Source organism: Choloepus didactylus, chromosome 7 (genome assembly GCF_015220235.1).
Source record: "Choloepus didactylus isolate mChoDid1 chromosome 7, mChoDid1.pri, whole genome shotgun sequence".
Classification (NCBI taxonomy): Eukaryota; Metazoa; Chordata; class Mammalia; order Pilosa; family Megalonychidae; genus Choloepus; species Choloepus didactylus.
Genome location: NC_051313.1, coordinates 118,243,260 through 118,384,952, shown reverse-complemented (window position 1 = coordinate 118,384,952; position 141,693 = coordinate 118,243,260). Strand labels below are relative to the sequence as shown.

Genomic DNA, 141,693 nt, shown 5'->3' with positions numbered 1-141,693 from the left:
TTATAATAATTTTTATGCCACACTGTTGGGGATTGAATCATGCCCCCACAAAAGACATAGTCAAGGCTTGATCTGCATTCCTGTGGATGTGAGCCCATTTGTAAATAAGACCTTTGAAGATATTATTACTAGTTAATGTGTGGACATATTTGTGACTAGGATCTTTTGACGATCTTATTTAGATGAGGCCAAATTGAGTCAAGGTGTGCCTTAATCCAATGGCTGGAGTCTTGATAAGGCAGAGGGAATTTCAATACAGTCATTTGGTAGAAGCCAGAAGTCAATAAAAGCAGGAAGTCAGGAGAAGCCAGAGAAAGAGGCCAATCATCATGAGACAGGAGACAGAGATGCAAGCCAAGGGACACCAAGGTTGCAGCCAACCAGCACCAGATCACTACAAACTGGGAGAAAGTATGCCCTGTCAAGTCCTTGATTTTGGACTTCTAGCTTCCAAAACCACGAGGCAATAAATTCCTGTTGTTTAAGCCACCCATAGCATGCTATTGGTCATAGAGGCCTTGCAAACTAAAACACACACCTGTTACTGTGGTCTTCCAAAATTGTTATTTTTAATGGCTGCATTATATTCCACATGTTCTCAAACACCTTTCATTGAACCCGTCTCAGTTTACAATTGTACACTGAATGGTGTGACTGTGTATTTAATGTCTGTCTGTCTCCCCATTTGACTGTAAGTTCCCTGAGGGCAGAGCCACTTCAGTTTTTGCTCATGATTTAATCACCACCAGCAGTATACATAATAGATGCCCTGCCTCTAATAAATAAATATATTTATGTATATGTATGGCATTATTCTATGTATAAATGAAATTTGAATCTTAGTGTGATATGATTTTTTTCCCATTTCTTTAATTGAGATTGTTCACATACCATACAATTATCCAAAGATCCAAAGTGTACAATCACTTGCCCATGGTACCATCATACAGCTATGATCCATCATGACAGTTAATTTTTTTTCAATTTTTAGAACATTTTCATTACTCCAGAAAAGAAATAAAGATGAAAAAAGGAAACCCAAATCCTCCCATATCCCTAACCATCCCCATTATTGATTCAAAAATTGGTATAGTACATTTGTTACTGTTGATGAAAGAATGTTAAAATACTACTAACTGTAGTGTATAGTTTGCAATAGGTATATATTTTTCCCTATATGCCCGTGTATTATTAATTTCTAGTTATAATGTCATCCATTTGTTCTAGTTTATGAGAGAGATTTCTAATATTTGTACAGTTAATCACAGAGATTGTGCACCACAAGATTCACTGTTTTATACAGTCCCATCTTTTAACCTCCAACTTTTCTTCTGGTGACATACATGACTTTGAGCTTCCCCTTTCCACCACCTTCAAACACCATTCAGCACTGTCAGTTATTCTCACGATGTGCTACCATCACCTCTGTCCATTTCCAAACCTTTAAGTTCACCCTAGTTGAACATTCTGCTCATAATAAGCAACTGCTCCCCATTCTTTAGCCTTGTTCTATATCCTGATAACTTACATTTCATGTCTCTGAGTTTACATATTATAATTAGTTCATATCAGTTAGACCCTGCAATATTTGTCCTTATGTGTCTGTCTTATTTCACTCACTATAGTGCCCTCAAGTTTTCTTCATCGGCCTTTTTTTCTAAGACGGTTTTGTTCACACACCATACATTCCATCTTAAGTAAACAATTGATGGTTCCCTGTATAGTCATGTATTTATGTATCACCGCCATTGCCACTATCTGTATAAGACATCTCCATTTCTCCCAAAAAGGAGGAGGAAGAGTCAGAGAAGGTAGAGAGACAGGAGAAAAAGAAAAACAGAAAGAGGAAAAAAAGAAAAACAAAACAAAACAAAACATGACAGCTAGGAAGCAACAAAAGGAAAGATAGCATTAAACTAAAGTAGAATAAAGAGTCAGACATCACCAATGCCAAGAGTCACATACCCTTCCCTAATGTCCCCCCACCATATGCATTTAGCTTTGGTATATTGTCTATGTTATATTAAAGGAAGCATAATACAATGTTTTTGTTAACTGTAGTCTCTAGTTTGCATTGATTGTATTTTCACCCAATCCCAACCCATTTTTAACACCTTGCAGGGTTGACATTCATTTGTTCTACCTCCTGTAAAAACGTTATTTGTACCTTTTATCACTATCGTTGAGCACCCTAGGTTTCACTGAGTTATACAGTCCCAGTCTTTATCTTTCCTCTTTCCTTCTGGTATCCCACATGCTCCTAACCTTCCTCTTTCAACCATACTCACAGTCATCTTTGTTAGGTGTACTTACATTGCTGTGCTACTATCTCCCAAAATTGTTTTCCAAACCTCTTACTCCTGTCTTTTCCTTTCTGTCTGTAGTGCTCCCTTTAGTGTTTCCTGTAGAGTAGGTATCTTGTTCACAAACTCTGTCATTGTCTGTTTGTCAGAGAATATTTTAAGCTCTCCCTCATATTTGAAGGACAGTTTTGCCAGATATAGGATTCTTGGTTTGTGGTTTTTCTCTTTCAGTATCTTAAATATATCACCCCACTTCCTTCTTGCCTCCCTGGTTTCTGTTGAGAAATCTGCATATAGTCTTATCAAGCTTCCTTTGTTTGTGATGGATCACTTTTCTCTTGATGCTTTCAGGATTCTCTTTTTATCTTTGATGCTTGATAATCTGATTATTAAGTGTCTTGGTGTAGATCTATTCAGATCTATTCTGTTTGGGGTACACTGCACTTCTTGGATCCGTAATTTTATGTCTTTCATATGAAATGGGAAATTTTCATTGATTATTTCCTCTATTATTTTTTTTAATTCATTTTTATTGAGATATATTCACATACCATGCAGTCATACAAAGCATACATTCAGTTGTTCACAGTACCATTATATAGTTGTGTGTTCATCACCAAAATTAATTTTTGAACATTTTCATTACCACACACACAAAAATAATAAGAATAAAAATTAAAGTGAAAAAGAACAATTAAAGTAAAAAAGAACACTGGGTGCCTTTTTTTTTCTTTTCTTCTCTTGTTTTTTTTTTGCCCCCATTTTTCTACTCATCCATCCATATACTGGACAAAGGGGAGTGTGGTCCATATGACTTTCCCTATTACACTGTCACCCTCATAAGCTACATTTTTATACAATCGTCTTGAAGATTCATGGGTTCTGGGTTGTAGTTTGATAGTTTCAGGTATTTACTACTAGCTATTCCAATTCATTAGAACCTAAAAAGGGTTGTCTATATTGTGCGTAAGTGTGCCCACCAGAGTGAACTTTCAGCTCCTTTTTTTCCTCCATTATTGCTTCTGACCGTTTTCCCTTCTCTTTTCCTTCTGGGACACCAATGACACATACACTCCTGCACTTCATTTTGTCCTTAAGTTCCTGGAGATGTTGCTCATATTTTTCCATTCTTTTCTCTATCTGTACTTTTGTGTGTAGGCTTTCAGGTGCCTTGTTCTCCAGTTCATGAGTGTTTTCCTCTGCCTTTTGAGATCTGCTGTTGTATGTCTCCATTGTGTCCTTCATCTCGTGTGTTGTGCCTTTCATTTCCATAAATTGTCAGTTGTTTTTCGAACTTTCGATTTTTACCTTATGTATGCCCAGTGTTTTCATTATATGCTTCCTCTCTTTTGCCATATCTTCCCTAAACTTTCTGAATTGATCTAGCACTAGTTGTTCAAATTCTTGTATCTCAGCTGAAGTGTAAGTTTGTTCCTTTGACTGGGCTGTAACTTCACCTCTCCTAGTATAGGTTGTAGTTTTCTGTTGTCTAGGCATCTGGCCTCCTTGGTTATCCCAATCAGGTTTTCCTAGACCAGAACAGGTTCAGATCTTGGAAGGAGGCAAGTTTAAGGTCTCCCTGAGAGTGTCTTAGAAGATTGATGTACCCTGTGAGGCCTCGAGTCACTGTGCTTTTCTGCCCAGCAGGTGGCACCTGTCAGCCTGTAGCTCCAGACTGGTATAAGGTGTGGCACATGGCTGTTTCCCCCAGGGTCTGGGGTCTGGTTTGGAATGGAAGATGGATAGTAGAGCTTGGCACCACCTCTTTCCGCTTAGGGAAGATATACCCCCTGGAGAAAGGTCATTTGCATTTGAATTGTCTCTGACTATGCTATCTCCACCCTTGTCTGGGTCTGAGCACTGGGAATTGAAAATGGCTGAGGCTTTCTCCACTGAGCTGAAAAAGGGACAGAAAGGCCCCCTTCAGGGTCAGTCTGTGGCCCCCCTCAGTTTCATACATCAGCCAGAGACAGCACCCAGTCCTCTGGGCTCCCCCTCCCTCCCAGAGAGGTCCTCCAGCTCTCCAAAGTTCAGTCATCACCAAAAACCTTTTTCTGCTCGTTGGGGATTTGTAGCTTGAATTGAGCTGACCACGTGTGCTAATTAAAACCCCAGTTGGAGCCTAGCTGAGCTATATTCACTTGCTTGGAGAGTGCTGCTCTCTAGCACAGCAAGGCTTTGCAGTTTAGGAGAGTGCTGCTCTCGAGCACCACAAGGCTTTGCAGCTCGGGCCATGGGGTGAAGGGGCTCCTGGTTTGGGTCTGTGGTTTTTACTTACAGATTTTATGCTGCGATCTCGGGCATTCCTCCCAATTCAGGTTGGTGTATGATGAGTGGATGGTCATGTTTGTCCCCCTGCAGTTATTCCAGATTATTTTCTAGTTGTTCCTGGCTGTTTATTAGTTTTTCCAGGGGGACTAACTAACTTCTACTCCTCTCTACGCCACCGTCTTCTTTCCATCAGTGTGATATAGTTTTATGTTCTATTTAACAATCATTCATTGATGGACATTTTTATTGTTTCCAATACTTTACTTATATAAAATTTTATGCACATTTTTGATTATTTCCTTAAATTCTTTAAGTCAGAATGCTACATCAAGAAGTAGAAGGAGAAAACTATTTCATCCTTCTTATTTTATTTTATTGTATAATATATTCCTATGATTCAAAAAGTAAGTCTCTTCTCCACCCAACCCCCAGCACATCTTGACCTGCCTGGTCATCATGACATCTTGTTCTTGGCTTCCTACTCAGCCTAGAGGATACGGAGGCTCTTTCTCCATGCTCCTTTCCTTGGCAGATAAGAGGCTGATGTTACACTTCAGGCCTAATGGTCACTGGTTTTTCCTCTACTATGGGTATTCAAGTCTTGGTGGAAGGGGAGATCCCCATTATGGTCACTTGAGGATTTAGGACAAGTAGCTTCAAATAGGGCTCCTCCTGTGCTCATGGTGTTTGCAGAAGGTGAGTGTGTGGGAGCCCCTGGAGAGCTCCTCGGCACCCCTTTCCCTAACGTGGTAAACAAGTACCATCTGGGAAGAGCCTGAGGACTTCCTCTTCAGAATACATCACAAGACTCACTCCCCCAGAGACCTGGCTGTGAAGTGAATGGCTCTCCTTGCTCACAGCACTGGCAGCCATGCCTTGGTTGTATCATCAAGTGGAACTCTGGAAAGGGGAGAGCAACTGGGAGAGACATTAGCCACCTGTGGGCGGAGCTCCACTCAGACCCACAGACCTGGACCCTTCCTTTGGGGAGCTCAGCTCCTGGTCTGCACCCACATGTCTCCACTCCTGTCAAGACAGCAGTGGCTTTTTCTCTTCACTTTTACTTATCTTGCTGTTCACCGCTGAGAACAGAACTTCCTCTGGAAATCCATCTTTACCTCCCTACTTCCGAGAAAGGTATTCTGAGCACCTGTCCTTGTATCGTACGTTAATATTTTGTCTGTCTCCCACACTTCCAAACTGGAAGCTCTGGGAGGAAAGGGTTTATTTTTGTCTGCTTCATCAGTGTAGCCCCAAAGCCTGGCACAGTGCATGGCAGGGTAAGCACTTAAGAAATGCTGAATGAATTGCATTTGAAAATTGAATGACCTATTAGTGTTTTTCTTTATAACAGTTTTATTGATATAAAATTCACCCCTTTGAAATATACAATTCTGTGGTATTAATTACATTCACAATGTTGGAAACAATTACCACTATCGAATTTTAGAATATTTCATCCCCCAGAAAGAAACCCAAACCCGTAATTCCCATTCCCCTATTTCCCTAGTCCCTGGTAACCACTAATCTACTTCCTGTTTCTACAGATTTGCCGTTTCTGGATATCTTGTATAACTAGAGTCATACAATATGTGACCTCTTGCATCTGGCTTATTTCATTTAGCATAATGTTTTCATGGTTCATCCATGTTGGAGCATGTATCAGAACTTCATTCCTTTTTAATCCTGAATGATATTCCATTGTATGTATATACTACATTTTGTTTACCTAAAGTGTTTTTCATATCTCTGTGTGTAATATATATTTATATTTTTTTGTTTTGTTTTTGTTTTAGGTATTTCAACTATGAAACATATGCATAGAAAAAAGCCTGGAAAGCAATACACCAAAATATCCAAAATTTTAACTGTGGTTACCTGTGGGTAACAGAATGATGGATTCTTTTCCCCATGTTTTCTACAGCAAAAAAACCACAACTTTAGAAAAGGAAAAAAAAGATGAATATTATTTTTAAAACCCTACAAGTGTTGGGATAACCAGACATGTACCTCCTGAGGAGATACAATTGGAATTCCGGGGGAGAATGACAGCACAAAGTTACAATAAATCCAATCTAAAACGTGATATATTTATTCCACAAATAAAGGTCTTTTTTTAAGCCTGTCTGTGGTGGGGGTTGAGGCTAACATAGAGCAATGAAGAGAAAAACCACCAAATGTGATTTGTGGATCTTGTGCATATCCAGATTGTACAACCAATTGCAAAAAGACTAGCTTGGGAAGCATTAGGGGAAATTGAACCCAGACTGGTTATTAGGTGATATTCAGGAATTACTGTTTATTTGTCTAGATACAATAATGGCATTGTGGTTATGTTTAATATAATGTATACAAATGTGTGCATGTATACATAAATAAACATATCTACTGAAGTATTTTTCAGGGAAATTACATGATCTCTGGGATTTGCTCTAAAACACAATTTTATAAAAAGTCCTACAAGCTAGAAAGGTTTAAATGTGCGAATGTTTGTTTTTGTGAATTTCAAAAGGGGGCCATGGACAGGACTCAGGAGGAGGGCACTATGGCTCCTCAAGGGTGAGTGAGACAGGATGGAGCTGCAAGGTGCAAGCCCCAGAGAATCCTGTGTCCCAACCTGGGGAAAGGAGAACCAAATCAATAGGGTTTCCCTACTCTGAAGACTGAGAGGCCTGGGGGTCAAGGCAGTGATGATCCACGTTCTGGGAGGAGGTAGCTGAGGCAAAAGAGTATCTGCAAGGGCCGGGGCCTAAGGGACACACCTTCTGGGAGGGCAGGCACAAGAAGTGTCTGGGGTGGAGGAGGGGGTGGAGGGTTGATGTCTTTCAGATCCAATCAAGGTAACATCACTGTGCATCATGGGCACCCTGAGAGCTCCCTGCACCCCTGCCATCTGTGAAGAGCCATGCAGAGTTTCAGGCAGCAGAAAGCGAATCTGCCAGAAAAGCCAGGAAGAAAAGCAGGGGAGAAAAGGGGACTCAGGCTCCAGGAATATGATTTCCAATGTGAGAAATCCTCCCCAGCTTGCGGGAGGTTATCTCTAGGGAGTGGGGGAGAGACCCACCACGGGCTGTCCCACTCAGCCAACTCCTGGGTTGGGCAGATACTCTCACAGGACCAGGCATCAGAAATTCTGATTACTTCCCCCATGGGCTGAGGCCAGTTGACATCTTCACAATATCAAGCCTCCTCTCTAAGAACATGGAAAATCTTCCCATTTATTTAGATCCTCTTTAATATCCTCCAATAAAGCTTCATCATTTTCTCCACAAAAGGCCTGCACATCTATTGTTCAATTTATTCTTACATACTTTATATTTTTGTTGGTATTGCAAATGGTATATTTTTATTAAAAAATTTATTGGGGTATATATAAAGTGCACAAATCAAGTGTACATCTGGATGATTTTTTACCTATGTATACACCCATCCACCAAATGGTATATTTTTTAGTTATATTTTCTAACTGATGGTTGCTGGTGATAGAAATGTAATTGATTTTGTATATTGATTTTTTCCATATTGATTTTGTACCCAACAACCTTACTAAACTCACTAATTAATTCTATCTGAATTTTCTTTGGGGATTGCTACACATGCAATAATTTCTTCTGTAAATATTGACATTCTTGTCTCTTTCCAATACTTATATATTTGTTGTTGTTTATGGGACTGGCTAAGACTTCCTTCATTGTATTGACTAGGATAGTTGAGAGAAGGCATCCTTGCCTGTTCCTTGTCTTAAGAGGAATGCTTTTAACATTTTCACCATTTTTGCAATGTTTGCTGTAGGATTTTTGTAGATGTCCTTCATCAGGTTATGAGGGTTTTTTCCCTTAATACCAATGGATCTTAAATATTTTGAATGGTTTTTCTGCATCAATTGAGAATAATACACTTTTTCCCCCTGCAATCTGTTCATGGGTCCATATTTCTCCTAGTCTGACATTTGTTTTTTAACTTTGAAAGTGATGTCTTTTGCTCTGTATTTTTTTTAATCATTTTATTGAGATATATTCACATACCACGCAGTCATACAAAACAAATCGTACTTTCGATTGTTTACAGTACCATTACATAGTTGTACATTCATCACCTAAATCAATCCCTGACACCTTCATTAGCACACACACAAAAATAACAAGAATAATAATTAGAGTGAAAAAGAGCAATTGAAGTAAAAAAGAACACTGGGTACCTTTGTCTGTTTGTTTCCTTCCCCTATTTTTCTACTCATCCATCCATAAACTAGACAAAATGGAGTGTGGTCCTTATGGCTTTCCCAATCCCATTGTCACCCCTCATAAGCTACATTTTTATACATCTGTCTTCGAGATTCATGGGTTCTGGGTTGTAGTTTGATAGTTTCAGGTATCCACCACCAGCTACCCCAATTCTTTAGAACCTAAAAAGGGTTGTCTAAAGTGTGCGTAAGAGTGCCCACCAGAGTGACCTCTCGGCTCTTTTGGAATCTCTCTGCCACTGAAGCTTATTTCATTTCCTTTCACATCCCCCTTTTGGTCAAGAAGATGTTCTCCGTCCCACGATGCCGGGTCTACATTCCTCCCCGGGAGTCATATTCCACGTTGCCAGGGAGATTCACTCCCCTGGGTGTCTGATCCCACGTAGGGGGGAGGGCAGTGATTTCACCTTTCAAGTTGGCTTAGCCAGTTGCTCTGCATTTTGTACCAGATTTCCCTTCTCAGTTTTCCCTCTTTTACCCACTATCTTGTTTCCTCCTTGACTCCTCATCTACTCTCTTTATCTTCAGGATACACGTTTTTGTAGGTTTCCCACCATATCATAGGTTGGGGGACAACAACAGGGTTTTCAGACAGGGTAACTGTCTTCCCATAGTCTGCTTTCCCTCCAACAAGCAGGTTTGAATGCAGTTAAGGAGGGCTTGGGTTCTAGTCCAGTCAGTCTCCAACTGTGCACTAAGACCCTGAGCAGATCCCTTAGTTCTCCCGCCTTTCAGTCTCATAAATAGAACCCCTCTCCTGCTTACCAGGAGGACTGGTTGGAAGCTCAGGTGAATAAAGATCACTTTGCAAAGCAGCACATTATTTACAAGAGGTCGTTGTTTTGGTTACCAAGATTGTTAGAAGCAGTGTGGGATATAGCTTGGATGTGGAAGCTAATGGAATAGCAGTGTGACCTAGTGCTTGTCACATAACCTTTCCAAATCTGGCTTCTTCATCCATCAAACAGTTAAGAAATACAAAGCACTTAGCACCCAGTACGAGCTCAGTAAATTTTAGCGATTATTAAACGGAACGATGCACGTGTGGATAGTCTGAAAAACATAAAAATACTCCAAGAATGGAAGCATTGAACCTTCCCTGGGTTCGAGGCTACAAAGGCTTTAAGCCAGTTCCCCAGCACCAGGAACAGCGCCCTGGCACGCGAGAGGCGGGATGAGGAGGGGCTCCCGGAGAAAAAATCATTTTCCCCGAGTCTTTGCCTCGCATCCTCACCGCTGGGCTTCCATGGAGTACCAGGTCGTGCCCAGGGTTCCTAAATTTGGGGAGAAATGCCAGAATGGCCGGGAAATGGGCAGACCTGCGCACTCACGTTCTGGTACCTGCTCCGGGCTCTACTTCCGGGACCAGTTCAGCCCCACCCGGAGAGACCCAATCACCTGGATCCAGACCAGGTTGACGAGGCAGCGTCCTACTGCAATCGCTAGGGGGCGCTCGCCGCGCACGGGTCCTCGTTTGCGCGCGCACGATTTCTTTCCTCCAGTCTCCACGCCCTTCCCTTTTCCGCCCCCACACTCCGGCCAGTTACGTTGGAGCGGCGTCTTCCCAGCGTTTTCTGACGTAGCCAGCGATATCCTGGAGCGGAGCGGAAGTCTAGCGCAATTAGAGCTGGCGGGGGACTGTGGTTAGAGAAGTGGATCCGGAAGTGGATTGATATGCCTACCTCCCGGTGCTGGAGAAACAGGAAGGAGAAGGCTGTGACCTCGGCAGGCGGAGCGCGCTGCGATTGGCCCTCGGCTGTGGCGACGGCGACGATTGGTCCCTGCGTGCGGAGCGAAGTAAGAATGGGTGGTGGCCGTTTGAATTCAAAAGTGGCGGGTGTGGCGCGGGACTGATAGCAGTCAGAGCCCGTAGCGTGCGTGGTCTGCGTCTCGAGAGAACGAGGGAACCTGGGTTCTGGGAACCCCAGAGCCCAGTCCTCTTCAACTGCGCTCCCGTGGCGTTTGTGGGACGGAGCTGGACATGGAGCAGCAGGTGAGTAGGGGCCACCACGGGTCTTCAGACCCGGGGCCAGGATCGCGCGCGACCGCCCACCGGCGAGGATGACTGAGGGGCGTCCCCGATGTCCAGGCTCCCGGCCAACCTCGCTTGTGCCTGTCTGGAGGGCAAAGGTCTGTGCGCCCTCGCGGCAGTGAAGGGGGCGGGGACGAGGCGTGGAGATGACAGGGAGTAGCCCCTGGAGGTCCGAGGGGACGTCTGTCTGTCCTCCCCCAGCCTCAGGTCTCGGGAGTCTCCATGCCCTTCCTCGCTTTCTTGTTTCCAGGATTTCCCATTTCGAATTTTCGGGCTTGGCTGAATGTTACCGCCTCTCCATTCCTTCCCACAATTGCATTGATTGACATTGAGAAGAGCATTCTGAAATGGCCTACCTCCGGGGAAATGATATCTGACGCCAAATCCTTGCTTACCTCCCTTTGTGCTCTCTTCAGGGAGGAAGAAGAGAGGATGGGGGGTGGTAATCTGGGCTGAAGGACTCCTCATGCTCCCTCTTTTCCCAAGTTTTAAGGATTCCTGTCCAAAAGGATTGACTGACTTAGTTCTCTCTTTTACTGGTACCCGGCTGCCACTTTACAATCATCTGCAGCCTCCCCTCTCCAGCAGTCAGAAAGGTGCGCAAGCCTGAATCCTCTATTCACTAGTATTTCACATTCAGATTTACCCAAAATGAAGTTTCAATCTAAAGAGATATTCTTTGTTCTCTGGCATAATATGGGCAATGGGCTATGATGTGAAAAATGGTAATAGCCTTCTCAGATTTATTTGTCAAATACTTATGTAGCACCTACTATGGGCCAGACACAGTTCTAGATACTAGGGATGCAGCAGTGAACAAGTCAGACAGAAATCCCTGCCATCATGGAGCTGACATTCTATAGAGAGACAGACAATAAACCCAGTAACTAAATTTTTTAACTCTGTTAGAAGGTGATATGGAGAAAAGGAAAAAATTTGATCAGAGTAAAGGAGGAGAGAAGGCCAACTGACAAGAATGGAGAATTAAATAGGCTGGTCTTAGTAAGCCCCACTGAGAAGGTGAGAGTTGGGTAAAGACTTAAGGAGGTGAGGGAACTGAGCAAGGGGATATTGAGGGAAAAGCTTTCCAGGCGGAGGGAATGTACTAGAGTAAAGGCTGTAAAGTGTTGCATACCGAGTAGGCCAGTGTGACTGGAATGGAATGAGCAAAGGGGAAACTTGTAGGAAAGGAAGTCAGATAATGGGAGTGGAGTTGTTGATCACATTACTGCTTTTTTTTTTTTAATGCAATTTTATTGAGATATAATCGCATAGCATACAATCATTCAAAGTGTACAATTAGTTGTTCATAGTATCGTCATAAGCAGTGCTTTCATCTCCATGATCTAACTTTGAATATTTTCATTACTCCAGAAAATAAAATGAAAATTAAAATTAAAGAGAATATTCAGAACATCCTATTCCCCTCCTTCTCCATTGTTCATTTACTTTTTTAATAGTTTGAGATATTTTCACACCCCCTCCAGTCTTCCACAGTGTACAATCAATTACTCACAGCACCATCATACAGTTGTGCGTTTATCACCAGAATCAATTTTTTAAACTTTTCCTTACTCCAAAATAAAAATAAAAGCAAAAAAGAACACCTAAATCTTTCCATCCCCTCCATCCCACCTTATTCTTCATCTAATTTTTGTCCCCATTTTTCTACTCGTCTGCCCATATACTGGATAAAGGGAGTGCGAGCCACAAGGTTTTCACAGTCACACAGTTACACTATGCAATCTACATAGTTATACAACTGTCTTCAGAAATCAGGGTCACTGGGTTGCAGTTTGACAGCTTCAGGTATTTCCCTCTAGCCATTCCAACACACTAAAGACTAAAAGGTGATATCTATATAGTGTGTGGGAATACCCTCCAGGGTGACCTCTTGACTCCATTTGTAATCTCTCAGCCACTGGAACCCTACTTTGCTTCATCTCTCTTCCCCCTTTTGGTCAAGAAGATCCTCTCAATCCCACAGTGCTAGGTCCATGCTCATCTCCAGGAGCCATATCCTGCATTGCCAGGGGGATTCACACCCCTGGGAGTCACGTAGTGGGGAGGGTAGTGAGTTCACCTGCCGAGTGACCTTGGGTGGGGGGGGCACATCTGAGCAGTAAAGAGATTCTTTGGTGGGGACTCCTAGGCACAATTATAAGTGGGCTTAGCCTCTCCCTTGGAGCAACTAGCCTCACAGGGGAAGGCCCCCAGATTGAGGGCTCGGCCCACTAAATTGGCAGTCCTCAGATCACATTGCTTCTTGTAGGCCCATTGTAAGGACTTTGACTCTTAATGAGAAGGGGAGTTCGTCGGATAGTTTTAAGCAAGCAAGTAGAGACATAATCTGTTTTTCATTTAAGGCAAGGATAGAAACGAGGAGAACCGTTAGGAGTGCAGTAGGGTTTCTCAACCTTGGTGCTACTGACATTTTGTTGTGGGGAGCAGTGTTGTCCATTGAAGGATATTTAGCAGCACCCTTAGCCTCTACTCACGAATGCCAGTAGCACTCTCTCTCTCTCTGTCCAGTCATGATATTCAAAAATGTCTCCACACATTGTCAGATGTCCTCTGAGGAGTGGGAGAGAGGGGGGCAGACAAACTGCCCCCTGTTCAGAATCACTGAAGTCCAGTAACCTCAGTGAGAGATGATGGTGACTTGGATCAGGGTGGCAGCAGTGGAAGTGGTAAGAAATAGTCAAATTCTTGAAATGTTTTGAAGGTCATGCTTTGATGACCAATTAGATATGTGTAAGAGAAAGAGAGGACTCTGGGTTTTTTGGCTTGTGCAAATGAAAGATGGAGTTACAATCCACTGAGATGGAGAAGGCTCTACTTCCAAGTAGAGATGTTGAGGAAGCAGTCCGATATAAGTTCAGGAGTGAGGTGTGAGTTATAGATACACGTTTGGGAATTGTCAGCTTATCAGTGGTATGTGAAGTCATGAGTGTGGATGATGAGTGTAAAGTAGGCCGCTGTTAAAATCTGGGGAGATGAGGAAGACCTACCACTGAGGTAGGAAAACCAAGAGAGGATGTAATGCCCGAAGCTAAATGAAGAAAGTGTATTGAGGAGGAGGGAGGGGTCAGTTGTATCAAATGCTGTTGATGGGTCAAGAAACATAAAGATGACTTAGCAGCATCTGGCACTGGTGACATTGAGGAGAGCAGTTGTGGTAGAAAGGTGGAGGTGAAAAGCCTGGTTGGAATAGGTTTAGGAGAGAAACTGGAGACAGTGAATACCATAGAGAAAGCACTTTTGGGGAGTTTTTGCTGCAAAGGGCAGCAAAGAAATAGGTAGTAGTTAGCAGGAAAAGAACAGTTGAGAGTTTTTAAGGTTGGAAGAAATGGTAGCAGGTACTGTATATTATAGAAATAATCCAGTAGAGAGTGAAAAGCTGATGGTGGAGAGGAGGGAAAGGAAGCTTGCCAGAGCAGTGTTCCTAAGTGAGTGAGGGGGATGGGATCTGATGTACAAGTGGACATGGGAGGGGTTGGATTAGTATCTGTTTTTATAGGGGGTTAGGTGCTTATGTTTCTCATTGTGGAGAAGTGGGGGCCATCATGTCTAGATTTATAGAGGGGAGAAAAGAAATGTACTCTTTAGAGTTGTCCTGGATAAACACGACTCTGAGCACATCTTCTGGACCCACATAAATTCAGAGGACGTAGATCTTTAGTAGATCCAGTAAAGATCTACTTCATTACTAAGGTAATAAAGAAAGGAGGAAGGACACAGGTTATAAAAAATTTTTAGTGTTTGACCTTGGAATACTGAAAGAAAAATTTGTTTTTCATACTACATTTGATTCAACTAAATTAAAAGAAGCTTTCTTAGTGCACATTTCTACGGGTGACAGAAAAAAATGCTACCTCCTTTTTCCCCCCTTTTTATTTGTATAGAAGCCAGTGGTTTGGACGCATCACAATTTATTTACATAGACCCCCACTAAGGGACATTTAATTTCATTCCTTCAAAACCCTGTATTGAGTCCTACTATGCAGCAGACATTATACTACGCCCTCTGGTTATGTAGTTGTGAAAAAAACAGATATATTTGTATGGCCTTCCCAAATGGAATGACAGTAAACAAATAGCAAACTTTTTAAAAACGAGGTGCTAAGCAAAAACCCCCACTAGAGAACCAGGTGGGCCTAAATGAGGTGGGGCACTGGGGATGAGGGGGAGGGGATGAGTTTCATAAAACCAAGAATTGACTTAATTGGGAGCTGGCTTGGGCAGAGGCAGGTGGGAGAGTCCAGACTGAATCCAAGGGGATTAGTAGAGAGTATCAGGTTGTTTCAAAGTTTTCTCTGTAATAATGCTCTGTAAACAATCTTGAATATATCTCATTGTATCACCAGTAGCTCACTTATCTTTCCAAAACTGAACTTCGCGTCTCTTAAAAACAGGCCCTTCAGGTACATAGTATCTCTCCAAATTATTTCTTACAACTGCATTGAATCTATGTTGATCTTAAAATAAAAAGTTTAATGAAGTCAAAACCCAGCCCTTCCTCTTATGTTCTCGCTTAGTGGACCCCTGGCAGTCCCCTTGGATTCAGCCTGGACTCTCCCACCTGCCTCTGTCCAAGCCAGCTCCCAGTTAAGTCAATTCTTATTTTTATGAAACTCATCCCCTCCCCCTCATCCCCAGTGCCCCACCTCATTTAGGCCCATCTGGTTCTCTCAGAGGGATTTCTGCTTAGTCCCAAGCTTCTAGAACTGCCCCCTTTCAACTGCGTTCCAAGAGAATGAAGCTCTAATGCCCTAAGAGAACCTTTTCTTTCTAATAAATTATGTCCCTAGAAAGGTAGGAGCTGTGTACATCCTTGGGAGAATTGAGAAAATAGATAATTTTTTGTAGGGTTTAATTCTCTTGCAGTACCCCAGTTGGGAAAGGCCACCCTAGAAAGTAAGCTCTGGAAAGACAGGAAAGTTATGTTCCTTACTCTGTACCCATTGCCTAGAGCAGTGTCTGGCACAGAGCCAAGCATTCAGTAAGTCTCTGTCGAAAGAACAAATGATGCAGTATCTGTCTGTGGCACCCCTCCGCTTCTATTTCCATTCATTCTTCACATTGTTCACAGTTTACTTTTTAAATACCTATCTAATGTCAGTCTCCTGATTAAAAATCAAAGTCCCTTCTGTCTTCAGTAAACCCCAAACTCCTTATCGTGGCATACTGATCACCACAATCTCCTCCCTTCTGCCTGTGTTCTCATCTCTCCACTCTCTATGTACATCCCCTGTGTTCAGTTGAATAGAACAATTTGTTTTTCCTTGTGTGCCCTCCTCCCTGCTTTCTGCCCAGGTTGCTCCTCCTTGGCCCCAAACCCATCAAGCCAACTCTTTCTCATCCTCAAGAATCAGCCTAAGAATTGTGCCTAAGAGTCTCCCCCTGAGTGTCTCTTTGTTGCTCAGATGTGGCCCTCTCTCTCTCTCTAACTGAGCCACCTCAGCAGGTGGTCTCACTGCCCTCCCCACTACGTGGGACCTGACTCCCAGGGGTGTAAATCTCTGTGGCAACGCAGGATAAGACTCCCGGGAATGAATCTGGACCCAGCATCATGGGATCAAGAATATCTTCTTGACCAAAAGGGGGATGCAAAATCAAACAAAAAAAAGCTTCAGTGGCTGAGAGATGTCAGACGGAGTCAAGAAGTCACTCTGGTGGACATTCTTATGCACTATATAGATAATACCTCTTAGGTTTTAATGTATTGGAATAGCTAGAAGTAAATACCTGAAACTATCAAACTCCAGCCCAATAGTCTGGACTCCTGAAGACGATGGTATAACAACGTAGATTACAAGGGGTGACAGTGTGATTGTGAAAACCTTGTGGATCGCACTCCCTTTATCTAGTGTATGGATGGATGAGTAGAAAAATGGAGACAAAAACTAAATGAAAAATAGGGTGGGATGGAGGGGATGATTTGGATGTTCTTTTTTTACTTTTTTTATTCTTATTCTGATTCTTTCTGATGTAAGGAAAATGTTCAAAAATAGATTGGGGTGATGAATGCATATCTCTATGATGGTACTGTGAATAGTTGATTGTACACCATGGATGATTATATGGTATGTGAATATATTTCAATAAAACTGAATTTGATTAAAAAAAAAAAGGATCAGCCTAAGAATACTTCTCCAACACGGTCCCTGTCTGAACTGGATGCCTACCCCCTCCTCTGAACTCCTTTTTTGATAGCACTTGGTGAAGTTTGGTCATTGCTTTAAATGCTTCTCTTCCCCACTATGAGCATCCTGAGGGCAGGTATCATGTCTTTCCTCAGTGTTACTCCAGAACCCAGATCATTTCCTTGCAATAATAGGCACTCAGTAAATACTGAGTGAATGAAGTAAGCTTAAGGGCAGGGAGAGACTGGCCTCTGAATTATGTATAGTAACTATCTATAGCGAAAATCTGAAGTCTGTCTATACATGCTGCTCTCCTGCTGAGGGGATAGGAGTAGGGTGACCCATTCCCTGGGGATGTCCTGGTTTTAGTACTGAAAATCCAATGTCCTGAGAAACCCCTCAGCACTGGGAAAACCAGGGTGGTTGGTCACCCTAGATAGGAGTAACCATGGGGTAGACATAATCCCCAATCTCTGAATTGAGCTACTTAAAGGAGAGGATCTGTCTCTTTCTTTACCTGCTGCCCCCACTTCATCCCTATACTTGAGTGGTGTTCAGCCTTGTCATGCTACTTGCAGCCCTCCCTGTGCAAGTCATTCTGCTTACAACTGAATATTGTTTTTTATAATAGACTCTTGTATATTTCTCACATACCTTGTCAGAAACTTTAGCTGGCTCTCCCCAGCATGCACGGAGAAAGCCCAAACTCCTCCTTAGCCTGGCTCAAAGCCCTGCAAGGCAAAGTGGTCTAGTAATTAAAAACATGGCATCTGGAACAGAACTGTCTAGATTCAACTCTGCTCTGTCTTTTACTAGCTGAAGACTTTAGTAGACAAGTCATTTTACCTTTCCATGCCTTCATATTCTCATCTGTAAATTGGGACTGATAATAGCACTTCCTTTGTGGGCTGCTGTGCAGGTAAAGAATTTTGATAAAAGTAAAGAAAGCATTTAAAACAGTGCTCAATAAATGCTGGCTGCTTCTCCCAACCAGTATTCAGCTCTGTCTTCCACTGTCTCCCTTATTTATGACTCCCAGCTCTAGCTAAATGGGTCTGTTTATTCCCAGTTGTACCATGTGCATGTTCTGAGTTTTTGCCTTCTAAAAGGAGTGCCCGTTCCTCTCTGCTTAAGTATTACCCTTAAGGTTAGCTGAAGTCTAAGTTCATTCAGTGTTCCCTTAGAGATTGTTCCCACTTTTACCCAGTGTCTCACTTCTTTCCATGCTTTCTGACTGGCCCATAATCTGTGAGTCCTAACTAACGGCGCAAGAGGTGCTTGGTAAATGCTTGGTGGTGGGCATGTTAGAATTGAGGCTGGGGAGCCAAGAAGTGGAATTCTTGGGACATTTAGGCTCCAGTTGTCTTATGGCTCTCCCTTTTCCCATCAGAGGTCTCCACTGTTGGAAGTGAAAGGGAACATAGAGTTGACAATACCTTTAGTCAAGGCCCCTTCTCGGCTGCCTCTCCCAGGAAGCAGGCTCAAGAGGGGGCCTGACCAGATGGAGGATGCCTTGGAGCCTGAGAAGGTGAGCTGGGTTTGGAGGGCCATGCATATGTATATGAGCAAGGGGTGTGTGTGTGTGTGTGTGTACGTATAAACCAATCAGAGAGGATAACTATGTTACCCTATCCTTGTCTTTCCCCCAGAAACGGACACGAGGCCTGGGCACAACAACCAAAATTACCACGTCCCGCCCCAGAGCACCACCCCTCACCACAGTACCACAGGCACAAGGCCAGGCCGCAGGTGGGCTCTAGGGGCAGACAGGGCCAAGGGCACAGAAGTCTAATGCTCTCCAATTTATTTATTTCTCTTCTTTCAATTTTAGTTTATTTTGAATAGATAATGTATTTCACCTGGTTCAAAATTCAGAAGACACAAAGATTGTTATCCAGTGAAAAGTCTCCTTCTTTCCCCTGTCCCCAACACTCTGTTCTTCTCCCCAGAGGCAACTATGTCCATCCAAGGATATTCTATGGGTACTCCAGCAATTGTGGACATATTCTCCCACATTTTTATTTTACACAAACGGCAGCATACTCTACACACAGTTCTTCCCCCTGTGTTTTTTTTTTTGTTTTTTTTTTTTTTTTTGCTTATCGTGGTCCAACTTGTTTCTTGGCATGTTGACTAATTTCTGGTCCTAGGTCCCAAGGATATCATTATAAGCTGCCCAGACTTAGGGGAAGAGGGAAGTTATCTTATTTCTGATCCTTAGGAAAAGCAGCACCCCTGCCACCAGCCTGCCCAGTGTTCATGCCTTCTTGAATAATCATACTACTCTTTCCTTTTCTCTTATCTCCTGACAGCCCAGAAAGTTCCCAAGAAAACAGGACCCCGGTATTCCACAGCTATTGCTGCAGGTAATAGGGCTTACAGGCTGGGGCTGAGAAGGGATTTGGGTTATGTGTGAGGGGAGAATCATGAAAGTGGAAGGGCACTGGTTTTCCATGTCAATTCTCCAATTCTCCAGTGTCGAAGAACCAGAAGCCAGTCCCTGCTGTTCCTGTCCAGAAGCCTAGCAGTAGGTGACAAAAAAAAACCATTGGGTGAGAGGCTGGGCCACTGGGATAGGGAAGAGGAGGTGGTGAGTACCCAGAAAAATCCATTTGGTCTCTTTCCCATCTGGAGTGGAAAGAGAGAGATGTAGCATCAGGTGTGGAAGCACTAGAGGGATAGAAGAGAGGAAGGACAGAGCTGAGACCTCACTGACCTTTGCCTTTTCATCTTAGCATCAGCTGCTCTTCCCACGGTGGGGGGGAAGAAACCCGGCAAACGTCCAGCCTGGGACCTAAAGGGTCAGTTATGTGACCTAAATGCTGAGCTGAAACGCTACCGTGAGAAGACTCAAACATTGGACCAGGAGAACCAACAGCTACAGGACCAGCTCAGAGAGGCCCAGCAACAGGCCAAGGCTCTGGGGGCAGAGCGTAGGGTACTGGAAGGGGAGTTGGTCACAGTGCGGGCCCAAGCTGAGCAGGGACAACAGGAGCTAGGGAACCTGAGTACCCGTGTCCGGGAGTTGGAAGAGCGGCTGGGCACACAGGAGGGCTTAATGCAAGAGCTCCAGAAAGAACAGTTGGAATTGCAGGAGGAGCGGAGGGGATTGACTGCCCAGCTGGAAGAGCAGGAGGTAAGGGCTGGGTTCTTACCAAATGCCAACCCTCCTTTCCTGGCAGAGGTTCTGCCCCAGCCCCTTCCAGGCTCCCCTGAAGTCTCCTTGGGCTCCAACTCCCTGGCCACCTATATCCAGCGGTACACCTCTGTCCTCCACCCATCTCCTCTCCTGCTCACTCCTGTCTCTCCCTTGCTTTCTACTCCACTGCTCCCTATCTTGACTCAGTTTTCATAACTCCCACCCAGATCTGTGTCTCCCCCAGTCCTCCATCTCCAATTTCTTCCTTTAACTCCCTATCCTGATCAGAAATCCCCATGACACTCTCTCCCTTTGCAGCATGCCCATTTGTCCCCTTCTTGGTGAGCACCAACTAAATTGAATTGCTTGCTGTCCCTCAAATGACTAAACTCTCATTTCTGGCATTTTGCATGTTCCCTCTTTCTGGAATATTCTTTTTCTCCTACTCCATCCTTCCCTTTGTTCACTCCTATACTTTTGGGTCTCAAGTTAGAAATTGACTTCCTTGTGCCCTTCCTGGGTATCCCCTTAGCACTGTATCCTAGTATCATGATTCCCTGTTTTCTTGTCTCTCTTCCTCATCAGACTGGGAGCTCCTTGGAGGCAGGGACCCCACTTCTTCCCTCTACCCTCCACACTGTCTTAGTCCCATGACTTGTTTTTATTCTTGGTTGCATCTCACCCTTTCCATCTGTTCTGTTCTGGGCAGGGGAGGCTGCAGGCATCAGAAACGGCCCTGTCAGGCAGCCGAGCAGAGGTGGCATCTCTGCGCCGGGAGGCTGCAGCTCAGGCAGTCTTACTGGCTGAGCAAGGAGAACGTCTTCATGGGCTGGAGATGGAGCGCCGGCGACTACATAACCAGCTGCAGGAACTCAAGGGCAACATCCGTGTATTCTGCCGGGTCCGCCCTGTCCTTCCAGGGGAGCCCACCCCACCCCCTGGCCTCCTCCTGTTTCCCTCTGGTCCTAATGGACCTTCTGATCCTCCAACTCGCCTCAGCCTCTTCCGGTCTGATGAGCGGCGTGGTACCCTGAGTGGGGCACCAGCCCCCACCACTCGTCATGACTTCTCCTTTGACCGGGTATTCCCACCGGGGAGTGGCCAGGATGAGGTGTTTGAGGAGATCGCCATGCTTGTCCAGTCAGCCCTGGATGGCTATCCAGTATGCATCTTTGCCTATGGCCAGACAGGCAGTGGCAAGACCTTCACAATGGAGGGTGGGCCTCACGGAGACCCCCAGGTGGAGGGTCTGATCCCCCGGGCCATGCGGCACCTCTTCTCTGTGGCCCAGGAGCTAAGAGGCCAAGGCTGGACCTACAGCTTTGTGGCAAGCTATGTAGAGATCTACAATGAGACTGTCCGAGACCTGCTGGCTACTGGGGCCCGGAAGGGCCAGGTAGGCGAGTGTGAGATTCGCCGGGCAGGGCCAGGGAGTGAGGAGCTTACTGTCACCAATGCCCGATATGTCCCTGTCTCCTGTGAGAAAGAGGTAAGGATCCGCTGGCACTGGGACTGGGAAATGGGGAGGAGTGGGCAGAGTGACACAGGTGGCGGTGGGTGGAGAAGGGAGCAGGAGAAATTTGAAGGATGAATGGCGAGCTGGTGAGGACAATTTGCCATGTTCATTGTTGGGTGGTGGGCTGTAAGGTGGATCCACCTTAACAGAACCAGGGAGCAGAGAGAGTGATGCCTCTGCTGAAATTGGGGAGAGCATGGATGCACTGGCCCCTGCCTGTTGCATCTCAGGTCCATTTCTTACTATTTCCCTTACTCAGTCCACTCTAGCCATGCTGTCCTCCTGGCTGTTCCTCAGCTGCTAGTCACACTGCCTTCTCAGGACCTTGCATTGTCTCCTTTGCCTGGTTGCTTCTCTCCTAGAATGGCTCACTCGCTCACTGCTTTAAGATCTTATAAGACAGTGTTCTAGTTTGCTAATGCTGCCAGAATGCAAAACAACAGAAACGGATTGGCTTTTATAAAAGGGGGTTTATTTGGTTACACAGTTACAGTCTTAAGGCCATAATGTGTCCAAGGTAAACACATCAGCAATCGGGTACCTTCACTGGAGCATGGCCAATGGTGTCCAAAAAACCTCTGTTAGCTGGGAAGGCATGTGGCTGGCGTCTGCTCCAAAGTCCTGGTTTCAAAATGGCTTTCTCCCAGGACGTTCCTCTCTAGGCTGCAGATACTCAGAAACGTCACTCTTAGTTGCACTTGGGATATTTGTTCTCTCTCAGCTTCTCCAGAGCAAGAGTCTGCTTTCAATGGCCATCTTCAAACTGTCTCTCATCTGCAGCTCCTGTGCTTTCTTTAAAGTATCCCTCTTGGCTGTAGCTCCTCTTCAAAATGTCTCTTCTTTTCCAATTTGGATGCCTTTTATTTCTTTGTCTTGCCGGATTGCCCTGGCTAGCACTTCCAGCACAATGTTGAATAACAGTGGTGACAGCGGGCATCCTTGTCTTGTTCCTGATCTTAGAGGGAAGGCTTTCAGTCTCTCACCATTGAGTACTATGCTGGCTGTGGAACTCACAGCTGCACTGAGTTCCTTCTGTTATGTCAGCTCATTTATATGGCTCCACTGATCAACTTAGACCCGCCCCAAACAGGCGGAGCAACACCTCCATGGAAATTATCCAGTCAGAGTCATCACCCACAGCTGGGTGGGGCGCATTCCAAAGAAACACTCAAAGAATTACAATCTAATCAACACTGATAACATCTGCCCACACAAGATTAATCAAAGATAATGGCATTTGGGGGACACAATATATTCAAACTGGCACAGACAGCAAGGCTGTCCCTGGTCTTTTTAAAATTGCAACTCTGCCCCATCCTCACACTCCAAGCTCTGTTTTATTTTACTCCTTAGCACTCAGACATACTCTGCCTTTTAATTATTTTGTCTCTTCACCCACTAGAAAGCAAACTTCCGGAGGGCAGGGGCTGAGCCTCATTCACTGCCATACCTGACATCGCATTTTCTCCTTGCTGCTGCCCTCCCTAGGTAGAGGCCCTGCTCCACCTGGCTCACCAGAACCGGGCTGTGGCCCGCACAGCTCAGAACGAGCGATCATCCCGCAGCCACAGTGTGTTCCAGCTGCAGATCTCTGGGGAGCACACTAGCCGGGGCCTGCAGTGTGGGGCCCCCCTCAGCCTGGTGGATCTGGCTGGGAGCGAGCGGCTAGACGCTGGCTTAGCCCTTGGCCCAGGGGAACGGGAACGACTTCGGGAAACACAGGCCATTAACAGCAGCCTGTCCACGCTGGGGCTGGTCATCATGGCCCTGAGCAACAAGGTGGGAGTGACAGGCCTGGGGGACTAGGGCAAGGGGAGGTGGGACCTAGAGCAAGGTTGGGCCTTGCCATGCTGAACCCTTCCCTATCCTAACCACCTGTCCCCACTCAATCATCTAGGAGCCCCATGTGCCCTACCGAAACAGCAAGCTCACCTACCTGCTGCAGAACTCTCTGGGTGGCAGCGCTAAGATGTGAGTGAAAGGGACAAATGGAAGGGGTGGGATAGGAACTGGGATACATTGGGGTCAGCAGTGGGAAAGGGGAAACAGTGGGGACCTGGTCCAGGCTCCACCCAGCCACTGATGCTGAAGTTTGGCTCCCTCTGCTCTTTCCACAGGCTCATGTTTGTGAACATTTCTCCCCTAGAAGAGAACATCTCCGAGACCCTCAACTCCCTGCGGTTTGCATCCAAGGTGCGATTACTACCAAGCCCGGGTGCTGTCAGGACCCCTGGATAATTGTAGGCTTCTCCATCCCCATCCCCTTCTGTCCACTGGGGCCAGGGAGCACATTCATCCAGAAAAGCTTTACATTTGCTTCTTTCAGGCATCTGGGGTACTACCCAACTGGATCTATTTTTAACTATTGGTTTTGGGCCTTTTTATTAGGTTTTTTTTCTTTTTTTTCAAAACAGGTGCTTGAAAGGTTAAAACTATATAGAAAGCTATACACAGCATAATAAGTCTTGGTACCACTCCTATCCATCCCATCTTCCCACTTGTCCTGTGTAGGTAATCGTTTTTATCATTTGTCATTTTCTTATTTATCCTTCCAACATTTCTTTTTGCAAATACAAGGTATGTTCCTTGTCTCCCTCCTTATACAAAATCTCTCATCTCTCTCTATATATATGGCTCTGCACCTTGCTTTGCTTAATAATGTAACCCCAAGATTACTCTCCAACAGCACAGAGAGATCATCCCCTTGTTCTGTTCTTTTCAAGGCTGCCTAGCACCCCACTGTGTGGATGCACCAAAGTTTATCCACCAGTTCCCTCTGCTGGGCACTTGGATTGTATCCAGTCTTTTTAAATTACAAACAAGGCAACATTTACTAACCATGTACATATGTCATTTTGTAGTTTAGTTTAGTTACATCTATGGGGTAGATTCCTGGAAATGGGACTGCTAGATCAAAGGAGACTTAGGAGGTTTCCAGACCATTCCAACTAGTGTGAATTCAGGCTTCAAAACCCATGAGGATCAGCCATTGGCTGTGAATTCTCAAGGAGACTTGTGCACCCTTCACCTGAGTTAAGCCAAGTCAGAAAGTTTTACTGTCTGCCTCTGGGGAGTGATTTTTTTCTCTGGCTTACCCTCTTCTTGAGGGGACAGCCCTGTGATGGATTCCGGCTTAATGTGAGGTCTCTGAAAAGGCCTGCCCTTCTGCTGTACTTGGGCTTGCCCAGTGCTGCCACCGGGGGTGGGTTACTGCTGTGGAGCAGCCAGTGGCCCCAGCACCTGCCCTGGTCTTTCAGATTATGTACCTTAACAAGTTAATTGAAAAGTTCTTGTTTTGAACTTTTTATTAAAGTTATATTTATTAACACCCAACAACATGAACTCTTTAATGTCCTCTAATACCCAGTTCATGTTAAATTTTACCCAGAAATGCATTTTATACATTAGGTTTATCCACATCAGGATCCAAGCAAGGGCCACCCGTTTTATTTGGCTGAAATGTTTCTTAAGTTTTTTTCAAGGTATAACACCCTTCCCCCCTCTTATGCCATTTCTTTGTTGAAGAAATAGGGTCATTTGTTCTATGGAATGTACCATATTCTGGATTTTGACTGATTGCTTCCTCTATCCCCCATATGTTTATCTGGTAGCTTGATTAGATTTTAATCAGATTCAAATTTTTTGGTAAGGAAACTTAATAGATGGTACAATACAGTTATTGCATTGTATCAGGATGCAATCTGGTTGACCCACTTTTAATGATAAAAAATTTGATCATTGGATTTGGATGTTGATAGCCTGATCCATCCAATTTCATAACTCCCCATAGACTTTTCACTTAATAATTTTATCAGTGAGGATCATGCCTAGATCCATTATTGCATTAGGGGGTTTTAAAATAGAGGTTTTTTTCTAATTTTATCAGTCATTCTGCATTCACTAGTCATGATTCTCCTAAATATTTTCCCTCATTTGGTTACTCTAAGATTCAGTCCATATAGGAAAGGTAGGGTAGATAATAGATCCTTTATCAATTCTCAGTATAATGAACTGATATCCTAGCAATTTCGAGGTGACTAGTAAGTTCTTATCTGGGGTATCATTTTACAGATATTTATATATTTGATGTATGTTAATCCTTTGCATTCTTTATTTTTTCTGATGCTCATATTTGCCACATCTTTGGCCAGTTGGAGCCCCTTCAAATTGGCTCCTATGGCCTTTAGACAGGATTCCAATAATCTTTGTTCCAGGTCTTGTACATTTCCTGCCCCAGATTTGAAATCATCCCTTTTCCAAGGAATCCTGGTTCCTAATGGGTTAATATTTTATCTAGCTTATTAGGAATTCTATGGGGCTTAGGGTTTTTAAACCCTGACATGGTTGGAAATGGAAGCTCCTCCTCCCTCTGCTCCTGTATCTACGTGTGGGGATTCCATCCCTTCTCCTGCCATTTCACCTTCTCCAGAGCTAGTGTACCTAGTGGACATAGGAGAACTAACCATAACTGGGGCCAGCATGAGCCTGTCTTCAGAGTCCCTTTTTCACTATTCCCCAAGGACAACCCTGGCATTGGGGATGGGGGAGATCTCGGGAAAACTATTCTTTTGGTTACTTTGCAAACTTTTTTATCCTGCCTCTCTACCCCCTGCCCTCAGGTGAACCAGTGTGTTATAGGTACTGCCCAGGCCAACAGGAAATGAAGATGGATCCAGATCCTGTGTGTGTGTGTTTGGGGGAGGGAGTTGCTGAGGGGGGATGGGGGATGGGGGTGGGGAGGCTGTGTATCTAGGCCTATCAAATAAAGAACAGTTTTTTTAAAAAAAATATAATAAAATCTTATTAGCAGTTGCTCAAGTAGGGAGCTATTTTTCGTATCTTTAAGATGGGAGCTGTGGATCTGTATGCTCTGCTAAACCTGTATTTTTCAGCGTGAAGACGGCTGTTTATCTCCTTCATAGGCCTTCCGGTTCTGGACTCGGGTTTACACCATCTCCCCCTCACCTTCCCCACTCCATCCCCTGGTCATTCTCATAAAGGAGATGTGCCCGCTAAGCTATCGACAGTCTCTTCACAGTCACTAGTTATGTTTCGCTTTACACCCCTCCCCCTCTGGTTGGAATGTTCCTTTGGTGGATGTGGAATGACGGGGACCCGAGCCCAGAAAAGGGGAAGCGCGCACTTCCACAAACCGCTGGCTCATTCCTCCCGCCTTTCCCTGCCTTCGCGTTCGAATCGCGAGAGTTCTACCCTCCCCGCCGCCTATTGGCTGGCTCTCGGTGATGTCACTGCGCTGGGTTCTATCCCGCCTAGTCCTTGCACCCAAGCGCAGACTGGATGTACATGGGAAGCGGGAGCGCGCCGAATCCCTTGCGCCAACCACCAACGGCCGCCGCCCGGTCGAGGAGGGGCTGACTTAGTCCTCCCAGGTGCCGCGCGCGGGAGGGGCCACGCATGCGCAAAAGTGCGGTGGGGGGGTGGGGGGAGGAAATAACTTGCCACGGAGAGGGCGGGGCTGGGGGCAACGGCGAGAGGAGGGCGTGGCGAGGGCAACAGGAAGGGTGAATGGAGGGCGGAGCGGTGAACTGGGGCCCGGGGGCGGAACTTGGAGTGACCATTGGGGGTGCAGTTAACAGATGTGGCATGGAGTGGGGGCCCAGTCCCGAGGCGGCCCGCCGGGAGGGGGATTCCCTCCTGCCCCGAGGGCGGGTCTCCCGTCTGAGGAAGGGGCTGTGGGGATTCCCTCTCTCTCCGAGTAGCACTGTGCACCCGCCCCAACCGCCGAGAGAGCGCCGCGCGCTTGGCGCCTCCAGGCCTGTCGGAGGTGAGGGAGGTGGGGTGAGGTGGTGCCCGCCCCCCCGGCTCCTCCTCCCCCCCAGTCCTCCCCTCCTACCACCCTCCCCCCCAGTCGGTCCGTCCCTCCCCTCCCTCCCCCCGCCGCCTCCTCCTGCCGCTGCCGCTGCTTTGGCTGCTGCGTCATACGCCCCAGAGCCGCCGGGACGGAGGGGCTGGGCCTGGGGACCCCCTGGCCTCTGCCTGCACGCCCCTCGACGCCCGGACGTGCCCTCCCCGCGCCGGGGCTCGCCTTGGTCTCCCACGGCTGCCCCTGCCTGGCTCCCGGCGGCTCCAGCTGTCACCGGTAGGGAGGCGGTGGGATACGCCGGTGGTGGTGGGGGGCGGGGAGCCGGGGGTCGGCGCTCAGGGCGGGCTGGAGAGCCCTCGCTGCCTGGGCATCGGGTCTGGTGTGGCCGGCTCAAGTCGCCTCACGCCCGGACTCGCCTGTCGTGGGGAGTAAAGACTGGGACTGGGACACGCCCCCCTCCCAGGGCACTCAGGGAAGTTATTTAACCCGGGGGTGGGGTGGGGGGTGGGCAGGGATCCCCAGATTTGAGGGTGACCTGATATAACCCGGCACCAGAATGATTGTTATGAATGAGACACGCGGGTCTGGGGAAGCAGCCGTTTCTGAGACTCTGGAAAACATCCCCAGAAAAGCTCCCAAACATATCTTTGGGCAACAGAGCACCCCACTTATGATAACCTTTACATAGCAGGGCAATGTGACAGTAGAAGCTGAGTGGTAACCTTTGCTTCTGCAACCATCGTTTCTCCTAAAATTTCAAGGCCAGGGTATGATATCCCAGAGGAGCTCAGGAAGCTGGGAAACTAGAGAATTAGAGGGTGGGGGTGGGGTGTTATGGAGAGGAGAGTCAGGCACCAGAGTTGGGAGAACTGGAGTCAAGAAGCTAGTGCAAGGTGCTGAGTGGTTTCATATCTAGGTGTCACAGGTATTTGGACTCTGGGAGTGTAGCTGCTGAGTATGTCTCAGCTTTCATAACCTTCTCCTCCCCATCCCATTTCTGGCTAGGCCCCCCAGGATGCAATGGCGCAGCCCCCCCGGCTGAGCCGCTCTGGTCCCCAACTTTGGGACCCAGCTTCCCCTGCTCCCACCTCAGGCCCCAGGCCCCGACTTTGGGAAGGTCAAGATGTGTTGGCCAGATGGACTGATGGGCTGCTTTACTTGGGGACCATCAAGAAGGTAAGACCTTTGGCCTCCATCCAACCTGTCACCTTCTACCCCTTCATCTCATTCTGGCTCCCATTTCATCCTCTGTGCTCACCCATTTCAGGTGGACAGTGCTCGGGAGGTGTGTCTGGTCCAGTTTGAGGATGATTCCCAGTTTCTGGTTTTATGGAAAGATATTAGCCCTGGTAAGACCCTAGAGGCCCGAGAGTGTGTATCCTACTGAAAACAGAAATTTGGTTTGGGGGGCGGGCAAAAGGGGGCTTATGGGCAGACTCCCTGATACAATATTCCCTCACAGCTGCCCTCCCTGGGGAGGAACTCCTCTGCTGTGTCTGTCGCTCTGAGACTGTGGTCCCTGGGAACCGACTGGTCAGCTGTGAGAAGTGTCGCCATGGTGAGAGGCAAGGGCCTTCCAGGCTGCCTCTGGACTTTCCCTCATCCATCCTCAGGCCACCTGGCCTGGATCCCCAGGCCATCAGTCTGACCAGTCTCCTCAACCCCATAACCTTGTCCTCTTCCAACCCAGGGAAAGGGAGCCATGGAAAGGGGGGTAGGGGGTAGGAGAGGGTGAGTTGGCAGGCAGAGTGTGATTCAGATACACCCTCTTCTAGCCATATGACCTTGGTCAAGTCCCTTCTTAACCTCTAGGGACTTCAGCAGCTCACCTGCAAAATAAGCATAATACATCCCATCCCAGCAGGACCATGGTAAAGGATTAAATGAGATGGATAAGACTATTCATACCCCAGTGCCTAGCACACACATGTATGCAATACAATAAGTGGTCTACTCTCAACATTATCATTATTCAGCTTATCACCAGGACTGCCATGTTCCAAGGGCCCCAGCCCCAGGAGAGGGAGAGGGCACATCTCCCTGGGTCTGCCGCCAGTGCGTCTTCGCCATCGCCACCAAGGTAAAGGCACCTCCCCTTTACCCCTACTGAATTGGCCTTCCAGTGGGAGCCCTCCTACCCCAGCCTCTCCTCTCACTACCCTTCTTAGGCCACCTGCCTGTTCTCTATCTGCAGAGGGGGGGTGCCCTGAAGAAGGGCCCTTATGCCCGGGCCATGTTGGGCATGAAGCTCTGTCTGCCATATGGACTTAAGGGGCTGGACTGGGACGCTGGACATCTGAGCAACCGGCAGCAGAGTTACTGTTACTGTGGCGGCCCTGGAGAGTGAGTAAGGGATGGGGGCTAAGGAATGAGCCATATGGGGTTGGGGTGGGGGTGCTGAGTGCAGAAGATGAAAAAGAAAGAATGGGTTGCAAGGAGCACCAAGTGTGGGTGGGGATGTGTGATGAGCAGGGTATGGGACAGTTATGGGGGAGATATGCAGAGGCCAGTGTCCCACATTCTCCCTCAGGTGGAACCTGAAAATGCTGCAGTGCCGGAGCTGCCTGCAGTGGTTCCATGAGGCCTGTACCCAGTGTCTGAGCAAGCCCCTTCTCTACGGGGACAGGTGAGACCAGGACAGACCCTCCAGGAGCCCTGATAGCTTGCCTTGCTCCCTGCTCTACCCTCTCAGCTACCCCATGTCCTCCTCCCCTCCCATCCCTTCCCAGCCACTGCACTGTCTCCTCACCTGTTGGTCCCATCTTTGCTGGTGAATTCTCTGTACATGATGGTATCATTTTCCAGCATAAAGTGTGTTCTCTCTTTTGTCCACCTTCAGGTTCTATGAGTTTGAATGTTGTGTATGTCGGGGAGGCCCTGAGAAGGTCAGGAGGCTACAACTTCGCTGGTGAGCTGGATTGGGCATGATCTCAACATAACCTCTCTCAACACCTGGAGTCTTTTAACCCTACATGCCCCCACCTGCCATCCCAGCATTCTCTGGCTTTTGTGATGTTTCTGTGACTTCAACAACCCCATGTTTCTCCAGGGTGGATGTGGCCCATCTTGTCCTTTATCACCTCAGTGTGTGCTGTAAGAAGAAATACTTTGATTTCGATCGTGAGATCCTCCCCTTCACCTCTGAGAATTGGGACAGTTTGCTCCTGGGGGAGGTAAGGGGCAGTGAAGCTTTGGCTCTTGGAGTGGGACAGGGAGATGTGGAGGAATGGAAGGGAAGATTCTCTGCTCCACTGATCCCATTTTCCTTCCCCTCCCCCAGCTCTCAGACACCCCCAAGGGAGAACGTTCTTCCAAGCTCCTTTCTGCTCTCAACAGCCACAAGGACCGGTGAGTTAGAGGGAGGGAGAGGCAAAAGGGAAGCTCAAAAAGAAATGGATATGGGAGGAGAGGGGCTGCAACCCACCTGGAGAATCATCTTTGAAAAGGATTTTGAGTTATCAGCATAAGAGCGGCCTTTTCCTGTGGCACTGATCCTATATCATTTCTCTCCTCATCCAGTTTCATTTCAGGGAGGGAGATTAAGAAGAGGAAATGCTTGTTTGGTCTCCATGCTCGGACCCCTCCCCCTGTGGAGCCCCCTATTGGAGATGGAGCCCCCACCAGGTCACTGGTCCAGGGGGGATGGGGGAAGTTCTCAGGGAATTAGTCTGGGAGTATGTGTACACAGAGGAACGGGGAGGTCTTTGGGGTGTCCAGGAGGGGGCTGGGGGGATAAGGAGGCCTCTTACAGCTTCCCTTCAGGGCAGGGCCCTGGGGGAGGGGTCACACGTCCCCTGGGGAAGCGCCGGCGGCCAGAGCCAGAGTCCCTCAGGAGGCAGAAGGGGAAGGTGGAAGAGCTGGAGCCACCCTCGGCAGTGCGCAGCCAGCCCGAGCCCCAGGAGCAGAGGCAGCGGGCCCGACTGCAGAGGGCGCTGCAGGTACTGAGGAAGGGGGCACCCTAAGGGGTGAATGTTGGGGTGTAAGAGGGAATCAAGTACTATCTCCCAGTCCTTGCCTTTTCTTCTAGGCCTCAGTGTCTCCACCACCCCCCAGTCCTAACCAGAGTTACCAGGGCAGCAGCGGCTACAACTTCCGGCCCACAGATGCCCGCTGCCTGCCCAGGTGAGTGCTCATCTACCCAGATATGCTCCTTTGTAACCTCTCCTCCGATTGTTGACATTGTTTGGATTTTCTCATCCGTGCTGTATTCTCTGGAATGCTTTTCCCTCATTCTTGGCAACCCACATCTTGTCCTAGAGAGATTTCCAGAACCAGTGTCTGAATCCAGTACCTTGGGGATGGGGTCCCCTGGGGGTAGTGTTGGAGCTCTACCTTTCCCAGGGGGAGAGGGTCTTCTTCCCTTGCTTCAGGTCCTAACATTCCCCCTCCCCAACCCCAGCAGCCCCATCCGGATGTTTGCTTCCTTCCACCCCTCTGCCAGCACCGCAGGGACCTCTGGGGACCGAGAACCCCCCAGACAGGTGAGATGCTACATCCCTTTACCTGTGATGCCCCCTCTTCCTCTATACGCTCAAGTTTCTCGGTCTCTAACCATTTCTTCATCCCTCTGATCAACATTTGGTCTCCATTTCTGGTCAGTCCTTCTCTGAATCTGTCTGGGCTCACAACTGGCTTCTTTCCTCAGGTCACCCCTGGAACTTCACATTGGTTTCCCCAAAGACACCCCTAAGAGTGCCCCCAACTCGATGACTGCCTCATCCTCCTCAGTCCCAGCTCCCTCCCCAAGTGTTCCTAGACGCTCAGCACCCCCTTCTCCTTTGTGCCGTAGTTTGTCTCCTGGGACTGGGGGAGGAGCCCGAGGTGGGGCTGGCTACCTGTCCCGAGGGGATCCAGTCCGGGTACTTGCTCGGAGAGTACGGCCTGACGGTTCTGTGCAGTACTTGGTTGAATGGGGAGGAGGGGGCATCTTCTGAACAACCTGCCGATTCCCACCTCCCCATTCACACACACCGGCACTTTCATACCCTGACCTCTGACCTCACCTACAGCTGGGATGTACCTGGGGAGGTAGGGAGGGGGGCAGTTCTCCCTACTGCCCAGGCTGGAATCTGGGTGGGGGGTGGGGAAGAGGCTCGCTCTTCTCTACCCCTTTCATGATTCCTGACCCCCAACCCCATCCTTCCCATTTCCTTTGATGTTATTTTGTTACAGCTTTTTAAATATTTTTAAAAATTATTTAACCCCTGGGGATGGAGACTGAGGAGGGGGGATGATAAGGGATCCCGGACTCTGTATGACTGAAATAAAGAGAAATAAATAAGTCTTGCTGCCCTGAATCATTCTGAAAGTGGGAGAGAACAGAGGGACTAGAAGCATATCCAGTGTTCCCCAACCAAATTCACCTATGTAACAAGAAAAAAGACAAAATCAGAGAGAACCAAAGTTAGGATTTATTGGAGGCCCAGCCATCACCTGGTAGTCAGAGGGCACTGAAGTATTGAGGAGAGCATGTCAGGGCCAGGACTTGTCATGGTAGGACTGTGCTAGAGTCAGAAACTGATTCTGTGACCTGGTGCACCCAATGCAGGTATGGGGAGTTCCCCTGCTCCACAGGCAATGCAATCACTTCCGCCACTTCGTAAGGGTGCACAGAACTGCGAAAAAGATGGGGGTGGTGGTGGTGGTTTCACTTAAAGGCTTACTTACCCAAAGGTCCACATCCCCTCAGACACTAGCTCTTGACTACCCAGCAGGTCTAATCTTTCCCCATGATACAGGCCCTCACCCTTACCCATCTCAAAGTTCTCACCGAACAAAATCTGTCAAAGCTGGAACCAAGGAACTTCGGGTTTTAATCATCTAAGGGGCAAAAACAAACATGGTTGAGTCAAGTAGTGGGGTTGACTTCAGGATCTCAGGATGAGGGATAGGGGTCAGAAGGATGTAGAGGAATTGGAGACGATTGGGGGGGGGGTTCTCACCATCAGCACCTCACTGTCCTCCTCAATCTTTCCTTTCCACTCATAGCTGAAAAAGTCGGAAAGGGAGTGGTGTGGGGACCAAAGATTTCCCCCCAGAAAAATGCTCCCAGACAGCCCCCAGAGTTAGCTTTACCCTTTCAACTCATAGCTATGACTCACATGGATGTAATCTGAGGGATGAGGTTGACGCAGGCTGCTAGGCGCTTCTCCACCACAGCCCTGAAGGTGAAGAGACAGCCCCATTCAGAGCGCCCTTCACCCGGAATTTTGCACCAGCAGCCCAAACACAGATACCAAAGCTGTAGAGGGCAGGAAGCAACAAGAGGGCAGGCTTCTCCCCTCTCCCCCAACTCGCCCTCCACGATCATCCTTCCCTGCTCCCCACCGAGGTCCTCCACCTGGCGATATCCTTGGCGACCTTCTCGTTGGGGCAGGTGACAAAGGCTGCAGAGACCGAGCCGGGGACGTAGGCGGAGCCCGAGGCCGGCGGGCACTGGGACGGGGAGCTTCCTGAGGCCATGGTCAGCAGGGCTCGGGATAGCAACAGAAGACGGGAGGCCACAGGCAACAGCGCCGGCATCCAAAGAAGCGACAGGAGCAGAGTGGCCTGAGGGCAGGGGGAAAATTCGGTCTCTCCCTTTTTCTCCCCAGCAAATGCCCCAGGAACCTGCACTGGGATCCCTTCTCCTGTAGAGACGCTCAGGCTCTGCCCTCCCTCTTCTGCACCCCGAAAGAAAACGTCCCTAAGGCCGAGAGGGAAACTTGGAAAATTAAAGCAAAGACTCATCTTCCACTCCCTCCTCACCCGCCAATCTCTGGGATTTGGGGTGAGGGTAGTGGCAGGGTCTTTGAGGACCGGAAGGGCCGGGGCCGGTCACTCACCCCTCCGCCGAGCAGGATCGCTGAAGCCCGCCCCCACCTCATGCAGCCTCTGCTGGTAGAGTAGGATTTAATATCAAAAGCCCCACGTTATACGGAAAAAGGACCCCAAACCCAGGAAGAGAGGAATCTTACCTGGGCAGCAGCCAAGTGATAAGAAAGTAGTGTACACCACGTGACAGTACAAGCTTGACCACTCAAACCTCCAGCGCCAGCCAATCCTGGACGTTACCTGGCCCAGTTTGCCCCGCCTCCTGATGAGGGAGGAGCACAGGTGAATTTGACCAATCGGCAGCCGGATCTGCAGGCGTGCATGGAAATAACACGCCCGTTTCCGCTTAAACCGGAAACGGCCAATCACTGGCGGAGGAGAGCCTCTGCGGCGTTCCACTGTCACGTGAGGGGGCGGGTCCTCCAGCAGGCTGTACTAAAGTGAGTGAAGCGAAGAGGCCAATCGCCACCTAAGTCCCGCAGGCCACGTGACGAGAGAGCTGGCGCTAGGATGAAGGGTTGAGACCCCGCAGTCCCGAGGCGTCAGGTTGTGGAGTGGCGAATCATCCTTACACCCCAGATGTGCCTAGTAACAATCCCTACGGTGTTCCTGAAACTTTTAAAGAGTGGAAGGGATCTGAAAAGACAGGACCTCAGGGGGATAATGAGAGCTCCCTCTGCCCTTATAGTTGTGACTGAGATGTGCCTGGGCTTGGAAGTAAACAAAGATGAAATAAGAAGAGGCCTGTTGGCCCAGGGGGAGGGGGATGATTAGGCAATCCCCAGGCAATGACAAGACAACGGGTAGCTGAGGAAAGATGCATTTTTAAAGGTCAGAGTGCGACCGTGTAAATGGGACGGAGGATGATGAAATGGGGCTGAGGCGCCCTCAGCCCTCCTAACTGAAACCCCAAAGCGAGACAGACCATTGATGGCAGGAAAAGAAAGAACAGGGCTTTGCAGCTTGGGGGTACGGAGAGGGCAACAGGAAGTAGTGATGGTCCTTTTATCCCGTCTCCTGCCTTTTCCATTCTCCAGGTTAGGTCCATCTCTCAGCCTTGGGTCTCCTTCCCTTAACCCATCCACCCCCAGGAGCCAGGACCTGCCCTACATTCCCTCCCCGGGGCCCAAGCACATCCTGTGACCCAAAATTGGGGAGAGGGGTCAATGAGAGATGAGAATGGGGGGAGAAGGCAGCAGAAAAAGGCTTTTGCTACTACCCTACTCAGTATTCCCCCTTCTCCCATGGTCGGGGGTCACTGGTTGGTGTGTGGGTATGACTGGGAGTTTCCCGGGCCCAAGTCAGAATTGTCTCATACCTGGTTCTCTGGGGTTGGGGTCCTTGAGATCTTTGTCTTTGGATTTAGAGTTTTGTCTCTGAATGGATCTCTGTAGTATCTTTCAGTACTTGAGTTGGGGTCTTTCTCATGACTAAGTTTCCTTTTTGCTTTTTTGTTTGGGGGTTTCTGTTTCTGGGTCTGTGGTCTCTCTCTCCCAGGCTCTCAAACTCTTCTTTCTGAGTTTGGGGTCCTTGAGGTTTCCGTCCTGGGCTAACTGAATCTCCCTCTCTCCCTTCCTCCCTCCCTCCCTGAGTCGGGAGTTTGTCTCTGAGTTATCAGTCTCTGACCCTGCAGTTTCTTGTCTCAGAGATCTAAGTCTGGGGGTCTCTGAAATCTCTCTGTGGGTATGAACTCTCTAAGACCGAATTCTTTCTGAATCTGGGGTCTCAGATCTCTCTCTTTGAGTCTGCATCTCAAGTCTTGGGCCTTGAAATCACCATCTCAGGGTCTGGAGTCTTAAGATTTCTGTGGCTATGGAAACCTTTTTGAGACTGGACTCTCGGATTTTGACATGTTTTTTTGTCTGTGGGGGGTCGGAGGTCTTTTTCTGAGATCAGGGTCTCTTTTCCTCTAAATTTTGGGGCCGTGCCTCAGATTAGCCGGAGGTGGGGAACAGGGGGGCGTTAAGGTCTTAGATCCCGCCCCTCTCAATGTGAAATATCTTTCTCTGGGGGTCTGGGGTCTCTCGGTCTCAGGGTCTGGGGTGTGCATTGTTAGGACTGCTCTTCCTCTCTGGCATGTTTTCCAGTCAGGGGTCTCTCTCTCCGGGTCTCCCCGAGTAGAGGTGGGGGTTACAGACTCTCTTCCTCCTCCTCCTCCAGCTCTTTCCTCTCTCGCTCGCTCCCCCGCCCCCCTCTCTCTCGGCTGCCGCTGCTACCGTTGGCTCCTATTCTCCTCCTCCTCCTCCTCTCTCCTCCTCTCTGCTCCTCTCCGCTCCTCTCTCCTCCTCTCTCCTCCTCCTCCTCCTCCACCTCCTCCGCCTCCTTCTCCCCCTCTCTCTCCCCCTCTTTCTCTCTTCTTCTTCTCCCCCGTCCCCCCACCCCTCCCCCCGGCCTGATGAGCAGGTCTCGCGCCTCCATCCATCGGGGGAGCATCCCCGCGATGTCCTATGCCCCCTTCAGAGGTACGGTGGTGAGGGGCGGGGGGAGGGCCAGGTGGGGGGCAAGAGGGGGAGGGGCAGGGGCGGGTGGGGGGTGGAGAGCCGGGGCCAGGGAGGGGAGCGGCTGAAATGGAGGGAGAGGGGAGGTCCGGGAAGGCAGGGGTGAGAGCTATGGGGAAGGAGGGATTGGAGGCCAGAGGGATAGGGGTAGATAGGGGACGGAGAGGCCAGGAAACAGGCCTTAAAGAAGGACTGAGGGAAAAAATGATGAGGGGGGACAGAGGAGGAACCAGAGAGGAGTCAGTCGGATGTAGAAGGATAGTGTTGGAGGAAGAGCTGCAGAAATAATTTGGGGGTAGGAGCTTAGAGAAGAGGAAAATATCAAAAAAATAGAGGGACAGAGTCTTAGATGAGGGGCTAGAGGGGGAAATGAAAACATAGGGGTGAAAAGAGAGGCCAAAAAATGGGTGTATGACAGGGGCTCAGAGAATGGTAGGGGGTAGGAAAAGAGGAGGATGGAGGGAGAGAAGAAGGAGCCAGATGGAGAGAGACGGAGGCAGGAGGGGGAGTCGGAGGGTCCAGATGGAGGAAAGAGAGGAGAGGGAATGAGTTGGGGGAGGGGAGAACAGGGCAGGGGAAGGGCCAAATTATGTGTGTATTTGTTGTATGTATTTATGTCGGGGGTGGATGGGGGATGGATTCAAGTAAAATTAAGTGATGGGATTAGGGGGCAGGTTAGAAACCTGCCCCAGACTCTGAATGTCATTAAGACCCTTGACCAATGAAATGTATAAGCTCTGGGGTCTTATCTGGCCCCTTCTCTTTACCACTTTTATCCCCTCCCCCACTCCCAATCCTTATTTCCATTCCCCCTCCCTCTGGTGTCCATCACATATATCTTTCCCCCCATATGGTGTCCGTTCCTTATATGAGTCCCCCTTCTGTCCTTCCCCTATACCAGACCCCTCTCTGGTGTCATTTTCTCTCTCTCCCTCTCTTTAATCTCTTCCGTCTCTAGTTTAAGCTCCCTTGTATCCAGACCACTGCTCCACCCCCTCCTCCTTGACCCCCTTGCCCTAGCCGCCTCTTAGGTCCACCTGGTTTCCTCTACCCATGTCCAGTTGGGCCCTTCTGGTGTATTCCCTTGTGCCTGGGGATTTCTCATCAACCCTGCCTCCTTTTCTCTCAGTTCCATCCTGTTATTTGTCCCCCAGACCATCCTCTATTGCCTGCCCCATTCCCTCCCTTGTCACCACAGGTCTGTGCCTACTCACTCCCCCTCACACCCCAGCTCTTATCTCATCTCCCATTTCTCTTTTCTAGTCTCCTCTCTTCTCTAGGGTGTTGAAGATTTGAGGTGCAAAGACACTAAAGTTTGGGTACTTGGGACAGGGGCTACAAGAGATTCCCATTTGAGCCTTGTGGGATTTCTTATCCTAATAAATCTTTCCCCTTTCTCCGCCATGTTCTTCTGTCTCTTGCCTCTGCCTCCCCAAATCTTCCTTCCGTAAATTCAGGCAATCTGCGTGTGTGGTTTTCCAGTTGCTCCTAAGCTAAATCTGTCCTTCCCTGCTTTCAGAAGAAAGGTGCACCTTGAAGTCTAACCTGCCTCTCTTTGGCTGCAGCCTGAACCAGCCCCTCCCATTATGTCTATCAACAACTTGCTCCTCTGGGTGTACAGTGTCTGAGGGCGGTGGGCATGTTGCTGCAGTGTCTGCAGTCTCAGGGCCTAAGTATTGGTGAGCTCTACATTGAGAGATTACTGGTTAGAGTCTCTGAAGTGGCATTGAGATAGTTTCAGACTGTTGGGGTTTCCAGGTTCATTTCTGACTCTAATCTACAGGTAGGGTAAATTTGAGGGATATGTTTATAGACAGAAAGGGGCCATATTTTTCAAAACTCTACCACTCAGGGGTATTCAGTTGGAATGAATCTCAGAACACCAATTATTTTCCCGCAGTACCTCTATGGTTAATTTTTTCGTGAAAGGTGAGAGGAATTTGAATTTTTCTTTCTCTAACCCTCTCTCACTCTGATACTTTAATTCTGACTTCTGTCACTCTCTCCTGTAGCCTAATTTCTATCCAATTGATGTAACCAATCTGATTTCTCTTACTTCCGTAGGGGCTGTCCCTTGTGTCCCTGTGATGATTGTGGCTTTGGGGTTTAAAGGAGAGGGGGTTATGCAGAAAGAAGGGTATGGCAAGAAGAACAGCAAAGCCGGGGAAGTTGGGAACCTGGGGGCATCTCTGCGCATGGGTGACTCTTGGTCTACTGTTCTTCTGTTCTAGAAACTTTGTCCCTATCCCCAGCCCTTGTCTCTGGAGACCCCCTCTGTGTTGCCAGGCCTGGATCTTCCATTCTTTCCTCCTCTCTTTCTTCCTCCAGCTTCTCACTGTGGAGTTGGCTACTGTCCTAATCCATGGAGACTGGGTAGGGAGGTGAGAGGAGAAGCAGTATTAATATCTTTGATCTCTGGGCACAGAGGTAGGGAGGAAGGGATGGGGAAGAGATCAGTTAGTCTCTATTTTCCAAACAAGGGTATATTTCCCACCTCCTCCCTCCCTGCTCCTCCACAGCTAGATATTGACAGGGAGTCATCCTTTCCCTACCGCCTGGGGAACCAGAACTTTTCCGAGGGATAAGCAGGGTTGGGCGGAGGGGAGGAGAGAGGGAAGTTCCTCTCACTATATCTGACTTTGTGAATGGGTAAGCGCTCTCACCTCCTCTCTTTTCCAGATGTTCAGCTCTCAAAATCTCATGAATCAAATGTTCCCAGCCCCCCACAGCTTTCTTTGCCACAACTGTGTAGTTTTCCTCTTACTCTCTTGCACATGGGTGGTGCCATCTTCTAAGTCCTTGTCTTCTCCAGTTATTTGGATGCCTCCCTCTTCCCAGACCACCTGCCCCCAACCTCTTTGTGTGTTTTTCTTCTGCCAATTTTGCTGCACCTCCAACTTCTTATATTCCTCAAACACATGGAGAGCTCCTTTACCTTCTCCCTGCCCCCAAGTGTGTACTCTCTCTGCCATGATGTAATTCCATCCTCTTCCCCCAAGTCCTACAGTGTTCCCTCTGATGTGCTTCCCTCCCCTCTTTTTACCCCAGATGTATAGGCTTATCTTCACTTCCTTTAAAGTTGCCAGGTGGTGTCGCAGTCCCATATGGATCTCCTCAAGGCAGGTGGGTGTCTCCTCCCACGTTATGGACCTTCTCTTGCCATTTTAGACCTCTGTCTCCCAAATATGTAGCACCTCACTTACCATTTTTTTGTATCTTTGTCCCCCAGATGTACGGGGACCCCCTATGCACCGAACGCAATATGGTTTCATTCCCCATATGATCGTCCTGGTTGGAACCCTCGGTTTCTGCATCATCTCGGGGAACCAGCTGCTCATGCTGGATGAGGATGAGGTGAGCAGGGTGAGGAGGCTGGGAAAAGACCTCTGGGTAGGAGGGGATAATGAAGGGAGAAAGATGGGGAGAATCCTCATTGGGGAATGGGAGAGTCACAGAAAAAGCAAAGAATGGGAAATGGGAGGGTAACCATTGAGATTGGACTGGGATTGATAAAAGGAACAATCAGCAATTCATTCTCTCAACCTCGGGCAGGGGGTCTTTGAGGGCCATGTTCATTGTTGGTGAGGAAACGTGTTTTCTGAAGATTTGGGGGTACCTCCTGTTTTCAACCCTGCCCATGTTGTGGGATAGATTAGAATGAGGAAGGGAACTGAAGGACTTGGAAAAAGAGTGAGGAAATGGGAGAGCCTCTCCTCCACAGAGACGTTCAGGAACCTCTCCCCTTTCCCCACTGAGCAAGACCCATCACTCACCACTTCCTTTCCTTTCCCAGCACAGGGGAAGGGGGAAGGGGGAATTGAGGGACCCAGAGAAAAGGTAGGGGAAGTGGGGGTCTTTGTGTAACTGGGAGGGAGCTGGAGGGTACTGGGAGAGAAGATGGAGGTCGGCAGATCTTGGCATGGATGGGGGGTTGAAGGCACACACTGGGAGAGTGCCTGAGATCAGAAGTTCGAGAGAGACCTGAGAGGGCTTCCAATCCAGGGACTGGTTGGGCATCAGGAGAGAAAAGGAGGTGGTCCCTGGGGATGAGGGGATCTGGGAATGTGGGGGAGTTGTCTAAAGGAGTAAGAAGTGGGGTAGGGGGCATAGACTAGCCAGAATGAAGGAAATGAAATAAACAGAGGGTCCCTGTGGGAGGTGGTAGCTATCCAGGGTGATTTGAGAGACAAAGGAGTAGGGTTCTGATTTGAGAGGTTAGGTCGCAGTGGAGGGTCCACCTGAGGAAACAGGAGATGCAAATGTGAAAGGTGGCTTTCCCCAGGTGTGGTTCAGAGTGTGGGGGTGTGATTTGGAGACCAACAGAATATGTTATCATGGCCTGGGAGGCCAGAAAGGGTGGTAAGAGATGTACCCTGGAAACTATTGGGCAGAGTGTGGTGAAGCAGGGCTAGAGTTGGAGTTTAGGGTTAACAGGCTGTTGAGGGACCTGGGGGAGAGTGGTGGGGAAGGTGAGAGTGTGGAGAGACAGCTGGATAGAGAGTTCCATGGCCGACAGAGTAGAGGTGTCTAGGGGAGGATGTGGTGACTTTTGAGGGAGATGGTGGTTTAGGGGAAGTCTAAGTTTGTGGCTTTGGAGAGTCAGTTGAATGATCATCCAGGGCTTGGGGTTCTGTAGGAGGAACTGGGGAAACTGGAACCAATAGGAGTAGTCACTGTTGGACATGAGGTAGGGAGGACCAAGGTTTGGGTACTGAAGGAATAACAGAGATGGGGACAGGTCAAGAGGGACCAGTAAGATGGGTGCACTGGGGTCAGCAAGCTGAGTCGTATGAAGAGAGGTAGGTGGAGGAAATGGGGTGGATTTGGGGAAATTGAGCCACATAGAGTTGGAATTGGATGGGTTGTGGATGGGGGCTGGGAGGTTGGGGGTTGAGGTGGGGTGGGATGGTGCCTGTGGCTCCCTGGTAGGAGTGGGGGAAGTTGTCAGGTATGGAGAAGAGGTGTACAGGTTTGGAAGGAAGTGGTGAGGGGGTTGTTTGGGGGTAGGATAAGGAAAGGTAATGGGTAAAGAGAAAGAAGGGAAGTGAGAGAGGCTGGGTGGAGGGGGATGAAAAGGAGATGATGTGGGGGGGAGGGGACCAGGCCTTCAGGGGGATGGGGACGTTGGGTCCCAGTCCTGGCCGAACGCCGGGGCTGTGGAGGAAGACAAGCTGTGGATCTGATTATAAATGCAGCTTCTTGCTACCACCCCCGTGACAGGCCATGGAGGGGGAGAAAAGGGAATTGGAGGGAGGTGGGAGGGTAGGGAGGAAAGCAGAGAGAATAGATGGGGACTGAAGGTCATAGGGAAGCGGATAACAGGACGTAGCAAACTCATCCGGGGGTTGTGGGAAAGACCCCCTAGGATTTGGGGAGAATTCCCTGGAGGGTGTTTCAAGAGAAATGGAGGAAGAAAAGAGGAGGGTGGGATGAGAGAGAGTGAGGGAGCTAGACTGGAAGAGAGAAGGGAAAGAGAAATCCACTCAGGGGAGACACATTTAAATAGTGTGTAGGGGGGGTGAGCACAAGGTGGGCAGGTCCGGTTAAAAGGGATGCCCATTCTTCTTGCGGGGCGGTAAATGGGGAGAGGAGGGAAGGCGTGGGCCTGTAAGGGTCCTGACAACCCCACCCCTCCCCAGATACACCCCCTTTCTGATCCGGACCGGAGGGAGCGAGTCCAGTCGCAACAAACTGCTGAGACGCACAGTCTCCGTGCCGGTGGAGGGGCGGCCGCACGGCGAGCATGGTACGGCGGCCGAGCAGGTTCTCGTGCCCCGGACGGTGCGGGAGAGAGGCTGAAAGTGGACCGGGCGGGCAGGGAGGTGGGAGTCGGAGAACTGAGGAAGCTGTCAGGGCGGGAGGAGGCAGCGACAGTCTTGCATCCTGAGAGTGGGAGCCTGGACAGAGAAGGCGCCTGCCTCTGGGATCTGGAGCAGGGCAGGGGCTGTGGGTGAGGCCCCAGTGGGTCTCTGCCCTGCCTCGCTCCCTTTTTCCACTCCAGCAGCGAAGTTTGACTGTTTTCCTGGTGCTTGTAAAAATAGTCTCCTTAGATCTTTAGCTTCCTTTCGGAGTGAGTCTGCCTCTCCCCCTCCCAGCCCTGGTCTGGATCCTGGAGAGACTGACCCAGTTCCTGCCCTCACCCCACCCCCACCCTGACCTCTGCCCCTTCCCTATGCACCTGATTCTTCTTCCAGACCTTCAGCCCTCTGGTCCCCCCACCCTCTTCTTTTGCCTCCTTTTTCTCTTCTCATCCTTGCTCCTTTGATTTTTCGCAATTCTATCACCCCCTTTCCTCTTGGCTTACCAATTTCTCTTTTTTCCCCTATCCCTCTTGATTCCCCCAATCTCTCTCCTCTGCTCCGGGTGGAATTCCATCAGACCCCAGTCTCGTCTCTTTTCTGTTTGCAGAGCTATCTTCTCAGTCTGTCTCTCCAACTCTCTCCCTCTCTCCATCTGTCTCTTCCCTTCCCTCCCTCTTTCTGCCCCCCCCTCCACCCCCCTCTTTAGTCATTTAAAAAAAGATTTTTGTCTTCCTGAGAAGTTCGCTTAAAGGTTTCCATGGGAACGGTGGGGGGAGATGAAGGCAGAGAACAGAGATCTGCAGCCAAGGTGCACAGAGACGCCCTCAGCCCCCCGGAAACCCCCTCATTGCTGCCCCCTTCCACTGCATTTCCCCTTCCACAACTTGGGATCCAAGCCCCCGCATGCCCCCAACCTCTGGGTGGTCCATTTCTCCCATCAGCTCCCCCACCCCTGAGGATCCAAGCTTGCAGTTCCTCTCCTTAGAGAAAGCCAGTGGTCTCTCCCCATCCTTTGGCTCCCTCCACCCGTTTTCTGATAGTCTCAGGCCTCACTGCCTTGGGGGAGATCTGGGATCTTGGGTGGATGGGTGGGTGGCCAGGATGTGTGTCATTGTCGTGGAAACCTCTGACCATTGGGGTGTGTGGGTAGCACATCTCTGTGAGGCAAAGCCAGGTGGTAGTGGTGGTGGAGGGGTGTGTACAGAGCATGTGTGTGATGTCTCTCACATCTGTGTGGTGTATGTGTGCGATGTCCATGTCTGGGAAAGGTGTTTGTGTGCATGCATGCATACCTGTGTACCCAGTGGCCAGGCCAAGATGGTCACATGCTCATGGAGCATGTTTATCATGTGTCCCTGTGATTGGCACCTCTGCCCAAATATTCCCCATCTTTTTCCTTATCCTCAGGGTATGGAGTCTCTGGCTTGGGTCTCCTGTGGGTTTTGTGTGGAGGCACCACAGTGTATTTGGAGTTGGGGGTGATGTGTGGAGGTTGTGTAGTTGGGTACAGTGGAGACTGGGAGGTGGTCCACGGGTGTTTCTATTTTGAGGGAGGTTTAGTGAAAGAGTTCTTAGCTGGCAAATGTTTGGGATCTTCGAGGGATAGAAGGGCATAGGGAGATCTTCAGGGGACATCGGAATCCTCTGGGGGCTTTCTGGATGGGTGGGTGGGAATGCGCAGGTGTGTGCTGAGGCAGTGGAAGCTCCAGTCCTAGAGAGGTCGCCGGACCTTTGAGGGGCATTGGAATGCGGGGCCCCTCCTCTGTTGGGTGGAGTCGCGGCCCCTTGTTCCCTGCGCGGTTTTTTGCTTTTTTTTAATGGGGGTGGGGGTCGGCTTGCCCCAGAGGGATGTCGGGAGGCCTGGTTGGTTTTGGGGGGTCCCCTCGCCCCCCTCCCCCGTTCTCTTGCGCTGTCTCCGGGCGACGGGGCTCGTGAACAGAGGCGGCCACGGCAGCAGCGGTCGCCTAGCAACGGCGGCGGGGGCCCGGGCAACGGCGGCAGCGGCGGGAGCGGCGGCGGAGGGAGCCGTTCCCGCGGCCCTCACCGCGCGGCCGTCCGGGCCGTCCCGGGCCCCGCCGCTGCCCGCACCGCGCCGGGCGGCGCGAGCCGGGCCGCACCGCCCCTGTCCCTCCGCACCCCGCCCCACCCCGCGCGCAGGGGCGGGGCCCCTCCCCCACTGGGGACAACCCCCGCCCCCCAGAACCCCCCCGAGGGGCGGTGCGAGGTAAGGGCGGGGCTGGGCGACGGGGAGCGCGCGTGGTGGGGTGCCGCGCGCGGGGGGCGGGGGGCGCGCGTGTGCGTGGGCGAGGGGAGGGGGGTGGGGGAGGCCGCGGCGGCGGCTGCGGCGGCGGCAGCAGCTGCTCCCTCCGCATGTTCTCGCTGCATCTTCCGAGTGGGGGGAGTTATGGTAACCGGAGGGGGTGCTGCGGAGGTCGGGGGGGTCGGGGACCGGCCTCGTGAGGCCAAGGTCGCGAGCGCGCGGAGGGGCGGCCGGTGGTGCGGGGTCTTGGAGTCCCTCGGTGGAGGGGACACCCCGTGTTTCCGTGTGTGTGTGTCGTGTCCATGCTCATGTCCTCTGCGTGTTGGTGCCATGTGCACACGGGAGCCTCTGTTCCTCGTGCACACATGTGCAGCCAGTAGTGTGCAGGTGTGTCCTGTCTTGTCCTGCCTGTGCCCTGTTCCTGCCTGGGCGTTGCTGGGCAGGCCACTGGCTTTTGGGGCAGTCCATGGCCATGGTGGTCCATGTCACCTCTGACCCTGAGCATGCATGTCCTGAGCTGGGGCTCACCTCCCATCAGCCTCCTGTGTATGGGGTTGTGTGGCTGCATGAGCAGGATTTTCTGTGTCCCTGGTGGCAGGTGTGTGTCTTTGCATGTGTGTTCCAGCATCGGCCTGGATATGTGTGTCAATCCCAGCATGGGTGTCCAGGGTGTGTCTGGATGTGGGTGGTATGTGAGTGGGTGTGGGGGGGAAGGGGAGTAAGTGTGTGTGTGTTCCTTGGAATCCGACTGTGTGTGAAACACCTTTGGGTGAGCCTCTCCTAGGTCAGGGAGTGATGAAAGAAAAGCTGAAAAGGGCAGGAGTGGGATAAAAGAGGAAGTGTGGGGAGAAGGGCAGAGAAGAGGAAGGAGAGGAGCTTAGAGAGAAGAGAAGAGAGAGCCAGGGAGAAAGAATAGCAGGAGAAGGAGAATGTGGGGGGAAAGCCTGAGCCAGATTTAGAAGACAGAGGAGAATATAAGAGATCCTAAGGTGGGGAACTGGATGGAGATGGGGGGAGAAGAAGGGACCTGGGAGCTGGAGACTGCAGGGGGAGGGAGGAGAGACAGGCCTTTTAGTAAAGTAATCTCTGAAAGAAGAAACAGGGTGTGTAGGGGTGGTGATTGAAGAGGGGACTGGATTCATATAGGTTCCATGGATCAGACTTGGTTGGATCAGGGAAGGCTACCCAGGCATAGCACGTGGCTCACAGTGGGGCCTGTTAAGGCAGCGACTTCATTTAGAGGTTTTATCCCCAGCACAGAGCCTTGTCCCCCACATCCCTGCTGTCTGTCCAACCCTGTTCCTCATCCTTCTCTGGCAACCTCCCTCCTCTGGCTCCCCTTGAAGAGCTGCCAGCTGGGTGTAGAGAGGAAGAAAGGCCAGAGAGAAGGTTAGGAACTTCAGGGGTTGGGGGGCAGGGGGAGAGTCTGTGGGTGATGACAAGATTAGAGAGGTTGGAGAGGCAGGAGTCCAAGCTCTTGCTGTGTGTGTGTGAGTGAGTGCAATTGTGTGTACACAGGGTGTGTACATGTGTGGGTGTGTGCACAATGCCTGTGTACGGGTCTGTGTAGGTGGCTATGTGTGTGCATGCATGTATACATCGTGCAGGGCTGGGATATGGAGACCCAGGATTGCAGTATATGCTTATCAGGTTTGCTTCATGTGTGTATACTGGTATGTGCTGTGTTCCCTCTGCATGTCACTGCATGCAGCACTAATAACAGGATGTCCTGTGTTTTTGTCACTTGGCCCCCTTTTCCTCTGTGTTTCTGCAATTCTTTTCCTTGCAGCAGTGAGAGTCTTTGTGAGCATATGTGTGTGTGGCCTCCGTGTGCCTGTGACTTATGTGTGAGTTCATGGATCTTAAGTTTCTGGTAATGTGTGTAAGGTTATATTACCTCCAAGAACAAAGTGAACCAATAAGCAAATTTGTCCTCCTTCTGTTAATTCCTTAGTTTCAAAGCATAATTATAGTGAATTTAAGTTCGACTCTTTGCCTTCATTAGAGGAGCTTGCCTGTGAAAATAATGGCTGCGCTAGGTTCCCTGGAATGAGACTGAGACAGCTATACCTGAGAAAGGCAGAGAAATGTGACTAGGAAAGAGATATCCCGAACCCTTGGATACATTGTTTAACGTATAACAGAACTCATTTTTGCTCCTTATTCTTTTTATCACTCTGTTAGCAATAACGGATGCCTGCGTTGGAGTCAGAGTGGGGGGAAAAGGGGTTGTCCTGAGACAGAGTAGATGCGGTTTTACATTCATGTGAATGGAGGATGTTTGTGCTTTGGGGATATGGGGATACCTTGATATGTTGGGATCACGATGTACTTAAGCATATACCTCAGGGGTTAAAGCATCCCCCTGGCATGGGGGCCGTGTTGTCTCGGGACTAAATGTCCATTCCTGTAGTTGCTGCCAGAGGGACTTGGGCCACATGTCCACACCAGTGGTTTCTCATGTGAGTGTCTGGGTCCAAGTTTGTACTCTCCTGTTGCAGTGCTCACATATGTCTAAGCATGTATCCCGTGGGGTTTGTGGGCCTCCTGATCTCAGAATGTGGATCAGCAAACCTGTGCTCACAATTGTCTGTATGTCTCATAAGCACATAAACCCCTATTTATTTTTTGTATGTGGTTCTCATATACACGTTCCCCACAGCTCAGTGTATGTTTCTGTGCTTTACACATGTGTTCCTGAGGGACTGATGAAGGTTCCTGTGTCACGGGAATCACATTTTTGTGTGCGAACCTTCTAACACCTGGGTTTTAGAGTTAAAGGGAAGCTGGGGACTGATTCTAGGGCAGTTTTGCAATTCCAAAGGCAGGCAGTGAAGATGTAGCTGTGGCCCTCCCTTGTTCTGGAACCTAGAGGGTTAATAGCAGCTCTTCCGGTCCCCCCCTCCAGGCTGTAGCTTCTTGTTGCCGTGGAGATGGTGGCCCCGCCCCTGATGCAGCACCTGCCCCCCCATTGGCTGCAGTGGTGACTGTGGGGCTGAGGGGGGAGCCCAGGCCTGGGCAGCCATTCTGGAGCTGGAGCCGGAGCTTGGCATCCCCCCACATTCATTCTCCTCGAGCCCCTTGGCCCCTCTGAATCCCCTTAAAGCAGAGCCTTAGCTTCTCTCCTCTGAGCCGCCACCCCTCCAGACTCTTGGCTATTGGAGCCTTAGCCGCATTCACCTCTCTTCCTCCTCTTCTCCCTACCCTCACTTGGGAGTCCTCAGAGCCCCCACTACCTGGCCTCTCCATTCCTCTGCATTCTTTTCACCCCTTCCCCCTTCCCTTCAGAGTCCTTGCCACTGCAGTGCACGTGGAACCAGCCCCTTCTTCCTATCCCCCCTTCCCTGGATTTTCTGTCCCTGCGCTTCCTCCCCTGCTACCCCTCACAGGTCCCTTCCAAGACCTCCCCCTCCAGTCCAGGGAGGGGGTCATGGGAGGCAACCCTGGCACTCTGGACAGACAGGAGTTCCAGGAAGGGGGGCAAGTTGAAGACGACTGGGGAGTGGGGGGAGGAAGAGGAAAGTCTATCTATAGGCAATGACCTTTGACCCATCTTTATCCCCAGCTAGCCCCTTCTGGGGGTGGGTGGGCACCAGGGACTTAGCCTCCTTGGATCTTCGGTGTCCATCATTACTGGGATTTTACTGACCCTCTCAGCCATGCCCCCTTGCTGACTGCCAGCCCCAGCCATGGGCCTAAGGCCTCCCACCCCATCCCCCTCAGGGGGCTCCAGCTCGGGTTCCTTGCCCCCTCCTTCCCGCTGCCAGCCACTCCGCCGCCGATGCTCTTCCTGCTGCTTTCCGGGGGGTAGGTGAGGCTGGAGCTGAGGGGCAGAGGGAGGTGGGAGGACACACTGGGGCCAGGGGTGGAAACGTGGGGTAACAGCTTCCCCCTGACCCTCTCCCCAACTTCCTCTCCCCAACTTCCCCTCTGGTCCTTTCCTCCCCTCCAGAATACCACTTGGGTCGCTCAAGGAGGAAGAGCGTCCCAGGGGGGGAAGCAGTACAGCATGGAGGCCGCCCCTGCTGCACCCTTCCGGCCCTCGGTAAGTGAATGAAGGGATCTGCCAGATGTGGCTCAGCTGGGGCCCCTCCCCTCCAGTCCAGTTGGAGCCCCAAGATTCTGAGAAAGGGGGCAGGAGAGAGGGAGTGTGTGTGTGTGTGCGCGCGTGCACGTCTCCCCACCTCTCCAGTTTCCCCATTCTTGGCTCTGCCCCCCTACCTCTCGGACCATCCCTCCCACCTTCTCCTAGCTGATGTGTGTGTGTTTGTGTGTGCACTCGCACCCATGGGAGCAGAGGAAGACAAACTGGTAGCAGAGCTCCTACCCCCCCTTTCCTCACCCCTAGAGGCTTCCCCTTTTCCCTCATCCCGCCTTCATCTAGGGATTCTCTACCAGCTAAGGGGTGACAGGTAAAACTGACCCTGCCTCAACCCTCCCCTATCCCCATCTCCCCCTACCCACCCCCCACCCCCAGCAAGGCTTCCTGAGCCGGCGGCTAAAAAGCTCCATCAAACGCACGAAGTCACAGCCCAAACTTGATCGGACCAGCAGCTTTCGCCAGATCCTGCCTCGCTTCCGAAGTGCTGACCATGACCGGTACAGGGGCGGGAGCATGTGGGATGAGATGGATGTGTAGTATAGGTCTCTAAAGGGAGATGAGGAGGGATGAAGGTTATCTGTGCACGATGGTTAGAGGACTCCCATTAGGTGAGGGCCATTATGGGACAAAGGACAGATCAGTGTGGAAGAAGAGCTGCGATAGGGATCAGGAAGTAGCAAGGGAGGGCTGGGGCACAGGGAGAGGATGAAGGTGAAGCCAAGGAGGGACTCTTCAGGCCAACAGGATGGGCTCTAGCCCAGGGTTAAAGGAGACGTACAGGACAGAGAAGTGATGAGCTGGTGTGTGTGTGTGTGTCATTTAAGGAATCCAGGAAGGGGGTGGTGGGTTATTGGGGGAGGGAGCAATATGATCTAGGTGAAGGCTATCAGGGAAGGGCAAGAAATATAGGGGGCAGCAGATTGGGGTGGAGTTGAGGGTGGTGAATGAGGGCTAGGGAAGGGGATTATAGACTGTGGCAGAGGAAGGGAAAGCTGGGACAGGTATACAGGTTGACAGAATGGGGAGGGGAGGCTGCCGGATTAATCCTTGGACTGAGTGAGGCCTGAGGAAAAACCCTGAGGGAAATTCAGAGGGCACTGTCTCTGAAGCCCGGGCTGAAGGAGATCAGATGTTTGCCTTTGTTGTCTGCTTCTCTGGGTCCCCCTCTGGGTTTACCCCTCACCCAATCACTCCCTAGGGAGAACCCGGTCCTCCCTTTCCCCCATGTCTGGCCGCCCCCGGGATTGGGCAGGTAGGGAGATTGGGATAAGGTGAGTCAGCCACCTTCCCCTGCTCACTTCCCGTGTCGCCAGAGCTGGATTTGGGGTCGCCGGGAGGGGGGTTGGTGGTGGTGAGGGCATGGTATTCCTGGCCGCGGGGGTGGGGGGCCGGGGGAGCGTGGCGCTGACGGCAGCCAGAGCCCGCGATGACGGGGCTGCTATAAATAGCTCCATGGAGGCTCCCACACCCGAGCTCCCCCACCCGCTTTCCTACTGCTTTCTACTCTTCACCCCCTCTCCATCTCCTACTGCTCACTCTCTCTCCTTACTCTGTGCCCCCATCCCCATTCCCCTCAGCCCCCTTTATCTTCTGCTCTCCCCCAGTGATTTTCAATATTTCATCCTCTCTTATCCCACTATTTCTTTTCCTGTGTCCATCTCTCCAGTTGCCCCTCCTTAGCTTTCTGCACACATCTGTCTCCTTTTCTTCTTCTTGCTCTTCCTCCTGTTCTTCCCCAGTCCCCATCTTCAGACTCTTACCTTCATTCACTTTCTTTTCTGCCCACAGCTTTCTCCTATTTCTCATAATTTCCCCCTACTCTGCTTAAACTTGTCCTCCCCTCCCTCCCTTCTTTTCTATCATTAAATGTTTATTAGGCCCTAGCTGTGTGCCTAGACCAAACAAACACCTAATTATCTCCTCTACTTCCGGTTCTTTATTTCCATTTTCATCCTTATATTGAGACTCTGGTTTCTGGGGTCTCCCAGGCCCACCTTGTTCTCTTCTTTTTCTGCCATGCTGTTTCTGGATTGAGATATTTCTAGGCACCCCCAGGCCCCACAACCCCTATGTTGAACTGGGGAGAGTTCTTAAAGGGTTCCGGGTGCTCACACAGTCATCATATCCTTCCCAGGTGCACGCTGGATTTCTTTCTCTGGGTTTCTTTCTGTCTGTGTTGGAGTGGGAAGGCATGTCCTGAGGCCTTCTCCCCAAGAGCCTCCATCCTAGAGCATGACTGATGATCCAGGGCCCCCGGGGTGTGTAGGAAGAGTAGGGGCCCTGACCCTCTCTCCTGACCCTATCACCTGCCAGGGCCCGGCTGATGCAGAGTTTTAAGGAGTCACACTCCCACGAGTCCTTACTGAGTCCTAGCAGTGCAGCTGAGGCCTTGGAACTCAACTTGGATGAAGATTCCATTATCAAGCCAGTGCACAGCTCCATTCTGGGCCAGGAGTTCTGCTTTGAGGTACTTGGTCTGGTGGGCTGGGGAGTACCGAAGGGCAAGGACAGTGGATAGGGTGGGCAGAGAGGCCTAGAGAAAGTGACACAGGTGGGAATGTCAAAGAAAGAAATTCTGGGGCTAGGAGAAAGGAGAATAGGCCAGGGAGGGAGAGATGGGGTGGATTCTCCAGTCCTTAGGAGTCACTTTCCTGCTGGAGCCCCATCTCTCAACTCTGTACCCCTCTCTAGGTAACGACGTCATCAGGAACAAAATGTTTTGCCTGTCGATCTGCTGCTGAAAGGGACAAATGGATCGAGAATCTGCAGCGGGCAGTAAAACCCAACAAGGTAGTGGGAAGTAAAGGAGACAGAATCAACATGGCCAGGGGAAAGGGGAAGCTACAGGGGAAGTGGGGGCCTAGGGAGAAAGATGAGCTAAAGGAGGGGAGGCTGGAGGTAGGAGGAGACAGAGGTGGAAGAGTAGGGGTGACCCCTGTTTTTCTGTGAGTCACCCATTTCTTTTCTCTTCCTTTCCCCACTGCTACCCTACATCATGATCTCTCCCTACCCTAGAATCATAGACTTATAGAGTTGGTGACAGGTGGTCTCCTAGCTCTTGCTTACAGAGTTTCTGCAGGACCAAAAAATTGTCAGTTAGCCAGGTTCCTGGGCCTTGGTTTCCTTTCTGTAAAATTGGTGGGAATGGGGTTGGACTAGGTGATGTCTGAGGTCCCTTTTGGTTCAGAAATTCTGTAAGTCCGTGTCCTTCCCAAGACTTCTACTTCCCAGGAGAAATGCTCCCAGTCCCATCAGCTATTCTCTGTATCTCAGTTTCCAGCGAGCTCACTGTCCGGGTCATTCTGCTCTGGGGGAGCTCTTGCTTCTTGAAGAATAAGACCCAAGGTGCCAGATACGATCCAACCCATGCAGAGTCCAAACACCAGGCTCCTTTCCAACACATTGCAGTGTCACCCAAGCCTCACCACGAGCTCATGGTCAAATTCTGTCCTCCTGGGCCTTTATATAGCACCTACCAAGCCTCAGCCAGCCTATGTCCAAGCAGTTTATTTCTCTTTGCAATTAAATTTCTGATAGTCTCTGAAAGACTTTCTGGTACTCTTCAAGTTTCACCTTAATAATTTTAGTTTATTATTCCAGCTTCTGAAATCTTGCCCAGTCCTGCTTCTGTTATCTAGTATATGAGCTGCCCTTCTCAGCCTTGTCTGCTGTCTTGTAGATTCTGTCCTACTTTCTCACGGTCTCTCTTTTGATATCTCTGTCTCTCTGTTCCTTTCCCTTTATCCACTGTGCCCACCCCACCATGCCAGGACAACAGCCGCCGGGTGGACAACGTGCTGAAGCTGTGGATCATAGAGGCCCGGGAGCTGCCCCCCAAGAAGCGGTACTACTGTGAGCTCTGCCTGGATGACATGCTGTATGCACGCACCACCTCCAAACCCCGCTCAGCCTCGGGGGACACCGTCTTCTGGGGCGAGCACTTCGAGTTCAACAACCTGCCGGCTGTCCGTGCCCTGCGGCTGCATCTGTACCGTGACTCGGACAAAAAGCGCAAGAAGGACAAGGCGGGCTACGTCGGCCTGGTGACTGTGCCTGTGGCCACCCTGGCTGGGCGCCACTTCACAGAGCAGTGGTATCCCGTAACCCTGCCGACCGGCAGTGGGGGCTCTGGAGGGGTGGGGGGCTCAGGAGGGGGTGGGGGGTCAGGGGGCGGCTCAGGGAGCAAGGGCAAAGGAGGCTGCCCAGCTGTGCGGCTGAAAGCACGTTACCAGACAATGAGTATCCTGCCCATGGAGTTGTATAAGGAGTTTGCGGAGTACGTCACCAACCATTATCGGATGCTGTGCGCAGTGCTGGAGCCCGCCCTGAATGTCAAGGGCAAGGAGGAGGTTGCCAGTGCCCTGGTTCACATCCTGCAGAGTACTGGCAAGGCCAAGGTGAGTGCTGTGCCCTCAGGGAATGGTGACTTGGGAGTGGGCATATGCCTGGGGAGCAGTGAGGGAGCACACTTCTGTCATCATGAGCTTGGGTTGCACAGAGGCTGACCACTGGATTTCTCTGGGCCCCAGGACTTCCTTTCAGACATGGCCATGTCCGAGGTGGACCGGTTCATGGAGCGGGAACACCTCATATTCCGCGAGAACACGCTCGCCACTAAAGCCATAGAAGAATACATGAGACTGATTGGTCAGAAATACCTCAAGGATGCCATTGGTATGGCCCACCACACACCCACCCCATCCCTAAACCTGGCTGCCCCAGACCCCAAGTCAACCTCTCCCCAGCATGATGCTTCCCAGTCCAGAGTCCCAGGACTCCAGCCTCCAACCACTGGATTCCACAATCCCCCAACCCAGGCAGCTTCCATCCCTGCCCTTGGAATGCATGACCTCCCCGTTGTGCCCCCATCCACCAGGGGAGTTCATCCGTGCTCTGTATGAGTCTGAGGAGAACTGTGAGGTGGACCCCATCAAGTGCACAGCGTCCAGTCTGGCAGAGCACCAGGCCAACCTGCGAATGTGCTGTGAGTTGGCCCTGTGCAAGGTGGTCAACTCCCATTGGTGAGACTGGGAACGCTGGGCCGGGGACTGGGGTGGGGGAAGTCATGTGTTCATCTGTTCATCCATCTGTCCATCCTCAAAGAGGACTGACTGAGCACGAGTTAGGGGCCAAATGGTGTGCTGGGTGCCATAGAGCAGACAGAGATGAATGAGGCCTGGTCCCTGCCCTCAGAGGCCTCCACCAGAATGATAGAGATAAAACGGATAAACAAATAGCATTAAGTGCTGGGCAAGGGTTCTCTGTCCGAGGAGGTAGAGCTTTGATTGAGCTAAGTGGGGAAGGCTGTGTGGAAGAAGAGCCCTTGGGTAGAGCTTTGAAGACTGGGTCAGTCTCTGATACATGGCCATAGAAGGCAAGGAAGACACTTTGGAAGAGGGCTGTAGGCTGGGCTTATAGAGGTGAGAAGGTGGGCTCTCAGAGGACAGCAGTGAGAACATGTTTAATGAAGAACATGGCTCCTAATGGTGAGTAGGGTGAGAGATGTTAGACAAATGGGTTAAAGTTAGAATCTGGAAGGCTTCAGATGCCAGGTTAAGGAGTTTTGAGTTTCATTGGTAGGTTATATGATGTCATCAAAGGTGCTAGTGCTGGAAGTATCGTGATTGATTAGATTAATCCATGAGTAGTAGTGGTGGTGGGAGGGGGGGCTTCCTGGAGTAGGGAGAATGGTGTCCAGGCTGGCTGGAGGCTATTAAGGGGTCAGGGTGAAAATCAGGTCCTGAATCAGGATGGTGGCAGCAAAAAAAATAGAAAGGTGCTGCCTCTGAGGGAAGGATCAGCAGGAGGGGGCAGGAGGGGGCAAGTCTGCGGGGAGTCAAGGGTGACTCAAGAGGCCCTGAGGCTGGTGGTTGGGAGACCGGTGGCCTCATTGGTGGAACTGGGAAAGTCAGGAGGAGGAGCCAGTTGGAGGTGTGGGGGCGATGGTGGAGCTCGGTTTTACACAGTAGAGTTTAAGGTGTCAGTGGGACATTGAATTGGAATGGGGAGGCGGGTGAATGAGCTCTGAGCCATTCCAGGGACTGGGGATTATGCCTAGGGTTACCTGCATCCCCATTTCCCTGGAATCCAGAAGAGTTGGGGGGTCCGAGCTCCCTATACCTCAAGTGACCCTCCATCTCTCTCCCATCTCTGTCTCTCCCTGGTGTCTGTTTTTCTTCTCCTCCTCTCTTGTCTCTCTCACACACCCCTCCGTCTCTCTCCCACGTTGTCTCTCTCCCCTCACTTTCTCTACCCCCCTGCATTTCTCTCTCCCCAATCTGTCTGTTCTCTCTGCCATGGACCTCTTCCTCCCGCAGCCTCCTGTCTTTCTCCTGCAGTCCCTCCCTCCCCGTCTCTCTAGCCTCTGTTTCCACACCCTCACTTCCTACCACCCCCCTCAGCATGTTCCCTGGAAGCTGAGGGTCTCTGGGGCTCAGTCCCGGTCTCTCTCTTTCTCTCTCTCTCTCTCTGTCTCCCTACCCCTTCCCCCCAGCGTGTTCCCGAGGGAGCTGAAGGAGGTGTTTGCGTCTTGGCGACTACGCTGCGCAGAGCGGGGCCGGGAGGATATTGCTGACAGGCTGATCAGTGCCTCGCTTTTCCTGCGCTTCCTCTGCCCAGCCATTATGTCGCCCAGTCTCTTTGGGCTCATGCAGGAGTACCCAGATGAGCAGACCTCGCGAACCCTTACCCTCATCGCCAAGGTCATCCAGAACCTGGCCAACTTTTCCAAGTGAGCAAAGCCTCTGGCGGACTTGGGGTGTGCAGGAAAGATCTCCACAGTCCTCACAGACCCTGAGCCAGTGTGTGTGTGTGTGTGTGTGTGTGTGTGTGTGTGTGTGTGTGTGTGTGTGTGTGTGTGTGTGTGTGTGTGTGTGTGTGTGTGTGTGTGTGTGTGTGTGTGTGTGTGTGTGTGTGTGTGTGTGTGTGTGTGTGTGTGGCCTTCTGTGTGTCTGTGACCTCTACTTTCTGGGTCCCTTCCCTTGGTCAGGTTTACCTCAAAGGAGGACTTCCTGGGATTCATGAATGAGTTTCTGGAGTTGGAGTGGGGTTCCATGCAGCAGTTCCTCTATGAGATCTCCAACCTGGACACACTGACCAACAGCAGTAGCTTTGAGGGTTACATCGACTTGGGCCGAGAGCTCTCCACTCTGCACGCCCTGCTCTGGGAGGTGCTGCCCCAGCTCAGCAAGGTCAGCAAATGCCCCTGTCCCAGATATTTCCGGAGGCCCCTGTGGCTTGAGAGACCACCCCCTGCACAGATTTTTCTCCCCTCCCTGTACCTGGAGGTGTTACTACCACTCCTCTATCTCATTCACTCTCCATCTGAGGCTCTCTGAGAGTTAGGTACTTAGCCCCAGGTAATACCCTCACCCTTCCAGGAAGCCCTCCTGAAGCTGGGCCCACTGCCCCGGCTCCTCAATGACATCAGCACAGCTCTGAGGAACCCCAACATCCAGAGGCAGCCGAGCCGCCAGAGTGAGCGGCCCCGGCCTCAGCCCATGGTGCTGCGGGGGCCGTCAGCAGAGATGCAGGGCTACATGATGCGGGACCTCAACAGGTGAGTACCCTGGGACTCCCACTCCTGTGCCCTAGGAGCACCTGCTTTTCTGTCCCAGATACCACTCCCTGGGCTCCACATGCATCCCTCTAGGGCTTGAAAGAAAAGAAAAATAGGCAGGTTCTCAGGGAAAAATGGTAAGGAGACATGTAGCCAGTGGTAGGCTGAGAGCCCTTTAAAGCCAGAGAGAGCAAGAAACACAGACCCCTAGGAAAAGTGCTGAAGCTCCTCCAGCTGTCAGCTTAGTTGTAAGCCTAGGGGACCCCTGTGGCATGCTCTGATTCACTCTGTCCCTCTGCCCACTAATGCCTGTCCCATGGCTGAAGCTCATCCGGACACGCTGGTTCAGCCGTGTGGTGTCAAAATAGCCAAATGTCTCTGTAAAAAAAGCACTTCCCCCAGACCTACCACAACCCCACAGACCTCCCCATGGTCCAGCACATAGAGAAGTAACAACTGGAAGCCTAGCTGGGCCTCCGGGGACACCACATCCACTTTGATGGGTCGGTGCCTGTGCCTTCCCTGCTGCTCATTATTTCAGTGATCGCCCTGCTTGTTCTCTGCCCTCTCCCTCCATGACATCACTCCACCATGCCTGCCTCTCCTTCCATTCGTCCATGTCTCTCCTGCCCACGTCTCTCCTTCTCTCTGTCTGTGCTCGCCCCTCTTTCCATCTCTCTCCAGCTCCATCGACCTTCAGTCCTTCATGGCTCGAGGCCTCAACAGGTGAGGGGCTCTCCCCTCCCCCCTCCTCTCCTGGCTGCTCCCTCTCCCATTCCACTGGCCTTTACCCTCCTCCTCTCTTCTCCTCAGTGCACCCTCATCTCCACCATATCTGCCCAGACCCTGCCCCTCATCCCTGTCCTTGAAGCCCCCATATTCCCTCCTCTAGGGCTCCTCCAGGCCTCACTCCCTTGCTGGAGGAACTCTGTCCCTTCCTTCTTCCCAAGTATCCCTTCCCATCTTCCCTGCTTGGCCCCTCCAGAGCTGCCACCACTAGCTCTCAGTCCTTCCCTGTGGGTCCCCACTTTTCACCCCAAGGCCTGTGCCACACCACAGCAGGCTCAATTGCCAGTAGTCCTGGTCTTACCTTCTGCTTGTATGCCCCTTCCCTTCCAACAGCTCTATGGACATGGCTCGCCTCCCCTCCCCAACCAAGGAAAAACCACCCCCACCACCCCCCGGTGGGGGTAAAGACCTGTTCTATGTAAGCCGCCCACCCCTGGCCCGTTCCTCGCCAGCATACTGCACGAGCAGCTCGGACATCACAGAACCAGAACAGAAGATGCTGAGTGTCAACAAGAGTGTGTCCATGCTGGATCTGCAGGGTGACGGGCCTGGTGGCCGCCTCAACAGCAGCAGCGTTTCCAACCTGGCGGCTGTCGGGGACCTGCTGCACTCGAGCCAGGCCTCACTGACAGCAGCTTTGGGGCTACGGCCTGCACCCGCCGGACGCCTCTCCCAGGGGAGTGGTTCGTCCATCACAGCAGCTGGTATGCGCCTCAGCCAGATGGGTGTCACCACGGATGGAGTCCCTGCCCAGCAACTGCGCATCCCCCTCTCCTTCCAGAACCCTCTCTTCCACATGGCTGCCGATGGGCCAGGTCCCCCAGGGGGCCACGGAGTGGGTGGTGGTCATGGCCCACCCCCCTCCCATCACCACCATCACCACCATCACCACCACCGAGGTGGAGAGCCCCCTGGGGACACCTTTGCCCCATTCCATGGCTATAGCAAGAGTGAAGACCTCTCCTCAGGGGTCCCCAAGCCCCCTGCCGCCTCCATCCTTCATAGCCACAGCTACAGTGATGAGTTTGGACCCTCTGGCACTGACTTCACCCGTCGGCAGCTCTCGCTCCAGGACAACCTGCAGCACATGCTGTCCCCTCCCCAGATCACCATTGGTCCCCAGAGGCCAGCCCCCTCAGGGCCTGGAGGTGGGAGTGGCGGGGGCAGCAGCGGGAGTGGCGGGGGCCAGCCGCCTCCGTTGCAGAGGGGAAAGTCTCAGCAGTTGACAGTCAGCGCTGCCCAGAAACCCCGGCCATCCAGCGGGAATCTATTGCAGTCACCAGAGCCGAGTTATGGCCCTGCCCGTCCACGGCAACAGAGCCTCAGCAAGGAGGGCAGCATTGGGGGCAGCGGGGGCAGCGGTGGCGGAGGAGGGGGTGGGGGGCTCAAGCCCTCCATCACCAAGCAGGTAGGTGAGAGTGGGAAGAAGGCTGGATGGGTAAAGAGGAGGGAGGGAAGAAGGAAATGGGGGAGGGGGGTGAAATAGAGTCTGTTGTCTGAAGTTACAATTTTCTCACTTCCTTTCATTCGTTAAACAAATGTATATATAGGGCATCTGCTATGTACCATGTGCTCCTCTAGGCACTGTGGATATGGCAGTGAACACAACAGACAAAACTCTCTGCCCTCATGGAGCTCACGTTCCAGAGGGGAGATGTGATAAATCAGTAACTTATGGAATATTCAAGAGGCGATAAGTGCTAGAGCAGGGTAACAGGAATAGGACCAGCATCTCCTTTGGCTGTTGTCTCTCCCTCTAAATGTACCCTGCCTTTTCCTACCTTTCCTCTCTCTCTTTGCCCCCCACCTTTGCCATGTCCCAGCATTCTCAGACGCCATCCACGCTGAACCCCACCATGCCAGCCTCTGAGCGGACAGTGGCCTGGGTGTCCAATATGCCTCACCTGTCAGCTGACATTGAGAGTGCCCACATTGAGCGGGAAGAGTACAAGCTCAAGGAGTACTCGAAATCGATGGATGAGAGCCGACTGGACAGGGTACGCTGGGCCCTGCCAGCCCCAAGCCGCTTGGCCTTCCCTTTACCCACAGGGGAAGCCTCTAGTCACTGCCAAAGAAAACATCCAGGGTCAGATAGAGAACAAAGACTCACTCCCTCCTTTTGGAAAACCTTCAGTCTGATAGGGGTGACCAGATATACACTAACAGTCTGTTGAAAAGTCAATTTTAACTCTATTTTGTAGATTATATCATAGACCATGTGGGGGAAATTACATTCTATATTAGCATGACCTCAATGTTCTTCCCCAGGGAGAACATAAACCCTGTGTTCCTGTGACTGCTCAGGAAAGGAGAAGTTATTTTATTAACAGCTTGAGTTAATAAATTGTGTGGGGGAGAAGACTGTAGTTGCACTGCAAGCTGTGTCTGGCTTACCCACTGTGCCAGGGGCCTTGGTGACACAGGGTCGGTGTGCAATGACTGTTGGAAAGTAGTGTGTATTGGCCCATGTGTGGAAAGGCTGTCCAGACTGCTGATGGGGGCCGAGGGCAAAAGGCACAACTAGCTCTGGGGCACTCACAGGTGACTTAGCAGGAAAGTTCCCTGGGGAAATTGTTGCTCCAAGGAGGGTGGCTGCCAGATTAGGTCCTATGTAAAGAAAGTGTGACCCCAAATAGAGGAGTGGAGGGGTTTCTTGGGGATAGTGGTCTTTGAGTGTAAGATGTTGGCACTGATTTAAATAGACTTGGTCTAGCAGCCTTTCTCTACCAAATTCCATGAGAGAATTAAGCTCTTATACTCTTAAAATATCCATCATAGGTGATGAATTTCTTTCCTTTGCATCTAGAATGGTGCTGGTTATGAATGTACTCTCTTCAGAGAACTGAGAAAATAGGCTGTCAAATAATTTTTTCTGTTCTGTGGTTCAGATGAGGAATCCTTATTGAGGAAAGCTTTAGACTAGCACTGATAGAACTTTTGACAGTGATGGAGATGCTGTACAGTCTGCACTGTCCAATACAGTCTCTAGTCACATATGGCTAGTGCAATTGAGTAACTGAATTTTTAGTTTTATTTAAATTTTAATTAGCCACACCTGGCTAGTAGCTACCATATTGGACAGCACAGCTCCGGACTCGAGAACCATTAGAGCAGATAAATGACTCTTCGGAGCCCTTCCAGCCCTGGAATTCTGGGCTCATTATTAATAGAGACTTAACTCAGCTTGATGGCCAGACCCCTTATCCCAGGGACAGAGCCAAGAGAGGGAGTCACATGTAGGACAATACCTTCCTCTCCTCCATCTAACATCTTTTCTTCCTGTCTCCATGTGCTCTGGGCCTGGGTTTGGGCTGAGGAGCCACCACCTTGTCTTTAATTTCTGGGTACAGTCACTCAAGGTGTGTCTGCAAGTCTGGCTAGGTTTCTGTGTGGGTCCTTGTGTCTGAGTGCACATGTGAGGACATACATATACCTTTCAGGTTGTGGGAATCTGTGACATTCCCCCATTTTGAGGGGCGCCTCAGCTCCGTGAGGAAGCCTTCTCAAAAGCGGGTGTGTGTGCATGATCGCCAGGCAGGGAAAGGCTGGAGGAGGTGGTTGGGGTATCCCTCAGCATGCAGTGCTGTGCTTAGCAGGCAGGATGGAGAAGGGCTAGTGGGCTCAGGGCGGAGCACCCCTCACAGTGCGGGGTCATGTGCCCGGCGGGCAGGTGAAGGAGTACGAGGAGGAGATCCACTCACTGAAGGAGCGGCTGCACATGTCCAACCGGAAGTTGGAAGAATATGAGCGGAGGCTGCTGTCCCAGGAGGAACAGACCAGCAAAATCCTGATGCAGTATCAGGCCCGACTGGAGCAGAGCGAGAAGAGGCTGAGACAGCAGCAGGTGGAGAAGGACTCACAGATCAAGAGCATCATTGGCAGGTGAGGGGCGGCCCGGGGAGGGGCAGCAAGGAAGAGCCTGAGGCTGAAGAGAGCACCCAAGGTCCCCCTCCTACCCTCATCCCCAACCTCAGGAGACCAGGAAAGCCCACGACCCTACTCCCAGGGATGCCACCCATTCCCCCCATCACCAGATGGGAAGAAACCTTTGTACATTAAATGTCCCCTTACTAAACCCTGACCTCTCTCCTGATAGAGGTACTTCTGAAGCCTTTGGAAGATGTGCCTGTTATTGGGCAACCATCACTGTGTGTCTGGACCCAGCCAAGGCTGGGAGTCCCCACTGGTTATACTCATCGCAGGCTGTGATGTTCACCCCAAACTTAAGCAGGGATTCCTAGCCAAAGTAGCCACTTGCCTGCCCCCAACCTAGGCTGATCCTTCCTCTCCACCTTGGAAAGGTCTGTCAGAAAGTCAGCGACCTCCTTGTTAGCCTGTGGACTAGTTTTCAACTGTTCTGCCAAGCCCTGGGCTCCGAAGGAGGTGTCTCAACAAGGGGTCTGTTATCTTGAAAGCTAGGAGGAGGTGGGGCAGGAATCCTGGGCCCACTCCAACCAGAGCCAGCTCCATTTTGCTCCATTCTAAATGTGCTTTTGAGTAAGATTTAATTAGAAGAAAAAGGCTTCTTGACTTGAATTATTTCTTTTTAAACCACTGCTCTTATTGATATCCTTTATGGGGGCCTTTAATTCCCTGTGAATTCCAGAAATCACCTTGAGATTCTTCATCAAAGACAGGGAGGTGGCTGGGGTTTTTCAGGGGCCATCACTGGAGACAGCCTGGGCTCAGTGTGCTGAAGTGGGGGACGTAGAAGCCAGGTCCTCAGCCACAAGGGTCTGTGGAAGGGGTGCTGCTGTCCTGACCTAGGAGGTTGGGGGTTTGGGGTGTCTGGGTGGTAGAGATCTCTGAGGCACAGGAAGCTGTCCTTAGCAGGGAGACATGAGGGCCTTTGAGAGGAAGGTGGCGAGTATGACTCTGAGTAACAAACAGGGAGTCTTCGGGGTCGTGACAATGGAGGGATTCTGAGGCAAGGGGAGAAGGATGCCTGGGGCTTTTCTGGGGAGCGGTGGGAGGGAGGGGGTTCCCCAGGATCAGGAGTTCATGAGCAGGCTCCAAGCCTGTGTCCGCCACTAACCCCACTGAAGCCCGTCCCTTCAGGCTGATGCTGGTGGAGGAGGAGCTGCGCCGGGACCACCCCACCATGGCTGAGCCGCTGCCCGAACCCAAGAAGAGGCTGCTCGACGCTCAGGTGGAAATTACAATGTCATTTATCTTCTCCGTGTCCCATCCCCATCCATCCCACTGTCCTTCGTGCCCTCACCGCAGTAGCCACCCCAGCCCCATCGCCATCTGTCTCTCCCATTGTCCTCCATTTGTCCTCTGGCTGCTACTGGCAGCCCCCAGTGACCCCATCTTCATCCCATCGTCCGTGCCTTTGTCACTCCTAGCAGTGTCAGCCCCACCCTCTGTGCCTTCCCACCCCCCCTTCTCTACTCCTGTCTACGTCATTACTTTCTGAGTACTACCAAGCCCCAGTTTTGCTGCCCCCATTCCGCCACCCAGATCCTTGAACCCCTGTCCCTTTCTTGCTCCTTCCTGTTCCAGGCGGGGAGTTCCGCTTCCTCTGAGCTCTTCTGGGCCCTGGAGGGCTAGAAGCTGCAGTTTGCTAGAACAGAGCATAGTGTGGTATGAGCTCTAGTTTCCTCACGCTCTGACAGGTTCGCCGCAGACTTTGGGTCCCTATCACCCCTGTTCTCTTAGCTCCCTGACCCCTTGGCAGCTCCTGCATAGCTTACTTTTCCTGACTCTTGAGATGTTGCCTTCAAGGCCTCCTACCTTTAACCTCACCCTTTCTCTCAGTATTTACGTATGGCCTTCCTTTGGCCCTCCTACTCTTCTGGCTCTCATGTCTGACTAGATTTCCAGCTCCCTTCTGCCCTCCCTCTCTTCTCACCAGGCAGCTTTCAGGACCTCCCTTCTGCACTGTTACCTTGCTCTCCCCAAATTCTGCTCACTTTCTTACCCATGCTCCTCCTTCCTCTACTCTGACCAGCAGGCTCCTCCCATCACCACCACCAAGGTTCCTGACCCCATGACCCCACTCTCTCCCCCTGCAGCTCCTCATCAGGTAATTCTCCTGGTTCCGCTTTGACCACGGGCGGAGGACACAGGGGGAGGTGACTCCGGACCACTGCAGGTTGGTCATGAAGCCCACTCCCCTCCACCTCTCCGGAGCCTCTCTCCTTTCTCACCACTGCCTTCCAAGAGCCTCCACAGACCCTCCCTCCTGACAGCTCCTGCACAGACCCATCTCCCAAGGCACCATCCAAGGAGAGCTCTTTCTGCTGCTCCCAGAATTGTTCAGCGATACCTTACCAATACGCGGGGGCTTTTACCCTAGACAGCCCAGCACATTCACAGACCACACCCCCAAACACACCCCTTTCCTACTCACCCCTCACAGCCTCCTGACTCCAAAATCTCCTCCTCCTCCTATTTCTCCAGTGTGCGTCTGTCACCCCCCATTTCACCAGAGCGTCTGGGGGTTGGGACATTGGAGGTGGGGCCTGTTAAAGGGGTGGAGGCAATGATGGGTTGAGGGACCCTGGCTATAAGGGGCTATGCCGACTGCAGAAGGTAGGTCGGGGTTTCTTCTTCCTTCCCTAACCTTGGTTATCTTCCCTTCCTTCTTTTCACACCTCACCTGTTTCTCTCTCTTCCTCCTCCCCTACATCTGTGAGGTAAAAGGCATCTGGGTCTCATATTAGCCCCCCAGTGGGTGGGTATTAACTCAGGGAGACTTTGGGGGGGCTCTGGAAAGAATGCTGTTCATGTCCTGGTGATCAGAAGGGTGGATGGGACCAGGAGAAGGGGCCAGCAAGGAACCTTGGACCGATGTTAGGACGTGGACTTGCTCCTGTGGTGTGGGAGTTGGGAATAGGGTGAGACGTCTTCTTAGGTAAGCTCGCAAGCTCAGTGGCCATGTTGACTCCCAGGAAAAGAATGTTAAATAACCTCTCAGCTCACATCTCTGGCTTGCTAATGCCACTCACTCCCCCTCTCCCGCCACCCAGTGGCCTTGCTGGACACATATTCCTACCTGGAAAGCCAGTAAATGGGAACCTGTCAGTGACTGACATCACTTCTGAGATGCTTTATTTTCTGTGGGATTGATCTGCAGTGGGCAGTGGCTCCGCAAACTAATTTTAAATCTCTGCCTGCCCAGCCTTTCTGTCAAAGTAGTTAGTGATCTGTAAACAGATGCTAAAAGGCACCAGGGGACCTCACCATTTAAAGGACTCCTGCAGTGAATTCTTTTGTAAAATGAATAATGGCACCCTAATTTATCTGCTTTCTAAATTTGGGTTCACGGGGGTGTTAGGGGGCATGCCTGTGTGCTGTCGCCAGCAGATGAGCAGAGGGAAGGGAATCTGAGGTTTCCTTCCTCTGCTCTCCTGCCATACTCAGGACATCTTACTACAAATAATTTCCTCTCTTGGTAACTTGCAGAAAGTGTGTGAGATAGTCAGCCAAGAGGGCAGCTTTGCTTAAGGCTAGGGTTTTGGTGATCTTCTGAGAGGTGAGCTCTCTGATTCGGGGATGAAAGAGCTGTTCTAGGAGCCTTTGCTTGGAATGTTTATGTGTCTTTTGGAAACATGTCCAGAGATTTCCAGGCCTGAATGCCTGGTGGTCCTAGAAATAGCTTGGGCATTTGTCCTAGACTGCTTCCAGGTTATCAGTCCTTCTGCAACTCTGCCATTAATTTAAAAATAAATTCTGACCCTGTCTTTTAAAAAGCCAAGTTCATGACCAGAATTGTAGGGGGGTACAGATGGCTTTCTTCTTCTCTCTTAGCAGAGGAACAGAGGCTAGGACTGAGGGCAGGAACCAAGAGTTGGTGCAGCAGTGGTAAGAGGTGATGAGAATAGGACTAGGGAGAGGGATTGAAAGGGAGGTGGGGGTAGAAAGGAATGAAGCCAGTTTCTGTTTCCTGGGGAGGCAGAGATTGGGACATGCTGTTTCTCTGCAGAAGCTCCTAGTCATTTCTGCCATAAGTGTGAGAGAGGCAGCCCTCCCACAATATTTTTCCCTTCTCAAACCACTTCCCTGAATCCCCTTCCTTTCCCCCCAGTACAGTTAAACCTCTCTAATTTGGAATGTTATATTTGAGAAGATGGCTACTCTGAATAAAACTGAATGACAGTGTCTATTTAATGAAATGCATGTCTTCAAAATATATACAGTAAGTAGAACTCGGTGAACAAGGCTCTTCCCACTTGAGGCCCTCAGGGAGCATGGGTTAATGAACACATAGGATTGAAAAGTCTGTTTTCTGGTATAGGTTAAATATCTCCTCCTACAGACACATTTTCACCATTCATTTGCTTTAGCACACCCTTTCTTCATAGATAAAGGAAAACTGAAGCCCAGTTTTTGTTCAAATTATGAAAAAATTCCAAATCCGTGGGGGTTTGGATTAATGAGGTTTTGCTGTACCGCCTCCCCTTGTTCCCGCAACACAAAGTTCCAACCACGGATTGGGGGTGGGCTGGGAGGGGGGTCCCAAGAGGAAGAGGGTGGGCTGGGCAGGGAATATGCAGGTAAAAGATTGAAAGGGTTAAGTTGGGGGAGAGGTCGCTACTTGTTTCTTTTGAGCTGGTTTCCTGGTGTGACTCCCTGGGTTGAACGGGCTCCTCTTTGGAGTCTAGGGGTGAGATTTTCTTCTTTGATCCCAGAGGACATAACTTCTGCTGCAGGTGAGAAACAAAATAGGAGGATGGTGGGGATTGTCCTGGGAGGGTAGGGGTGGAATATGGCTTGTGGAGGAGGCTGCCTGTGGGGGAGGCCACTGCTGGGGGTCTGGTACCCAGGTCCCCGCGAAGCGTCTCAATAAGTCCGCGCTCTCCTTTTTGGTGTCTTGCAGGAGAGGCAGCTTCCCCCCTTGGGTCCAACAAACCCGCGTGTGACGCTGGCCCCACCCTGGAACGGCCTGGCCCCCCCCGCCCCGCCCCCCCCACCCCGGCTACAGATCACCGAGAACGGCGAGTTCCGAAACACCGCAGACCACTAGCCCACCCAGCATCACCAACCCCGTCCTCCTCCTTCCCCGTGCACCCCACCCCGGAAGAGCACCAACCACCAGGACTGGACGTCGCTGAGGGACCGCGGGATTGCCTCCCTGGATGCCTCCTTGGGGGGCATTGATTCCCCACCCCCACTGCACCATTTCCAGGAGGGAGAGCGGGGACTCTCAGCCACCCCCTGTTCCTTCCTGTCTGGGTGCTGCCCCCTCTGTGACCCCCAAGGACCCTTGCCCCAGGACACCTCCTACCCCACACAGACCCCTTCACTCTGGGGTGCTATCCCCATCCTCTGCCTCATCGTTCCCCTGAGCACTGGGGGACAGAGCCTCGCCCCCACCCTGGGGGTGTGGCACCTCCAAACTTTCAACTTCAGGGTGATTTTTTAGCATAACCAGAGCTGACAATCTAACTCCCCTCTACCGCCCCATTTTGGCCTCCCCTGCCCCCCTTGTTATGGGGAGGGGACCCCAGGTGAGGGGGCCCTATTACCCCTTGATTTCTCAGGAGCGTCTGGGGGGCTCAGCACGCACAAACTCCTTCTCCTCCCACCACTCTTAAATTTACTTTCTCCCCACCCAGAACCCAGATGGGGTGGAGGGGACCACCGGGGCAGGGAGGGGGCGGCAAGGGGGGAATGGGAGTTGTCTCTCCTTCTTCCCACACCTGATCTGCTCTTGGCTGGTCCCAGAGCGGGGTGAGGGGGCTTATGCCCCCCCCTCCCCCAGTGTGTTGGGTGGGGTGGAATTGAGGTTAGAGTGAGGGGGTTGGGGTTTAGGAGGGTACATATGTGGGGGAGGACAGACGAGTTTATCTGCCTTTCCCTCACAAACAGTGCCCACTCTGCCCCTCCCCTCTCTCTTCTTGGTCTCTACTCCCAGGGGGAGGGGGGAACTTACACTAGGAAAAGCCATGTCTCTCTCCCCCAGGATGGGGGGACCTGTGTTGGAGGAGGGGTGTTGAGGGACCCCCCCCCCCTTTCATAACTCTGTTCCCCTGGGGGAGGTAGGACAGGGCTGGGCTTCCCTCTCACCCTCCCCCCCCCACCTCCAATCTCTCTCCATCTCCCTCTCTCCCTCCCGCCAGCTCCACAATTTTTCGGTGTTTCTCTGTACATAGCTCTCTGGCGGGATAGGGGAGGTAGGATGGATGGGGTTTAGGGTGGGTCGGCCATAGGAGGAGAGAAGCTCCTCCCTGGCACCCCCTCTTCCCTGATTGCTGTCCCCTACCCAGCCTTGCCCCCTCATCCCTATTTGCGTTTGGTATTGAGACCCTTTTTTCTTTTGTATGGACAGTTCCCCTTCAGTCCCATCCCCCCTACACATACACCCAGCCGGGGCCAAATTTATACTTATATACAAGTTGTAAATATGTGAAATTTTATCCCTGTGCCCTTTCCTCTGCTTTCCCCACCTCAGGCCCTACCCCTGGACCCCCTTCCTCCTTTCCTCTTTGGCTGTTGTAATTATCTGGGGTTTGTACTGTACATATCCGGGGTGTGTGTGTGTGGGCTGGGGGCAACCCCTCTGTACAGAGCTTCCTGGCCCCCTACCCCCTCCCTTTTCTCCCCACCCACCCCCCTAAGGGTAGGGAGATGCTCTTCCTACCTGTTTTATTTTGTTTTCTCGTTCTCCCTCCCCACCTAACTCGCAGTCTTCTCTAACCCCCACCACTGTCCCTTTTTCTCCACTCCCAGCCTCATTTCCTTTTTTTCTGGAGTGTGTGGTGAAACAGAAAAATCATGTTTAATAAACAGAGATTGTTCTTTTATCGCTGTGGTGCCCTTCCTAGGTTGGGACCTCCAGACGGACCAGTAGGGTGTAGGACCTTCATTTTGAAAGTAGGCTGACAACCTGAGAGAATGACCGTCTAGCCCTCCGTGATGCTACAGTCCTCAGAGTATATCACTCTCCCAACCCGGCAAGGACATTTATTCCATGCTGTTACCTAGAGCAAGGGTTTTGCAGGGACAAGCCAAACCTCAGTCTAGCTCTCCCTTTACCTACTGCTCCACTTAGCCCAAAGGAGTAAAGAAACAAAGAGGCCGTGAAACAGTACCATTATCTGATAAAGGATTCCAAGTCTATGTCTGTATGTATATCTATATATCTTTTCAAAAAATAGTTACTAGAAATAAGATTTGTTTAATTACTGGGTAAAATGTTCCCTTGCGGAACAGGGGAAAAGCCTGGTTCGTTAGTAAATCTGTGTTCCAACCCCAGACCCACCATTTGTCAACCGAGTGACTTCCAGCTTCGGTTTTCCTATCCTGGAAGCTGAGGATCGCAAGGCCTACCTCGCGGGGCTGGTGGGAGGATACAAGGTGGAGAGGACAGGTTCCTGGCCCACAGCAGGGGCTCAACTAACCTCGTCCCCTTCGGCACTTGCCAGGGGGCGGGCGCTGCATTTACTGGCCGGGAAACCCAACTTTCCAGGGTGACTCACAGTTCGCCCCTCCGTTCCGGGCTTCCCGCCCTCCCGTAGTGGCAGAGACCTGGGCAGCATCCCCCAGTCACCCAATCCGCCCCGGCGCTCGGCTACGAGCAACGCCTTTCTCACCCCTGCAACCAATCAACACCAAGCTTGTAGACACCCGCTCTCCGATTGGCTGAGGCCCTAGCCCCACCCGGCGTCGGCGTCCAGCGGGAAGGCGGTGGCTTCCGGCCGGAGTCTGCGCTGGAGCTACCGAGGCACTGGGAGAGCAGCGGCGTGTGTGTAACGGTGGGGGTGTGTCGGCGGGGAAGGCTGTCCGGTGGCGCCCCGCGGACTCTTGGTGGCTGTAGCCTCCCGGGAGCCTGTCTCTGGGGCATCGTGAGGTGGATCGGAGAGGCCGGGCAGGAGCGGTCCGGGACAGGTGAGCTCAGGGACTTCCTCCTCTTCATCTTCCACAGGCTCTGGTTGCTGCTTGGTGGTGGTGTTTGTTTTCGTTTTGTTGGTGGGGAAGGGCGCGGAACTGATCTGGACAAACCACCGCTGAGTGAAAAGTTTCCACATGTTGGGGGAAGGGGAGTTGTTTGAGGAGACGCGGTTCCGCTTATCCAGGGCTTCTGTGACCTCCATTTCGTTTCTCCACAGCCTTCATCCCGCCTGGGTTCTATCCCCAGTCCCCATCTCCTCTTCCTGACTTTTTGGGATCTCTCTCTTTCCGAGGAGTCCATGGATACCTCGACGCCTTGGCCTCCTGTGTCCTCCCCGATCTTCAACCCAGCCCCACGGACAATCCAGATCGAGTTCCCTCAGCATAGCTCGTCGCTCCTGGAATCCCTGAACCGCCACCGGCTAGAAGGGAAGTTCTGTGATGTGTCCCTCATGGTGCAGGGTCGGGAACTTAGGGCTCACAAAGCAGTGTTGGCCGCTGCCTCTCCTTACTTCCATGACAAGCTTCTTCTGGGGGATGCACCACGTCTCACCCTGCCTAGCGTCATTGAAGCAGATGCCTTTGAGGGGCTGCTCCAGCTTATTTACTCAGGGCGCCTCCACCTGCCACTCCATGCCCTCCCTGCCCACCTCCTTGTGGCCAGTGGACTCCAAATGTGGCAAGTAGTAGATCAGTGCTCGGAGATTCTTAGAGAACTAGAAACCTCAGGTGGTGGCATTTCAGCGCATGGAGTGACCCCCTACCACACACTTCTTTCCACCACATCTTCTCCAGGAGGCTGGTGCATTCGTTCTCCTTTCCAGACCATGGTGCAGTCCACTGCTTCTACAGATAGCCCTGTTGGAGGGGAGGGGAGTGAACTGGGAGAAGTGTTACAGATTCAAGTGAAAGAAGAGGAGGAGGAGGAGGAGGAGGAAGAAGAAGATGAGGACCAGGGGTCAGCAGCACTCTCTCAGACTCCTCAGCCCCAGAGAGTGTCAGGGGGTTTTCCCCACTCTCATGGATCCCACCACCTGCCCCTATCTGCTACTCCACACAGGCTTCCAGAGGGTGAGAGTGCTCCACCTGAGCCTCCTGCCCCTCCTGCACTGCCCCCCAAAATCATCTACATTAAGCAGGAACCCTTTGAGCCTAAGGAGGAGCTATCACGAGGTGGAACTCAGTCTGGAGGAGCAAAGGAGGAGACCAAAGTATTTCCTGGAGGAGACGGGGACCTAGGGTTTCTGCTGCCCTCAGGAGCAGGGACAACATCTGGGGGAGGAGGCCCATCCTGGAAACCAGTGGATCTTCATGGGAATGAAATCCTGTCAAGAGATGGAGGACCTGGGGGAATGGGACAAGCTGTACATGGGCCCGTGAAGCTAGGGGGAGCACCCCCTGCAGATGGAAAATGCTTTGGTTGTTTGTGTGGGAAGCGGTTTGCAGTGAAGCCAAAGCGTGACCGGCACATCATGCTGACCTTCAGCCTTCGGCCCTTTGGCTGTGGCATCTGCAACAAGCGCTTCAAACTGAAGCACCATCTGACAGAGCACATGAAGACCCACGCTGGAGCGTTATATGCCTGTCCCCACTGTGGCCGTCGGTTCCGAGTCCATGCCTATTTCCTTCGCCACCAGGACCTGTGCAAGGGCCAGGGCTGGGCCACAGCCCACTGGACTTACAAGTGACTGCTGAGGCCATACACTAACTTCCAGAATAAGAGAGCCCCTGCTGCTGATGGATACTCACCTCTCACTACCTTTGCAATCATGCCAAAAAGATGGATAGATTATGGTTCTGCAGGTGATCTCTTGTTCTTGGTTTGGACCTCAACCTGGCAGATATGATAACTCAGATTTTTCATCTCACCCCAGGTTTCTGCTGACCATGCTACAGGAAAGTGGTTTATATGCCACATTTAAATTTATCACTTGCCCATAACAGACCTTCCTTTCCTAGTGGTGATATGCGTTCAGGAAACCAAATTTCAGACCAGAAGATTAAATTATTTAGTGAGAGAAGTGTTAGAACAAAAAGACATAATGGTAAATGTTTCAATGTCTATGAGGAGGTAAAGGAGCCGGGTCTCCATCTAGGGATACATTTGATTCAGAGTTTGAGTAATTCAGGGACTAAGCTCTGAGCTTTCCTCTCCCTCATCACTGCTGTAATAATGTGAGCAGAGTTCATTTTCTGTATTTTTGTTGTTGTTGTCTTTCTAGAAGTCTCTCAGATCGTTTGCTTTCTCACCAGTAAATACCTTCCCAATGCCTTTATTTTTTTATGTTATAGTTGAGCACTTTAATAAATTGGAGCATTCCAGGTGTCGTTCCTAGAACACTCTTTAAGAGAGGGTAGTGTCCTTCAACAGCTTGTGCCTCTTGTCTACCTTTGACCACCACTGAACACTCATATTTTGATTATGGTGACTAGAATGTGACCAGTGGACTCAGGAGATGGCTACGATTTAAAATGTTCCCAGGGAACACCACTGCTTTCTGAGCAAGTTGTTGTGGACAGAGGGATTCAGGGCTAAGATAGCACATGCTGAAGGCTGGAGAGTAACTGCACAGTGGGACTATACCCTCTCCCTTTCCATCCCCACCCTTACATGATGGGGACAGCCACATTGAGAGGCAGAGGCTGTTGCAGGTTACTTAATTTTTTCAAATAAACTGCCCTGAAATCTGAACTGACAGTGGACTGGACTGAGTAATTTGTGCGGGAGAGACTATATAAGAACAGAGTTGCAGATGTTGATGGGGCAAGAATGGGATGATGTCACAGAGAACACTGTCCTGGACTTTACCTGGCCAGATTCTAAGCCTGACCTGCCACTGAATAACCACAGGTAAGTTACCTTGCCTTTCAGAGTCTGAAATGTTACTTTTTTTTTGGAATGGGATAGGATGTACCTCCAAACTGGTTCTTTCTTTTATTTCTAAAAGGGTTGGTTCACATGATCTTTATAATATTCTGACTTCATGTGTTGTGTATAATGTTTAGTCGTCATTTAATTTGTCTACAAACATTTTATGCAAAGCATTAAGCTAGAACCTGATTAATCCTCTGCCTTCCAAGAGTTCACAGCTTATACAGAAGATAGATACTTGCAAAGTGGTATGGTACGCCCATGGTAAAGGGCAGTACAAGCTGCTGTAGTGGCACCAAGGAAGCAGAGTGAAGACTTCCTTTCATAGATCAACAGAGGTTTCACAGAGAAACACTTAATTCCTCCATATGCCAGACTATGACCATGTGTGTAGCTGAAGGTGGTAAACATAGGAATTGAAGTCAATGATAGGGCCTGGCATAATAGCCTTCCCCAAAGTAGGGTCCTCAAAAACTACTAGGTTTTGTACAGAAAAAAAGAGTTCCATGATGAAAGATTTCAGTTTGAACAAACTTGTTCCCCTCTGCCTCTCCTCTACTCCATATAGTGGAAGAAAGAGCCTTCCTACTGTCCAAGGCTAGCTCCCTTCCCAGAGCCTCTGCTCTTTTTTTTTCTTAATCTTTTTATTTTAAAATAATTTCAAATTTACAGGACAGTTGCAAAGATAACAGAGAGAACATACCACCCCTCAGATATCCAGATCACCAATTTTAACATTTTGCCACATTTGCTGTATCATTTTATCTATCCATCTATCTGTCAATCCATCTATCAATTTGCTAAGCAGTTGAAAGTAGCTTGTATACATCATGCTCCTTGAACACATAATCCATCCATGTACATTTCCTAAAAGCAAGGATATTCACTTATGTAGCCATCTGAGGTACATTTATCAAGTTCAAGAAATTTAATATTGATAATAAAGTTTATAGTCTCTATTCCACTTTTTTCATATCCCAAAAATGTCCTTTTGGGCCTTTTCTCTATTACTAGATCCAGTCCAGGATTGTGTATTGTGTTTAATTGTCATTGTCTCTTTAGTTGCTCTTTTCTTTTTTTTTTTTTTAATTGTGGAAACACATAGAACATGAACTTTCCCACCTCAGCCACTCCCAAGCATACCATTCATTGGGACTAATTGCATAAACAATGTTGTGCTACCCTCACCACCATCCACTACTGGAAATTTTCCATCACTCCCAAATAGAAACCCCACACCCATCATGTGTTAACTCCCCATTCGTCTTTATCCCTGCCCCTGGTAATCTGTACTCTGCTTTCTGTCTGTATGTGTTTGCATATTCTAGCTATTTCATATAAGTGGAGTCATACAATATCTGTTCCTTTGTGTCTGACTTATTTCACTCAACATAATGCCTTACATAATGTTCATCCGTGTAATGGCATGTATCAACTTCATTCCTTTTTAAGACTGGGTAATAGTCCATTGTATGTACCACATTTGTTTATCCATTTATCTTGCTGATGGACATTTGGGTTGCTTCCAACTTCTGGCTATTGTGATTAATGCTGCTATGAACACTAGTGTACAAAATCTGTCCGAGTTACTGCTTTCAGTTCTTTTGGGTATATAGCTAGATGTAGACCTAGATGGCTAGGTCATTTGGTAGCCTATGTTTAACTTTCTGAGGAACCACTAAACTGTTTTCCACAGTGGCTGTACCTTTTACATTCCCACCAACAATGTATGAGGGATCCTATTTCACATATTCCTTAGTACTTGTTATTTTCTGGTTTTTTTTTGTTTTTTGTTTTTTTTTTAATAGACGTTCTAGTGGGTGTGAGGCAGTATCTCGTGGTTTTGATTTGTGTATTTTTGGAGAAATGTCTATTCAAGTCCTTTGCCCATTTTTAAATTGGGTTGTTTGTCTTTTTTGTTGTTGAGATGCAGGAGTTCTTTATATAGTCGGGATATTAAACCCTTGTCAGTCATATGGTTTCCAACTATTTTCTCCCATTCTGTTGGTTGACTTTTCACTTTTTACTCTCTTGAAAATGCCCTTTGATGCACAGAAGTTTTTAATTTTGATGAAGTCCAGTTCATTTTTTTCTTTTGTTGCTCATGCTTTCATGTAAAGTAGAAGAATCCATTACCTAATACAAGGTCCTGCAGATATTTTCCTATGTTTTTCTCTAAGAATTTTATAGTTTTTGGTCTTATATTTAGGTCCTTGATTTTGAGTTAATTTTTGTATACAGTGTGAGGTAAGAGGCCCACTTTCATTCTTTTGCATGTGGGTATCCGCTTTTCCCAGCATCAGTTGTTGAAGAGACTGTTCTTTCCCCATTGAGTGGAATTGATTCCCTTGTCAAACGTCAATTGGCTTAAAGAGTCAAGGAGACTTCTGGGAAGATGGTGGAATAAGGAGAGGCAGAACTCACTCCTCCACCAAAAGCACCTAGAGAACAGGCAGAAACTATCCAAAGATCATTGCGACATAAGAGGTAGAGCTGGAAAAAAGAAACAGAAAAACTACAATAGGGAAATTGCGATGAGTGAACTGGATCATGGCTCCTGGTGCAGCCCCTGAGGCTGCAGTTTCAGGTTGCCCTGGTTCCTGCCTGCCTGGCTGCTGCAGTCTAGAAGAGACAGGGAGACCCTCTCCCCAGGAAAAGAGGGAGATAAAGCACAGTCCTGATCCAACCATTGGCCACAAGTGAACCTTCTGGATCCCACACCCATGAACCATTCTACGCAGAAGCCCAGGGTGCCTGTGGCTCCATTATTTCCACCAGAAAAACCACAGTGGGAGACTGAATTCTAGTGTGGCTCTCTGTTCCCATCCTCCATCCCTGAGGCTGGCAGCTTTGGGTCGGTCTGGTTCCCTCCTGGTTGGCTGCTGCGGACTAGGAGAGTCAGAGAAGCCCTCCCATCCAGAAACAGAGGAGGACATGGCACAGTTCTGATCCATCTGTTGTCACTGAAACTGACTGTGGGGTCCCAATAGCCTTGGTTCTTTCTGGATGGGTGCCCACAGCACCATGGTGCCATTATTTCACCTGCCTCAGAAACGGAGGAGACAGGGGGATAAATTAACTTAGCTTTGTAGGGCTGTGGGGAATAGGTTGCCAAAGAGTACCAAATACTGGGAAGGCTGGGAAAATGCACTGTTGGGGAGCTGCTTTCTTGACCCTCTATCCAGGTCCCTTCGGATCTGGTCCACGCCTGCTGCATGGGACCCTGGCCCTGTCTTGGCTGGGAAATACTAATGAACTAGGTGCCAAAGACCTTTAACACGAACACAATCAACAAAAAAATCTTAGACAAAAGAGGAAACCCAAATTTCTAAATCTTATGGATAACAAGATGCTCAGATACTATAAAAAAAAAATTAGAAGACATACTAAGAAACAAGAAGATATGGCCAAACCAAGCAATCAAAAAATCAGAGGAGATACAGAATTTGGAGCAACTAATCAAAGATTTTTCAAACAAATGTCCTAAATGATTTCAGTAAGATGGCTAAAGAGATAAAGGATATTAAGAAGACACTAGGAGAGCATGAAGAAGAATTTGAAAGAATACGTGGAAAAATAACACATCCTATGGAAATGAAAGACACTGTAGATTAAATAAAAATACACTGGAGATGCACAACAGCAGATTTGAAGAGGCAGAAGGATCAATGAACTAGAAGATAGAGCAACTGAATTCAAACACACAAAAGAACAAATGGAGAAAAAGTGGAACAATTTGAGCAGGGTCTCAGGAAAATTATTAACAACGTGAAGCATACCAATATACACATCATAGGTTCCCCAGAAGGAGAAGACAAGGCAAAGGGGCCAGGAAGAATATTTGAGGATATAATGGCTGAAAATTTCCCAACCCTTATAAAAGACATAAATATGCAATGCACTCCAAATAGAATAAATCCAAATAGGCCCATTTCAAGACATATACTAATCAGACTGTCAAATGCCAAAGAAGTGAGAAACCTCAGAGTAGCAAGAGAAAAGCAACTCACCACATACAAGGGAAGCCACATGAGGCTAAGTGTTGACTTTTTATCAGACACCATGGAGGTGAGAAGGCAGTGGTACAATATATGTAAGATACTGAAAGAGAAAAATTGCCAGCCAATAATTCTTTATCCAGCAAAACTGTCCTTCAAAAGTGAGAGAGAGTTTAAAATATACACAGGTTAAAAAAAGCTGAGAGAGGTGACCTGCCCTACAAGAAATACCAAAGGGAGTTCTGCCAGCTGAAATAAAAGACAGGAGAGAGAGGCTTGGAAGAAGGTACAGAAATTATGATTATCAGTAAGGGTAACAAAAAAATAAAAGAAAAATAATAGATCTGACAAATAAAGGGCAAAGGATAAAATGGTCAAAGTAAGGACTACTTCTACCTTAATAACTTTGAATGTTAATGGATTAGACTCCCCAATCAAAAGACACAGATTAGCAGAATGGATAAAAACATATTATTTATCTATATGCTGTTTATAGGAAACTCATTTTAGACCCAAAGATACAAGGCTGAAAGTGAAAGGATGGAAAAAAGATATTCCAAGCAAACAGCTACAAAAAAACAAAAAACAAAAACAAACAAATGATAAAAAACCCTTGAGTAACTATACTAATGTTAGACAAAATAGGTTTTAAATGCAAAAATGTTATAAGAGACAAAGAAGGACACTATCTATTACTAAAATGGGCAATTGGCCAAGGAGAAATAATAATGAACATTTATGCACCTAATCATAGTGCTCCAAAGTACATGAGGCAAACACTGGCAAAACTGAAGTCAGTAATAGCTGTCTCTACAATAATAGTGGGAGGCTTCAACACACGACTCTTCAATAGATAGAACATCTAAACAGAGGAACAATAAGGAAACAGAGACCTCGAAAAATATGATAAATGAACTATACCTAGCAGACATATATACAACCTTACATCCCCAAATAAAAGGATATATTTTCTTCTCAAATGCTCATGGAATATTCTTCAGGATAGACTATATGCTGGGGTACAAAAGAGGTCTTAATCAATTTTAAAAGATTGAAACCATACAAAGCACGTCTAATCATAATGGATTGAAATTGGAAATCAACAACAGTCATAGAACTGAAAAATTCACAGCTATTTGGAAGTTTAGCAACATGCTCTTAAACAATCAGTAGGTCAAAGAAGAAATTGCAAGAGGTATCAGGAAATATCTCTAGAAGAATGAAAATGAGAACACATATCAAAACTTATGGGATGTGGTGAAGGCAGTGCTAGGAGGGAAATTGATAGCCCTAACTGAACACCTGGAGAAAATAGAGATAGAACAGCAAACTAATCCCAAAGTAAGCAGAAGAAAAGAAATAACAAAGATTACAGTGGAAATCAATAAAATGGAGAACAAAAAACACTAGAGAGACTCAATAAAACCAAATACTGGTTCTTTGAGTAGATCAGTAAAATTGACAAACCCTTAGCTAGATTGACAAAGACAAAAGGAGAGAAGATGCAAATAAAATCAGAAATGGGGGGGGGGTCATTACCATGGGCCCCAAAGAAATAAAGAGGATAATAAGAGGATAATATGAACAATGGTATGCAAACAAACTGGACAACTTAAATGAAATGGACCACTTCTTAGAAAGATGAACTACCTACAGTGATTCCAGAAGAAATAGACCCCAACAATCAATCACAAGTAAAGAGATTAAATCAGTCATCAAACCTCCCAGCAAAGAAAAGCCCAGGACCAGATGGCTTCACAGGTGAATTTTACCAATTCCAAGAAGAATTAAAACCATTTCTGCCCAAACTCTTCCAAAAAAAATTTGGAAAAGAGGGAATACTACCTAACACATTCTATGATGCCAACATCACCTTAATACCAAAGCCTGACAAAGATACCACAAAAAAAGAAAACTACAGATGAATATCGCTAATGACTGTAGGTACAGAAATCCTCAAAATACTTGCAGGTCAAATTAACAACACATTGAAAGAATTATACACCATGACCAAGCAGGTTTTATCCCAGGTATGCAAGAGGGCTTCAACATAAGAAAATCAATTAATGTAACACACCACATTAACAAATCAAAGGGATAAAATCATGTGATCATCTCGATTGACTCAGAAAGGACATTTAACAAAATCCAGCATCCTTTATTGATAAAAATACTTCTAAAGATAGGAATGGAAGGAAACTTCTTCAACATGATAAAGAGCATATATGAAAAAACCACAGCTAACATCATACTCAATGGTAACAGACTTAAAGCTTTCCCTGTAAGATCAGGAGCAAGACGAGGATGCCCACTGTCAACCACTGTTATTCAACATTGTTCTAGAAGTTCTAGATGGAGCAATTAGGCAAGAAAATGAAATAAAAGGCATCCAAATTGGAAAGGAAGAAGTAAAACTTTTCACTATTTGCAGATGACATGATCCTGTATTTAGAAGTCCCAAAAAATATACAGCAAATCTAGTAGAATTAATAAACAAGTTCAGCAAAGTGTTGGGATACAAAATCAACATTCAAAAAATCAGTGGTGCTTCCATACACTAGTAATGAGCAATTTGAGGAGGAAATCAAATAAAAATTCCATTTACAATAGAAACTAAAATAATCAATTATCTGGTAATAAATTTAACCAAAGATATAAAGGACCTATTTTCAGAAAACTGCAAAACATTGCTAAAAGAAATCAAAGAAGACCTAAATAAATGGAAGGACATTCTGTGTGCATGGAGGAAGACTAAATATTGTTAAGATGTCCATTCTATCCAAACTGATTTCAGGTTCAATGCAATCCTACTCAAAATTCCAATAGCCTAATTTGCAGAAATGAAAAAGCCAATTATCAAATTTATTTAGGACAGTACGGGGCCCCAAATAGGCAAAAACATTTTGAAAAAAATGAAGTGGGAGGACTCATGCTTCCTGAACTTAAAGCATATTATAAAGCCACAGTGGTCAGAACAGCATGGTACTGGCATAAAGATAGGCATATTGTTCAGTGGGATTGAATTGAGAGTCCTGAAATAGACCCTTAGTTCTATAGTCAATTGATTTTTGACAAGGCTTCCAAGTCCACTCAACTGGGACAGAACAGTCCCTTCAACAAACGGTGCTGGGAGAGCTGTATATCTGTAACCAAAAGAGTGAAAGAGTACACCGTCTCACTTCCTATACAAAAATCAACTCAAAATGAATCAAAGGCCTAAATATAAGAGCCAGGACCATAAAACTCCTAGAAGAAAATGTAGGGAAACATCTTCAGGATCTGGTGATGAGAGGTAGTTTTCTAGACCTTACACCCAAAGCACAAAAAATGAACAAAAAAAATAGATAAATGGGACCTCCTCAAAATCAAATACTTCTGTGCTTCAAAGGACTTTGTCAAAAAGGTAAAAAGGCAGCTAACTCAATGGGAGAAAATATTTGGAAACCATATATTTGATATAAGTTTCATATCCAGAATATACAAAGAAATTCTACAACTCACCGATAAAAAGACAAACAGCTCAATTAAAAAATGGGGGAAGTGCTTGAAAAGACGTTTTTCCCAAAAGGAAATACAAATGGATGAAAAGCACATGAAAAGCTGCTCATCTTCACTTGCTATTAGGGAAATGCAAATCAAAGCCACAATGAAATATCATTTGATACCTATTAGAATGGCCACTATTAAATAGGAAATGACAAGTGTTGGAGAGGATGTGGAGAAATATTCATTACTAGTGGGAATGTAAAATGGTACAGCTGCTGTGGAAGAGTTTGGCATTTCTGCAAAAAGCTACATATAGTGTTGCCTTACAATCTGGCAATACTCCTACTTGGTATATCCCAGAAGAACTAGAAGCAGGGATGCAAACAGACATTTTCACACCAATGTTCATAGCAGCATTATTCACAATTGCCAAAAGATGGAAATAAACCAAGTGTCCTCAGCTGATGAATGGATAAACAAATTGTGGTATACACATACGAGGGAGTATTACTCAGGAATAAGAAGGAATGAAGTCCTCCTGAAGCATGCGACCATATGGATGAGCCTTGAGGACATTATGTTGAGTGAAATAAGTCAGACACAAAAGGATAAATTTTGTATGATCTCACTAAAGGTGCTAATTATACTATGTGAACTCACGGACATATACTCTAGAATATAGGTTACCAGGAGATAGAATGAGGCTAGAGAATGGGGAGTGGTTTCTTGATATGTGCAGAATTTTTAACCAGGTTGAATTGAAATGAGTAGAAACGGGTAGAGGGGATGGGAGCATATTATGGTGAGTATAATTAACAGTGCTGAATTGTTTGTGAATGTGGTTGATAGGGGATGTTTAGAGTCGTATATGTCACCAGTAGGAAAGCCAGGTGTTAAAATACAGGACTATAAAACTCAGTAAATCTTGTGGTGGACAAAGACTGTGATTAACAGTACAAATATAAAAAATTTCCTCCATGAACTAGAACAAGTGTACAAAACTGTACTAGTTCTAAAATTTCCTCCATGTACTAGAACAAGTGTACAAGTGTACAAAACCAGGAGTTAATAATAGAGGGAAATATGGGGGAAGATGCACCTGTTGCAAACTATGGACTATAGTTAACAGAAATACCTTAATAGTCTTTCATCAACAGTAACAAATGTACCACACCAATGCTGGGGATCAATAATGGTGGGGGAGGGGTATGGGATGTTTTGGGTTTTCGTTCTTTCTTTCTGGAATAAAGAAAATGTTCTAAAACTGATTGTGGTGATGAATGCACAGTTATGTGATGATACTGTGAATCATTGTATACTTTGGATGGATTGTATGGTGAATGAATATATCTCAATAAAATTGCATTTAAAAAAAGTCAAGGAAAGGAAAACTCATACCATTTTACCCACCCATCCACACCCTGCCCCCCCCAAAAAAATCAATTGGCTATAGATGTGTAGGCTTATTTCTTCATTGAATCCTGGCTCTTTAAGAGACAGATGTTGAAACCAGCTATGTGAATACCTCAGAGATATCTCAAGTTTGGCATATCTAAAACTAAACTACTCTATGCTCACCTCCATCCAGCTGTTCCTCCATTGTGTTCAATCTTCATAAATGTTCCACCACCAACCCAGATGTCCAAGGCTGACACCTGGGATTGTGCCTCAACATCTCTCTCTCCCACTACCCCTGTAACTGTCCTCTCAATTCTATCTCCAGAATATTTCAAATTGATGCCTTCCTTCATCCTCATCACAATTGCAGCCTCGTACCTGGATCTGTCTTGCTTCCCTCCACATTTCACTATGGCCAGAGTGATCTTTCTAAACAGAAGTACTGTTTCACCGCTCTGGCTTAAAACCTTTCATTGGCCTCCCCATGCTCTTTCATGAAATCCAAATGAACTGGTTCCAGTTACTAAAGTCTTCTCTCTCATTTCTATCTCCATTAAGCCTCTGCTCTTCTTGCTTCACATGTTCATGTTCTCACTCTACCGAGGATACCTCAGGGGACAAGTAGCTAATTCCTACTCTTTTCAGGTATCAGCTTAAACATTACTTCCTCTAGAAATCTCCCTGACTGCTAGGCCAGAGTAAGACCTTTGCTATGTGCTCCAGTAGCTCTTACTTTCCTGTATCATGAAACTTTTCTTGCAGTTTTCTTTATTCTATAAATATTTGCCAAATTCCTATTATTAATTACATGTGGGTACTGTTCAATGCATGGGAGATTTGCCTGCCCTCATAAACTTGCATTCCAGTGCTATAAAGGAAAAAAAAAATGGGTAATAAGGTGGAGAGTAATAGAAAAACAGGGCATACTGTACACATTGAGCTAATATCCAGAGGAAAAGAGAGCCAGACATACAAAGCAAGGGTGGGGGGGGGGGGGAGATGGTTCCAATAGAGGGTTTAGCAGATGCAAATGCCAAGAAACAGAAAGAGACTGGTGTTTTTGACAAGACTAGTGGCCCTGGAGCTATGGGGAGAGAAGGAGATGTGATTGAAGAGGTAGATGGGGGCCAGGTCATATCAAGATTATAAGGAATTTGGATTTTATTTTAAGTGCAATGAGAAGGCAATAAAGAGTTTTAATTATGGAAGCAGTGATCTAGAAATGATCTTTTTAAAGAGATTCTTCTAGTTATAGAGTGAATAATGGATCATTAGGGGCAAGGAGGAAGTGGGGAGACCGATTAGACTATTTTAGTATTACAGACAAGATGTGGGTGAAGGCAGCAAATACGGAGAGAAGTAAATGGATTAAAGCTCAGGTATTTGGAGGTAGGACTAACAGACATTCTAATGGATTAATAAAGAAAATGAGGAAAAGTAAAAAAGCATGGAAAAGCATTAGAGTTTTGGCTGGAGCAATTGAATACAAGCAATTTAATAAGGGGAAAACAAGAATAGAACTTAGGAGTGGATAAAGTGTTTTGTTTGAATGACTAAGTTACCCAAGTAGGCAGCTGGGTGAACTTGTCCAGTGTTCTTCCAGACCAAGGGTTGGCGAACTTTCTGTAAGTGACCATGTAGTAAATATTTTAGGCTTTGTGTGCCAAGAAGCCAAATCGAAGATACAGAAGTACTTACAAAACAAAGAAGACAAGTTTCCACAAATTTTTTATTGACAACATTTTAAATATAATAATTGAATACAATGTTTTTGTAATACAAGTATGCTGCTTAGTTGGGGTTCAAAGTAAGTGTTCCCTGTCATCAAAATCGATTGCAAATGTTCATCTGTGAAGGCTGATGTATAATGACATCTCTCATATTTCATCTTTGAAAATATCTTTACACAGATAGGTACTGCCAAATGATATCTGTCTCTGAGCATATGATTGTAATTGAGCATATGCATCACTTGGAAGGCGTTTATAGAATTCTGTTATATTCTCTTGATACTTGCCTTTTTTTCTTTTTTTTGGTTAGAGAAGTTAATGAGTTTACAGAAAAAGACCACCCTATTATTAACACCTTGCATTGGTGTAGTACATTTGTTACAATTGATGAAAGCACATTTTTGTAATTGTACTATTAACAGTAATCCATGGTTTAATATAGGGTTCACAATTTGTATTATGCAGTTCCATGAATTTTTAAAAATTTTTTCTTCTAGTAACATATATACAACCTAAAATTTCCCCTTTTAACCACATTTGAATATATAATTCAGCGCTGTTAATTACATTCACAGTATTTTGCTACCATTACCACCATCCATTATCAAAACCTTTCCGTCATCCCAAATAGAAACTCTATATATTTTAAGCGTTAACTCCCTATTCCTTACCCCCACCCTGTTCTCTGGTAACCTATATTCTAGATTCTGACTCTTTGAGTTTGCTTTTTCTATTTAGTTCATACCACTGAGATTGTACAGTATTTGTCCTTTTGAGTCTGGATTAGTTCATTCAACATGATGTCTTTAAGGTTCATCCATGTTGTCGCATGTATCAGAACTTCATTACTTTTAAGGCTCAATAGTATTCTGCTGTGCATATATACAATATTTTGTTTATCCATTCATCATTTGATGGACATTTGTGTTGGTTCTACCTTTTGGCAATTATGAATAATTCCTCTTTGAAAATTGGTGTGCAAATATCTGTTTGAGTCCCTGCTTTCAGTTCTTTGGGGGATATACTCAGAAGTGGGATTGCCGGGTCATATGGTAATTCTATACTTAATTTTTTTAGGAACTGTCTTCCACAGCAATTGCACCATTTTATATTACCGCCAGCAATAAATGAGTGTTCCTATTTCTCCTCATTCTGGTGGATCTGAAATGGTATCTCACTGTGGTTTTGATTGCATTTCCCTAATAACACATGATGTAGCATCTTTTCATCTGCTTTTTGGCCATTTGTATATCATCTTTGGAGAAATGTCTATTCAAGTCTTTCCCATTTTTAATTTGGATTATTTGATTTTGTTGTTGAGTTGAAAGATTTCTTTATATATTCTGGATATTCAACCCTTATCAGATATGTGTTTTTTTTCCATTGCATAGGCTGTCATTTTACTTTCATGATAAAGTCCTTTAATGTACAAACATTTTTAATTTTGAGAGGTCCCATTTATCTATTTTTTTCTTTTGTTGCATGTGCTTTGGGTGTAAAGTCTAAGAAACCATCGCTTGATGTAAGGTCCTGAATATGCTTCCCTTCATTTTCTTCTCAGAGTTTTATAGTTCTGGCTCATGTATTTAGATCTTTGATCCATTTTGAGTTGATTTTTGTGTATGGTGTGAGTTAGGGTCCACCTTCATTCTTTCGCAAATGGAGATCCAGTTTTCCCAGCACCATTTTTTGAAGAGAATATTCTTTCCCAATTGATTAGACTTTGCACCCATGTTAAAGTTCATTTGGCCATACTAAACCTGCTTATAATTGTGCCTAAGAGTCTCCCCCTGAATACTTCTTTGTTCCTCAGATGAGGCCCTCTCTCTCCCAACGTGGCAGTGAACTCACTGCCCTTTCCCCTTCGTGGGATCTGACTCCCAGGGGTGTAAATCTCCCTGGCAATGGATATGACTCCTGGGGATGAACCAAAGTTGCATTTTCATATTGAGTCTTTACCTGCAATTGAATTTTGTGTATAGTGAATGGTAGGGATCTAATTTCATTGTAGTTCTATATGAGTGAACAGTTTTGAAATTACCGTTTGTTGAAGAGTACATTTTTCTTTTCTGATACGCAAAACTACTTAATTCACATATTGTATTTCCATATATTCATGGATCTAAATCTGGGCTGTTTATTCTGTTCCATTGGTCTATTTGTCTCTTGCTCTAATATCACACGGTCTTAATTACTGTAGTTTTATGTTTTATAGTAAGCTTTGATATTTGGTAGGATAAGATTCTGCACTTCATGTGTAATTGTATGCTATCTTTTATTTTGAATGTGGATGGAGGAATAAGAATATATATTCATATTTGCATAAATAATTTCTGGAATGATATATTAGAAAATAATAGTATTTACTCTGTGTATGTGTGTAATTTTGAATCTGTTAGGTTTTTATCTAATTAAAAATTATATTAGAAAGCAAAAGCAACAACAAAAAATAAAAAGCAGGCTTAATTTTTTTACAATGACACTAGGTTCTTTAATGATAGTTTTAATAGCATTGTTTAGTTCAAAACTGTGCTTTAAGCTATGTTGAATATATATATTTTAAATGTTGTTTAAAATCTAAAAGGGATTATTTCTTAAAACCAGTTATTGAATAGCAAAAACCAGACCTATTAAAAATGATTCATTAAATCAATTATATTATAGCATGGAATGGTAAAGATCTTAAAACACATGCTCAAATATGTATGAGAATGTATGTTCCAGTAACTTGAAACATTGATAAAAACTGTTTTTATAGTATAGATACTTTGAGAATGAGAACACACTGAAATGGTAAAAGGAAAAGAAAATCTGATCAAATGCTTAAATACTTCTCAAAGGGAAAAAAGAGAGTTTTGCTTTTGTTTTTCTTCTCATTTTAAAACATTTTCCTGAATCATTCTTACCATCACTTTCTCATTTTAATCATTCAAAAGGTGAAAGTAAAGTGAATTGTATATCAAGTTTCATTTCTTTTCAGGATGATTAGAAGCAGGCTTTTGATAGATTTTAAAAACAAATTACTTATAGATCAAACCAAAACACATGTCTAAAAAAAGTAAAGACATGGAAATAAAGTAGTATTTGTCATATCAAAGTAATGCATTTCTGATCATTGATTGTATACCTTTCCATATGCTCTTTTTTATTTTTGAGTTGGTGCCAAGTAATATTTAAAGCTAAATGAGATACTTAAAAGAAGTGAATCCCTAATGAAATAATGGATCTAGACATTGAGAATCAGTGACTGCAAATATTACAAAAAAAAGAGACAACCAGACATTATGTGCCTCTTATGGAAAAATCCCACCACTACCTATGAATTAGTCTTGCCAAAAATATCCAACTTGAATTTGATCAAGCTGAGATCTAAATACTAATTTATGGAAAATGCAGAGGGCAAGAAACATGTTAAACCACAACACAGTGATGTATTCAACAAAATTGAGACACTAAGAAACTCTACAGGACAAATAACCCATTTTCTTCACCAAACACACACACACACACACACACACACACACACACACACACACACAAAAGAAAAAAAAGAAAAAGAAATGGAGGGGAACCTGTCACTTAAAAGAAATTTTTAAAAAGACGTATTAGCCAATCATAATGTATGGACCTGTATTAGTTAGGGTTTTCTAGGGAAATAGAACCAACAAGAGATATCTGTAAATATAAGATTTTATAAAAGTGTCTCACACAACTGTTGGGATGCACGAATCCAAATTCCATAGGGCAGGCTGCGAACAGGCAACTCAGTAAAGATGTTGGATGAACTCCTCAGGAAATGCTCTGCTGGCTAGCTGAAAAAGAAGTGAAGGTTCTCTCTTTTCTCCCTTAAAAGTCTTCAACTTATTGGATTAAACCCAGCTAATTGAATTCTCTCACTGCAGAAGACACACACTTCATTGATGTAGTCATTCACAGGTACAGTCAATTCACTGATGATTTAATAAACCCAGCCTCCTGGTTTATTAACCAGCCACAAATGTCCTTGCAGTAGCAGTTAGGCCAGTGCTTGCTTGACCGGACACTTGGACACCGTCACCTGGCCAAGATGATACGTGAACCTAACCATCACAGTCCACCCCTTGTCAACTTGCTGTTGTACACATCACCTTAAACCATACTTTATTTCTAAGTAGAGCACAATAACAAACATATATTTTGCCTAACAGTACTCAGCTGTCATGCGTACAACTGGAAATGCACTAAATCTCTCCAGAATAGGGTACAAATCTTTGGGTGACATTGATTCTTAAACTTGATTTCCTTTAACTTAAATAACACCCATAACAAAGCTAGGAGGAAATATTCATGCCATCATATTCCTCATTTCTGTAACTGGTTACATGGTCGTAGTTCATATTTATTGCTACCTTCTTCCACTACCCATTCCATATTCCCTTTATTCTCAGAAAGCACTTCAGCTGGCTGTGGTTCTTTGCCTGGTGGGGTGACCCAAACCTTCATTCTTGAAGTTTCTTGGCCATTGGTAGTCCTGCGTGGATTAGGTTGTTGCAGTTTTCTATTGACTTTAATCACAGGGCATGGTAATACTAGGAGATGCTCTAGGGGATTTCCTGTGTTCCAGGCACATTCTTCTTTAACTCCATTGTGTAGTTGCAGTGCTATCTCCCCTTGATAGTCAGGATCAATCACCCCAGCCAGTACAGTAATCCCCTTCTTTGCCTGCTGATTCAGAAGACACTTCTACGAGCAAACTTTGCTTCATCTTTCAAATTTCTTTGATCCTGATTCTATTTCCCACTCTATAACCTCTTTTATAGACCCTGCCCTACACATTCACCTAGGGTTGATCTTATTGGTAGGAGGGCTAAATTCTGAGGATGAGCACCAGCCAATGCAGAGACAATTTGCAAATACTGTGAAAGGTGTTTTTGCATTTGTTTGTTTTTGTTAGAACCTGGGACACAAGGAAATCTCTGTCATATCAATAGTTGGATACAAACTTAAGGTACAGACAGCTCAGGGACTAAATCCCAAAGTTAACATTTTAAAATATTAAAATGTACAGAGTGCAACAAAGATTACAAGACAAATAAAGAAACAGGAAATGATACCCCATCCAAAGGAACAAGATAAAAATCCAGAAACCATCAATGAAGAAGGCCAGACTTTGGCCACACAGACAAAGACTTTTAAAAAATGATCCTCGGGGAGGCGGGGCAAGATGGCAGACTGGTGAGCTGTATGTTTTAGTTACTCCTCCAGGAAAGTAGGTAAAAAGCCAGGAACTGCGTGGACTGGACACCACAGAGCAATCTGTCTTTGGGCATACTTCATACAACACTCATGAAAACGTGGAACTGCTGAGATCAGCGAAATCTGTAAGTTTTTGCGGCCAGGGGACCCGCGCCCCTCCCTGCCAGGCTCAGTCCCGGGGGAGGAGGGGCTATCAGCTCCGGGAAGGAGAAGGGAGAATTGCAGTGGCTGCTCTTATCGGAAACTCATTCTACTGATTCAAACTCCAACCATAGATAGACTGAGACCAGACACCAGAGACTCTGAGAGCAGCCAGCCCAGCAGAGAGGAGACAGGCCATAGAAAAAAAACAACACGAAAAACTCCAAAATAAAAGCAGAGGATTTTTGGAGTTCTGGTGAACACAGAAAGGGGAAGGGCGGAGATCAGGCCTTGAGGCGCATATGCAAATCCCGAAGCAAAGCTGATCTCTCTGCCCTGTGCACCTTTCCTTAATGGCCCTGGTTGCTTTGTCTATTAGCATTTCAATAACCCATTAGATCTCTGAGGAGGGCCGTTTTTTTTTTTTTTTTAATCCTTTTTGCTTTTTCTAAAACAATTACTCTAAGAAGCTCAATACAGAAAGCTTCAAAGAATTGAAATTTGGGCACGTCAAGTCAAGAGCAGAACTAAGAGAGCTCTGAGACAAAAGGCAATAATCCAGTGGCTGAGAAAATTCACTAAACAACACAACTTCCCAAGAAAAGGGGGGTGTCCGCTCACAGCCACCATCCTGGTGGACAGGAAACACTCCTGCCCATCGCCAGCCCCATAGCCCAGAGCTGCCCCAGACAACCCAGTGTGACGGAAGTGCTTCAAATAACAGGCACACACCACAAAACTGGGCGTGGACATTAGCCTTCCCTGCAACCTCAGCTGAATGTCCCAGAGCTGGGAAGGTGGAGCAGTGTGAATTAACAGAGCCCCATTCAGCCATCATTTGAGCAGACTGGGAGCCTCCCAACACAGCCCAGCAGTCCAGAACTGCCCTGGGGGGACGGCACTCACCTGTCACATAGCACAGTCATCCCTCAACAGAGGACCTGGGGTGCACAGCCTGGAAGAGGGGCCCACTTGAAAGTCTCAGGAGCCATACGCCAATACCAAAGACTTGTGGGTCAGTGGCAGAGACAAACTGTGGCAGGACTGAACTGAAGGATTAGACTATTGCAGCAGCTTTAAAACTCTAGGATCATCAGGGAGATTTGATTGTTAGGGCCACCCCCCCTCCCCGACTGCCCAGAAACACGCCCCACATACAGGGCAGGCAACACCAACTACACACGCAAGCTTGGTACACCAATTGGGCCCCACAAGACTCACTCCCCCACTCACCAAAAAGGCTAAGCAGGGGAGATCTGGCTTGTGGAGAACAGGTGGCTCGTGGATGCCACCTGCTGGTTAGTTAGAGAAAGTGTACTCCACGAAGCTGTATATCTGATAAATTAGAGATAAGGACTTCAACTGGTCTACAAACCCTAAAAGAACCCTATCAAGTTCAGCAAATGCCACGAGGCCAAAAACAACAGAAAATTATAAAGCATATGAAAAAACCAGACGATATGGATAACCCAAGCCCAAGCACCCAAATCAAAAGACCAGAAGAGACACAGCACCTAGAGCAGCTACTCAAAGAACTAAAGATGAACAATGAGACCATAGTACGGGATATGAAGGAAATCAAGAAGACCCTAGAAGAGCATAAAGAAGACATTGCAAGACTAAATAAAAAAATGGATGATCTTATGGAAATTAAAGAAACTGTTGACCAAATTAAAAAGATTCTGGACACTCATAGTACAAGACTAGAGGAAGTTGAACAACGAATCAGTGACCTGGAAGATGACAGAATGGAAATGAAAGCATAAAAGAAAGAATGGGGAAAAAAATTGAAAAACTCGAAATGGACCTCAGGGATATGATAGATAATATGAAACGTCCGAATATAAGACTCATTGGTGTCCCAGAAGGGGAAGAAAAGGGTAAAGGTCTAGGAAGAGTATTCAAAGAAATTGTTGGGGAAAACTTCCCAAATCTTCTAAACAACATAAATACACAAATCATAAATGCTCAGCGAACTCCAAATAGAATAAATCCAAAAAAACCCACTCCGAGACATATACTGATCACACTGGCAAACATAGAAGAGAAGGAGCAAGTTCTGAAAGCAGCAAGAGAAAAGCAATTCACCACATACAAAGGAAACAGCATAAGACTAAGTAGTGACTACTCAGCGGCCACCATGGAGGCAAGAAGGCAGTGGCACGATATATTTAAAATTCTGAGTGAGAGGAATTTCCAGCCAAGAATACTTTATCCAGCAAAGCTCTCCTTCAAATTTGAGGGAGAGCTTAAATTTTTCACAGACAAACAAATGCTGAGAGAATTTGCTAACAAGAGACCTGCCCTACTGGAGATACTAAAGGGAGCCCTACAGACAGAGAAACAAAGACAGGACAGAGAGACTTGGAGAAAGGTTCAGTACTAAAGAGATTCGGTATGGGTACAATAAAGGATATTAATAGAGAGAGGGAAAAATATGGCAAACATAATCCAAAGGATAAGATGGCCGATTCAAGAAATGCCTTCACGGTTTTAACGTTGAATGTAAATGGATTAAACTCCCCAATTAAAAGATATAGATTCGCAGAATGGATCAAAAAAAATGAACCATCAATATGTTGCATACAAGAGACTCATCTTAGACACAGGGACACAAAGAAACTGAAAGTGAAAGGATGGAAAAAAATATTTCATGCAAGCTACAGCCAAAAGAAAGCAGGTGTAGCAATATTAATCTCAGATAAAATAGACTTCAAATGCAGGGATGTTTTGAGAGACAAAGAAGGCCACTACATACTAATAAAAGGGGCAATTCAGCAAGAAGAAATAACAATCGTAAATGTCTATGCACCCAATCAAGGTGCCACAAAATACATGAGAGAAACATTGGCAGAACTAAAGGAAGCAATTGATGTTTCCACAATAATTGTGGGAGACTTCAACACATCACTCTCTCCTATAGATAGATCAACCAGACAGAAGACCAATAAGGAAATTGAAAACCTAAACAATCTGATAAATGAATTAGATTTAACAGACATCTACAGGACATTACATCCCAAATCAGCAGGATACACATACTTTTCTAGTGCTCATGGAACTTTCTCCAGAATAGATCATATGCTGGGACATAAAACAAGCCTCAATAAATTTAAAAAGATTGAAATTATTCAAAGGACATTCTCTGACCACAATGGAATACAATTAGAAGTCAATAACCATCAGAGACTTAGAAAATTCACAAATACCTGGAGGTTAAACAACACACTCCTAAACAATCAGTGGGTTAAAGAAGAAACAGCAAGAGAAATTGCTAAATATATAGAGACGAATGAAAATGAGAACACAACATACCAAAACCTATGGGATGCAGCAAAAGCAGTGCTAAGGGGGAAATTTATAGCACTAAATGCATATATTAAAAAGGAAGAAAGAGCCAAAATCAAAGAACTAATGGATCAACTGAAGAAGCTAGAAAATGAACAGCAAACCAATCCTAAACCAAGTAGAAGAAAAGAAATAACAAGGATTAAAGCAGAAATAAATGACATAGAGAACAAAAAAACAATAGAGAGGATAAATATCACCAAAAGTTGGTTCTTTGAGAAGATCAACAAGATTGACAAGCCCCTAGCTAGACTGACAAAATCAAAAAGAGAGAAGACCCATATAAACAAAATAATGAATGAAAAAGGTGACATAACTGCAGATCCTGAAGAAATTAAAAAAATTATAAGAGGATATTATGAACAACTGTATGGCAACAAACTGGATAATGTAGAAGAAATGGACAATTTCCTGGAAACATATGAACAACCTAGACTGACCAGAGAAGAAATAGAAGACCTCAACCAACCCATCACAAGCAAAGAGATCCAATCAGTCATCAAAAATCTTCCCACAAATAAATGCCCAGGGCCAGATGGCTTCACAGGGGAATTCTACCAAACTTTCCAGAAAGAACTGACACCAATCTTACTCAAACTCTTTCAAAACATTGAAAAAAATGGAACACTACCTAACTCATTTTATGAAGCTAACATCAATCTAATACCAAAACCAGGCAAAGATGCTACAAAAAAGGAAAACTACCGGCCAATCTCCCTAATGAATATAGATGCAAAAATCCTCAACAAAATACTTGCAAATCGAATCCAAAGACACATTAAAAAAATCATACACCATGACCAAGTGGGGTTCATTCCAGGCATGCAAGGATGGTTCAACATAAGAAAAACAATCAATGTATTACAACACATTAAAAACTCGAAAGGGAAAAATCAATTGATCATCTCAATAGATGCTGAAAAAGCATTTGACAAAATCCAACATCCCTTTTTGATAAAAACACTTCAAAAGGTAGGAATTGAAGGAAACTTCCTCAACATGATAAAGAGCATATATGAAAAAACCCACAGCCAGCATAGTACTCAATGGTGAGAGACTGAAAGCCTTCCCTCTAAGATCAGGAACAAGACAAGGATGCCCGCTGTCACCACTGTTATTCAACATTGTGCTGGAAGTGCTAGCCAGGGCAATCCGGCAAGACAAAGAAATAAAAGGCATCCAAATTGGAAAAGAAGAAGTAAAACTGTCATTGTTTGCAGATGATATGATCTTATATCTAGAAAACCCTGAGAAATCAACGATACACCTACTAGAGCTAATAAACAAATTTAGCAAAGTAGCGGGATAGAAGATTAATGCACATAAGTCAGTAATGTTTCTATATGCTAGAAATGAACAAACTGAAGAGACACTCAAGAAAAAGATACCATTTTCAATAGCAACTAAAAAATCAAGTACCTAGGAATAAACTTAACCAAAGATGTAAAAGACCTATACAAAGAAAACTACATAACTCTACGAAAAGAAATAGAAGGGGACCTTAAAAGATGGAAAAATATTCCATGTTCATGGATAGGAAGGCTAAATGTCATTAAGATGTCAATTCTACCCAAACTCATCTACAGATTCAATGCAATCCCAATCAAAATTCCAACAACCTACTTTGCAGACTTGGAAAAGCTAGTTATCAAATTTATTTGGAAAGGGAAGATGCCTCGAATTGCTAAAGACACTCTAAAAAAGAAAAACGAAGTGGGAGGACTTACACTCCCTGACTTTGAAGCTTATTATAAAGCCACAGTTGCCAAAACAGCATGGTACTGGCACAAAGATAGACATATAGATCAATGGAATCGAATTGAGAATTCAGAGATAGACCCTCAGATCTATGGCCGACTGATCTTTGATAAGGCCCCCAAAGTCACCGAACTGAGCCATAATGGTCTTTTCAACAAATGGGGCTGGGAGAGTTGGATATCCATATCCAAAAGAATGAAAGAGGACCCCTACCTCACCCCCTACACAAAAATTAACTCAAAATGGACCAAAGATCTCAATATAAAAGAAAGTACCATAAAACTCCTAGAAGATAATGTAGGAAAACATCTTCAAGACCTTGTATTAGGAGGCCACTTCCTAGACTTTACACCCAAAGCACAAGCAACAAAAGAGAAAACAGATAAATGGGAACTCCTCAAGCTTAGAAGTTTCTGCACCTCAAAGGAATTTCTCAAAAAGGTAAAGAGGCAGCCAACTCAATGGGAAAAAATTTTTGGAAACCATGTATCTGACAAAAGACTGATATCTTGCATATACAAAGAAATCCTACAACTCAATGACCATAGTACAGACAGCCCAATTATAAAATGGGCAAAAGATATGAAAAGACAGTTCTCTGAAGAGGAAATACAAATGGCCAAGAAAGACATGAAAAAATGTTCAGCTTCACTAGCTATTAGAGAGATGCAAATTAAGACCACAATGAGATACCATCTAACACCGGTTAGAATGGCTGCCATTAAACAAACAGGAAACTACAAATGCTGGAGGGGATGTGGAGAAATTGGAACTCTTATTCATTGTTGGTGGGACTGTATAATGGTTCAGCCACTCTGGAAGTCAGTCTGGCGGTTCCTTAGAAAACTAGATATAGAGCTACCATTCGATCCAGCGATTGCACTTCTCGGTATATACCCGGAAGATCGGAAAGCAGTGACACGAACAGATATCTGCACGCCAATGTTCATAGCAGCATTATTCACAATTGCCAAGAGATGGAAACAACCCAAATGTCCTTCAACAGATGAGTGGATAAATAAAATGTGGTATATACACACGATGGAATACTACGCGGCAGTAAGAAGGAACGATCTGGTGAAACATATGACAACATGGATGAACCTTGAAGACATAATGCTGAGCGAAATAAGCCAGGCACAAAAAGAGAAATATTATATGCTACCACTAATGTGAACTTTGAAAAATGTAAAACAAATGGTTTATAATGTAGAATGTAGGGGAACTAGCAGTAGAGAGCAATTAAGGAAGGGGGAACAATAATCCAAGAAGAACAGATAAGCTATTTAACGTTCTGGGGATGCCCAGAAATGACTATGGTCTGTTAATTTCTGATGGATGTAGTAGGAACAAGTTCACTGAAATGTTGCTATATTAGGTAACTTTCTTGGGGTAAAGTAGGAACATGTTGGAAGTTAAGCAGTTATCTTAGGTTAGTTGTCTTTTTCTTACTCCCTTGTTATGGTCTCTTTGAAATGTTCTTTTATTGTATGTTTGTTTTCTTTTTAACTTTTTTTTTTCATACAGTTGATTTAAAAAAGAAGGGAAAGTTAAAAAAAAAAAAAAAAGGAAAAAGACAAACAAGGAAAAAAAAAAAAAAAGATGTAGTGCCCCCTTGAGGAGCCTGTGGAGAATGCAGGGGTATTCGCCTACCCCACCTCCATGGTTGCTAACATGACCACAGACATAGGGGACTGGTGGTTTGATGGGTTGAGCCCTCTACCATAAGTTTTACCCTTGGGAAGACGGTTGCTGCAAAGGAGAGGCTAGGCCTCCCTGTATTTGTGCCTAAGGGTCTCCTCCTGAATGCCTCTTTGTTGCTCAGATGTGGCCCTCTCTCTCTGGCTAAGCCAACTTGAAAGGTGAAATCACTGCCCTCCCCCCTACGTGGGATCAGACACCCAGGGAAGTGAATCTCCCTGGCAACGTGGAATATGACTCCCGGGGAGGAATGTAGACCCGGCATCGTGGGATGGAGAACATCTTCTTGACCAAAAGGGGGATGTGAAAGGAAATGAAATAAGCTTCAGTGGCAGAGAGACTCCAAAACGAGCCGAGAGATCACTCTGGTGGGCACTCTTACGCACACTTTAGACAACCTTTTTTAGGTTCTAAAGAATTGGGGTAGCTGGTGGTGGATACCTGAAACTATTAAACTACAACCCAGAACCCATGAATCTCGAAGACAGATGTATAAAAATGTAGCTTATGAGGGGTGACAGTGGGATTGGGAATGCCATAAGGACCAAACTCCACTTTGTCTAGTTTATGGATGGATGTGTAGAAAAGTAGGGGAAGCAAACAAACAGACAAAGGTACCCAGTGTTCTTTTTTACTTCAATTGCTCTTTTTCACTCTAATTATTATTCTTGTTATTTTTGTGTGTGTGCTAATGAAGGTGTCAGGGATTGATTTAGGTGATGAATGTACAACTATGTAATGGTACTGTAAACAATCGAAAGTACAATTTGTTTTGTATGACTGCGTGGTATGTGAATATATCTCAATAAAATGATGATTAAAAAAAAAAATGATCCTCAATATGCTTAAGGAGATAAAAGAAAACACAGAGAAAGAACTGAAGGATATCAGAAAAACAATGAATGATCAATATGAGAATCTCATTAAAAAGACAGAAATTTAAACAAGGAACCAAACAGAAATACTAGAATTGAAAACCACAGTAACTGAAATGAAAAATTCCCTGGAGGATTTCAACAGCAAGTTTGATCTGGCAGAAGAAAAAATCACAAACTCAAAGGGAAGACAATTGAAATGATTCAGGCTAAAGAAGCAAAAATTTTTAAAAATGAAAACAGTGAGCAGAGCCTAAGAGACCTGTGGGACACCATCAAGTGTAGCTATATATGCATTACTGATGTCCCAGAAAGAGAAAAGAGTTAGAAAGGGGCAGAAGAATATTCAAAGAAATAATGGCAGGAAACTTCCCAAACTTAACGAAGACATAAATATGCACATTCAAGAAGCCCAAGTAACCCCAAGTAGGATAAACTCAAAGCAAACCACACACATACAAAGTAGTCAAGCTGTCAAATGCCAAGGACAAGAAGAGAGTTCTGAAACCTGCAAGAGGAAAGCAACATGTTATGTACAAAGGAGTCCTAAAAAGATTAAATGCTGATTTCTCCATCAGAAACCATGAAGACAAGAAGGCAGTGGGTAGAACTATTTAAAGTGCTGAAAGAAAACTATTGCCAACTAAGAATTTTATGTCTGGCAAGACTCTCTTTTTAAAATGAGAGGGAGATTAAGACATTCCCAGATAAACAAGAGCTGAGGAACTTCATCGCCATTAGTTCTACCCTACAAGAAAATGATAAAGGAAGTTCTTCAGACCGAATGGGAAGGATACCAGACAATGGATTGAAGTGGAATAAAGAAATAAAGACAAAGATAACCATATAGATATTTATAAATGACAGTAATATTGTATTGTATTATTTAGTATGTAACTCCACTTTTTACTTCTTACAGGTTCTAAAATGCAAATGCATAAAAAGTAATGATAAATCTATGGTTTTGGATACAAAGCATATAAAGATATGATTTTTTAAAAACACAACAAAAAGGTGGGAGGAGAGAGGGGTATAAGTACAATGTATATGTATGTAGGCTATTGAAGTTAAGATGATGTCAAATCAAATGTGACTGTTATAGATCTAGGATGTTAATTTTAAGCCCCATGGTAACCATAAAGAAAATATATGAAAAATATATACAGAAAGAAATGATAAGGGACTCAATATGATACAATACAAAAAATCAAATAAATGTGAAAACACACATTAACGCAACAATTGAGGGATTAAAAAAAAAGTATAAGACCCACAAAATACCAAATACCAAAATGACAGAAATCCTGTATTATCACTAGTCACTTTAAATGTAAATGGATTAAACTCACCAAGCAAAAGGCAGAAATTGGTAGAACAGATAAAAAGACATGACCAGTGTTTTAGTTTCCTAGGCTGCCTAATGCAGATACCATGAAATGGGTTGGCTTTAAACCATGGAAATTTATTAATGTAAAGTTTGAGGCCATGAGAATGTCCAAATCAAGACATCATCAAGGTGATAGTTTCTTCCTGAAGACCAGCTACTGGTGATCCCTGACACCTGTGCCACATGGCAAGACACATGGCAGCATCTGCTGGTCTCTCCCTTCTCTTCTGTGTTCTGTTGATTTCAGCTTCTTGCTCTTGTGGCTTTCTCTATCTTTGAATTTCATTCTCTTATAAAGGGCTCCTGTAAGAGGCTTAAGACCCATTCTGAGCCATGCCTTAACTGAAGTAACCTCATCAAAAGGTCCTACTTAGAATAAGTTTACATCCATAGGAATGGATTAGCTTTAAGAACATGATTTTCTGGGGTACTTACAGTTCCAAACCACCAAAACCCAATCCTATGCTGTTTACAAGAGACTCACCTTAAATTCAAAGACACAAGTAGGTCGAAAGAGAATGGATGGGGAAAAAATATGACATGCAAATATTAACCAAGAGAGAGCTGGCATAGTTGTGCTAATATCAGATAAAAAAGACTGAGTCAAAAACTGTTAAGAGAGACAAAGAAGTCACTATATACTGACAAAAAGTTCTCTTCAACAAGGAGGCATAGCAATCATAAATATATATGCACCTAACAGCAGAGCCCCAATGTATATGAAGCAATAATTGACAGATTTCAAGGGAGAAATAGATGGTTGTACGTTAATAGTAGGATACTTCAATACACCACTTTCATTAATGGATAGACCACCTAGAGAGAAGATCAATAAGGAAATAGAAGACTTGAGCAACTAGACCTAACAGACATATATAGAACCTTTCACCCAATAGCAGTAGAGGAAACATTCTTCTCTAGTGCACATGGATCATTCTCCAGAACAAAAAATATGTTAGGGTACAAAGTGAATCTCAATAAATTAAAAAATAATGAAATCATGCAATGTATCTTCTCCAAACACAATGGAGTGAAGCTAGAAATCAATAATGGAGAAAGAACTGAAAATTCACGAATATGTGGATATTAAATGGCACGCACATAAACAAGTGGGTCACAGAATAAATTATAAGGGAAATTAGGAAAAATCATGAGGCGAATGAAAATGAAAACACAACATACCAAAACTTATGGGAGACAACAAAGGCAGTACTGAGAAGAAAATTTATATCTCTAAGGCTTACATTAAAAAAGAAGAAACATCTCATATCAAGGACTTAACCTCACAACTGGAGGATCTAGAAGAACAACAAACTCAAGCCAAAGTGAGCACAAGGAAGAAGATACCAAAAGATTAGAGTGGAGATAAATGAAATAGAGAATTTTTTAAAAATAGAGAATCAATGAAACCAAAAGTTAGTTCTTTGAAATAATCAATAAAACCAACAAACCTTTAGCTAGACTGACCAAGAAAAATGGAGAAAGGAAGCAAATAATTAAAATATGAAATGAAAAGAGTGACATATTACCAACCACACAGATTAAATGGATTGTATGAACAATTGTATACCAACAAATTAGATAACCTAGATGAAATGGAGAAATTCCTACAAACACACAAACTCCCTACATTGGCTGAAGAAGAAACAGAAGATTTCAACATACAAATAACAAGTAAAGAGATTGAATCAGTAATTAAAACCTCCCAACAAAGAAAAGCCCAGGATCAGATGGCTTCACTGGTAAATTTTACCAAATATTCCAAGAAGTAACACCAATCCTGCTAAAAGTTTTCCAAAAAATTGAAGAGGAGGGAACACTTTCTAACTCTTTTTATGAGGCTTCATCCTAATACCAAGGCCAGATAAAGATACACCAAGGAAAGAATATTAGAGACTAACATCCCTTATGAAAACAGATGCAAAAATCCTCAGCAATATACTAGCAAACCATATCCAAAGTACATTAAAAGAACTTTACACCATGATTAAGTGGGATTTATTCGAAGTATGTAAGGGTAGTTCAACATAAGAAAATCAATTACTGTAATACATCACTTTAATAGAACCACATGATCATATCAATTGACTCAGAAAAGACATTTGACAAAATCTAGCACCCTTCTTGATACAAACACTTAGAAAACTAGAAATAGAAGGAAACTTCATCAGCATGGTAAAGAGCACATATGAAAAACCTACAGCTAACATCGTACTCAACAGTGAAAGATGGAAAGCTTTCGCTCTAAGATCTAGAGCAAAACAAGGATGCCCACTGTCACCACTGTTATTCAACAATGTACGAGAAGTTCTAGCCAGAGCACTTAGGCAAGAAAATGAAGTAAAAGGCATCCAAATTGGAATGGAAGAAGTAAAACTCTCCCTGTTTCCAGATGATATGATCTATATAGAAAATCCTGAAAAATCCACAACAAAGCTACTAGATCTAATAAATTCAGAAAAGTGGTGGGGTGCAAGATCAACATCCCCAAATCAGTGTTTCTGTATACTAATCATGAACAGTCTGAAGAGGAAATAAAAATATAATTCCATTTACAATACCACCTAAAAGAATCAAATATCTAGGAATAAGTCTTATTAAGGATATATAGGATTTATACATAAGAAAATATAAAACATTGCTAAAAACAAGTCAAAGAAGACCTATGTAAATGGAACAACTTCTGTGTTCATGCATTGAAAGATGTCAAGATGTCATTTCTACCCAGAGCAACTTACAGATACAAGGCAATCTCAACCAAATTTCCAACAGCCTTCTTTGCAGAAATGGAAAAGCCAGTCATCAAATTCATATGGAAAGCTAAGAGGCCCCAAATAGCCAAAGCCATCTTGAAAAGGAAAAGTTGAAGTACTCAAAATTCATGATTTTAAAACTTATTACAAAGCTATAGTAATCAAAACAGCATGGTGCTGGCACAAGAACAGTCATATAGACTAATGGGAGAGGATTAAGAGATCAGAAATAAACCCTCACAGGTGTGGCCAATTGATTTTTGATAAGAGTGCTAGGTGCACTCAGTGGGAAATGTATAGTCTCTTCAAAAGATGGTTTGGGGAAATCTGGATATCCACACGCAAAAGAATGAAAGTGGACCCCTATCTTGTAATATTACAAAATTAACTCAAATTGGATCAATGACCTAAATATAAGAATGAAAACTATAAAACTCCTAGAAGAAAAATAGAGGAACATTTTCAAGACCTAGTATTAGGCAATGGATTCTTAGACTTCACAGCAAAAGCACAAGCAACGAAATTAAAAATAGATAAACTGATTTCATCAAAATTAAAAACTTTTTTGCATCAAAGGGCTTTATGAAGTGAAAAGAAAACCAACAGAATGGGAGAAAGTATTTAGAAATTATATGTCTGACAAAGGTTTAAATATCGAGAATATATAAAGAATTCCTATTTCTCAACAACAAAAAGACAAACAACCCAATTTTTAAAAATGGACAAAGGACTTGAATAAGACATTTCTCCAAAGAAGATATGTAAATGGTCAATAAGCCAATACAAAGATACTCAAGATCATTAGCCATTAGGGAAATGAGATACCAATTCACTCCCACTAGTATGGCTGTTGTGTTTGTTTGTTTTTTTTTTTAAAGGAGGTGGGGCGGGAAGGAAAAGAAATATTGGCTAGGACATGGAGAAATAAGAACCTTTGTGCATTGTTGGTTGGAATGTAAAATGATACAACTGCTTTGGAAAACACTTTGATGGTACTTCAAAAAGTTAAACATAAAATTACCATATTATTTGGTTATTCCATTCCTGGGTATATACCTAAAAGAATTGAAAGCAAGGACTTGGACAGATATCTGATTTGCACACCAATGTTCATAGCAGCATTATTCACAATGGCCAAAAGTGGAAGCAACCCAAATGTCCTTCAGCAGAATAAGCAAAATGTGGAAGACATGGCAATATTATTCAGCCATGCCATAAAAGGAATAAAGTTCTGATACATGCTACAACATGAATGAGCCTTGAAAGCTGTACGCTAAGTGAAATAAGCCAGATTAAAAAGGATAAATATCATATGATTCCACTTAGATGAAATATCTGCAATAGGAAAGTTCATAGACAGAAAGTAGATTAGAGGTTACCAGGAGCTGGAGGGAGAGGGAATGGGGAGTTATTGCTTAATGGGGACAGAGTTTCTGTTTTGGGTGATGGAAAAGTTTTGGTAATGCATGGTGGTAATCTTTCACAACCTTGTAAATGTAATTAATGCCACTGACTCATACACTTTCCAGTGATTATAATGGCAAATTTTATGTTCTATATATGTTACCACAATAAAAAAAATTAGAAATTTATCAATGTCCTGATAAGGAGAGAGTGGGACCTCAAGACTGGGATGGAGATACCTGGGTGGATGTGCTTGAGAACCTTCAACTCCAGATTCCCGTGAACTCTCTGGACTTAAAGTAGCCCATTTCCCCTTGTTAGAGGATAACAACCTCCCTGTGTTCGAGGACAAGTGGAGGCTACATCTGAGGTAGATGCTTACAAGGTGATACTCAAGATTTGCCCTCAACTTTCTTCATAGCTTCTGAACCAACAGTTTGGAACATTTATCACTGTAGCCTTGGATCATTTCTCATTGTAGCCTAACAGGAAATAACCCACTTTGAGAGAACAGGAATTAGTCACCAAAAGAGCTGTAGGATCTGGCTAATAGGTATCAAGGATAACTGGGCAAATATGCCTGGCAATGAATCTTGAGGGTCCTGAACAAAGAGAGCTGGAATATAAGGCTGAATAAGGAACAGTATATTGATGTTCTAGTTTGCTAATGCTGCCGGAATGCAAAACACCAGAAATGGATTGGCTTTTATAAAAGGGGGTTTATTTGTTTACACAGTGTGCCAGTTTGAATGTATTATGTTCCCCCAAATGCCATTATCTTTGATGTAATCTTGTGTCGGCAGACCTATCAGTGTTAATTAGACTGTAATTCCTTGAGTGTTTCCATGGAGATGTGCCCCACCCAACTGTGGGTGATGACTCTGATTGGATAATTTCCATGGAGGTGTTGGCCTTCCCATTCAGGGTGGGTCTGAATTAAATTACTGGAGCACTATATAAGCTCAGACAGAAGGAGCAAGCTTGCTACAGCCAAGAGGGACACTTTGAAGAAAGCACAGGAGCTGCAGATGAGAGACATTTTGAAGAGGGCCGTTGGAAGCAGACTCTTGCTCCAGAGAAGCTAAGAGTACAAGTACCTCAAGTGCAACTAAGAATGACATTTTTGAGGAACTGCAGCCTAGAGAGGAACGTCCTGGGAGAAAGCCATTTTGAAAGCAGAACTTTGGAGCAGATGCCAGCCCCATGCCTTCCCAGCTAACAGAGGTCTTCTGGACACCATTGGCCATCCTCCAGTAAAGGTACCCAGTTGTTGATGCATTACCTTGGACATTATGGCCTTAAGACTGTAACTGTGTAACCAAATAAACCCCCTTTTATAAAAGCCAATCCATCTCTGGTGTTTTACATTCCAGCAGCATTAGCAAACTAGAACACACAGTTACAGTTTTAAGGCCATAAAGTGTCCAAAGTAACACATCAACAATCGGGTACCTTCACTGGAGGATGGCCAATGGCATCCGGAAAACCTCTGTTAGCTGGGAAGGCATGTGGCTGGCGTCTGCTCCAAAGTTCTACTTTCAAAATGGCTTTCTCCCAGGACGTTCCTCTCTAAGCTTCAGCTCCTCAAAAATGTCACTCTCAGTTGCTCTTGGGGCATTTGTCCTCTCTAGCTTCTTTGGAGCAACAGTCTGCTTTCAAAGGCCATCTCCAAAATGTCTCTGTAAGCTGAAGCTCCTCTCTCAGTTCCAGTGCATTCCTCAAAGTGTCCCCCTTGGCTGTAGCTCCTCTTCAAAATGTCATCTCAGCTGCACTTCAAAATGTCACTCACAGCTGCACTGAGTTTCTTCTGTTTGTCAGCTCATTTGTATGGCTCCAGTGATTTAATTTAGACCCACCCTGAATGGTTGGGGTAACATCTCCATGGAAATTATCCGATCAGAGTCATCACCCACAGTTGGGTGGGGTGCATCTCCACAGAAACACCCAAAGAATTACAATCTAATCAACACTGATACGTCTGCCCACATAAGATTACATCCAAGATAATGGTATTTGGGGGACATAATACATTCAAACTGGCATAATTGATAAAGGGATGCTTCCTGTGACTTAGAATTTAATGTCCTGACAAAGACACCTGGAACTGGTCCTAGTGCATCACTGAATTAATTCCTGGATGCGTAGAAAGATAATATCCCATATTAACAGGAGATGCTGGAACTGCTTTGGAAGAGTCGAAAGGCAGACATGCTAAAATGGATTTACTACTTAAGATCAGAGAACCCATATTCCCTGGGAGGGCCCAGAGGACACTCCTTCAGTAAAGCAATAAGAAAAGTGCTAGCGATGAGCATTGACGTTGTTGAGAATATCAGTAGTGGCTGCCTTTGAAAACTGAGGTTCACCATAGAAGAGGCTGATATGGAACTGGAATCCCTAGTATCAGTGGGGATGACAGGACTTTTAAAGAGTAGAGAATATAACTTATTGTCAGGAGCAAGGTGGACACAATTACCATAGTAGGCAGCAAAGTCAGAATGGCAGTCAGGGGGGTGAGATCCATAGGAATTTATGACAAAAGCTAATAGGTCATGGTATTCTTGTGCAAGACAGATGGAAAGCCAATTAGGGTATTGTTCAACTTATATAAGAATGGATGATCCAAAGGCTGAGTTTAGCTGCTGCAAAGGAAAATTGTGATCCCTCACTCAGTTCCTAGACCTGAGCCAGTTCTCAGACCTGGAGAATGAATTACCTTGAGGAAGGACTCTATGACTCTAGAAGTTCCCCAATCCTTCCCCAAAAGGACCAATGGCAATTTACTAAGATAACTATGCACAAGAAAAAGAGGAATACCTAGCTATTTCAAGAGCTATAGGGTTCAGGGTCTGAGCTGACACTAGTATCAGGATACCCAAAGTGACCATGGTTAAGTGGTATATAGAGGCTGGGAGGTAAATGGAGCTCAGGACCAAGTCTTTCTCACAGTGGGTCCAAAGGGTCTGTGGTCCCACTCTTTAGTAATGTCCCTATTTCCTGAAAGCATACTACGAATGGATATGTTTAGACTCTGGCAGAACCCTCACATTTGTTCCCTGACCTATGGAATAAGTCCCATAGTGGTAGCTTGTGCAGCTGGAGGTGGCTTATTTGGATGGATGGCTGAAACTAGTACTCAATAGTGGGGTAATTTGATGAAGATAAGATGCCAGAGTTTTCGTGGCTTGATGTGGAGGAAGAAATCCAAAGCCTTAGAAAGGAGACAGGAATATTGGATTGAATTTATCATGTATGGCTTGTATACCATCACCTAACTATATTCTAGGAAAGGCCCAGAAGACACTCCCTTTTTGCTACGGCATTGAGAACTACATCACTGAGGGGAGCACCTCCATCCTTGAAAAGGTCTGCGGTTGCTGTCTTTCGTAGGCCAATGTATAACTGTACAGGATGCCACCTTTAAGATGGACTCTCTGATTTCAGTGGGGATGCTGGGATCCCAGAGTGATAGGCCAAATTGAAGACAAGGTGGGTACATCAACCATAAAGGGCAGCAGGAATGATTCATAATCCAAATGCCTTGGCCTGCAAAGATTTTTAGTGGTAGCTAATTGATCATGTGTCCCTAGGAACGAAATAGATAACTAGACTACTAGAATATTGCTCAATCTATATAACAGGAAAAGCTAAATATTATACACACATATAAAATATTTATTATATAATATTTGTGCATACATTTTAAAAAATAACTTTTTACACAGCCAAATTAACACAGCTAACAATATGAGCAACCATTTCTTAATATTATCTAATATCCATTACAAATTCAAATTTTCCAAATTATCCAATAATGTCTGGTTTTCCAAATCAGATCCAATCCAGAACCACACACTGCATCAGTTTATTATGTCTCTTAGGCCTCTTTTAATTTCGAACAGCCCCTTTTTTTCGTGACACTGATTTCATGGAAAGTCAGGTCTTGTTGTCCTGTAGAATATCCCATCCCTGCGTCTGATTGCTTTCTTACAGTGCTGTTCATCATGTTCCTCCTTCTTCTAAAATTCCTATAAATTGTAAGTTAGATCCAAAGGCTTGATTGGATTCAGATCAAACATTATTGGCTAAAATACATCATGGGTGGTGCAATATTCATGTCAGGAGACAATAATATCTGGCTAATCCACCTGCTATCTGAGCATTCTTGTACAAAGTTCTATGCTAAAATTGTATCCTTTGTTTGGTTTTTGTATCCTTTGTTTGGTATCCTGGTTTGTTTCAGGTTTTTTGTAGATAGAGCTTCTGTGTGATGGATACCAAAGAGTTTACAATAAATGAGAGTCTGGGAAGAGTGTTGGAAAAATGCATGCTGTGGTTGGAGGGGCAGATACATTCAACTTCTAACTAGCAAGCATTGGGACCACTTGGAATATACCTGTGCATATGTAGGACAATTTTTCTAGAAATAGGTTGCCAGGTAGGAAGACATTGCATCTTCAACTTTACTTCTTACCTAATACCAAATTACTCTCCAGTTAGTCAATTTACACCTCTACCAGCAGCAGGCAGGGCATTTCTTTTCCCTAACTCTTGGTATTTTCAGGGTTATTTTTTACTTTTGCCAATATGATTATGTGAAATATCTTTTTTTAAAATTCCTGAGAGCATTTATTTCCATTTTCTTCCATTTTTTCTATTGGAAAGATCTTTGGTATGCATTCTTAAACATACTTTTAATAATATCTATATGCAATATTGTATCATGATACTTCTAATTTATCATGAAGTTATTTGCCATGTTTCAAAAACATAATTTCAAGTTCTATTATATTCTATTTAGTATATAGGACATTGTATATTTAATAACTCCCCTAGTATTAAGTATTTCTAATTTTGACCTATTTTATTCATCACATTACTGCCTTCCTTCCTTTCTTTTCATTCTTCCGTTTTGTTTTTCTCCCTCGTAAGGACCTCATGTCAAAGAAATTAACCATAATCCTTTGTTCATTATGCATTATAATTGATCCGCACTTGTTCATCTTTTATTGTATTACATTGTATTTGTTTTACATTTTGTTTGCATATTCATTTGCTTGTTTTTAATAGTCTTGTGAACATCCCATGACTATCTCCACCAGTTAGCTAAAACCTAAAATATTGATAATAACATGCTCTATCGTGGGTTTCTCCCCCCATCCCAGACAACGTTGCTGCCACATATTTCATGTGTTTAATTTTTAGCCCTACAAAATAAATACTAATATTATTATTAGTGTTAATTTGGATTTATCTATATTTAACCATTTTTTATCTTAACCATTTCTTCTTGCATCTTACGCATTCTTTGGGGATTATTTTCCTTCTTCCTCAAGTGTATTCTTTGGAAATTCTTTTAGAACACATTACTTGATTTTAAAACTTGTTCAGTTTTTGTCAATTTGGGAATATCTTTATTTGTCCTCTATTCATGAAAGATATTCTTGATGGATACACAGTTTTAGGTGAACAGCGGTTTTCTTTCAGCATTTTAAGATACGAGTCTTTGGTGGTCTAACTGCTATTGTTATTGTTGAGAATTCTGCTGTCATTATGACCACCCTTTAGGGACACCTTTCCTTTTTTTGTTGCTAAAAGATCTTATCTCGGTCCTTGATGGTATGTACCTCCTCCAATTCTTCAGTTACTCCTTCACTTGTCACGGTCTCAGAGGCTAGAAGGCTTGCTTCCACCTGGGGACAGTATCGTCTGGCTGGCCGGGTAATCTTTGGTGTTCCTTAGCTTTTCCATCACATGGCAATGCACTTGGCAGCATCTCCTTTTTTCTCTTCCAGGTTCCCTTGACTCATTATATATTTTAAAATTATTACACACATACTGACATTTCACCCCTAAATTCTTAAGTATTCATTTTATAAAAGTAAGAATATTTCCAGCACCCACTGTGATCAAGATGGCAGAGTAAGACGCTTCAGGGCTCTGTCCCCCCACAGAAGCTTTAAACAACCAGCAAAAACTGGCAGAAATATCTTTCTCAAAGCTCCAGAAAACAGTTAGACAGCATAACAGGATGAGTGCCAAATCAAGAACAGGGCTACTCATGCAGATCAATCTGCAAAGACTTGGACAGGTGTTTTCTTCTTTTTCTTCTCCTTCCCCTCACCTTCCCCTTCCCATTCACCCCCCCTTCTCCTCCTCCTTCTTTTGTTAGTGCATTCAAGGAAACTCTCACATACCAGGCACCTTACTCAAATTATCTTTACCCTTCATAAAAATTCAAAAGGGAGGTGATATTCCCGTTTTACAGAGCAAAACCTGCAATTGGGTCATTAATTTGTGGCTAGTTGCAGAATCCCAGTTACAACCCAGGTCTGAATAATTGTAAAGTCCATTCTCTTTCCAGTGCACCCCGTTGTCCCTCAGAACTGTTAATGGGGGGAAAACACCACCATTTGGGCCACATATGTATTTTTCCTGCTTTTAATTTTAATTCAGGCTAATTACCCCTGTGGATCATAAAAATGCCTTAAATAATTAATGAAGAAGGGAAAAGAATGCATAAGACTACAAAATAACTGCTTTTTAAGTAGAGAAATTTTGGTTCTTCCTTTTCTTTCATTTTTTTCCAATTTGGGATTTGGTTTATGCACAAAAAAAGGCAATTAATGAACAGCTTATTAATAAGAAACCCCTAGAGCTTCCAGAATCTAATGAAAATGTATCTGAGCTGAGCATTCCAAATACAGCAAAGCAAACCAGTGCAAATTTAATCCTTTAATAAGGAGCTTACAAATGTAGCCTCAACATAAACAATCTCATACCAGCAAACCAGGAAACATTAACGCTCTGGTGGCCTTACATTTCACTAGTCAATTATTTGTTATCCAGGCACAGACAGGTACTGGGATGTGCCCATTTGGAAAGTTAGGTTCCCGGCCAGCCCCTCCACACATGCTGGCCCTTTCTCACCTGTCAGGCTATTCCAAGATCATCTTCCAGAGACCAGCCAGGAATGTTTAATTTGTTTTAAATATTATTGGCATAAACTGCCTCTGGCATTTCGAGTAAGGGGATCCAGTTTTAATAAGGTTGATTCAATTCACTATTTAAAGCATATGGTATAAGTTTATTTAAAGTAGCAGTCTGGGTCTCTTGATTTCATCACTTTCCACAAAAAAAGTGAATGCTTGTTATTTGATATGACTTTAATATATGATCTTCATGGATTTGGCTCTAGGCTACATTTTATTATGAACTCTAAAAATATTTTTAACTTTGCATATATATCTGAAAATGAAAAGATGACATTGTTAATGTATTTAGCAAAAATAAGATGATGCTGATAATTTGAGGAGTCACTGGATGGTTAACTGTCTCCAACTAATTGGCCAGTTTTGCATTTTGGCTGTGAATTTACTTTCACCAGACTCTGTGAGGAGACTACCATTTCAAAAAAAAATACTGAAATTATAAAAGTATTTTATTTTTTCTGAAACAGCCTCATCATATAACCTGGATGGTATTGTCTGTAGGAAATGTGTATTGACTTTAACAAAACAAGTGATTTTAATACTGTGACAGCAATACAAGTAAAATATTTTTAAAATTCAATTTCTTAATCACCTCAATATGAACAATCACCTTTGCTTCCTATTTAGCTAGTGTTCCCCAAAAATAAACTTTTTTTGTTTTTACAGTTTCCACATACTGCTGAATGACTTATTGCCAATGAAAACATTCTTTCCACACTTGTCTTGCTAAGCCACTACCAGCTGCAGGGAAATGTCCATCCCAGTTGCTCTCACTTGCCTCTGAAGGGGCCAGAGCAAGGGTTTCTCTGAGCTCTAAACCCAGGATTTGAACTGTGGGCCCACATGCCTAATTTCACAAAGGACTACAGGTGTTTCTCCAGAGAGCTGTGCCCTGTACATATGCACAAGTATTGCCCAAGGATTCCCAGCTCCCCACATCCTACCCAATGCTGGGTATTACCCACTTTTCTAACATTTGACTCTCTAATTGGTATAGTTATTTCATCAATATGAGTTTTTCATTTTGATTAGTGTATTTATCTTTTCTAGAAGTTCAGCTTGGTTCTTTTTAAAATCTGTCATATCACTCTTTATAGATATTCCTGCAGGTGTATTCAACCTTGTCTTTTATTTCCTTAAAAAATAGTTATTTTATAGTCTATATGCGATATTTCCAATATCTGAAGTCTTCGCATGGAGCTGCCACTATACCATAGGGCAGGCACCTTTATGAAGTTAGAAAAAGTGGCCCTTCCTCAAATACTTTAAAACTGTTTATTTCTTAGAGAAGTTGAAGGATTACAGAAAAATCATGCAGAAAGTACAGAGTTCCCATATAACCCCCCTGTTCTGGTTTGCTAATGCTGCTGCTTTGCAAAACACCAGAAATGAATTGGCTTTTATAAAGGGGGTTTATTTGGTTACAAAGTTACAGTCTTAAGGCCATAAAGTGTCCAAGGTAAAGCATCAACAATAGGGTACCTTCACTAGAGGATGGTCTTTGGCGTCCAGAAAACGTCTGTTAGCTCGGAAGGCATGTGGCTGGCGTCCACTTGCTCCCAGGTTGCATTTCAAAACGGCATTCTCCAAAATGTTGCTCTTGGGGCATTTTATCCTCTCTTAACTGCAACTCCTCTTCAAAATGTCACTCTCAGTTGCTCTAGATCTGGGCCTGTGTGGCTCTTTTTAAAGAACTCCAATGATCCAATAAAGACCCACTCTGACTGGGTGGGGCAACACCTCCATAGAAATAATCCAGTGAAAGGTCTCACCCATAGTTGATTGAGTCACATCCCCGTGGAAACACTGAACCAAAGGGTTCTGACATAATCAACACTAATACATCTGCCCCCACAAGATTGCATCAAAGAACATGGCTTTTTCTAGGGGACATAATATATACAAACTGGTATACCCCCTCATTCAGTTTTCCCTATTATTAACACTTTCACTAGTGTGGTACTTTTGTTGCAATTGGTGAGATCAAGTATATTTTTAAAGTTGGACTATTATTACCAAACCTGACCCACTTTGCCTATGAGAACTTTCTAGAACTCTCGTCATCAGCCCTGGTGGCACACACATGCCCTCATGCTCTCACCCACTCACACAGTCCCTGAATGCTGGGGCACACAGCTGTTGGCAGCCATGATCTCTATGTACACCTGGCCCAAGGTGTCAGATTTGGAGTCTAGCAGTAAAGAAATCGGGCTGCTAGGGCAGTGGGCAGGAGCCTAATTTCCTTGTGCCCCTGGTTACCTTTGACTATAGGCTGGTCATTAGATTTGACAAATTGTTTTTGGGAATAATTTGAGGGTCAGGATGAAGGTAATTTTCTCCACGGAGGATTTGGGTTTGCTTCTATGTTCCGGTTTGCTAATGCTGCTGTTATGCAAAAACCAGAAATGGATTGGCTTTTATAAAGGGGATTTATTTGGTTACAAATTTATGGTCCTAAGGCCATAAAAGTGTCCAAACTAAGGCATCAACAAGAGGATACCTTCACTGAAGAATGGCTGATGGCGTCTGGAACACCTCTGTCAGCTGGGAAGGCATATGGCTGGCGTCTCCTGTTCCTTTTCTCCCAGATTGTGTTTCAAAATGACTTTCTCCAAAATGTCTCTGGGCTTGTCTCTCTTAGCTTCTTTGGAGCAAACTCTGGGCTAGCATCTGCAAACGTCCCCAAGCATCTCTAAGCATCATCTCCCAAGCATCTCTCCAAAAGTGTCTCTCAGCTGCTCTGAGCTCCTTCTGGTTGTAAGTTCTTTTCTAGGGCTCCAGTGATTTAAATAAGACCCACCTTGAATGAAATAAATTAATCAAAGTTCTCACCCACAGTTGATTGAGTTATATCTCCATGGAAATACTCAATCAAAAGATTAATGTCTGCCCTCACAAGATTGCATTAAAGAACATACTTTTGGGTGACGTAATAGATCTAAACCAGCACATTCTGCCAGGAGCCTGGGGCCCTGCCAGTGCTGGGTTATCCAAATTCAAGGCTTGGGGTTGCCTGGATAACCCAGGCAAATAGAACCAGGCTGAATTTTGGGTGGGTTGGTCCACTTCTGACTTATCCTCACCCCAAGCTTATGGGTGGTGGGGGGATGGGAGGAGAGTGCTGTCCTGTTAGACACCTGCCCACCTGGTGCAGACCCTAGCCTGAGATGTAGACCCCATCATCTCCAGAGGCCATCTGAAGGCGTGCTAGTTTGAATGTATTATGTCTCCCGAAGCGCCATTATCTTTGATGCATTCTTGTATGGGCAGATGTGTTGGTGTTGATTAGATTGTGATTCCTTGATTGAGTGTTTCCATGGAGATGTGACCCACCCAACTGTAGGTGATAACTCTGATTAGATAATTTCCATGGAGGTGTGGCCCCACCCATTCAGCATGGGCCTTATTAGTTTACTAGAGTACTATATAAGCTCAAACAGAAGGAGGGAGCTTGCTACAGCCAAGAGGGACACTTTGAAGAATGCACAGGAACTGAGAGAGGAGCTGCAGTTTACAGAGACATTTTGGAGATGGCATTTGGAAGCAGACTTTTGCTCCGGAGAAGCTAAGAGAGGACAAATGCCCCAAGAGCAACTGAGAGTGACATTTTGGAGAGAAGCTGCAGCCTAAAGAGGAACGTCCTGAGAGAAAGCCATTTTGGAACCAGAACTCCAGAGCAGACAGCAGCCACGTGCCTTCCCAGCTAACAGAGGTTTTCTGGTTGCCAATGGCCATCCTCCAGTGAAGGTACCCGATTGTTGATGCGTTACCTTGGACACTTGATGGCCTTAAGGCTGTAACTGTGTAACCAAATAACCCCCCTTTTATAAAAGCCAATCTGTTTCTGGTATTTTGCAAAAATGCAGCATTAGCAAACCGGAACGGAAGGCAGGTCCAGCCTCCCCTGATGGGTGCCCTTGGAGTGAGCAGCTTCTGAGTTCCTCCCTCCCTCAGTTCCTGTTGCCTCTACAGTGTGATGCTGTTCCATTTAGTTCCTTAAAGAGGATGTTTTGAGCATTTCATCCAGCTTCTTTAGTTGTTTTCAGTGGAAGGGTTGTTGGAGAGAGTTATCCTGCTATTACCAGAAAGAGGAAGTCCTGTTGTTTTAATTTGCATTTCTTTGATTAGCAAGGAATCTGAGTAGGTTTCTTCTTTTGTGAAATGCCTACTCATTCTCTGTGTCCTATTCTGCACTGGTTTCCTGCCTTTTTCTTGTTGATTTGCAGGTGTTCTTTAAATGCTCTACATGTTGTCAATTTTATATATTGCAGTATCTGTTCTTAGGCTATTACCTGTCCATTTACTTTATGGTATCCTTTATGAACAGAAATCCTTAATTTTGAAGCCAGCAAATTCAACATGTATTCTCTTCTAGAAGTTTTCAATTTTTCAACACCCTCCTTAATAACTGTGGTTCAGACAAACCCAGTTCTTCCAGTGTCATTGACTTGCACAGAGTTGAGTGGACTCTGATCTCCCTCTTTTGTTCGCTAAGCTTACATTTTCATTATCACAGCCTAGGTCTGCAGGGTTGGCGACCACACTACACTGCTGCTTCGTTCTTTAACTTGCAATAAAAACCACAAATCCCTTGTGTGTGCCAGTGTCAAGTTATGTACCCCTCATCCTGGGCTTGTGAAGTTAAATTTTAGACCCAAAGGCAGAATTCAGCTCCCTTTTATTTTCATCTTGATTCAGCCCACCGTTCCAGGCTGCTAAGTTATTTTTGGACCCTGATTCTGTCATCCAGTGCTTTGGCTGTCCCAGTTTTTTGCCACCTGAAACTTTGATAAATATGTCATTCATTTCCATGTCCAAGTAACTGATAAGAATGCTGAACAGGAGAGGACTGGGGCCAGAGCCCTAGACCATGTCCTTGGAGTCCTCTTTCAGGCAGACGTTCATACCGATCACACATGGGGTTCTCTGTCTGATGCACATAACAGCCAATCTATGACACTGGGGTTTCAAAAAGAGAAAGAGTTTATTGCTACGTGAAGCAAGGAAGAACAGATGGCCTGTTGGCCTAAAATCTGTCTTCCCAAACTTCAGTAACTCTGATAGTTTTATGGTATCAAAAGATGGGCAGACTTTAGGATTATGAGTATAATGGCTCGAGATGATGAAGTTCAAGATGATCTAATTATTGAGCAAGCACAGATTGATTACATGACCGGTCACAGACTGTATGTAAGAAAGTGGTGGCCTTAATATGAAGGTGTGAGTAATTTTTAGTATTATAATGAAGTATAGGTTATTTATAGGTCACGTATAGGTTAATGTTTAAGCTACTGTGCATGTCAGGTGGGCCAATTTGATTAGATCTAGCTTCATCTAGTAAGACAGTTTAGGAATTGGGTTAGTTCTGGGCATGACTCAAGTTCCTTCATTAATAAACATTAGGGAGTTGTCTTTGTGATCATAAGACTCTAAAGCTGTAAAACAGAATAAAGGGGTACCAGCAGGGGCCAGTCACCAGATCAAGACATCTGTGTTATCATTCAGTGGGTTTTAGTAATTTCAGGTATTTCCTTTTTGGCTATTCTACAATAAAATATAATATTCTGCTAGAAAGGAAGAAAAGGCATCTATATGAAGATTTAGTCACCTTATTGTTTGTTAATTCTTAGTTTCTCAGTTATAATACTGATTAATTAATGATACCATTCCACCAAGATTTGTGGATGAGCATCTAAATACCTGACCCTGGGCTAAGTGCTCAGAATACACAGGTGGCAAGTGAAATAATTTCTCTACCCACAGAGAGCCCACATTCTAGTGGAGGAAACAGATGCAATTAAATATGATATGAATAGATTGTAATAACTCATGCTCGTCCAGTGTTTTTGTCCACAAAGCACTGCCTCATGATTGTCTGTTCTGAGCCCTGCTTGGGATAGGCAGTCCACCAGGAATACATTCACTTAACCACAAACCACCCCACATTTCCCACGTTTTCCCTGGGGCCATTATCAGGAACTTAGTCACACCCATGTGCACCAGTAACTAGTGAAAATATTTCAAACAGGAAGGAGATCAGTCTGTTGTGAATTGTTCCTTATGCATTCATTCTATTCCCCTTTATGATTGCTTGTTAATTATCTGTTCACAGTTCACTGCCAGTTTCATTTGCAGCACTCCTTCAAGGATCTTTCTCTATGCTGGGATATAATTAATCAGGACCCAGAGACTTCAAGAAGATGCTCTCAGAGTCCTCATTTTTTTGGAGGCAGCAATTTCCCTTCATCCCCAGCAATCTGGGGAGCCTGTTAAAGCCCTCTCTTTGGTCCCACTCCTCCCACTCCACAGCTGGCAGGAGGAAATGTAGAGTGCAGTGTTCCTCCAACTGAGGCGGGTTCCTGTCCCATTAATGCATTATAAAATGAATTTAGTGGGTCATGACCAGCATTTCTTTTTAACTAAAACAGAATGACGAGAAAAGAAAAAAAAAAAAGCACTACAGGTGGTAAAGGTGCATTTTTTTTTTTAATTGTAGTAACATATTTTGCTGGTTTGGATGCATTATGGCCCCCATAACCCCATTATCTTTGATGCAGTCTTGTGAAGGCAGACATATTAGTGTTGATTAGGTTGGAACCTATTGATTGAGTGTTTCATGGAGCTGTGACTCAATCAACTGTGGGCAAGACTTTGATTGCATAATTTCCATGGAGGTGTTACCCCACCCATTTAGTGTGGGTCTGAATTAAATCACTGGAGCCATATAAATGAGCTGACAAACACAAGCAACTCAGAGCAGCTGAGAGTGACATTTTGAAGAGCAGCTGCAGCTAAGAGAGGACAAAATGCCCCAAGAGCAACATTTTGGAGAACGCCATTTTGAAACACAACCTGGGAGCAAGTGGATGCCAGCCACATGCCTTCCCAGCTAACAGAGGTTAGAGGTTCTCCGGATGCCAATGGCCTTTCTCCAGTGAAGGTACCCTATTGTTGTTGCCTTACCTTGGACACTTTATGGCCTTAAGACTGTAACTTTATAACCAAATAAACCCCCTTTATAAAAGCCAATCCATTTCTGGTGTTTTGCATTCTGGCAGCATTAGCAAACCAGAACACACACACATATATATATATATGTAACACAAAATATCCCATTTTTACTGTTTTACAAAATATCCCATTTTTACTTATATGTACAGTTCAGTGGAATTAATTACATTTGCAGTGTTGTGCTGCCATCACCATCATCTATTAGCAAAAGTTTTTCATCACCCTATACATAAACTCTAGGGTATATGTTGTTTTGTGAAACTTTCTATTATAAATTATATGTATGTGTACTGGGTTGTGATCTAAATGTATCTCTTACTGTGGGTCTTACTCAAATTAGTTTGGAAGCTACTGGCATAGTGATTTAACTCTACAGTCTTCAATCAGCTGGAAATGGGTTGGGTTGGCTAAGTTACCTTGGCCAAGTTCCTTAATCTCTCTAAGAGAATTTCCTTGCCAATAAAACAGAATTGTAATACCTACTTCATTCCGTTGCTATGAGAATTAAATGAAATAATAAGTACAAATTGCTTAGTTCAGCGCCTGAATTGTGTTCAGAAGATGCAGTTATTATTTTCTAGTTTTACAGATAGGCACACATGGCCTTGTTTCTTTCTCATTTCCAATGCTATTAATTTTGCTTCCTATTTTCTATTTTCAGCAGTTCGGAGAAGCAAGTCCATGGCTTTCTAGCAGTATTGGCTTATATGGATATTATCTCTCACATCTCAAAGGGTTTCAAGGCTCATAAACCAGCTTCTCCCGCGGTTTGATGCACCCGTGGCCTGCAGTTTGGGGGCGGATGAGCTGCTCCACGCGCCCCAGCCCGCCCCTCTGCTATCGGGGAGATCATCGGAAGATCGGCCTCCCTGGTCCTTTGGCTATAGGGAGGCAGGGGTGAGGGTTTTGATTTTAAAATTAGGCTCGCTCTCCTTCCTTTTCCTGAGGAAAGGAAACCTTTTTTCTGCCTATTCTTCCAGCCTTGTAAGTCCTTTCTCTCTTTACCTCGCCGGTTTGAGATGCTTCCTCCTGCCCAGACCCGTGTCTTGTCTTTTCCTTCCTCCCCGCACCCCTGGTCCTTGACCTTGGTTCTCTCACGTGGGGGTAGAGGTGCGCTCAGCCCACCGTCCCGCCTCGTGCCAGCGTGTTGTCCTCACTGTTCTCAGCCTGGGGATGCTCGAGTGACTCCCCCTCTCGATTTGGGGGGTTTGCCATCTGCAAGCTCCTCCCTGGGCCTGGATACCAGAGCCCCCCAGGTACCAGACTGGAGAGAGGCAGAGCCCGGGCGCCCGCTATGGTCTGTACACACCCAGTTCACTGCTGCTGGCAACAGCAGGCATCACTCATTCAACCCTCAATCATACATTCATCAAGTGCTGGAGAGGCCAAGATGACTAAGAAATGATCCCTACTTTCAAACAGCTTGGTCAAGTCCTGATGCCCTTAATCCCACCTTCTCAAAAAAGTCCATATTAAGCAGCAGATTGGGGGTGGGGGTGGGGAAACAGACCCCTAAGAAGTATCAGACAGTGGAAATTACCTATTATAAGCATAAAATTTAAATTCAAACATATAAAAGAGGTTATAGATTGGAAAATAGAATCAGGATCAAAGAAATTTGAAAGATGAAGCAAAGTTTGCTTTTAGAAGTGTCCTCTGAATCAGCAGGCAAGAAGGGGATTACTGTACTGGCTGGGGTGATTGATCCTGACTGTCAAGGGGAGATAGGACTGCAGTTACACAACAGAGGTAAAGAAGAGTGTGCCTGGAATACAGGAGATCCCCTGGGGCATCTCTTAGTACTACCATGCCCTGTGATTAGTCAGTGGAAAACGCCAACAACCCAACCCAGGTGGGACTACTAAGGCCCCGAACCTTCAGGAATGAAGGTTTGGGTCTTCCCACCAGGCAAAGGATCATGACCAGCTGAGGTGCTTGCTGAGGGTAAAGCAAATATGGAATGGGTAGTGGAAGAAGGTAGCTATGACCACATAGGCAGTTAACCGAAAAAGGACCATAATGGTTATATTTCTTCCTTGTTTTGAGTATGTTTGTATATATACATAAAGCAAGTATCTGTTTTCTTTCCTATCTTATCCCCTTGTCATATAAAATAAGTTGTATTAAGTTTGTCATAGTATTTAGGTTACGGGTATCACATTTAAGAGTGAATATTACCCAAGGACTTATATCTTTTTCTGGGGAGTTAGTGCATTTCCAGATGTACACAGGATAGTTGAATTATGTTAGGGGAAAATATGACTTATTTTTAATTAGGGATTAAGTATCATTTAAGGAGATGTGTATAGGAGCTAAATTGACAAGGGATGTTCTGTGATGGTTACATTCATGTGTCAGCTTGGCTAGGTTATAATGTCTGCTAGTTTGGTCCAGCAAGCACTGGTCTGATTGTTCCTGTGAGGATATTCCATGGATTTAAATCATTAGTCAGTTGCTTGTGTCTATAGCTGATTACATCAACAATCAACAACAGAAACTGCCTGCAGCAAGGAGAGAAGTCTCACCTAATCAGTTGAAGGCCTTAAAGAGAGAACTGATGATTTCAGCAGTCAAAAAGAATTTCTATCTCTACTTCAGCTAGCTAGCTTCTTCTGAGGAATTCAGCGGAAACCTTCACTGGTGTTCCCAGCTTGTGGCCTGCCCCATGGAATTTGTACTTGCCAATCCTCACAGTCGCATGAGCCAATCCCTATAATAAATCTAATTATATATATTTTCTTTCGGTTCTGTTTCCCTGAAGAACCCTGACTAGAGTTTCTTTGGGTTGAGAAAATTTCCCTTCTAAATTGTCTATAAACAGAAACCAGCCTCATTTTTTATTTCAGATGACATATTAATATTGTGTGTCCCAAGGTAGCAGGATACTGGAGCATCACTTCTAGGCCAGGCTGAATGCATCACACCAAGGGAACCCTGGGTTATGAAGAAGTCTGCTTCTCACATATTTGTATTTTCTGAGATGTCAGTTCTGGAGACGAGTCCCCAAGTGACTGGCTGTGAGACCTTTCCTACCTTTCACAACTAGTAAATGGACATCACTTTTGAAAAACTTTTGTAATTGGCTCACCAGTAGACAATGACACAGATGCATCTCAAATATTCCAAGATTATAACCCTTTTCAGCATCCCATTAGAACAAAGGCTTTAATTTTTTAAAAGGCTACTTGATTACATAGAAACTTTTTCTACAACTTTTTTGCAAATAAATAGGTTAAAATTTTTAAATCTGTGCTTTACAAATCACATGGACTTAAAAAACAAAAAAGTGTCAAACAAATTTCAAAAGAAGTAAACAGCTGAACAGAGGCAGCCACTCTCGGTTCCCACCGTAGGAGTGTGCATGGAGCCGGCGCTTGGGGCATGCTGAACAGCTTCTGCAGGTGGCAGATGTGGCGGTCCTCGTAACCCTGAAAACATAACTAATGATTAGCAAACAAAATTCATATATTTTTCAGTATTTTAATCTTTTATTCTGATTACAAAATCTTTAAGAAAGGTCAATCTAGAGAATTACATGACATAAAGTGACTTCTCTAGTAATTCCAACTCCAAAGACAAACCTCAAACAGTTGAGTGCATGGCCCATCTTAGCCATAGTAAGATAGATGCCTGTGTGTAACACTCTCTCAGAAGTGTAGATAAAACGGGAAGTAAAACTGTTTGTTTCATTCATATGGTTCAAAGTACATCTGATGGGTGGGAGGACGTAATGAGATGGACAGTCTTATGTTGGGGGCAGCAGACCACCTGCCCCTGCAGCATTCCTTCAGCTAGGGTTGCCCAAAAAGGGAGGGAAAATGAGGGAGAGGCAACTCCCAGGAAACACCTCAACTCAGCATTCCTCAGTGTGGGAAGGATAGGCAAGTTGCTGTGGTGACAAGAGAGGTCCTTGATGCAAACCTACCAGGGAGCTGAGGGCATCCCTGGTGTGAAAGGTCACATGTACTCCATCCTTAGCTTTCCCAGTTGGCACCAGAAGGCACCAAGAGCCCCACTCCAGGGGTGTGCACAGAGGTGGAGGTATGGGGCTCACTGATCAGCTCCTACAGGTGGCAGGTGTGCGGCCCTCCTGGTATAGGAGCAGGGCTGCCCCAGTGTGTGGAAGGACACCAGATAGCAACCAGTCAGAGCAAAGCCCTCTCAAGGAAGCCAATGCCCAAGGCACAGGTAATGGCTGATCATTTCTCCCTACTCATCTCCAAATTATTCATTCAGTGCCAGCCATGTGATAGGCAGATGCTGGGGCAACACAGACAAGCAAGCTGGACCAGCCTCTGCCATCATGGGGCCAACCTCTAATGGTGATGACGGACACTGAACAAGTGAGGTGGAAGAGTAAAACGGGGCCCAACTTATCTGGGTGTGTGAAAAGTGATGTTTAAACTGAAGACTTGAGATATATCCTATTCTAGCCAAAGCCTCCTTCCTAAGACCTTTTCTTTTTTATATGTATCTAAAGGGGGTTTATTAAGTTACAAATTTACAGTTCTAAGGCCATAAAAATGTCCAAACGAAGGCAGCAACAAGAAGATACCTTCACTAAAGGAAGGCTATTGGCATCTGGGGTTCCTCTGTCACATGGAAAGTCACATGATGACATCTGCTGGACCTTCTCTCCAAAATGTCTCTGGGCTTCTGTGTGTCCTTGCTTGTTCCTCCCGGGGCATTTCTCTCTAAACGTCTGGGGGTCCTTTCGTAGCTTCTCTGGGGCAAACTCTGGATTTCATTTCTTAGCTTCTCTTCTGGTTCTGCTTTCAATGGCTGTCTCCAAAATGACCCTGGGCGTTTTCGAAGCATCTCTGAGCACTCTTCAAAATGTCTCTGCCTTTTATCCTCTCATAGAAGATGCCAGTATACTAATTAAGACCCACCTTGAATGGGTGGGGTCACATCTCCATGGAAATAATCTAATCAAAAAGGCCTAAGAACTTTTTAATTCTCTTTTGTTCAAGGCTGAGATTACTTCATCCCTCTGCTCCCCAAAGCAGTCCACCTATTTGTGTCCCTCTTTAAGAAATTCTGTACGAGAACTAGGGTGCCCATTTATCTTTGGGGACCTGGGCAGGGCCTGAATGCCATCTGCCATTGGCAGCCTGCACACAACAGACAGACTGCCTCTTTCTCTTGAGGACCTAGATTCAGCCACGTGAGGGCAAGTTTTTTGTAGAAATAGTGGGGGCAACAGCAGGGAGGCATCTGTGTCTTACCGACAGCTGCCTCAGCCCTGAAGGGGACCCAGTTTCTGCAAGTCCTTGGTGTAGCCTCAAGGGCATCCAAGATGCCCACAGCAGCTAGGGGACACCTTTGCACCCGTGGCAATAGGCAGCTGCCTTATAGCCATGGAGAGTGGTGGGAGCAGAGGGCAGTTCCCTCTTAGCTGCTGCCCAATAGTTTTGGCAACACTACCCCCAGCCCTACTCCCAGCCAAGCTCCTGTGGCCTCCAAGCACCTGGAGACCCTGAAACAACAGGCCCACTGCAACATCATATGCCGAGAAGGCCAGACTGTGCAAGGAAATTTGTGATTCAACTTCTTCCCTACCTCCTCTTTCCCCTGCCCTCTGAGTACAGGGGTTTATGAGGGTGCTACCACTGACACAAAAAGCTGGGTACACATAAGATCCTTGCTTTCCTCAGGCAAGCGTGATTCAGTTTTACTCTCTGGCTCTAGGCATACTTGCTGCCTGTACTCCCTCTGCCCCCATTCTCTCCAGAACCTGCTCCATCTCACCATCACTCCCTGGACACCACCTGCAGGGGGCTGAATGGTGGCCCCCCAAAAGCTATGCCCACATCCTAATCCCCATAACGTGTGAATGTGACCTTATTTGGAAAAAGGGTCTTTGCAGATGTAATTGAGAATCTGGATTATCCAGGAGATCAATCCAATAACAAGTGTACTTGTAAGAGACCCATGGAAGAGAAGGCAGACAGATTGGAGTTACAAAGCCACAAACCAAGGAACGCCTGGAGCCACCAGAAGCCAGAAGAGGTGAGGAGTGATTTGTCCCTAGAGCCCTCAGAGGGAATGCAGCCCTACCAGCACCTTGATTTCAGACCTCTGGCTTCCAGAACTGAGAGAGAATAAATCTCCGTTGTTTTAAGCCACCCAGTTTGTGGTAATTTGCTAGGCAGCCCTAGGACACTAAACTACCACCCCTGTCAAATAGAGTGGCCAATTCCCAGGCCTTCCGAAACCCGCCCATTGGCAGAATTTGGAGGAGCTTACCATTCCTTCCTTGAGACGCTTCCTTCCTCTGCTTTCCTGACTCCCCACTGCTGTTTTTTTGCCTCACAGGTGTTTTCACAATCTTCCAGACTGGACTCTTCTCTTTTCTCTAACTTGTAAATGTTGGAGGCCCCCAGCTCAACCTTCAGTCCTCCTCTTGCTACATAAACACCTCTGCTGAAATCATCCTGCCCCATGGCTCTAAACACCATCTACAGCCTGACACTCCCAAATGTATCTCTAGCAGGAACCTGGCATAGAGGAGGGGCCCAACAGCTATTTGGAGAATGAGTGAATCTTTTACCATAAATCACCATTTTAAATGTGTTTACAGTATTTACTCCCAAAGCACTTGCACATATGCTTTTTCGGTCTTCTGTGGCTTCTAGATGACTGGGTGCTATTCCTTCCACCGTTTTATGGCAGAACCTAGGGTATGAGCCCAGGTATCTCGGCCTTCCGTATGTCGACCCTCCTGACAAGGTGTGAGCAGCCCTGAAGGTTCTGCTGCACTGACCGTGCTTTTCTAGATCTCTGCAAGGGAGTCCAATCTAGAGTGCCTCTCCCCTTAACTGGGAAAGGTCCTTGAGATGCTCTACCTCCAGCACAGGGGTCTGCAAAGTACGGCTCATGGGCAAAATTTGACTAGCCGCCTGTTTTTGTAAAGGAAGTTTTACTGGAACACAGCCGGCCTTGTTTATTTACATATTGCCCATGGCTACTTTCATGCTTCAACAGCAAAGCTTTCTGGTTGCAGCGGAGACTGTCTGGCCCACAGAGCCTGAAGTATTTATTCTCTGGCCCTTTACCGAAACCGACTGCAGACCCAGCTCTAGAATAAATTACCTAAAAGGGAAGGTGTTTCCATCCTTGGACTATCTGTACAATTTCTCTCCTACCTAAATTCTGAGACAGAGTAAGGTGGGATCTTTTTCTGCTTGGCAACTCATCACATTCATGGGATTTGAAATTGCCCGTGCATTGCAGTGTGTTATTGAAGGTCTGCACAATTACCAACCACCCTCCTTCCCCTCCCAGGCTCTGGTGATTCCTAAGGCTGGTGTTCCTCGTAGTGGCCTTCCCAACTTGAGATGTGCATGGGGTTTCTCAGATCCCAGTTATGACTGAAGGTCTTCCAGGATGGCTACTCCACTGGGCAATGACATGGGGCTGGTCCCCGAAGGCCTCCCCACCTGTGAGTGTGTGGATAAACCAGGAGTTGGGAACGATCCCTAAAGGCTTTGCCACGTTTGGGGCACTTGTGGGACTTCTCTCCAGTGTGAATTCTATTACATATATATTACATAGGGAGTGTAATATATAAAGACTCTGCCAACTTGCTGCACCTAGATGATTTATTCTGGGTGTGAACTCGGGTATAATGAAGTGTGACCTCCCTCTGAAATCTTTTCCACATTCTTTACACATACAAGGCTTTTCTCCAGTGTGAGCTGTCTGGTGTGAAGAGAACTGTGACACCCGAGCAAAGGCTTTTACACATTCATGACACTGGTAGTGTTCCTTGCCACTATGAATTTTCATACGCAGGGTAACATAGAAGCCCTGGCTGGAGGCTCACCCCCAGTATTTATTTGGCTTCTCTTAGCTCGAGTAAGATATTCATTCTGGCTAAACATTTTCCCACAGTCAGAATATTCTTAGGGCTTTTCTCCAGTGTGGACTGTTTCATGATCAATACATTCTGAGGAAGGGCCTTTGTGCACTCCTTGTGGAGACTCAGCTCCTTTCTTGTGTGCGCTCTTCGATGGGAAGAAAGGGCCTCATTGTCTTGGAAGGCTTTTCCACGTGTTACACTTGTGGAGCTTTTTCCTATTATAAATGCACTGACAGGCATGAGAGACTGATCCCTAATGCTTTCTCCACACTCACAGCATTCGGGGGCTTCTTCCCATGCATGGAGAGCTGGGAAGTCACTCACATTTGCAGGCCTGCTGTCTGTGGAAGGCAGTCTCAGGCAAGAGAGCATTAGACACAGTCGCTGCGTGAGTGCTCTGGTGTGAGAACATGTGGTGTCTCTCCACGTTTCCTCACACTCCTTACACGGACAAGTCTCTGCCCAGTCCTCTGGGCTGCAGGAACAGGTGACAGTGGAACTCTCTGGTATGGATTTTCTGACAAGCAGTATGTTGTGACTTCCTGGTGGATCACTTACTGCTCTCACCATACTTGAAGGATCCTTTTCTTCTAAAGTCTCTTGTGGTTTCTTGAGATTCATGTAATTCTATGAAACTGAAACTCTTGGCCTGGTCTTTGGGAGTTCTCTCAAAGCTTTCCCTCCACACTCAATGTCCTTAGAAATGCCCTGCTTTAGAGTTGATTCTGCTTTCTTGGTTCTGCTCTCACCATCTGACAAAAAATACATTATCTGATACCCATTCTGGGCAAAAACCAACTTGAGAAAAACATAATCAAGTACAACAAAGAGAATGATGCTGTGTGGCACTTATCTGCAGGACTCTTGGCAGGAAAGATGGCGAATGGGGCCAAAAAAGGAAGCCTCAGAGGGACAGCAGACAAAGATGGCCAAGTACACTGCGATGGAGGCAATATAAGGGAAGGAATAAAGGGACAGGAAGAAACACCTGGGAAAAAATAGGGACATCAACTGATGTGTAGCAATGAAGATAACCCCAGAAGGAAAGGCGCAGAAGACAAAGAGGGTGGAATAAAGGGAAACGGTTCTTGGTGCTGAGGGTGCTTGGCTTCCTCCCCACACGCAGACAGCAGACCAGGCGGAGGCCGCTGCATCAGGCCACTGGCCTTGTCTGTGCAAATGGTGAGTCCAGAGGAGAGGGACTTGCCTTCTTTAGGGCCTTATGTGGCCCTGAATCTGACTTCAATCTGATTTCCACCTGGTAGCTTAGAGACTAAGAGAGAAAAGGAGGAATGTCTTGGGTTCTTCACCATTTTGAATGGTATAAGGGAAGTTGCTGCAACAATGAGGGGGTAGAATGGACTGTCACTCACCTGGGCAAATGGAGAGGCTTCTGTTCTCAGCCACCTGCAGACCTGGTACCCAAGATGCTTCCCCTTGTTCCAGCTGGATGATCAAATTAGGTTTGAAAAAACAGTGAAATTCTGTTCATAGCAATGAAAACAGGAAAAGGAAGATAATAGACCAAAACCAGCCTTAAGCCTTTTTGTTGAAGGCAAACAGATATGGCCAAAGGCAAACAGATATGGCCGGGGAAGCAAATGAATAGCTTGCTGGGAAGCGCACACAGGCAGGACTACAACATTTCAGGACAGAGAAAGTAAAACTCCCTCAGCAGGGTCTTCAGTACAGACACAGAACCACAAGGTGCTGGGGAGGGCACAGGAAAGCTGCCCATTTCAGCGAGGGAAATGTCTGAACTCAGGATTAGCAGAAAGCAGAAACAGCCCACTTCTTCATCAGGAGGGACCATGCAGCTTGCAAGGACTCAGAAACTAAAATCAATTAAACTGAAACTTTTAGACCACACTGCTAGTAACAAACGGATGACAGTGATTTAGTTAGCAACAGATGAATCTGGAATCAGACCGAGAATTCTTACACAGTAAGATTACACTCCCACAAGTCTCCACCATCACATCCTTGTAGAGACTCTTCTTAGAGGGATCCAGACAATGCCACTCACCATGACTGACCTGACGAGCCATATCCCCAAAGGTGACCCACTGCTGACATACGATTGCTGCTGCTGGCGGAGGGATGATCCCTGCGGGGCAGGCACAACCAGATTCATCAGGGTCGAGGCAGGCTTTGAGTCGGTGTTTAGTGTCTGATGAGCACGAAGAGTTGTGGAACAAGAGGCCAAGGGTCACAGTGAGGACAACACTCTTCTCACAGGGAAGGGGGTGGTCAGAGCTACTATGCTCAGCAAATGTCACGGCAAGGGAAGGAATGGAGGCCTTATCTGGGTGGCGGGGCAAGGTCTTGGGAAGGACAGTGGAGGGAACAAAGCTTATCTGAGAGCCAACTGCCAGGGCTGCAGCTGCCAGTGACCATGACCCGGCCTCTTGGCCCTCCTACAGAGAAGGGAAGATAGTGTAGGGCCACGCCCGGCAGAGGCTGGGAAAATCACTTTCATGAGAACAGAAAAAAATAGACAGTCTCCCTGCCTTGTACCCTGACCAATTCCCAGTGACCAGGGAGAGGTCACATACACAACCCTATAATTTTGAACCTGCATGCAAACCCAATTCAGAAACAGACTCTAGGGTAATAATGCATCCAACTCTCATGTGGGAGGAAAAAAACAGGTAAGCTTTACTCTCAAGAATTTTAAATCCACCCACGCACACCTTAACCATCTTAACTTGGAATGCTTAATAAGTAAGCAACTAAAAGCATCATAAAGGATAAAGCCCCACTGGTCAAACAGATTATGCCATATCCATCTAGTAAAATACCACGTAGCTATAGAGAATAAATTGGAGCTGTATGGAGAGACTTGGAGACGTTTTCATGATGCAGTAAGTTACTGTAAATGAAAGAAGGTTCACTGTGGTCTTTTTTAAAGAGAAATTATATATATGTTAATACATTCAAAATCTGGATGACTTTATTCTAAACTCTTGAAGAAAAGGATTAAGAAAGGCGTTCACTTTCCCCATTGCTCAATTTTTTTTTTACACAGTGAGCTTGTATCACTTTCATAATCAGAAAAACAATTTTTCTTTCATTTAACATTTTTTTCAAAAAGCTTTCTGCATGGAAAATTTCAAAGATTCTCAAAAGCAGAACGAAAGGGTAAACTGAATAGTCATAAACATTCTGCCAATCTTATTCTATCTACTTGCTCTTGATGACTAAGAATGTCTGAATAATATCTTTTCCCAGTTGAATCAGGATCTTGGAGTGTTTTTTTTTTTAGCTTTTAATTTTGAAATAATTAGCTTTTTATTTTGAAATAATTAGGCTCTTGGATATGTGTGTGGAGTTAAAACAGCATTATGGCCTGAATGTAAAGGGTCAGCAAACATGCAAGGCCAAGTAGTAGAGCTAGTCTTTCTTAGCCCTTTAAGATATTGCCCCAGTCCTTCTGAAAGGCTACCTATTTCACAAACTGGAATGGGAAAACTGTAATAGAAAGAATATGAAGAATATGTATCTGGGAAGAATGACAAGGTCCATTACTTCATGTATACTATGCAGACGTATTGTTTTTCACTGGAGAACTTCCCCAGAAAAAATTTCCATAGAGTATGGTCAGTGGAAATAATACTTTCAACCAAAAATGAACTGTGACTCTTTATGGGGCTGGCTTTTTTTTTTAAGGAACATTTCTATAATTGTACTACTATCATCCACGGTTTACATGTTTGTGTTCTACAGTCCTTTTTATTCATTTTAATTTTTCTTGTAGTGATATGTATACAACCTAAAATTTCCCCTTTTAACCACAGTGCTATTAATTACATTCACAGTGTTGTGCTACCATCACCACCATCCACTACCAAAACATTTCCATCCTATGGGACTGACTTTTAAAGAAGCTTTTCCAAATTCACACATAAACAAATGTGACCTGAGCAATCTGTCAGAGGCTATTACAGACCTACCAACACCACTCTCCCCTTCTTTCTTACTAACAGAAACTCAGCTGGACTCAGGGTGACAAAAAGCTTGGCTAAAAAGACCACATCTCCCAGCCTCCCCTGTGGCCAGGGCTGATTATGTGATATAATTCTGACCAGTGGGAAGCAAAAATCATTGGACAGGCCTTCCATAAGGCTTTCTAGAGTCTATTGTTACTTAAAGTGTGGTGCTCTTGTTAGAAATGTAAAATCTCAGGCTCCAGCCCAGACCTACTGAATCTCAATCTATTTTAACAAGATTCCCCTGTTGATTCATTTACCAGGCATTAAAGTTTGAGAAGCACTGCTCCAAAGGAAGCTGATTCTTTCTTCCCGTCTGGAGTGTGGATGTGATGGCTGGAGCTCCATGGCCACCTTCTCAACATGATGTGACCTTGAAGAGGGAAACCAAATGCTAAGGAAGGAAGTGGGAAAAATAGGAGCCTGCAGTGCTGAAGGCATCATGAAGCAGCCAAACTGCCCGGAACCGCCTACCTCCAGACTTTTTTGACACAAGAGAACAAACCTCTACCTTGAGAAGGAGCCACTCCTCACGTACAAACCTGGAGAATCCAGAAAGCCCTAAGCAAGAGTGCCCAGAGTGCCTGGCAGGCTGAGCTGTGTGGCTCCATTTGCTCCTTGGGTTGCGGTAAATGTCAAAGCTGACAGGTGGTCTTTCCTACACTCCTATCTTCAGATCAACAGGTATTTCCTAGTGAAGGAAAATCCAGATACTATTTTATTATTTTTTAATGCAATTTTATTGAGATATACTCACACACCATATAATCCATCCAAAGTATACAATCAGTGGCTCACTGTATCGTCATATAGTTGTGCATTCATTGCCACAATTTTAGAACATTTTCATTACTCCAAAATAAAGAAAAAATAAATAAAAATAAAAAAGAACACCCAAACCATCCCATACCCCTTATCTCCCCCCCCATTATTTCTATATATATTTTTTGTCTTTATTTTATTAATCATCTGCCCATACACTGGGTAAAGGCAGTGTCAATCACCAAGTTTTCACTATCACATGGTCACATCATAAAAGCTACATAGTTACACAGTTATCAAGAATCAAGTCTACTGGATTACTGTTCAACAGATTAAGGAATTTCCTTCTAGCTATTCTAATAACTAGAACTAAAAAGGAATATCTTTAAGATACCTAAGAATAACCTCCAGATTGACTTCTCATCTCTATTTGAGATCTCTCAGCCACTGAAACTTTGTTTTGTTTCATTTCTTTTCCCCCTTTTGGTCAAGAAGGCATTCTGAATCCCATGATGCCAGGGCCATGATCATCCCTGGGAGTCCTGTCCCTCATTGCCAGGGACACTTGCACCCCTGGGAGTCATGTCCCACATAGTGGGGAGGATAGTAAGTTTATTTGCAGAATTGGCTGAGAGAAAGAAAGAGGCCACATCTGAGTAACAAAAGAGGTTCTCTGTGGGTGATTCTTAGGCATAATTACAAGTAGGCTTAGCTTCTCCTTTGCAGAATAAGTTTCATAAGGGCAAGCCCCAAAATCAAGGGCCTGACTTATTAAATTGGGATTCCCTAAAGCTTTCAGGTATATCAGGCATTCCCCAAGTGAGAAAGTTTAATATTTCCACATTTTCCCCAGTCCCTCAAGGGGACTTTGCAAATATTTTTTTATTTTCTGCCCAAAATACTGTGGGGTGCATCAGGATATCACACTAACCTGTACAGAACAAGCTCTCATTCCCCATTCTAAGTTCCAGGCAACCATGTTGTTTAAATAAACTGATCATACAGGTTGTAGTAGAAAGGGTGCTACAGAGAATATAAATTTTGTACAAAGTAAACTCTCTTAAATAACAGTCAAAACTCAGGAATAGATGTGACTGCTCTAAGAGTTTACGATCTATGAAACTTTATAACAAGCCTCATTGAACACTCTGCACTCCTGCATCGTTGATAGCCCAGTCTCGGTCCACATTCTATCCCGTGGTTATTTTATTATTTCTTGATAAATTTTCTAATATGAGAATTGATAAACAAAAAAAATAAAGGTATTCTGTTTTTACATTACTAAACATTTAGTGTTTTATGTAACATCTTTTTTTTTTTTCTAATTTTAGGTAAACCTGGATATATTTTCCATCTAAACAGAATGTCAGCTATTTAAGACATCCTCATGAGTCAGACATACTTATATTAAGTTTTCCTGAGAAATTATGCTTTAAAAATTTGTTTATTTCTAACATCCTGTATGTCCCATGTTATGAACCATTCCTCATATGTCAAAACATATTATATATATATATTTTATCACTGTGCAATTTTGGAGTTAAGATATTTAAACCCTAGAAATATTCTTAATTTGGAATAGGTCAGATCTTGGACATATTGAATAAACAATGTTCTGCCATATTTTTAGAAATGCTTCCAAAGATTTGTCATATACTTAGCAAACTAAGAATAGGAGAAAGTTTCCTTTACTTGTAAAGATTATATATCTAAAACCTTCAGGAAATATTATACCGAGTAAAAAGTTCAGACATATCTCCTTTAAGGTCAAGAAAAAGAAAGAAGGCCTCTAGCACTGCTAATATTTAACACAGTATTAGAAATTCTAGTCAATGCTATGTGGAAAGAAAAAAATAAAAGGTGTAAGGATTGGGAGGGAAGTAAGAGGTAAAACCCACTGTGTTCAGATGTTATAGTTACCTATGTAGAAAATCAAACACAATCAACAGAAAAACTATTAGAGCTAATAAGAGAATTCAACAAAGTAGCTGGATACAAAATCAATCAATAGCATTTCTCTCTACATCAGCAATATGATAATTTTAAAATATAAACAAAATATCTAGAAATTTACTTAACCAAGAATATGCAACAACTCTGAAGAAAACCTTAAAATGCTTTAATAAAGAACAGAGAAAAAGAGCTGAATAAATAGGAAGCCTTTTTCTGCTTTTGGATGGGACCACTTACTCAGATATCAATTTTCCTCAAAAAAACCCTACAAATTCTATGCAATTCCAATCAAAATTTTCTAATTCGATTTTTTTTAATGAGGTGAAATTCACGTAACATGAAATGGACTATTTTAAAGTACACAATTCAGTGGCATTTAGTTCATATACAATGTTATATAACCATCATCAGAACATTTTCATCAACCCCAAAGGAAACCCTGTGCCCATTAAGCATTTGTCCCCATTAACCATTCATGTGAAATGTCCAGATTAGGCAAATACACAGAGACAAAAAATAGATTAGTGGTTGTCAGGCGCTGTGGGGAGGGAAGAATGGGGAGTAACTGCTATGCATACAAGATTTCTTTTGGAGATGATGAAAATGTTCTAAAATTAGATTATGGTGATGGCTGCACAACTCTGTATATATGCTAAGAAAACCGCTGAACTGTACACTTTAAAAGGGTGAATTTTATATTATGTGAATTATATCACATTTTTAAAACTGACAAAAGTTAGTATTTCTAGTAATTGGCAGAGAATGTAAACAGGCAATTTGCAGATGAGGAAACCAGGATGCTCAAATTTGTTCATGATTAGAAACATGCAAAATTAAAATGAGATCCCTACTCTCAAACCCATTAGACTGGCCATTTAGAAAACGGGACAGTGCCACATGGCGAAAATGTGGGGACACAGGAGCCCTTCCTTGTGCACTGCTGATGGGAAGTGGGAGCCAACTCATTAATCAGAGTAAAATAAGTATACACAAGCCTTATGACGCAGCAAGTCCACACCTGGGTATATATATCCCAAGTTCTTGTGCAGGTCCTAAGAGAACTGTGGGAGTAGGTTCACAGCGGCATTAGCTGTGGGGCAGGGAGTTGGAACAACCCTGGCAAAACAAGCCGCCCGTCCTGGGAGGAAGATGGGGAAGATGAGCAGGACGCACACTGTGGGAAACTTCACAGCAGCTGGAAGCACCAGAAAGATGGACAAAGAGCCCAAGGATGAATCTTACAAATGGAGTGCTTACTGAAAAAGAGAGATGAGATTTAACACAAAGTACTAAGTTACAAATACACGTGCCATTAGTCTAAATACACACACACACATACTAGTAACCATCTTTTGAAATCCCATCGATTTTTACATGTTTAGAATTGATCCCGCCAGCAATAATTACCAACTTGGTAAATATTAGTATTAACTATTCCTCACAAAGGATAATTAATTACTTGATTATAAACCATTATAATTCCATTTCAAGTTAATATATGTAGGGATGTTATAAAAATGCTTGGAGGATGGAAGTATATATATCAAAATGCTAATTTTCTGGAAGGGTGACAGGATTATAAGTAAATTTAATTTTCTTCTTTATACCTTCCTTTATTAAGACTGTAATTATTACTGTGTGCATGAATTTTATAATAAAGAATAATAAATAAAAGAAAATACACTTACCCCAAGCAAAACTATACAAAAAGACAAAAAGATAAATGTTGAACGGGATAAAGAATGACCTACTTTGGAGGGTGGGATAAAGTGAGAGGGCCCTTACTTGACCAATGATGACGACAGCCTCCAACTGAGGAGTATGATTTACACAATCCTCTACCGGAGAACCAAAAGAACTCCCTTGTCACGTCACATCACATTTTTTTATTAAAATTTACTCACAAGCTTAATCACTCCCTTGGTTTTCAGACACCACTAACTAACTTGGCTACATTTCAAAATAAAGCGATCTTCAAGAGAGAAAGATGTCACATCTGAGGCTGACATCCCCTTTGAAGGCAACTCCAAAAACACTTTAAACAAGCACAGCAAAACTAAACTAAACTGAGTAAGTATATAGCTTTTCAGGATCCTACCTTTAAAGGGAAAAGGTTCAAATGCACACACACTCACAAACACACACTCATGTTTGCTCATGAAACCCTGCAGCGTCCTGTTGCATATACCTTCCCTGTTGTTCCTTTTTACTCTACTTTCAGCCCTGTCTTTGTATATTAAAACATTTTAAAGATAAAACCCCCCATTATTTAAGCTGTCTTTGGCATAGTCAAGTTAAAATGCTTCTATAATAATCCAAACTGGCAGAACTCACACTAGGACTGTAACAAGAGAGTGGTTGAGCAGGTACTGGCAAACTGCTGCTGCACAATGAAATTCAACAGTACCCGCACCCCCTGGAACCCACCCCATCCCAGAATATAAGCTCTCAAGGGAGGGGATTTTTGTCATTTTTGTTCACTGATGATCCCAAGCATCTATAACAGTACCTGGCACATATTAGGTATGAAAAAAAACAATGTATAAAGCAATAAAGTCTTGATGAAAAATAAATTACACATGCATGTGAAATCAATTTACAGATGCTTCCAAGGGAAAATGATACTGAATATGTTCCCACTAATCTATGCATTCATCCAATAATTCACGAAGCTAATACATATTTTGTCAATCGAATACTTTGATGTTAAAAAGATATGGATTCTCGCCATAGCAGAAATGAGATGTAAGTTATGGAGAAAAAGACAACAAGTGGCATGTATACACAGAGGACAACCATGTAAAACGTGGAGGTGCCAGTCCACCCAGATGGCCACGAAGGGCACTCAGGGACTGAGAGTGGCAAGAGACACAAGATCAACCCCCTGTCCAACCCCTCACTGCAGGGTACCTCTAAAGTGTGGCTGAGGAGCTCTCCCCCTGGGGTTCAGGACTATCTTTGATGTAACTTGGAAAGCTGCAGTGGAGAACATCTTATGGGAACATGTCCAAATATGTATAACAGGCTATCACATGGCTTCTGACCCCCAGAGCACTCAACGCCCTCTTTATGAATTCCTGATGTAGTTTGATTTTCTGCGTAGTTTTTTACAGGGAAAACATGTGACGAACTTGCAGAACAGTCTTGTATGCTTGCCAGATATATTTCTCATTGTAAATTTGCATGCTGGTTAATTATAACAGCTTGGAAGCTTATATAAATATCTAACAATAGGGAATCAGTTAAGAACAAAATTCATTACTGTGCATATGGATAATGTAAGACTATGTAGCCGCTAAAAATATTATGTAAAAGAATAGATAATGCCGTGAAGGAAATGTTCATCAGAGAGGACATTTAAAAAAGCAGGTTATAAAACAGAATATATCAAAGGATCCCAACTGTGTTAAAATAAAATCGTTCATAAATAAACCTGGCAGAACCTTTACTAAACGTGGGATTATCTCTCTGGGTAGAATTAGATATGACCTGTTTTATTTTGCAATTTTATAAATTTATGTCTCTTCTTTTCTGTATTTTCCAAGTTTTCTATAATGGACAATAATTATTTCTGTAATCAGAAGATAAAAAATAAATGATTTTTACCACCACCACAACAGATCTGGAAGCCTGAATGTCTACCAACTGGAAAATATCAAACTGATGAAATACAAACAGTAGTTATACAGACCATGTACCAAAAGGGGGCAAATGTTTGCTAAAAAGAAAACTGAAACAGTACACTGTGACTACAGCTACATAAAAAGATGTCTCCAGGTAGCCAAAGATCGGAAGATGATGGGCAGAAGTGAAATAGCTGAGCTAGTACTTTGTTACTGAAACATTATTTGTATTTTTTTCTTTCATATTTTAACACTTTTTTTGTTTTTTAGTTTGTGTCTTTTATTTCTTAAATATCTGTTTTTGGTAGCAGCTTTGTTGAAACATAATTTGCATACCATATAATTCACTCATTTAAAGTATACCATTTAATAGCTTTTAGCATATTCACAGATATGTGTGGCCATCCTCCAGTCACTTTTGGAATATTTTCATCACCCCAAAAAGAAACTCCATACCCTTTAGCAGTCACCTCCCATCCCCCCACCCCCACCCCATCATCAGTGTTAGGAAACCATTAATCTACTTTCTGTCCTGGGATTTGCGTATTCTGGACATTTCATATAAATGGAATCATACGATACGTGGCCCTTTGTGTCTGGCTTCTTTCATTTAACATGATGTTTTTAAGGTTCATCCATAGTGTAGCATGTATTGGTAATTCATTCTTTGTTATTGCTGAATAATATTTCATTGTATGGATACACAACATTTTATTTCTGTGATACTGTTTTTACAATAAAAATAAATACACTGTGAGATGGAAAGGGGAAAAAAAATAAATGATTTTTGAAAATTATTATTCAGGTAACCTCAGGCAAGTTAACTACCCTCTTTGTGTCTGTTTCTCTAGATAATAAGTGCACATCCCCCTTAGGCTGCTGAGGACAGGTGAATGCTTAGCGCCATGTGGGGCCACGGGAGCTGCTCAATAAAGGTTAGCAATTTGTACTGAAACATTGCACAAGTTGGTGGCATCAGCCTGAGGGCCAGGCCTGTCTCACTTGTGCTGTCCCTGTGGTAAAGCCAGCCAAGGCGCTTCCCTTAGAGGCCTCTCCATTCCATACCATATGAACAATAGGTACAAAGCCTGGAAGGGAAGAGTCGATCAGTTAACTCACCTGATATAAACTATACCTACTGTCCAGGCAGCAGGCAGGAAAGGTAAATGTGAGTAAGGCAGCTGGGACCCAGGCAGGGGGCTGTGCCCCTCTGGAGACGGCGGCCTCTCCTCAAGTACCTCAGTTCAAGCTGTTCTAAAACCAAGCTATTCTACCCAGCGCTGCCCTTACTTCAAGAAATGAGGATTGTAGTCCATTGTTTGTTTTTGCATTAAATTGTTCACAAAAGAACAATTTCAAGCAATACGGACTCTATCAGCTATTGCAGAGAAGGAAATCCCCCTCAGTGCTCCATTTTCTTCAAGGTATTTACAACTGAGTACTTTTCAGTGTTCTTTTGGGCAGGATGTTGTTAAAGCATATGGCAATGGACAGTTTTCCCCCTCAAATAATACCAGGGGCCACAGTAATGACAGAAACCAAATGCACAACCAACCCGTGGTAAAAAAGGGATTCCTGGTTTGCACAGTTGAGGGGTCTGCAGGCAACTTAGCTTGGCTGGTTCCAGTTCAAGGGGTTCAGTCCAAGACAGGATGACTAGGGAGGAATTTTGAGAGTAGGAGCTGCTGCAAATGTAAAAGTCAGCTATCCTAGAATTCCAGGGGCCAGAGGATTTATTGCCCAATGGGGATCCGCCAGAGAATGAAAGGGAGTGCTATTAATAATGACACTGGGACATCAGGTCTTAACTGGAATTGTCCCAAACAAATCGGGACACATGGTCACCGAGTAAAAAGAAAGTGTTCCCTGTGGTCTAGGGTCAACTCCAGCTCTTCGCCTGAAATCTACCTAGGGAGCAGAAAGAAATCCCTTCAAATCACTGTGCATGTGTAAACAAAGGCCTACTACACACAAAAGTTCGGAATTTTCCTCCCTGGGAACCTGTATTGAAAGCAGGAGACTACAGCCTGGGCAATGGTTTTGGTCCCCAGAGTTTAGAGACACTGAAGTATTGTGGAAGGAAAAGGAATAATTTGTTGATCTCCGACTCTCAGATCCCTGGACCCTCCCTAGATTCTTGTTTTTTAAATTGAGGTGAAACAGATTTAAAGTAAACAATTCATTGGTGCTTAGTACATTCACAATGTTGTACAATCATCAGTTCTATCTAGTTCCAAAATATTTTTATCATCCCAAAATGAAACCCCAGACCCATTAAGCAGATACTTCCCAGCCCCTCATCCCCCAGGTCCTGGTAACCACCAACCTACCTTCTGTCTTTATGGGTTTCCCTATTCTGGGAATTTCATGAGTGGACTACAATATGTGACCTTGATGTCTGGCTTCTTTCACTTAGCATAATATTTTCGAGACTTATCTATGCTGTAACATGTTTCAGTACTTTTTTCCTTTTTATGGCCAAATTATGGCCAATTAGTAATGCAATGTATATATATATCACATTTGTGATGTGATGACATTTGGGTTACTTCCACCTTTCGGCAATTGTGAATGCTGCTGCCATCAACATGCAACATTTTCAATTCTTTTGAGTATATAACTAGGAGTGGAATGGCTGGTCATATGGTAATTATATGTTTGAATTTTTGAGGAACCGCCAAACTGTTTTCCACAAAGCTGCATGATTTTATATTTCCACCAGCAATGTACGAGGGTTCCAATCTCTCCACATCCTCACTAACACTTCTCTTTTTTAAAACAAAGCTATCATAGTGATATGAAGTGGTATTTCATTTTGGTTTTGATTGGCATTTCCCTATTGGCTAATGATGATGAATATCTTATCATTTGCCATTTAAAGATTTTCTTTGGAAAAAGGTCTTCTCAAGTCCTTTGCTCATTTTTATAATGGGTTGTTTGTCTTTTTGTTGTTGTTGTATGAGTCTTTTATATATCCTCGATATTAGACCCTTAAATTATCAGATATATGATCTGAAAATATTTTCTCCCATTCTGTGGGTTGTCTTTCACTTTCTTGATAATGTCCATTGATGAATAAAAGCTTTAAATTTTGATGAAATCCAATTTATCTTTCTTCTGTAGCGTGTGCTTTTGGTGTCATACCTAAGAATCCCCTGCCAAATCAGAGGTCATGAAGATTTACCCTATGTTTTCTTCTAAGAACTTCATGAAAAAGTGCTTATATTTAAGTCATTGTTTTTGCTTCCCAGGCTACCCAAGCAAATACCATGAAGTGGACTGGCTTACACAACAAGAATTTATTTGCTCATAGTTTTGAGGCTAAAAGAAAGTCCAAATCAAGATGTCCAAATCAAGCCCCACCAAAAGCATCTGGGGCTGGTTACTGACAAACCTTAATTCCTCTGTCATATGGCAAGGCACATGGTGGCTTTTCCTGGTCTCTTCCTTCTTTTCTAGGTTCCATTTCAGCTTCTTGCTTCCTGGGGCTTTCTCTCTCTTTCTCTGAATTTCATTCTCTTATAAAGGACTTCAGTAATAGGATTAAGACCCATCCTGATCAAGGTGAGTCACACTTTAACTGAAATAGTTTCATCAAAAGGTCCTACTTACAATGGGTTCACACCCACAGGAATGGATCAGATTTAAGAACATGCTTTTTTGAGGTATATACAGTTCCAAACCACCCTCTGGGAGGGGTGGGGGACAGGATATGGTAGAAATGCAACCACTTAGGCCTTGATTCTGCCAATACCTACATAATGAAACCCCATATAAACCTGGGACACTTAAAGCTCTGGTGAGCTTCCATGATTTTATATATATTGATGTGCTAGGAGGGTGCGGATATGGCAGCTTGTGTTTGATACCCTCCCAGACCTCACTCTATATGTCTCTTTTTTTGGCTTTTTCTCTTTTCTATCCTTTTACTATAGTAAAGCCATAATCCTAAGTATAGTGCTTTCAGTGGATTCTGTGAGTCATTCAAGCAAATTATCAAACTTGAGGGGGTGGGGGAACATCCAAATTCATAGCTAGTTGGTCAGAAACGTGGGTGGCCAGGGTCTCAGAACTTGTGATTGGTGCCTGAAGGACAAACAGGTAGAGGACTGCCCCTTGACCTGCAGGGTATGACCTAATATGGGGCAGTTAGAATCAGAATTCAATTGAATTGAGTTACTTTGGTATTTGTAGCTGGCCTCAGAAGCTGCTGCAAGTTGCAGAAGTTTTTGCAACTTTCTACCAATCAAGAGGAGAAAATGAATTAGAATGTGCCAGTATTCTTAGCAGTGAGGTATAGCTCACAGCCTTTAGAAGCACTCTCTTTAATGAGTACAAGCTGCACTTACCTATTTGACTTTCTCTTGGCACAGGTCTGATTGTGGCTCTTTGTCTAGCTCCAATACATGGGACTTCCCCTGTTTTCAACTGGCTGACCACACCATTTTTAGAAACTGGAAATCCTATTTGTGAGCAAGGAAAAGGATCACTGTTAAAAAATCAGGGAATTTGAGCCAACCTTCTGCTAGTGAGCCCCCTAATGTCCTTGTGGCCCCATGCAAGTTAGCTATAATCATTCCTGTCCTTTTATTCCTTCCCACTGGCTCCAGATACTCCAGATTTGCTTCCTTCTTTTGGCTAGAACCACCCAGCCCATTATCTCAGAGGTCCTTTCTCCTGGTGACTAGCTATAGACTCCTCAGTTCTCCTTTTTCTCAGAGTCTACTCTAACTTAAAAGAGCTTGTCAGATGGTTTTTCTGCTAACCCCCACAGAAATACAGTAGGTATAGTTAAAGCCTGGTCTATTTTTCCTATTTTTCTTTTTAGATAACATCCTGAGTATCTTTTCTACCACATTTTTTTTCATATCTAGGGACAGAGTTAAATCCCACTCCATTTCTTCATACTTTCTCCCAACATGGGTTGGAGCACTTCTTTTCTAACTAAAAAGTATGAGGGACAGGCAAACTCCAGGTGGTTGCCTTCCACCTTAATGTCCCCCCAAATTTAATCAAATCAGATAATTCCCAGACAGGATTATGGTGACAAAAGTACCTAAAGACATTTCATATATTTTGGAAAGTTGGAGAAATGTGATCTCTCTGGGTCAGAATAAACTCTGAGTCCTGGAAAGTAATATGGGCAAGTCCTTCTTGTGGTTCTAGGATGATTTGAAAGACAACAGCAGCGGACAGCCATCCTGGAAACCTACAGGTCAGTCCCTGGGCTGGGATCCTGCCGTGGAGAACTCCCACAGAACTCCAGGTGTGAGAAAGCAATGATGGAGAACCCTTAGAAAACTGCCTGCTTTAACAGATAAGAGTCAGACATGACCCAGGAGGTAGAAACATCTTATCTCAGGGCCTAGTGGAACCTCTAGGCTCTGTCAATGTAGGGCATCAGGAACTGGAGAGCTCTATCCAGCAGTAGTCTCGCAGAAAGAAGGCTTGCCATACCAACAGGGACGCAGGCAAATTCTAAGTCTTCTATTTGCCATAAAAATAAATAATTTAAAGAAGAAAGGAAAGAAATATAACTAAAAAGTTATTGACTGCCTACTACAATAACCAGCTCAGAGGTCTATTCTAGCAAATTCTGGAGGCCCTCCAATCCCTGAAACTTTTCACAGCACACGAGAGGGGGAATGGGAGGATTCTCGTAGGAAGAATCCGAGTTAAGCCTTCCAGTGAGACAGATCGTGGGTCCCAGGGAAGTCCTTACTCTGAGCGATAATGTTTCCCTAATTCTGTAGCATCACGTCCCCGCAGAGCCTTCCGAGGGCCGTCCAGGCGCTTCCACTCTTGGTATCTCAAGTACACGCCGATACCCTCAAAAGTAACCAGTTCCTGGAACAGATTTGTCCAGTTTGACTCGGGCTCATCCCAACTATCTGCTCCTCGAAGGATAAGTAGGGCTGGAAACCGGAGGAGTGGGGGGGATGTACGGGCCTGAGAAGAGGAGGGTGGGTTGGCACCGCGGTTGCCGGGGACCCGACGTCACTGGGCGTGGCCAGACGCAGGTGCGGCGTCGGACCCCTCCGCGGGTACTCGAGACCCTCAGACCACTCACCGCGGGCACGGGCGGCACGGCTCGGCAAGCAGAAAAGGGAGGAGACGGCGGTAAAGGATACCCACCTTCCGCGCCACCACTCTCACCCGACCCGGCTACGGTGGCAAAACCCACACCCCGGGCTCGCCTTGGCGCTCCAGGAGCCCTCTGCCCCGCCCAGGCCCGTCTTCGGCGTCCTCTCTAGGATGCGCGGAGGACTCTACGTTTCCGTGCGTCGCTCCCCGCGGCGGCGCCGCACCGCTTGTCGGGGCTCACCGCCTGGAGCCCAGCGACAGCCTCTAACCCTTAAGGTGACATGCGCAGGCGCGCTGCTGCAAGGGCGTGACCTAATCACTATTCAGGTTTCATGTGAACGTATTTCCCCATTGGACAGCTGAAGAGAAGTAGACGGAAGAAAAAGCGAGCAATCGTACTCTTAATATACAGAAATAACTACTGTTAACATTTTCGTGAATTTTATTCCAATAATTTTCTACACATTAGATTTTTTTTGTTTTTGTTATCACCAATCTTCCCACTTAATTTTTGTAATGTACGCCCCCCCCATATTGTGACACGCGTTGTAAAAGCCCATTAGCTGGATCATCATCATTTATTTATTCCTTCTATATCAGTATCAAATCTGCGCCTGGACTAAGACAGGGGAATATTGGCCTTCCACAGAACGGCATTTACGGAATTGTGCCTCGGCCTGACGTTGAAGAACTAGAAAGCTTGTCACCGTTTACTCTCCAAAGAATTGTTGAGGGAGATGCTCGTTAATTACACAGACCCTCTCTATGTTTGCTCAAAAAAGAAATTTCTTGGAGCAGCTGATTCGTTTTTGTCCTATGGACCCAGTGAGTTTTGAATTTGAGTTAGGATGTCTTCTAGAAAGCTTCGAGCAAATCTTGTGTTTAACTTGCATGTCTCTAGAGTCTATTTAGAAATCTAGTAATTTTTCTAAAAAATAAAAGCAATCACTTGTTCTTTGATTAATGCTCTATTTGCCCATAGGCTTGACATATTAAATTTACTTGAACACTACTGATGTCATGTACAAACTTATTTAGTTAACTTATATTAAATATTTAAACTACATTCAGAAATTTAATATACTTGATTTTTTCCAAGCACTTCATATTCCTTTTAGGGTGGATTTACAAGTCAAACAAGGAAAAAATCTTCTTAAGCATGTAAATAACTCATAAACCTAATAATTCAAACTTTTAAATGTGGCAAATCAAGTTATCTTAAAAGCTCCAATACTGTTTACAAACTTAATAAAATTAGTATATCTTTCAGCCTCAAATCATGAGTCTAAAATAAATTACACAATTCAATTTGACTTCACAAGACAATCTGTCAGATTCTCTAATATGCTAAATTGTCTTCGATATTATAGACATCCTAAAACACACACACACTATCTCATCCTTACAAAGCTTTTCCTTAATCCTCACACAAAAGAAGTAAATTATGGATGTGTTTTTATTTAATTGTTTCTAAATTCCTTCCCAAGGTAGTAGAGTTAAATATTTTCTGTTCATATTTTTCTTGTCACAATTCTACATCTTATTGATAGTCCCCTATGACCAAAGAAAGGTCTGAGAATTACTGTTCTAAACGTAAACTTAGAGCTAAACAAAACTAATACATTTATTATTAATTTATATTATTTATGCAAAGAAATAAAATTAATACAATAGACTGAATGATGAAATTAAGCATCGTGCTTTTCTTTCCTTACTATTATAACTCCCTCTTAGCTACACTGTTTTTTTTTTTTTTGGTTTCATCTGTGAAATGGACATGATAATTCCTAGCTTAGAGAGCTTAGCAACCAAAATGAGATGTTTGTCATAGCATAATAATAATAATGCAATAAATATTCATTCCCTCCTCCCTCCTTCTCTGCCCTCACAAAACCTTTCCTCCTCCCCTAGAATTCAGATTTACGTTGAGAAATTCCAGGGTCTCTTCCTCTTCTAAATGTGTGGGGAAATACTGGGGAAGGAGTTTTGTGACAAGAAAACCATCGTTCTCCAGAGAGGCACCCCCTCTCTACACAAGCCAAGCTGCATCAGATGAGGCTGTACTAGACCAGGCAGTCCCCAGTGACTCACATCTCTATAGAGCGACTCATGAAGGGAGCAGTATCCCATTTGGAAAGTAGAAGGGAGCTCCACCGAGCGGGTGGGAAGGAGAAGCTCTTATAGGGCAAATGTGGA

General features: G+C 45.3%; 5 protein-coding genes and 1 long non-coding RNA gene across 40 annotated transcripts; 4 read left to right on the top strand and 2 right to left on the bottom strand.

The window, feature by feature from the left end:
- The first annotated feature begins 10,666 nt into the window (after nt 1-10,666).
- KIFC1 (kinesin family member C1) lies at nt 10,667-26,367 on the top strand. 2 transcript variants are annotated; one of them, XM_037844600.1, is made up of 11 exons: nt 10,667-10,810; nt 18,386-18,523; nt 18,645-18,744; nt 19,308-19,361; nt 19,472-19,522; nt 19,731-20,131; nt 20,844-21,623; nt 23,139-23,429; nt 23,548-23,621; nt 23,768-23,843; nt 26,270-26,367. In XM_037844600.1, exons 1-11 carry the CDS (start codon nt 10,799-10,801, stop codon nt 26,312-26,314), a joined length of 2,022 nt encoding a protein of 673 aa, XP_037700528.1. In that variant the 5' UTR covers nt 10,667-10,798; the 3' UTR covers nt 26,315-26,367. The 2 variants fall into 2 exon arrangements, with proteins under 2 accessions (XP_037700528.1, XP_037700529.1); XM_037844601.1 differs by having other exon boundaries at nt 10,673-10,810; nt 19,472-19,526.
- Nucleotides 26,368-27,149: 782 nt separating this feature from the next.
- Nucleotides 27,150-32,757, top strand: PHF1 (PHD finger protein 1). 8 transcript variants are annotated; one of them, XM_037844337.1, is made up of 15 exons: nt 27,150-27,435; nt 28,568-28,650; nt 28,742-28,823; nt 28,937-29,032; nt 29,451-29,554; nt 29,669-29,817; nt 30,005-30,100; nt 30,314-30,382; nt 30,524-30,647; nt 30,755-30,822; nt 30,994-31,098; nt 31,226-31,412; nt 31,502-31,596; nt 31,877-31,955; nt 32,120-32,302. In XM_037844337.1, the coding sequence occupies exons 1-15, from the start codon at nt 27,177-27,179 to the stop codon at nt 32,162-32,164; spliced, it is 1,641 nt and encodes a 546-aa protein (XP_037700265.1). In that variant the 5' UTR covers nt 27,150-27,176; the 3' UTR covers nt 32,165-32,302. The 8 variants fall into 8 exon arrangements, 5 of the variants coding, with proteins under 5 accessions (XP_037700265.1, XP_037700264.1, XP_037700267.1 ...); XM_037844336.1 differs by having other exon boundaries at nt 31,874-31,955; XM_037844339.1 differs by lacking the exon at nt 27,150-27,435 and adding an exon at nt 27,522-27,750 and having other exon boundaries at nt 28,480-28,650.
- Nucleotides 32,758-32,862: 105 nt separating this feature from the next.
- CUTA (cutA divalent cation tolerance homolog) lies at nt 32,863-34,572 on the bottom strand. 2 transcript variants are annotated; one of them, XM_037844342.1, is made up of 7 exons: nt 34,431-34,503; nt 34,299-34,347; nt 33,815-34,023; nt 33,576-33,635; nt 33,417-33,462; nt 33,245-33,294; nt 32,863-33,089 (listed from the first exon to the last, which is right to left on the bottom strand). In XM_037844342.1, the coding sequence occupies exons 2-7, from the start codon at nt 34,338-34,340 to the stop codon at nt 32,963-32,965; spliced, it is 534 nt and encodes a 177-aa protein (XP_037700270.1). In that variant the 5' UTR covers nt 34,341-34,347; nt 34,431-34,503; the 3' UTR covers nt 32,863-32,962. The 2 variants fall into 2 exon arrangements, with proteins under 2 accessions (XP_037700270.1, XP_037700271.1); XM_037844343.1 differs by lacking the exon at nt 34,299-34,347 and having other exon boundaries at nt 34,431-34,572.
- A 7,850-nt stretch (nt 34,573-42,422) lies between these two features.
- On the top strand, nt 42,423-66,882 carry SYNGAP1 (synaptic Ras GTPase activating protein 1). 17 transcript variants are annotated; one of them, XR_005218017.1, is made up of 19 exons: nt 42,423-42,531; nt 48,799-48,891; nt 49,324-49,445; nt 51,262-51,415; nt 51,640-51,738; nt 52,719-53,345; nt 53,478-53,622; nt 53,825-53,969; nt 55,442-55,678; nt 55,937-56,138; nt 56,328-56,506; nt 57,191-57,232; nt 57,629-58,703; nt 59,119-59,292; nt 60,972-61,177; nt 62,341-62,444; nt 63,313-63,392; nt 65,328-65,438; nt 66,120-66,142. XR_005218017.1 is itself a non-coding variant. In XM_037844056.1 (17 exons), exons 1-17 carry the CDS (start codon nt 42,529-42,531, stop codon nt 66,264-66,266), a joined length of 3,747 nt encoding a protein of 1,248 aa, XP_037699984.1. In that variant the 5' UTR covers nt 42,423-42,528; the 3' UTR covers nt 66,267-66,882. The 17 variants fall into 17 exon arrangements, 10 of the variants coding, with proteins under 10 accessions (XP_037699984.1, XP_037699986.1, XP_037699988.1 ...); XR_005218018.1 differs by lacking the exon at nt 65,328-65,438 and having other exon boundaries at nt 66,120-66,191; XR_005218020.1 differs by lacking the exon at nt 42,423-42,531 and having other exon boundaries at nt 48,841-48,891; nt 60,966-61,177; nt 62,354-62,444.
- A 2,065-nt stretch (nt 66,883-68,947) lies between these two features.
- On the top strand, nt 68,948-133,846 carry ZBTB9 (zinc finger and BTB domain containing 9). 4 transcript variants are annotated; one of them, XM_037842735.1, is made up of 4 exons: nt 68,948-69,130; nt 69,352-71,984; nt 127,339-127,759; nt 129,169-133,846. In XM_037842735.1, exon 2 carries the CDS (start codon nt 69,433-69,435, stop codon nt 70,819-70,821), a length of 1,389 nt encoding a protein of 462 aa, XP_037698663.1. In that variant the 5' UTR covers nt 68,948-69,130; nt 69,352-69,432; the 3' UTR covers nt 70,822-71,984; nt 127,339-127,759; nt 129,169-133,846. The 4 variants fall into 4 exon arrangements, with proteins under 4 accessions (XP_037698663.1, XP_037698662.1, XP_037698660.1 ...); XM_037842734.1 differs by lacking the exon at nt 129,169-133,846 and adding an exon at nt 115,884-116,119 and having other exon boundaries at nt 127,339-127,873; XM_037842732.1 differs by lacking the exon at nt 129,169-133,846 and having other exon boundaries at nt 127,339-127,873.
- LOC119539305 lies at nt 118,360-139,760 on the bottom strand. Of its 7 annotated transcripts, none has more exons than XR_005217834.1 (7): nt 139,484-139,760; nt 139,136-139,260; nt 137,763-137,876; nt 127,336-127,766; nt 125,113-125,256; nt 124,460-124,532; nt 118,360-118,650 (listed from the first exon to the last, which is right to left on the bottom strand). It is a non-coding gene; the product is annotated as an uncharacterized LOC119539305 (long non-coding RNA). The 7 variants fall into 7 exon arrangements; XR_005217836.1 differs by having other exon boundaries at nt 139,549-139,760; XR_005217835.1 differs by lacking the exon at nt 139,136-139,260.
- Between the last annotated feature and the right edge of the window lie 1,933 nt (nt 139,761-141,693).

Bases quoted from the DNA above. Each gene is read 5' to 3' on its own strand.
- KIFC1 (XM_037844600.1), top strand. The intron at 19,523-19,730 runs GTAGGTGACAAA...TTTTCATCTTAG, and splicing joins TCCTGTCCAGAAGCCTAGCA to CATCAGCTGCTCTTCCCACG. The intron at 23,622-23,767 runs GTGAGTGAAAGG...CTCTTTCCACAG, and splicing joins CTGGGTGGCAGCGCTAAGAT to GCTCATGTTTGTGAACATTT.
- PHF1 (XM_037844341.1), top strand. From the start codon at position 28,495: ATGGCGCAGCCCCCCCGGCTGAGCCGCTCTGGTCCCCAACTTTGGGAC. The intron at 30,383-30,523 runs GTGAGCTGGATT...ATGTTTCTCCAG, and splicing joins AGGAGGCTACAACTTCGCTG to GGTGGATGTGGCCCATCTTG. The intron at 31,099-31,225 runs GTCACTGGTCCA...GGCCTCTTACAG, and splicing joins GGAGATGGAGCCCCCACCAG to CTTCCCTTCAGGGCAGGGCC.
- CUTA (XM_037844342.1), bottom strand. From the start codon at position 34,340: ATGAGGTGGGGGCGGGCTTCAGCGATCCTGCTCGGCGGAGGG. The intron at 34,024-34,298 runs GTGAGTGACCGG...CCCTGCCCTCAG, and splicing joins CGATCCTGCTCGGCGGAGGG to GCCACTCTGCTCCTGTCGCT. The intron at 33,090-33,244 runs GTGAGAACTTTG...TCTTTTTCGCAG, and splicing joins GCTTTGACAGATTTTGTTCG to TTCTGTGCACCCTTACGAAG.
- SYNGAP1 (XM_037844056.1), top strand. The intron at 53,346-53,477 runs GTGAGTGCTGTG...TCTGGGCCCCAG, and splicing joins AGAGTACTGGCAAGGCCAAG to GACTTCCTTTCAGACATGGC. The intron at 58,704-59,118 runs GTAGGTGAGAGT...GCCATGTCCCAG, and splicing joins AGCCCTCCATCACCAAGCAG to CATTCTCAGACGCCATCCAC.
- ZBTB9 (XM_037842735.1), top strand. From the start codon at position 69,433: ATGGATACCTCGACGCCTTGGCCTCCTGTGTCCTCCCCGATCTTCAAC.